The sequence below is a fragment of the Lolium perenne genome, chromosome 6 (assembly GCF_019359855.2).
Source record: "Lolium perenne isolate Kyuss_39 chromosome 6, Kyuss_2.0, whole genome shotgun sequence".
Classification (NCBI taxonomy): Eukaryota; Viridiplantae; Streptophyta; class Magnoliopsida; order Poales; family Poaceae; genus Lolium; species Lolium perenne.
The window spans coordinates 254556797-254700331 of NC_067249.2; the positions used below are offsets into that span (position 1 = coordinate 254556797).

The following is a 143535-nucleotide window of genomic DNA, read 5'->3' on the forward strand; positions in this document are numbered from 1 at the left end:
CCATCAACTACTCTTTGTTGAATTTCATGTGAGTTGCTATGCATGTTCGTCTTGTCTGAAGTAAGAGAGATCTACCACCTTATGATTAAGCATGCATATTGTTAGAGAAGAACATTGGGCCGCTAACTAAAGCCATGATCCATGGTGGAAGTTTCAGTTTGGACAAATATCCTCAATCTCATATGAGAAAATTATTAATTGTTGTTACATGCTTATGCATAAAAGAGGAGTCCATTATCTGTTGTCTATGTTGTCCCGGTATGGATGTCTAAGTTGAGAATAATCAATAGCGAGAAATCCAATGCGAGCTTTCTCCTTAGACCTTTGTACAGGCGGCATAGAGGTACCCCTTTGTGACACTTGGTTAAAACATGTGCATTGTGATGATCCGGTAGTCCAAGCTAATTAGGACAAGGTGCGGGCACTATTAGTACACTATGCATGAGGCTTGCAACTTATAAGATATAATTTACATAATACATATGCTTTATTACTACCGTTGACAAAATTGTTTCATGTTTTCAAAATCAAAGCTCTAGCACAAATATAGCAATCGATGCTTTTCCTCTATGGAGGACCATTCTTTTACTTTCAATGTTGAGTCAGTTCACCTATTTCTCTCCACCTCAAGAAGCAAACACTTGTGTGAACTGTGCATTGATTCCTACATATTTACTTATTGCACTTATTATATTACTCTATGTTGACAATATCCATGAGATATACATGTTACAAGTTGAAAGCAACCGCTGAAACTTAATCTTCCTTTGTGTTGCTTCAATGCTTTTACTATGAATTATTGCTTTATGAGTTAACTCTTATGCAAGACTTATTGATGCTTGTCTTGAAGTGCTATTCATGAAAAGTCTTTGCTATATGATTCACTTGTTTACTCATGTCATATACATTGTTTTGATCGCTGCATTCACTACATATGCTTTACAAATAGTATGATCAAGGTTATGATGGCATGTCACTCCAGAAATTATCTGTGTTATCGTTTTACCTGCTCGGGACGAGCAGAACTAAGCTTGGGGATGCTGATACGTCTCCGATGTATCGATAATTTCTTATGTTCCATGCCACATTATTGATGTTATCTACATGTTTTATGCACACTTTATATCATATTCGTGCATTTTCTGGAACTAACCTATTAACAAGATGCTGAAGTGCCGATTCTTTGTTTTCTGCTGTTTTTGGTTTCAGAAATCCTAGTAACGAAATATTCTCGGAATTGGACGAAATCAACGCCCAGGGTCCTATTTTGCCACGAAGCTTCCAGAAGTCCGAAGAGGAGACGAAGTGGGGCCACGAGGTGCCCAGACCCTAGGGCGGCGCGCCCCCCCCCCCCTTGGCCGCGCGGCCCTGTGGTGTGGGGCCCTCGTGCCGCCTCCTGACCTGCCCTTCCGCCTACTTAAAGCCTCCGTCGCGAAACCCCCTGTACCGAGAGCCACGATACGGAAAACCTTCCAGAGACGCCGCCGCCGTCGATCCCATCTCGGGGGATCCAGGAGATCGCCTCCGGCACCCTGCCGGAGAGGGGAATCATCTCCCGGAGGACTCTACGCCACCATGGTCGCCTCCGGAGTGATGTATGAGTAGTCTACCCCTGGACTATGGGTCCATAGCAGTAGCTAGATGGTTGTTTTCTCCCCATTGTGCTTCATTGTCGGATCTTGTGAGCTGCCTAACATGATCAAGATCATCTATCTGTAATTCTATATGTTGCGTTTGTTGGGATCCGATGAATAGAGAATACTTGTTATGTTGATTATCAATTCATGTCTATGTGTTGTTTATGATCTTGCATGCTCTCCGTTATTAGTAGATGCTCTGGCCAAGTTGATGCTAGTAACTCCAAGAGGGAGTATTTATGCTCGATAGTGGGTTCATGTCTCCGTGAATCTGGAGGGGTGACAAGAACCTCTAAGGTTATGGATGTGCTGTTGCCACTAGGGATAAAACATTGGTGCTATGTTCAAGGATGTAGTCACTAATTACATTACGCGCAATACTTAATGCAATTCTCTGTTGTTAGCAACTTAATACTGGAGGGGGTTCGGATGATAACCTGAAGGTGGACTTTTTAGGCATAGATGCATGCTGGATGGCGGTCTATGTACTTTGTCGTAATGCCCAATTAAATCTCACTATACTCATCATAATATGTATGTGCATGGTCATGCCCTCTTTATTTGTCAATTGCCCAACTGTAATTTGTTCACCCAACATGCTGTTTGTCTTATGGGAGAGACACCTCTAGTGAACTGTGGACCCCGGTCCAATTCTCTATACTGAAATACAATCTCTTGCCAATACTTGTTCTCTTGTTTTTACGCAAACAATCATCTTCCACACAATACGGTTAATCCTTTGTTACAGCAAGCCGGTGAGATTGACAACCTCACTGTTTCATTGGGGCAAAGTACTTTGGTTGTGTTGTGCAGGTTCCACGTTGGCGCCGGAATCCCTGGTGTTGCGCCGCACTACATCCCGCCGCCATCAACCTTCAACGTGCTTCTTGGCTCCTCCTGGTTCGATAAACCTTGGTTTCTTTCTGAGGGAAAACTTGCTGCTGTGCGCATCATACCTTCCTCTTGGGGTTCCCAACGAACGTGTGAGTTACACGCCATCAGGGGTGTATCGTAGTACTTTCGATAAATAAGAGTGTCGAACCCAACGAGGAGCAGAAGGTGTTGACAAGCAGTTTCGATGAAGGATTCACTGTAAATGCTCACAAACAAGTGTTCAGGGGGTTTTGATATAGCAGATGAAATAAGTACAAGTAAGTAAAGTGCGAGAGAAATAATTGCAGCGAGTGGCCCAATCCTTTTTAGCACAAAGGACAAGCCGGTTTGTTTACTTATAATGACCAAACGTTCTTGAGGACACACGGGAATTTAGTCTAGTGCTTTCGCTTCATATAGCTGATTAATCTTCATTGTTTTGATAAGTGTTGTGTGGGTGAACCTATGCTAATGTACCGCCCTTCCTAGGACTAATACATACTTGTGATTATACCCCTTGCAAGCATCCGCAACTACAAGAAAGTAATTAAGATAAATCTAACCACAGCCTTAAACTCTGAGATCCTCCTATCCCTCCTGCACCGATATACCAACGGGGGTTTAGGTTTCTGTCACTCCGGCAACCCCGCAATTGGCAAACGAATACAAGATGCATTCCCCTAGGCCCATAAATGGTGAAGTGTCATGTAGTCGACGTTCACACGACACCACTAGAAGAATAACACCACAACTTAAATATCACAACATTGAATACTAACCAACATAATTCACTACTAACATTTAGACTTCACCCATGTCCTCAAGAACTAAACGAACTACTCACGAGACATCATATGGAACACGATCAGAGGTGATATGATGATGAATAACAATCTGAACATAAACCTTGGTTCAATAGTTTCACTCAATAGCATCAATAACAAGTAGGAATCAACACCGGGAGAGTTTCCCCTATCAAACAAACAAGATCAAACCCAAATTGTTACATCGGTGACGAGGTTGTTGCGGTCAGAAACCCACCGGCGAGCAGCGACGGGCAACACAGTAGAGCCGGGAGGCTCCCAGGACTGCGGCTGGCCCTGGTCCCTCCGAGCGACGGCCCGCAAAGACTCGGCACGCACGTCCGATGCTGGTGCAAGGGCGTGCCACCTGACCTATACCTGGTCAGGAAGGTGATGGATGTGCCTCGCTTAGTTTCCTGCATGGCATACACGTAAACATTAAATACGAGCCTCGATCGGCTCTCAGGTTGTCCTGTAGATCGGCTCAGAGAGCCGATCCACCCATGATCCGTACGGGGTGTACGAATATATGGTGGTCCTGCTTGATCAAGATAAAGCTAAAACGATCTACTACGATTTAGGGTTTTCACCACATAATCGGAACATCCTACTCGTGATTGAGCCTGGCGGCCACGCACGGTGATCGTAAGCCGACCCTAGACAAGGCCTAAAAACCAACACGAGGTTGATCCCCGGAACATCCTGTCTAGGGCTAGCAAACTACACCCTACACGCCACTGGATCCTTCAACCCGTTTGTAAGGCCTAACTATGCAGATATTAAACTAATCCTTGAAGAACAAGGAGCAACCATAACGGATCGGATCTACTAAATAATGATCAAGCGGGGTGCCGCCCTTACACCTAAGATAGGCGTAAGGGCGGCTAGATGTTTAGGGTTGCACGACGATAGCATATGATACGATGAACAATGCTAACCCTAACACATCTAAGATAACTACGTTGCTCGCCATCAAAAAGGCTTCAGTACGAGCAACGCATGGACAGCGAATAAACGTGTACTGCCTAGATCGCAAGATGCAATCTAGGCAGCATGACGCTTACCCGGAAGAAACCCTCGAGACAAGGGAGTTGGCAATGCGCCTAGATTGGTTTGTGGTGAACGTGATTGTTGTTTATTTCATAAACCCTAGATACATATTTATAGTCCGTAGACTTTCTAATCGTGGGAATAATCCCAACCGGGCACGAGCCAAACTCTATCTAACCGACACGTATCCTACTATATTACAGATACACAGGCAAACTAGCCCAAACTTTGCATATAAGGCCGATTCACGTATTTCTTCCATGTATATTCTTCAAGCCCATCTTGATCGCGGCCCACCTCTGACTCGGTCAAATTCTGGTGATAACACATGCCCCCTGGTTTTGGAATTGATAATTCCAAAATCACTCCGCTCTTTCTTCGTCGGGTCATGTCGTGGCAGAACCGTCGCGGTATCCTTCATCATGATGCCTTGCCTTCTCAACTTCTCCGCGTGACTTGGCAGTTTTTGTTGTTTTTTTTGGGCACCACCTCCTCGGAAACTGCTGTGGCATTGAATCTCCACTATATCCCCTTTATTTAACCGCTCTGAACCGTTCGCCACTTCATCCCCTTGCTCTGTTCCAGCCATCAGCATCTAAAAAACCCTCTTTCCCTGTAGCAATGTCTTCCTCTTCCTCCATCTCCTCAGGCCTCTCTCTCCAATCTTCCTCCTCGAGCGAGCAGGAGTGGAACTTTGATCACGTGCCAGATGGCCCACCTGAAGCACTCGTCGGGTCAGATGGTGACTTACCTCTGACTGATGGGGAGGACGACCTCGGGTTCCTCCTCGAAGGGGAACTGAAGAGCGAGAGCGAAGACGACCTCCACTCCTGGGCGGACTCCACCTCCTCCGACGAGGAGGAGGAAGAAGAAGAAGTAGAGGAAGAAGAGGAGGATGATTCCTCCTCCTCCGCTGGATATCCGCCAGCGAAGCGCTTCCGCGCTTGGGCGGACAGCGAGGATGATGATGATGACGAGGAAGAAGAGGCTGCGGTCGAGGGCTGGGGCAGCAGCGACGAGGAACTCTCTGGAAGCAGCGCCGACGGCAGCCACGATGCCGACGATGAGGCCAGCGAGGATTAGTAATGTAGGACTAGTAGTCCCTGAGCAATCGGCTCTTCTTTCGTTCTCCTTTTCTTGAGCAATCGGCTCTTCATTGTAAAAAACCCCTCTCATTAATGGAGAAGAAATTCCTCAGCCGATTCTGCCCTTTTACCAAATTTGCCGATTGCTAAAATAAGTCAACAAATTAAGAGCCGATGGCAGCGCATCGGACCTTGCCATGAAACGCGAACAAAGCCAACTCTATTGTCCATCCAAGTGGTAATCTGTGACCTGTCCGCAAGAGCAAAGCCCAAACCCCCAAAACGCCGCTTGAACAGATCCAACCCACGGCCATACGAACCTCAGATGTCAACCGCGCGGGTTCGCAACTGCAATGGGTCCATGGGCAACACCATCCAATGCCCACGCTCTGGTTTCCAGCCTGAAGGTGATCCTTAACTGCCCCTTGCAGTCCGAACATAGCGCCTTGCTCCATCTTTTCGCAGCAACAGAAACGGCCCTGACCCTATAGATGACAGCTTCCCTTTCAGGCTCCTTTCCGCCGCTCTAGTAGTCTTTTTTCTGCAACAGCTCACCGCTTTAGAAGAAGGTTATGATGCAGGATCAGCCGATGACACCCCAATCGGCTTCTAAAAACAGAGCATCTACCAGTGCCAGCTGCCCCCCGAGCCTCAGTCCAGGCGAGAATAGCGGTGAGGATGCACAGATCAGACAAAGGGCTTTGAACTCAGGTAATTCTGAGACAGCCACCATGCAGAGTCAGCCAAACTTGGATCACCTTTTCTTTCGCTGCAAGCCGATATTGTGGACGAAACACTAACGGCTTAATGAGCAAAAGGTTGCCTTGCATGCCAAAACTAACTTCTGACAGTACTGCTGAACTGGCGCAAAGGGTTGGAAGTCCTCGAAGAGAAGGTTCGGGCACCAAATTCGGCTCATTGCAGCTGAGGAAGCTCTCATTGTTCACTCCCTCGAGGAAGCAGAAGGCCTCACAGCTGAACTGGACTTGGTGAAAATCCGCGTCTTGAACACGCAGCAGGTAGATCCTGTGTAATTGTACTAGAGTCGATGGCTGTACATCGGCTTTGTTTCTTAGCTCTAAAGTCGATGTCCGTGCATTGGCTGTATACCATGAGAATTTTTTTTTACTGGCCGATTTTCTATCGGCCCCCAATATTTCACTGCACATGTATCGCACATGTCCGCACATGTCCCTCTGATTAGGTGCCCCCCGAGCCGAATCTGTCAGGTAACTGCAGATATCAGCTCTGTAGTTAGCCAAGGCACTGTATTTGAACGTCGGCTCCGTTAGGACTAATGTTGACCCTCATCAGCCGACGTAAAACCGCTGCCCATTAGATCGATGTTGAACACAGGCAGAACGTATGGTGAGGATAATTTTGGCCGATTGCTGGAATCGGCTTCCATGTTGATTGAATCGCTCAATGAAGGTTTTGCAATGTTCCTCCATAGATCTTTGGGGCCGATCCCACGGATCGGCCTTGCCACGTTTGTCCATAGGTTTGTTCTTACTATACGGTCAGGCCGGTGGATAAGACCAGCCTAACCCCATCCTTTGTCACGTCGATGCGCTCGCAGTCGTCCAAATTGATGCCTGAGAGTGGCTCTTGGCCTGTTGTCTCCCAAACGTTCATGCCAGCCGTTGAAATCTCGGCTGAGTCATCTGCATGGACGACCTCTACTTCATCTCCATCCCACTGTATTAAGCCTTGGTGCATCGTGGATGGAATGCAACAGTTGGCGTGGATCCAATCTCTTCCGAGCAGGACAGCATAGGTGCTCTTGCTATCGACAATAAAGAATGTCGTAGGGATGGTTTTCCTTCCTACGGTCAGATCCACGTTCAGAACACCTTGTGCGTCAGACGCTTGGCCGTTGAAATCGCTCAATGTCACGTTGGTCTTGATCAGATCCGAGCTAGAGCGTCCCAACCGACGTAGCATGGAGTATGGCATAATGTTGACTGCCGCTCCGGTGTCCACCAGCATCTTGTTGACAGGCCTCCCATCGATATAACCTCGCAAGTATAGGGCCTTCAGATGTCTGTAGCTTCTTTCTCGTGGCTTCTCAAAGATAACTGGCTGTGGGCCGCAGTCAAGTTGTGCCACAGGTGCTTCGTCTAATCCTGGAGCGCTAAACTCCGTCGGAAGGATGAACACCATGTTTGTGCCAGCCGATGTTTCAGCATCGGCTTTTTTTGTGCAGGCGCCACTCTTTCCTTTGTGGCCGACCTTCTTCGTCCAGGGTTCGCTGAATTTTAGCGGCCAGATCAGGCCGCGCCTTCCTCAACGTGTGCAGGTATAACCTTTCGGCTTCCTCCAAACCACGTAGTCGCTGAACCCTACGCTTTTGGGAACGGCTGAGTCCATCAGGGCACCACCTTGGTCGGTGGTACTTATCTTCTTCTTCTTCATCATCTTCCAATTCCTCGAGATCTTCCACCCGAGAGGACTCAGCGTGCTTGTTCCGAGGCGGGAGAGGCCCTAGACGTTCGAACACGGACACGTTAGCTGCATCCTTCCTCTTCTGTCTACATTCTGGGCAGTTGCCGATTGTAGGCAATCGGCTCATTCCTGAATCCCAGCAGTGTCTGAAGAAGGGACAGTCCCAGTGCCTATCCTCGTCGTCTTGCTCTCTTGACCTTTCCTTGGCGTGGCGCTCATATCTCTCCTCGTCGCGATCATGCCGACGATGTCTCCTGGCGTCCCTAGCCAGACGATCTCTTTCATCATCGTCGTTGGGCCATCGGCGTTGGTCATATTGACTCACATACTTGTTGAGGAGGTGATCAGAGAGAGGTCGCTGATATCTCACATTCCTTACTTCTCCCTCTGTGATGTAGCGCTTGCCATCGTGACGGAGCCGATCGCGTGGAACGGCTTCCTCTGTGTCCTTGCTACGAGAGCAGCTGTCCTCGTCTCCGTCCTTACCAGAGTGGTGTCTAGGTCCTACCATGTTGATGTTGAACGAGAATCCTGGCTGGCACCCTCCAGGGTAAGTGCACTCCACCATGTTAACGGCGGGGAAGGGGTGAGTGTCGACTTTCATGGCGTACTGGTTGAAAATTAGACGTCCTTGTTCTATCGCCATTTGGATCTGCTGACGCCACACCCTGCAGTCGTTGGTGGTATGGGAGAACGAGTTATGCCATTTGCAGTATGGCTTACCGTTCAGCTCCTGTACCGTGGGGATTTTGAGGCCTTCGGGTAACTTCAACTGCTTCTCCTTAAGTAAGAGGTCAAAAATTTGCTCAGTTTTAGTTACGTCAAAATCAAACCCTCTGGGCGGACCTGGTGGCTTAACCCATTTGCAGGATATGGGGGTTGCCCCCCGAGTCCATTCAGCCACTGCTACCTCTTGATCTCCCGCAGACCCTTCATCTTCTTCTGTTTCAACCAGGACTACTGCACGCTTGAATTTGTCTGAGTACGGCTCTGAGTGGCGTTGCTCATATAATGACAGTTTCTGAACCATGTGCGCCAGTGAAGGGTAGTCTGCTTGGGAAGCCATATCCTTGATCGGTGATGCGAGACCCACCACCGCCAACTCGACTGCTTCCTTTTCGGTCAAACGAGCCGAATAACATCGGTTCCTCACGGTCCTAAAGCGCTGGATGTATTCTGACACTGTTTCTCTGCGCTTCTGACGTACTTGTGCTAAATCGGCAATGCCAGCCTCGGAAGCCTCTGAGTGATACTGCATGTGGAATTGCTCTTCCAACTGCTTCCAAGTCCGGATTGAGTCTGGTGGCAGCGATGTGTACCATCCGAAAGCCGATCCTGTGAGGGACTGTGCGAAGAACCTCACACGCAGCTCATCTGATGCTGAGATCGTGCCCAGCTGTGCCAAATATCGGCTCACATGCTCGATGGAGCTGGAACCATCTGATCCATTAAACTTGGAGAAATCAGGGAGCCAATATTTGGGTGGTAGCGGGATCAACTCGTACCCGTTGGGGTACGGCTTGGAATAGCCGATTGTCCTCCTTTTCGGCACCATGCCGAATTGGTCTCTCAGGATCGTACTGATCTGATCCGCGGTGCTGGCTGCAGGAGTCGAACTCTGAAGATTCGCCGGAGTGGCATACTTAGCCAGCCATGCTTGCTTTTCCAGCTCTGAGCCAACTGCAGGAGCCGAGCTCTGGAGGTTTGTCGGAGTGGCATACTTAGCTAGCCACGTCTGCTTCTCAAGATATGTTCCCGAAGTTCCTCCTGTTGTTCCAGAAGTCCCTGCTGTTGCAGTCTGGTTTGTGAGTGCCCGATTCTGCGATGCAGCACGTATGTGCACGTGTATCCGTGAGGGATCTCCTTAGGCGCCTCATGCAAGAACTGGTAGTCGCTAGGGTCACCACCGATCTTGTAGACGACGTATGCCGGTGAATTCGGCACTTCTGGTGCTGCCAACGCGAATGGCAGCGGTGGACGGGACTGGAGTGGCATCTCTCCTTGGTAAGTCCCGAGAGCTGGTCCTGACGGAGAGTACTGATGCCTCATGATCTCCTGGATCACCCGAAGAGCGACACGCTCCAAAGTGTTCACCAGGCTCTCAGAATGGCGGTGTAGCGAATGAGCTACCATGAAGTTAATCTCCTGACGCAGAGACCTGGTGCGTTCTTCTGACGGGGCGGACAGGTCCACTCCATCGAGCGCGCCTTCAGGTGAGAACCCTTTCCACCTGATGCCATGTGAGCAGGTTCTGTGAAAAGATCCGATGAGGTCGGCTTCGAGGATTGCTTTGACCTCATCATACTTCTTCTTGAGCTCCTCGGTCAAATCCTCGTACGTGACTGGAGTGCCCTCCGCCATCTCAGATGTAGATGGCGATGTGGTTGATGTCGAAGATTGTCCCACCGGGCGTGCCAGAATGTGTTGCGGTCAGAAACCCACCGGCGAGCAGCGACGGGCAACACAGTAGAGCCGGGAGGCTCCCAGGACTGCGGCTGGCCCTGGTCCCTCCGAGCGACGGCCCGCAAAGACTCGGCACGCACGTCCGATGCTGGTGCAAGGGCGTGCCACCTGACCTATACCTGGTCAGGAAGGTGATGGATGTGCCTCGCTTAGTTTCCTGCATGGCATACACGTAAACATTAAATACGAGCCTCGATCGGCTCTCAGGTTGTCCTGTAGATTGGCTCAGAGAGTCGATCCACCCATGATCCGTACGGGGTGTACGAATATATGGTGGTCCTGCTTGATCAAGATAAAGCTAAAACGATCTACTACGATTTAGGGTTTTCACCACATAATCGGAACATCCTACTCGTGATTGAGCCTGGCGGCCACGCACGGTGATCGTAAGCCGACCCTAGACAAGGCCTAAAAACCAACACGAGGTTGATCCCCGGAACATCCTGTCTAGGGCTGGCAAACTACACCCTACGCCCCACTGGATCCTTCAACCCGTTTGTAAGGCCTAACTATGCAGATATTAAACTAATCCTTGAAGAACAAGGAGCAACCATAACGGATCGGATCTACTAAATAATGATCAAGCGGGGTGCCGCCCTTACACCTAAGATAGGCGTAAGGGCGGCTAGATGTTTAGGGTTGCACGACGATAGCATATGATACGATGAACAATGCTAACCCTAACACATCTAAGATAACTACGTTGCTCGCCATCAAAAAGGCTTCAGTACGAGCAACGCATGGACAGCGAATAAACGTGTACTGCCTAGATCGCAAGATGCGATCTAGGCAGCATGACGCTTACCCGGAAGAAACCCTCGAGACAAGGGAGTTGGCGATGCGCCTAGATTGGTTTGTGGTGAACGTGATTGTTGTTTATTTCATAAACCCTAGATACATATTTATAGTCCGTAGACTTTCTAATCGTGGGAATAATCCCAACCGGGCACGAGCCAAACTCTATCTAACCGACACGTATCCTACTATATTACAGATACACAGGCAAACTAGCCCAAACTTTGCATATAAGGCCGATTCACGTATTTCTTCCATGTATATTCTTCAAGCCCATCTTGATCGCGGCCCACCTCTGACTCGGTCAAATTCTGGTGATAACAGAGGTGCAGCGGTGGAGATGGCGGTGATGGTGATGATGATGATGGTGATGATGATGGTGATGATGTCCAGCTCGATGACGGTGACGATGGCGTCGATTTCCCCCTCCGGGAGGGAATTTCCCCGGCAGATTTCAACCTGCCGGAGAGCTCTTTTCTCTCTGGTGTTCTCCGCCCTGCAGAGGCGGCTGTGACTCTTTGCGACTATCCTCTGGGGCTTAGGTTTTCGGGACGAAGACGTACGCGAAGAAAAGGAGGCGAGAGGGGGCTGTGGGCCCCCTCCTCACAGGGCGGCGCGGCCAGGCCTTGGGTCGCGCCGGCCTATGAGGTGGGCCCACCTCGGGTACCCTCGGCTCCCCCTTCTGGCTCCCTTCGACTTCGTGAAAAATAGGATTTTTCATATAATTTCCGTCAACTGTTGATCTTCCGAAATATTGCATTTTGACGGTGCTTTTTCCAGCAGAATCCTGGCTCCGGTGCGCGATCCCCAAATAATCATGAAACATGCAAAATAGATGAAATAACATAAGTATCATCTCCAAATATGAAATATATCAATGAATAACAGCAAATCATGATATAAAATAGTGATGCAAAATGGACGTATCAACTCCCCCCAAGCTTAGACTTCGCTTGTCCCCAAGCAAAACTGAACTCGGTAAACAAGACCACATGTTTATGGAGTGAAGAGTCGATAAATAAAATACGGACAAGAAGCATCATATTCATTCACACAAGACATTCTAATTAACAACTTCCTCATATAATTCAACTTGAAACAAGTGGAAGGTAATCACAAATAAAGGTGCATAAGGAATCATAATTGGTGATGGCAAACTTTGTTCTTGGTCAGAGAACAGTTAACAGATTATACATATCTATTGAGCAGCGCTCTCATATTAAAGCTTATAATAAACTTACATACTCAATCATAGTAATCTCCTCATAATCATCGATAACTTTCAAAGCTGTATTCATTCAGATAAAATTTGTACTAAACAAGGAAAAGTAAAAGGCATAATGAAATAGATCACAATATAAATGGTTTGATCACAACAACTCAAATGCTTGCCTGAGATGGAGGGAAATAGGTTTACTGACTCAACATAAAGTAAAAGACAGGCCCTTCGCAGAGGGAAGTAGGGATTAAATCATGTGCTAGAGCTTTTCGAGTTTTGAAATCATATAGAGAGCATAAAAGTAAAGTTTTGAGAGGTGTTTGTTGTTGTCAACGAATGGTAGCGGGTACTCTAACCCCCTTGCCAAACAGACCTCCAAAGAGCGGCTCCCATGAAGGACGTCATCTCTACCAGCAAGGTAGATCATCCCTCTTCTCTTTTGTTTACACATGTACTTTAGTTTATTTAAGGATAACACTCCCCCCCAACCTTTGCTTACACAAGCCATGGCTAACCGAATCCTCGGGTGCCTTCCAACAATCTCATACCATGGAGGAGTGTCTATTGCAAAATTAAGTTGCTTACTGATGAATCAGGGCAAAACATGTGAAGAGAATTATTAATGAAAGTTGATTAATTGGGGCTGGGAACCCGTTGCCGACTTTTTTGCAAAATTATAGGATAAGTGGATGAAGCCACTAGTCCATTAGTGGAAGCTGCCTAACAAGATTGAAAGATAAAACACCACATACTTCCTCATGAGCTATAGAACATTGACACAAATAAGAGGTAATAGCGTTTGAATTGCTTAAAGGTAGCACATGAAGTATTTACTTGGAATGGCAGGGAAATACCACAAAGTAGGTAGTTATGGTGGACACTGATGGCATAGGTTTGGTTTAAGGGTTTGGATGTACGAGAAGTATTCCCTCTCGGTATAGGTCTTTGGCTAGCAAGGTTAATTAGCAAGCATAAGAGTCGAGGGAAACAAACAAATATACATGTGATAGAAGCAATCATGCATCTTACTTGTAAGCACAAACAATTTTAACTTCAGAATACTAAGCTAAGAACTAACAAGAAAGATAATAACATATCTACATGTATTTCCTCTTCTCTACTTAAAACTCAAAGTGTTGTTGCTATTGACCAATGCTAAGTTTGCCAAAACCAAATAGATTTACTCAATGCTCCCAAAGTGATACCCCTACTAACAACAAGATCAATCATATAATAGAGATTGCAAACTAAAATAAGATGTGCAATATGTAAATGATAAGACTTCTCATTAATATTCCATAACGATAACTCACAACAAGGGATACATAGATAACCAACTAAAGAGAGATACTTCCATACCGCAACACATCTTATATGATAACTTCCCTACTCATGATATGACACTACTTGAAAGTAAAAAGATAAAAGATAGTGATGATGTGATACTGCGGCACTCCCCCAAGCTTGGAACAAACCAAGGGGATGCCAATACCGATGACGAATTACTCCTTCGGCGGTGGTGAATTCTTCCCATCATTAGACTTCCAAGGAAGAGGCTCTCCATCAACAAACGACATCTTGGTCTCAGGGATCCTAAAACTAGCAGCATAGCTTATGTGTTTAAACCTGTTTTCATACTCACAGTTTTGATTCTGGACATCATAGAGTTGAGCTTGGAGTTTGTTTGTGGTGTCGTGAAGTGAGAGGATGTCGTTCCACAGCTTTGCAGTCTCCTTCTCGTGTTCATCAATAAGTTCAGACACGATCTTGTGGAAGATATCCACTTCACGCTCAGCCATCTTCTTGTAGTTAAAGACCTCTTGTTCTAGCTTCTCCATCCTGTCTTCCAAGCTTCCTTCTCCCTTAGGACCCCGGACATCTTCAATCTGCAACTCTCCATTGACGAGCAACAATTCCTTGGGGTGCATCTTCAACTCGCTCATGTACGGGCTGACGACGTCTTCAAGGAAGCTGTCCTTCGGAGTTCCTGATGAAGACATGGTGGCTCTAGATCCGACGTAGATCCTGGCAGAAACAGCTCGAAACAAAACACGACGAGAAAACGATATACGGACCTCCAGGGGTCCGGGGGATTATATAGCAAAAACTTTCACGACAAACGGAAAGTACCAGGTCGAACCAGAGTCGGAGAGGGGTGACGAGGCGGCCTCCTCACAGGGCGGCGTGGCCAGGCTGGGGCCCGCGCCGGCCTGTGGGGGCACGCCCTCGTGCGTCTCCTCCACTCCGTTTCGATCTCGTAATTTTTCATATTTTCCAAAAGTTGCAAAAACATTGTTCGGAAAGTTAAACGCGGACTTTTTCTTACCAGAACTGTTACCTATTCAAAGTCGGACTCTGCAGGACTGTCAACTTGGCCTTTGATGAAAGCTTCCGGAGTTACCACTTGAATAACATCAACATCTTCATTGTAAGAATCACCCGAGATATAATGCTTGAGTCTTTGTCCATTCACCACTTGTGTGGCATTACCTTGCAGAGAGCTAATTTTAATTGCTCCTGATCGATAAACCTCATCAATGACATATGTTCCTTCCCATTTTGAGAGTAATTTCCCTGCAAAAAATCTGAGACGAGACCGATACAATAGGACCTTATCTCCAACATTAAATTCTCTTTTGATAATTCTTCTATCATGCCATTTCTTAACTTTCTCTTTAAAGAGTTTAGCATTTTCATATGCTTCACTTCTCCATTCATCTAGAGAACTCAATTGTAGCAATATTTTCTTACCGGCAAGTTTAGGATCTTTATTTAGTTCTCTCACAGCCCAATAAGCTTTGTGCTCTAGTTCTAAAGGTAAATGACAAGCTTTCCCATAAACCATTTTATACGGTGACATACCCATGGGATTTTTATAAGCAGTTCTATAAGCCCATAGTGCTTCTTTCAATTTAATAGCCCAGTTCTTTCTAGATTTATTAACAGTCTTCTGCAAGATAGATTTAATCTCTCTATTTGATAATTCTACTTGCCCACTAGTTTGAGGATGATAGGCAGAAGCAATTCTATGATTAATATCATATTTAGCAAGAGTTTTTCTAAAACCACCATGAATAAAATGAGAACCTCCATCAGTCATAATATATCTAGGAACTCCAAATCTAGGGAAAATAATATCTAAAAGCATTCTTAAAGAGGTCTCACCATCAGCACTTTTTGTAGGTATGGCTTCCACCCATTTAGTAACATAATCAACAGCAACAAGTATATGAGTGTTACCTTCTGAAGAAGGGAAAGGACCCATGAAGTCAAATCCCCAACAATCGAATGGTTCAATAACAAGAGTATAGTTCATAGGCATTTCATTGCGTCTGGAGATATTACCAACCCTTTGACATTCATCACAAGATAAAATAAACTTTCTTGCATCTTTGAAGAGAGTTGGCCAATAAAAACCTGATTGTAGAACCTTTTGCGCGGTCCTATCTCCGGCGTGATGTCCTCCATAAACACTACCATGACATTTACTCAATATCTCCTGTTGTTCATATTCAGGAACACATCTTCGCAGAATACCATCCACTCCTTCTTTATATAAGTGTGGGTCATCCCAAAAATAATGCCTCAAGTCATAAAAGAATTTCCTCCTTTGCTGAGCTGAAAAGGTTGGAGGCAAGTACTTGGATACAATAAAGTTAGCATAATCAGCGTACCAAGGACTATCTCGCGAGCTCACCTTTATTACAGCCAATTGTTCATTTGGAAAACTATCATTAACAGGAACAGGATCATAAGCAATATTTTCCAATCTAGACAAATTATCAGCAACATGATTATCAGCACCTTTCCTATCTATAATATGCAGATCAAATTCTTGCAAAAGAAGTACCCATCTAGTAAGCCTTGGCTTAGCATCTTTCTTTGTCATAAGGTATCTAATTGCAGCATGATCAGTATGAATTGTAACTTTTGAATCAACAATATAGGATCTAAACTTATCACAAGCAAAGACTACAGCTAATAATTCTTTTTCAGTTGTAGCATAATTTCTTTGAGCAGCATCAAGAGTTTTGCTAGCATAATGAATAACATTCAATTTCTTATCTACTCGCTGTCCAAGAACAGCGCCTACAGCAAAATCACTAGCATCACACATAATCTCAAAAGGCAAATTCCAATCAGGAGGTTCAACTACAGGAGCAGTTGTTAAGGCTTTCTTTAGAGTTTCAAAAGCTTCCTTACAATCATCATCAAAAACAAAAGGTACATCTTTTTGAAGAAGATTAGTAAGAGGCTTTGAAATCTTAGAGAAATCTTTAATAAATCTCCTATAAAACCCAGCATGACCAAGAACACTACGAATACCTTTAACATCCCTAGGATAGGGCATCTTCTCAATTGCTTCAACTTCAGCTCTATCAACTTTAATACCTCTCTCAGAAATTTTATGTCCCAATACAATTCCTTCATTAACCATAAAGTGGCATTTCTCCCAATTAAGAACAAGATTAGTTTCTTCACATCTCTGCAATACTTTATCAAGGTTTCGCAAGCAATTATCAAAAGAATTCCCATAGACAAAAAAATCATCCATGAATACCTCTACAATACTCTCACAAAAGCCATGAAAAATAGCAGACATGCATCTTTGAAAAGTTGCAGGAGCATTACATAGACCAAAAGGCATACGCCTATAAGCATAAGTTCCATAAGGACAAGTGAAAGTGGTTTTCTCTAGGTCTTTAGCTTTAACAGAAATTTGTGAAAACCCAGAATAACCATCAAGAAAGCAAAATTGAGTATTTTTAGACAACCTTTCTAACATTTGATCGATAAATGGTAAAGGGTAATGATCTTTCTTAGTAACCTTATTAACTTTTCGATAATCAATGCACATTCTATACCCTACAACTACTCTTTGAGGGATGAGCTCATCATTATCATTAGAGCTGCTTAGTCATTCCTCCTTTCTTAGGAACACAATGCACAGGACTAACCCATCTACTATCAGCAATAGGATATATAATACCAGCTTCAAGAAGTTTTAATACCTCATTCCTTACCACATCCTTCATCTTCGGAATTAGACGACGTTGATGTTCAACAACAGGCTTTGCATCATCTTCCATATTGATAGCATGTTGGCAAATAGAGGGAGAAATCCCCTTCAAGTCATCAAGAGTATAGCCAATAGCTCCTCGGTGTTTCTTCAATATTTCCACTAGCCTTTCTTCCTCAATATCTGAAAGCTTAGAACTAATAATAACAGGATATATTTTCTTATCATCAATATGAGCATACTTAAGATTATCAGGCAATGGTTTTAAATCAAAAACAGGATCTTCCTTTGGTGGTGGTGTTGTACCTAGATCTTCAACCGGCAAGTCATGTTTAAGAATAGGTTGCCGAAGGAAAATTTCATCAAGCTCATTCCTTTCTTCCCTAAAGACTTCACTCTCACTATTCTCCAAATGTTGCTGCAAAGGATTATTAGGAGCAAGAGCAATAGACGCACACTGTTCAACTCTAAAATCATTATTAGGCAAATCAGCTTTATAAGGAGTTTTGGCAAATTTAGAGAAATTAAAATCATAAGATTCACCAGCAAATTTAGTAACAATCTTTTCCTTCTTGCAATCTATAACAGCTCCACAAGTATTTAGGAATGGTCTACCAAAAATAATAGGACAATACTTACTAGCAGCAGAACCAAGTACCAGAAAGTCAGCAGGATATTTAATCTTACCACATAGAACTTCCACATCTCTAACAATACCAATAGGAGAGATAGTTTCTCTATTAGCTAGCCGAATAACCACATCAATATCTTCACGTTCACAAGAACCAATTTCATGCATGATCTCCGTATAAAGCTCATAAGGAATGGCGCTAATACTTGCACCAATGTCACATAAACCATAATAACAATGATCACCAATTCTAACAGAGAGCATAGGAACACTAGCTTTCCTAGACTTATTAGGATGCGAAACAATATTAGAAGCATCTTCACAGAAAATAATATGACCATCTTCTACATTTTCAGTCACAAGATCTTTAACTATTGCAACAGCAGGTTCAACCTTAATTTGTTCTTCAGGTTCTATAGGTTTCTTTGCACTTTTATTAACCGCACTAGATATAACAGAGTACTCCTTCATTTTAGCAGGGAAATGAGTTTTTTCAATATAAGCTTCAGGAAGAATATGATCAACAGTTTCAATTATAGCACATTTATTTATAGATGGATCAATTTTATCTTTATATGGTTCATGATACTTATCAAAATTCTTCCTAGGCAATTCAAAGTGAGACGCAAAAGCTTTATAAAGATTTACAATGACTTGAGAATCAAGACCATAAGTAGCACTAATGTTACGAAATTTATCAGTATCCATAAAAACTTCAATGCATTTATAATCAAAGTTTATACCTGACTTTCTATCTTTGTCGTTCTCCCATCCTTCAGTATTCTCCTGGATCCGATCAAGAAGGTCCCTTTTAAACTCTTCTTTGTTGCGTGTAAATGATCCAGAACAAGAAGTATCCAGCAAAGTCTTATCTTGAAAAGACAATCTTGCATAGAAATTATCAATAATAATATTACCAGGAAGCTCATGAATGGGGCATTTGAGCATTAAAGACTTCAATCTCCCCCAAGCTTGGGTAATACTTTCTCCATCATGAGGCCAGAAATTATATATGCGGTTCCGATCTTTGTGAATCTCACTTGGAGGATAGAATTTGGAATAAATAAAGGCACAATGTCCTCCCAATTAAGAGAATCCCTATTCTTCAGCAATTTATACCAGTGCGCTGCTTTACCAGACAGCGATATAGAGAATAGTTTCTTCCTAACTTCATCCATAGCAATACCTGCACATTTGAATAACCTGCATAATTCATGTAAAAACAGTAAATGATCACCAGGATGGACAGTTCCATCCCCTTCATAGCGGTTATCCACAACACGTTCAATAATTTTCATAGGTATTTTGTATGGAACCTCGTTCTCACCTGGCGCCTCATCCACTACCCTTGCAGTAGTAGTAGATTTCCCAAAGAGGAATTCAAGAGAAGACCTCTCCATAATGATTTATAGCAGCAGGCAGAAATAAAAACAGCACGTACAGTAAAAAGTTTCCCTTACCAATTCCACTTACCAATAGCGCTTCACTCCCTGGCAACGGCGCCAGAAAATAGTCTTGATGACCCACAAGTATAGGGGGTGTATCGTAGTACTTTCGATAAATAAGAGTGCCGAACCCAACGAGGAGCAGAAGGTGTTGACAAGCAGTTTCGATGAAGGATTCACTGTAAATGCTCACAAACAAGTGTTCAGGGGGTTTTGATATAGCAGATGAAATAAGTACAAGTAAGTAAAGTGCGAGAGAAATAATTGTAGCGAGTGGCCCAATCCTTTTTAGCACAAAGGACAAGCCGGTTTGTTTACTTATAATGACCAAACGTTCTTGAGGACACACGGGAATTTAGTCTAGTGCTTTCGCTTCATATAGCTGATTAATCTTCATTGTTTTGATAAGTGTTGTGTGGGTGAACCTATGCTAATATACCGCCCTTCCTAGGACTAATACATACTTGTGATTATACCCCTTGCAAGCATCCGCAACTACAAGAAAGTAATTAAGATAAATCTAACCACAGCCTTAAACTCTGAGATCCTGCTATCCCTCCTGCACCGATATACCAACGGGGGTTTAGGTTTCTGTCACTCCGGCAACCCCGCAATTGGCAAACGAATACAAGATGCATTCCCCTAGGCCCATAAATGGTGAAGTGTCATGTAGTCGACGTTCACACGACACCACTAGAAGAATAACACCACAACTTAAATATCACAACATTGAATACTAACCAACATAATTCACTACTAACATTTAGACTTCACCCATGTCCTCAAGAACTAAACGAACTACTCACGAGACATCATATGGAACACGATCAGAGGTGATATGATGATGAATAACAATCTGAACATAAACCTTGGTTCAATAGTTTCACTCAATAGCATCAATAACAAGTAGGAATCAATACCGGGAGAGTTTCCCCTATCAAACAAACAAGATCAAACCCAAATTGTTACAGTGGTGACGAGGTGCAGCGGTGGAGATGGCGGTGATGGTGATGATGATGATGGTGATGATGTCCAGCTCGATGACGGTGACGATGGCGTCGATTTCCCCCTCCGGGAGGGAATTTCCCCGGCAGATTTCAGCCGGCCGGAGAGCTCTTTTCTCTCTGGTGTTCTCCGCCCCGCAGAGGCAGCTGTGACTCTTTGCGACTATCCTCTGGGGCTTAGGTTTTCGGGACGAAGACGTATGCGAAGAAAAGGAGGCGAGAGGGGGCTGTGGGCCCCCTCCTCACAGGGCGGCGCGGCCAGGCCTTAGGCCGCGCCGGCCTATGAGGTGGGCCCACCTCGGGTCCCCTCGGCTCCCCCTTCTGGCTCCCTTCGACTTCTGGAAAAATAGGATTTTTCATATAATTTCCGTCAACTGTTGATCTTCCGAAATATTGCATTCTGACGGTGTTTTTTCCAGCAGAATCCTGGCTCCGGTGCGCGATCCCCAAATAATCATGAAACATGCAAAATAGATGAAATAACATAAGTATCATCTCCAAATATGAAATATATCAATGAATAACAGCAAATTATGATATAAAATAGTGATGCAAAATGGACGTATCAGTAGGACCGGCACGAATCTGGCTGAACAATCTGCCGGCAGGAAGCATAAATGGTTGGTTGGACTTTGAGGAAGCTTTTGTGAGTAACTTCAGCAGCACATACCGGAGGCCCAACAGGCCGCAACAGCTCGCCTTGTGCGTGCAGCGCCCAAATGAAACAGACCGGGATTATCTGACCCGGTGGAACTCCACAAGATACTCCTGCGAAGGAGTGATAGAGGCGCAAGCCATTGCTTGGTTTTGCAATGGATGCCACAGAGGATCGCCGTTGTGGCAAAAGCTGCAGCGGAACATGCCGGTAACTCTGGCAGAAATGATACGAGTGGTAGATAGCTACGCGTTGGGAGACCCCATGCAACCGGCGGTACAAGATGATCCGGCGCAAACGAGCTAACCGCTCCAAGATCAATACCGGGACAACCGGCACAACAAGAGAAGGGAAGATTTTTCGGATCGAAGGTATGGTCCGCAGCAAGTAGCTGCGGTGCAGGATAATTCCAGCCCCAGCGGCAGCCAAAGGCAGAAAACCGGATCGCAACCGTGGGCAGGTCCTAAAAAACAATGGGTTGAAAAGAAGAAGTGGGGAGAGAAAAAAGATTGGCAGTAACAAATGAGATACACCATGGAAGCAGCAATGGAGCAACCATGCCGGTTTCATACCCCAAATCCCACGAGGCCGGCAAACCATTTGACAAAAGACTGTTCTTGGATCAAGCACTTGATGCTGAGAGGTGCTGCAAAAGATGCGCAAGCACAAGGATGTTCCACAATACTGCCACCCTCGCATGACATATTACATCAGCACCCGTTACCACCACCGCCACCGCTTACCGGAGCAAACGCTCTATCGGTACAGCCTCAGCCGAACCGGCAGCAGCAGGTTCATCAGGTGGGAGAAGGCAATGGCCAACTACCTCCACCGGCACCTTTAGGCCGGAACGTTTACCAGGATCCGGACATGTGCTGTGTTGTGTTTATCACTGAGCCAACCGACAGGCAAAGCCTGCGTCGCCGTTCCATGGAAGTGAACGCTGTGATGCCGGCAGTACCAAAATACATGCTGTGGTAAGATCAGGAAATTACCTGGTCGTTCAAGGATCACCCCAAGATCATGCCGAATCCGGGTGGTTATGCTCTTGTAGTAGACACAATCATGCATGGGCCGACGACTGGAAGCAGCATAAATATCATGTACCGGCACACCATGCATACGCTAGGCATAACAGAAAACATGCTACAGCCAACTCGCACAACATTCCACGGAATTGTTCCGGGCTTGTCCTGCGCGCCAGTGGGAGAAGTCCGGGTGGATGTATCGTTTGGAGGGCTTGACAATTGCCGGGTTGAAAACATTGAATTCGAGGTAGTGGACCTGGATAGTCCTTACCACGCACTGCTGGGGAGACCGGCATTAGCAGCTTTCATGACCTCAACTCATACGGCCTATCTCAACATGAAGATGCCGGCACCTCGTGGACCCTTAACTGTGGTGGGAAACTACAAGGTTTCACTGGAAACTGCTTCCGCCGGATCAAACCTGGCAGAATCGCTGGTAATCGCAGAGGAAAAAAGGAGGATGCAAACTGCGGTTGCGCTGGCTCAGTCCTCACAGTTGAGCTTAGCGGCAATGAGTGGGAACTTGGGCGCACCGGCATTCAAGCCGACAAATGAAACAAAAGACAGTGTGCTGGATCCGGCTTACCCAGAGCGCACCGTTCGTATCGGTGCCGGCCTGAGTCAGGCATAGGAAAGCGCGCTCGTCAGCTTCCTCCGTGAGAATTGGAATATCTTTGCCTGGTCTACTGATGACTTGGTGGGTGTCCCGAGGGAGCTGGCTGAGCACTCTCTGAATGTCCGGAAGGACGCTAAGCCGGTGCGACAACCTTTACGCCGGTTCGCTGAAGATAGGAGAAAGATCATTGGAGAAGAAGTGACAAAGCTGTTGGTTGCCGGTTTCATCGTGGAAGTAATGCATACTGAGTGGCTAGCCAATCCGGTGCTAGTCGAGAAGAAAAAAGAAGAGAACCTGGAAGCAAAAGCTCCAAAGGTGTGGCGCATGTGCATCGACTACACCAACCTAAACAAAGCTTGCCCAAAGGATCCTTTCCCTCTGCCCCGGATCGATCAAGTGATTGATTCTACTGCTGGGTGTGAGTTGTTGTCTTTTCTGGATGCTTATTCCGGTTTCCACCAAATTCCCCTGAAAAAGGAAGATCAAATAAAAACTGCGTTCATTACCCCGCACGGGGCTTATTGCTATGTCACTATGCCTTTCGGTTTGCGCAACGCTGGTGCAACGTACCAGTATTTGTATGCAAAAATGCTTGTTTGATCAAATCGGAAAAAATGTGCAAGTCTATGTGGACGATGTCGTGATAAAAACTAAGGTAAAAGAAACCTTGATCGATGATATCCGGCAAACTTTTGACAACTTAAGAAGGTCCCGGATGAAACTCAATCCAGCAAAATGCACCTTCGGTGTCCCTGCCGGCAAATTGCTTGGTTTTCTTGTATCAAGCCGGGGCATTGAAGTGAATCCGGTAAAAATCCCGGCAATAGAAAGAATGACTATACCGCGAGAACTAAAAGATGTGCAAAAGTTTACCGGAAGCTTAGCGTCGTTAAGCCGGTTCATAAGCAGGTTGGGAGAAAAGGCTCTGCCACTCTATGCTCTAATGAAAAAATCCGATACGTTCATCTGGACCCCGCAGGCAGACGCAGCGTTTAAAGAGCTAAAAACAATGCTAGCCACCGCACCGGTACTGGCTTCGCCTTTGGAAAGGGAACCCATGTTGTTGTACATCGCAGCAACCAACCGGGTTGTAAGTGTTGTGGTTGTAGTGGAAAGAGAGGAGGAAGAAAAGATCGTGCAAAGGCCGGTATACTACTTGAGCGAGGTGCTCTCCCTCTCAAAACAAAACTGCCCCCATTTTCAGAAAATGACCTATGGCGTGTTCATGGCTGCCACCAAGCTTAAGCACTATTTTGAGGAGCACCCCATGAAAGTGGTGAGTGAAGCACCCATTTCAGATATCATGGGCAACAAAGATGCTAGTGGCAGGATTGCAAAATGGGCAATTCAGCTATCTCCATACGTGCCGGTATACGAAAGAAGAGATGCCATAAAATCGCAAGCCTTGGCTGATTTTCTAGTTGATTGGGCGGAAATGAAATACAAGCCGTCGGAACAGAAAGTGGAATACTGGAAGATGCACTTTGACGGATCAAAGCTCAAAGAGGGTCTAGGTGCCGGGGTGGTACTTACCTCACTAAAGGGAGATCATCTCCGGTAAGTTTTGCAAGTGCATTTCAGGGCATCAAACAATGTCGCAGAGTATGAGGCTTTGATCCATGGGCTTAAGGTCGCAAAAGAAATCGGTGCACACCGGATCATTTGCTACGGCGATTCAGATCTTGTGGTGCAACAATGTTCTGGAGATTGGGATGCAAAAGATGCTAACATGGCCTCATACCGGTTTCATGTGCAAAAGATTGCCGGCTTCTTCGAAGGGTGTGAGTTTCACCATGTGCCGAGGGCTGAAAATGAAGCCGCGGATGCTCTGTCCAAGTTGGGTTCATCTAGGCAGGAAATTCCTCCTGGAATAGCCTTGGCTCAGTTAAGAGTACCGTCGATCAAACCAAGTCCGGAGTCAGAATCAATTTTTGTACCGGAATCGCACGTGGTGCCAATGGATATCGATGAAGGAAACCCGGGGACTATACCGGTACACTCGGGGACTGCTCCGGTAAACCCGGGGACTGCGGTGTCTATACCGGAAGAAACAATGATGGTGGATAGTATGGAGATAGACGTGCCGGTGTTTGTGGTTAGAGAAGCACCATCTTGGGTTAAACCTATTAAGGAATTCCTGATCAACGGCACCTTGCCGGTTGACGAAACTGAATCGAGAAGGATCCAGCGGAGAGCCAAAGCGTACACCTTCATCAATGGCGAGGTGTACAAAAGAAGTGTTACCGGTGTCCTTCAAAGATGTGTGGAACCGAAAGAAGGAAAAGAGATGCTTGTGGAGATCCACCAAGGAGAATGTGGGCATCACGCTTCATCAAGGGCGCTGGTGGCGAAAGTGTTCCGGCATGGTTTCTACTGGCCTACTGCGCTGGAGAATGCTGAAGATCTGGTACGAAAATGCAATGGGTGCCAGAGGTACGCCAAGCAAAATCATACCCGGCATCCGGTTTAAAAACTATACCGCTAACTTGGCCATTTGCTGTTTGGTGCCTCGACATGGTTGGCCCATTCAAAACTGCAAGGGGAAACATGACCCACATCTTAGTGATGGTGGATAAATTCACCAAGTGGCTCGAAGTAAAGCCTATTGCAAAATGCGATGGGCACACAGCGGTGAAATTTCTAAAAGATGTCATCTTGCGGTATGGATACCCGCATAGTATCATAACTGACAATGGCTCAAACTTTGCCCAATGTGAGTTCAAGCGATTCTGTGAGGATAACAACATCCGGTTGGATTTGTGCTCAGTGGCACACCCGCAAGGCAATGGCCAAGTGGAAAGAACAAATGCATTGGTGCTTTCCGGTATAAAACCAAGGCTCATCGAACCACTCGAAAAGACACCGGGCTGTTGGCTTGATGAACTGCCATCAGTATTATGGAGCATAAGAACGACACCGAACCAGTCTACCGGGTACACTCCATTCTTTATGGTTTACGGAGCAGAAGCGGTCATACCAACCGACATTCTCCATGATTCACCAAGGGTGCAACTCTATACCGAACAAGAGGTAAAAGAGGCCCGAGAAAACGATGTGGACTTGCTAGAAGAAGCAAGAGAGCTGGCATTGGCAAGAACAGCCATTTACCAGCAAAACCTCAGACGCTATCATAGCCGGAAGGTTAACCCGAGGGTATTCCGGGAAGGAGACCTGGTGTTGCGCCTGGTGCAACGCACTGAGGGCCGGCATAAGCTTTCACCCCCATGGGAGGGACCTTTCATTGTGAGCAAAGCTCTCCACAATGATGCCTATTACCTAATCGATGCACAGGAATGGAAAGAAGGAAAGGCGGACAAATCCGGAGATGAGACAAAGCGTCCGTGGAACATAGCTCTGTTGCATCCTTTCTACTCATGAAGTTATGGTGTAAGAAGTTCCTTTTTGTACCTTATTTGCTATGAATAAAAGATGTCGGAACCTCGAATGAATCTCGGGGACTACCCCTACTGAAATTGCATGCAATATGTTTATTTTTTCAGTTTACCGGTTGCTTGTTGAACATTTTTTCTTTCCGGTTTAGTAACGTGCTAAACCTACCGGAGTCTTCGACTCTGCTGCTGTCCGCAACCCGGCTTCATGGCAAGCAAGATAAACCGGTAGGAATTACGCACGTGAAATACGAAAAGAGAGAGTGGGAACGAACAATCCGGAAAAATTTAACTAACCCCGGTTATACCGGTTTTTTGTGAAAATTTCGAATTATTTCTAAGTTCAAGAAAGTGCTTGCTTGGCAAAAGAACTTTGTACCTCATACGCCAAAACACCCAAAGAGGTAGGCAGAGGCAAAGTGAGAGAACCAAGCGTGCATCAAATTGAATGCGGAAACGATTCCGGAATCTTCGCATTGCAAGATAAAAGCAAAACAATGAGCAAAATGCTAAGATAATATGCAAACATAACTTGATACCCTACCGGTAAAACATACCGGCAGAAAATATGGTAACACAGCCAAAGGAGCGGCTAAGTATTATCTTACACCTTAAACCCCATCGTACCGGGGTAGAATTTGATAAGCATTGTTTTTAAGATCAGCAGGGTAGGCAAGTACAACACAGGAAATATTCAGGCAACCGGAGGCTGAGAGCCAGCTGCGGGAGCTTCAGGAGGAGCGGAACCAGCTTCAGGGGCTTCCGGGGCATGCTCTGGAGGCACCTGGTCTTCTCCGGCATCTTCATCCTCTTCCTCCTCGATGTCTTCTTCTTCATCAGAAAGTGCATCTTGGACATCGGAGGGAGGAGGGATAAAAGTGCTGGTAGAGGCAAACTCCGCGATACGGTATGCTCGGTCCTGCCGCTTCGCGGTAAGGACCGGATTCGTATCAGTGGGTGCGTCGCCACGAAGACTGTGGAGGGCATCCAGGTCGAGCTCATCGTACCAGGAACAGACAATGCGTAGTGCAGCATCCGCTCCAGCGCGGGCTGCGGAGCACTTCCATTCACGAATCCGGCGCCCTGCCTCCTTTAGCCGGTCGGCGGTGAGCATGACGTTGGCTGGCACTGCTTCTCCAGGCCACAACACTTTGAAGATTTGGATGGCGACGTCTGGAAGATCAGCAAGGTGCCGATCCACGGAGCGCATGTGCTGGACTCGGGCGGAGAGTGCGACCAGATAGTCGTACCCGTCCCAAGGAACGTCCAGGTTAGGCATTTGCCGCGCCACCCTATCGTCCATCACCTTCTTCAGCGCATGCGTCTGGGAGTCCGGGAAGAGCTCTACAGAAGGAAAGAAAAGAGATAAGGTTAAGTTAACGGAAAAGATAATCTACCGGAAGGAAAAAGGACACAGACATGCTACCGGAAAGAAAAAGCTTGTAAGCGAAAAAAGGGACAAGACAAAGGCTTACTGAGAGCCAGCGCGTCGATCTGCATGACCAGCCGATCATATTCCCTATGATCAGTGGTCATAAGTTCAATCCGATGCTCCGCCGCTTTCCGCGCCTTGCTCTCTTCCTCCAGCTCTGCCCGCAGCACCGCAGTGTTGTTGGTATACTCCTCCAGCGACTCAGCAAGTTTGGCTTCAGCCGCAGCTTGGGCGTCCTCGAGCTCGCGCGCGTGCCAGAGCCCAGCTTGCATGGCCTGCTCTTTCACCTCGTGATGCGCGGTGATGAGCTGCTCCGTTTCAGCTGAAGTCCGGAAAAAAGACATGTTAGCAAAAAGATAACCGGTAGGATGCAGAGAAGCAAGTTAACCGGAAAAGAAAGAATACTTTGGAGTGCGGCGAGCTGGGTCTTGAGGGCTTCGAGGGAAGCTTCCGGGATAGCTGTTATGCAAAAAAATTATAAGTAACGAAAAGAAAAAACCAACCGGTGAAGAGAAGCCGGAGATAAAAGAGCTCACCTTGGCAGTGGCTGTGGGCCTCGGCAAGATCCCGGTGCTCCCACAGAAGCTCCTCGAAGAGGCGCTTCCGGGCGTCCGCCGTGCTCTGTTCAAATAAAAATGACTGTAAGAAGATGCCAGTTTTGGGAATTTTTAAGGGAGTTTTGCGCTCAGAGCTACGGTCTCAACCCGAAACTCGGGGACTCGGAAGACACACATAATCTTAAAAGAAGGAAACCGGCATGAGCTGAAAGATTGCAAAGGGTTTGGTGCAACTCACCACCACGTTGTTGGTGGCATCGTGCCACGCGTTGTCAAGCTCCTTGACCGCGCGCCGCAGCCGCATGAAGTGCTGCTCAGTACATCGGGGGCCAGCGGGGTCAATCGCCGGAAGCCGATCCTTCCCCAGGCCACGCGTGGCCGCGGACACATCCGCTCGATTCCACTTCTCAGCGTAGTCGAGCAAATGCCCCAGCTCGTTACCTCCGCGCGTCAGCTCCGTGATCTGGCCCAGCTGACCGGAAGCCGCTTCTCCGGCCACGACAGCGGCGCGGCCGGCGTGTAGCACCAAGGACTGCGGGCCGGAGGTAGAAGTGCCGGAAGCCGTGGCTTTCACCTTGGAAGGTTCCGGCTTGAGGAGCTTCATGCCTTCTGGCGGCGGCGTCGGCTTGGCCGCAGCGGGTACTTGGCTTGGAGGCGGCATGAGCTCAGCCGTGGTGGGTCCTTTGCTTGGCGGTGGCGTTGGATCGGCCCCAGTTGGCTCGACAGTGGGAGCTTCTGGAGGAGGCGCGGGAGTAGTCTCGGGCGGCGATCGGGCGTCGGGTGCATCCTGGCCCGGATCTGAGCCTGCCGGCGCGGAAGAGTCCGGCACAGACTTGGAGGGGAAGAATCTGTAGTCTTCTTCTTCTTTCTTTTCGGGACGGGAGGAACCTGAGGTTCCGCCCTCCCGGCAGCTTCAGAATCGGCGCCGATGTTGCTGGCGCCGGTGTCTTGTGTTTCTGGAGGGGAGACGTGGTCCTCCTCCGCGCGATGATCTGGAGGTGTAGGGGCCGCGCGCCCCGCACTTGAAGTGCCTCCCAGAGGGGAGGCAGAAGGGTTGCCGGTACCAGATGGTACCGGGCTTGAGTGAGGAGGAGGTGAGGTCCTTGCGGTTCCCTCGGAGATCTCCGGCCTCATGCCGCTGGCGCTCTTGGAGAGCTTGAGCGCAGGGCTGAACAAGAAAAAGAGAAAGGATCAGAAAGAGCAACCGGAACGAAAAGTTGGCAAAACAGAGCAAACAGAGAAACAAGAACTTGCCCGGAAGAAACCGGCATCTGCCGCTTCTTGTACTGCTTCTTGCAGACCGTTTTCCCGCCGACAACTTCTTGCCGGGGGCGTTTGGCGGGAGGAGCCTCGCTGGGGCCAGCTTCAGATGCCGGTGCCTTCTTCTTCTTGCCTTGGGAGGTGAGTTTCTCCAGGAACTCGTGGCCCACCTCGGCCTGTATCGGCACAGCGCGCTCCACGACCTGTGGGTTGGCGCTGGCTGAGGGAGCATCTACAGAAAAATGATACATGAGAAAGCGGAAAGAATAAGGTACCTCAAGAATAGTGACATCATCATCGGAAGCGGAAGCTTCGGATGAGAAGTTACCGGGGCGCGGGGTGTGGGTGCGACCCATCTTGAGCTCGGTCCAATGGATATAAGGATCCGGATCCTCCGCGTCAAGATCCCGCTTCTGGTGAGAGCCTCGCTTCTCCGCAGCGATGCGAGGGAAACGCTGCTTTGCCTGAAAAAGAATGGAAAAACAGTTAAGCACAACATAAAAGCTACCGGTAAAATAACCCGGATTGCACAATCTCTTACTTCGTCAGTTGGAGGGTTGGTGGAGCTGAGAAGAAGCTTGCCCCACTCCCAGTCCATCGGCATGGAGGTTTGGCAGATCTGCCTAGCCTTAAGGACTATATCCTCCTTGCTTAGAGGGAGGCCGGTAATCTTGGTGGGATCGCGGGGGCCATACATCTCGCTAATCTTATGGGCCCGACGCTGGAAGGGAAGCACCCGGCGTGAAATAAAGGTGCGGATGATGTCGTCGGAGCAGATGTTTGAATCCCTCTTTAGCTCCTCCATGAAACGAACAATCCGGTTTGTCTCGATGTGATTGGTCCCTGGATTGTAGCCCCAATTGGCCTTCGTGGGCACCCCCGGATTGAAAGCCGGCAGATTGATGAGATCTGTGGCGCCGGTGTTCTTCACATAGAAAAAGGTCTCTTGCCATGCCCGGCATGACTCGAGACCGGAGAATTTAAAAAAGGGGCTCCCTTGGCGGGAGCCGATGATGTAAGACCCGCATTGAACAGGGGGTTTGGGCTTAGGAATATCTTTGCCTTGGACCGAGTTGATCCGAAGGCTAAAGAAACGAGCAAAAGTTTCCTTAGTGGGAAGGAGGCCGATGTAGCCCTCCATGAAGGAAACGTAACAAGAAAGATAGAAGATGGCGTTGCCAGGAAGATGGTGGGGTTGGAGTTGATAGAAATCCAAAAGCTGACGAAAGAAATTGGACGTAGGAAGGCCGAAGCCACGCTCGAAGTGAGCAAGAAAAACGACGGACTCACCGGGTTCGAGTACCGGTTCGATCTCGTCGCGCGGAAGCCGGCAGGATACTCCTGCCGGTATCCTTCTAGACCGGTACAGCCAGTCAATCTCGTGCTGCATCACATCGGAGCCCTTCCAGGCTCCGCGGGTGATACCGGATAAATCCACCCCAGAACCTTGGCCGGAGGTGCCGGTCTCTTGACCTCTTCCGGTGTCAGATTCCATCCGGGAGAGTTCAGTGGAAAACCCGTCGGAAGCTTCGCTCTGGTGGCTACTGGAGGATGACTCGGAAAGATACCCTTCGCTAGACATACGACTCTGAAAGGCGCAGGATTCTACTCAGAAACTGATTTCCCAAGATCTACCCTTGCGCGAAGATCTACGAGTAAGAGAAAAACAAAAAGAAAAGGGAAAGTAAATCCCAACTGGCCAAGAACGGGATGGCAGAAAAGGAGAGAGCAAAGAAGCTATAGGGCTAACCTGGGGCACCGCGAAACGTTGAGGACGAAGGTCGCCGGGGAAGCAGCAGACTCGCAGGCGCCGACGAGCTCCGGCGAAGAAGAGAAGCAGAGTCACCGGAAAGGGTACGGAGCGGCGGCAGCAGGTGCACTGCGGTGAATCACTGCGTGGCGAGGCTTGGCGAGGCTCGGCGGAGTTGCAACGGAGGTTCACCGGGCGGCGGAGCTCTAGCGACGAACGGCGGTGGCAAGGGCGCAAGGAGGCAAAGAGCTCTGAGTGCGCGAGGGAGTTGTGAATGCGGAGAAAGGAGGAAGAAGGAACCGCACCCCCTTAAATAGGAAAAAGAAGAAGTGGGCTTGCAACCGCTGGGCCGCGGCGGTTCGGTTCGTGGGCCACCACGTGGCGCAGGGATACACGCGCGAAAAACAAAATGCTGCAGGGAGGCCGCACGGATCCGGAACGGCAGCGGGGATCCGGTGCGGCGCCATAAATGAAGGCGCAGAAGCCGAAGAGAAGTGACCCCTGGCACTGGCGCGTCAGATACAGTGCGCATGTCTCTGACAGGCGCTGTACTCGAGAAATTCTCGACTTCACCGAGGAGGAATTTAATGGCATAGATACCGGAAGGGAAGATACCGAAAATACTTCGTAAAGAGAGAAAGATGTGAGTCCGGCAAAGATGCCGGGAAGTCAAAACTGACCACCGGAAAGATTAAACCGGTACCTTAAGATATGGGAACCTGGCATGGTCCGTCGGATAAAATCCACCGGACTATACCAGCTTCGGGGACTAATGTTGGGGGGATGACCCCCGGTATGCCAAAGGCATGCCAAACCGGATGGTTTGAGCCATCAAGATACCGGTTCAATGTTCATTCCGGAGTACAAAGTTAAATGTTTGGCCAAGTAAATCTATACCGGTATCCCCAAGAGGGGTATACCGAAATGAGCTAAGAAGACACCGGTTTACCGGTAAGATGTGTACTGTAGCACGTCGGCAGGACTGGTCAAAGATTCTCTCGAGGGCTAGAGGACAAAGAGGAGCTAAGCAAAGTAGCTTTAAACGAAGCCGTGATGATAAAGAAGAGGGTGACGCTGAAAGCATCCGGAGGGCGTCAGCCTCCCTGATAAAAGAAGATACCGGCGTCATCTATGATTAAAGTAGCTTTGTAAAGTAGTTTGTCTATTCAAAGATGCCATTAGGGTTTCTTCCCCTGTAAGCCACCCTCTCCCCTATATAAGGAGAGGGGGCACACCCCATCGCGGGTATGTACAAAGGGGCACGACGAACCTTGTATGCACAAACCTGTAATCTGTTGAGATCAATGAAGAGAGAGATCTAGAGCTGAGTTCTTCCTTGTGTCTTTCTTCTTCTACCTCTGGCTTAGGCCAAGTTCTTGAGGAAAGCATCCGGAAGTTCATCCAATCTAATCAAAAACCCTCCCCCGAATCCTCTAGCGCCCATTCGGCCCCAACTTAAGCCATCCTATGGCATCTGTCTGTTCACCACGACGACACCATCTGCCCCCCTTAATAGATTCGGTCCTGTTTACGGAAGGTTTGAGAGAGAATAAAGTGGAAGAAGGAGGGTAGGAGATTGGTGGCAGGTCGTCCAAGCAAAGGCCCGACGCCTGGCGGCAAAGGGATTCCAACCGACAGTAGTGACGAGTAAGAAATATGAAGAAAAAAACACCACTATAGGGCTCCTTTTTTTTGCCATGCACTTGGGGCCTAACATGTCCAGGGCCGGTCCTGATGCTCATAGAGGTCGTGTGTGCGTTTATAGGAGTGAATGTATGTTCATAATTATGAACGCTCTCTATTATGTTAATTTTTGTTAGAAAAAATAGGGAGCTTCTTTCTTTTCGGCCTTGCAATGTTGGGCCTTTATAGCAGCACCAGCTTATTAGGTACCCATGTTTAGAACTTTGAACGAGGTCGATAGTTTTCTAGGCTGATCGATCCAATTGCTCGGGCGGCCCATTTGGCAACTGGGCCTCGGAAGGAAGCAGCCCGCACGTGCGGTGCGCGTGAGATATTCCAGCACGCTCCAAGTGGAGCGCACACACCATTGGTCCGCGTCGCAATATCCACTGCTCTTCCCCGCCCGCTCTCACCTCGCAGCCATGGCGGCGCTCTGCTCCGCCGCCTCGCCGGCCATCTCCAGGGCCGCGGCGCTCGGCCTCTCCGCGCGCGGAGCCGCATCCCTCCTCCGCCTGCGCCTGCGCGGAGCCGCCTCGCGCACCTGCTACGCCGCACCGCGGACGACCGCGGGAAAGGCACTGTCGTGGCGAGGGCAGCGGCGCTTCGCCGCCTCGGCCGCTTCGACCACGGAGGAGGGCTCCGAAGTCGACATGGTGATCCCGCCCGACAACCGCATCCCCGCCACCATCATCACCGGCTTCCTCGGCTCCGGCAAGGTTAGGGCGCGCCCAAATACCATGTAGCTTCTGTGGATCTATCGAACGAGGTTGTCATGATTCATCCCAACTGTATACACGCTTTCCCGTGGCCATATTGCGAGCTATATTGATAGATTACCACATAATTATTGTGTAGTTCCATTTTCCCTGCCCGCTCCCAGATTCTGCAGTATTGTTGTTATCGTAAATGCTTATTGAACGGATTGTAGACTTGTAGTACAGTCCAAGTTAGTTAAAACACCACCGAGTCAGCAGTAGAATCACTGAAACCTTGAGTGTTCTTCTGCAATTATTTTCATCTGATTTCTCTGAAGCTTGAGTTGGCAAATACAGTAAGAACTAATTCTGTAGCTATGCATCTTTGGCACTTCAAATTTTACAGTGCAGCCCCTAATGTGCCAATCCTTATTGAGTTGGAAATGGAGAACTCAATTCATATAGAACATTCCTTTATTTTAGAACATTCCATTTCACATAGCAGCTTGTAACTTTCCGTAGGCAGATTTTTTATACGGCCAACCCTTTTGATTGATTAATATTATCTTCTTTGGGTATTTGATGAGTTGTGTTAGCATGTATACTTGTCTCTGTTATAATCACGGGATGCCTTTTGTTTTTGTTCAGACAACTTTGCTTAATCACATATTGACAGCTCACCATGGAAAGCGGATCGCTGTCATTGAGAACGAGGTACGCATGTACGATCATGTTTTTTTTTTTGTACGTTTATTCTTGAAGTTGTGAGTAGGGTTAGCTTTTCACTCACATGCGAGTCTTCTCAATCTGAAAAATCCATCTTAATTTACTTGGTAAATCAGTGAGCAATTGTTCTAAAAGCGCCATGACATCAGCTAAAGTAGGCAAGGTGAAGCTGATTTGATGAATTTTTCTGTATTGCAGTATGGTGAAGTCGACATCGATGGTTCACTAGTTGCCGCACAGACTGCTGGAGCTGAGGACATAATGATGCTGAACAATGGTTGCCTTTGCTGCACTGTGCGTGGTGATTTAGTGCGAATGATTGGTGAATTGGTTGACAAGAAGAAGGGAAAGTTTGACCATCTTATCATTGAAACCACTGGTAAGCAACTGGGTAGGATTTACAGTACAATCAATGAAACCTATGTGGTGTAGAAGTCTCGAGGTTAAAAGATCACCTCAAATTTCATTTAAAAAAAATCAATTATTGTTTGATTGCTTTATCATGTGAAGTTCTCTCACCCTCTGTCCATATGTTTCTTCAGGTTTAGCAAATCCAGCACCAATTATACAGACGTTCTATGCAGAAGATACAGTTTTTAATGATGTCAAGCTGGATGGTGTTGTTACTTTAGTAGATTCAAAGCATGCAAGGTTGCATTTGGATGAAGTAAAGCCCAAGGGCATAGTCAATGAGGCAGTTCAGCAGATTGCCTATGCTGACAGAATTATCATTAACAAGGTAAGGGTCATGTAACAAGTACATGCTGGTTACTGTATATGTGTATGTCTCCAGTTACTTGGCCTTTTTAATTATTTTGATCCTTACTGGTGGAAGAACTAATCTCTTGCTCTCTTGCAGACTGATCTTGTTAGCGAGCCAGAAGTTTCTTCCTTGGTTGAGCGTATAAGGGTTAGTACAGTATTGCATTTTGCTCTTTTTTTTGGCATGTGGTTGTTTCTTACATCTGGTTATGTGCATGCAGAGTATCAATCGCATGGCTAATCTGAAAAGAGCTCAGTATGGCAAAGTTGATCTGGATTATGTGCTTGGAATTGGAGGCTTTGATTTAGAGAGGTTCCTTTCTTTCGTCACCCTTTTTTTTTTTTACCTTTCCCTTTTATGGATAGGGTACCATCTTTTAGATGATTATATGCCCCTAAGGCAGTCGTATGCCTCAAAGAAAAATTAAGATAGCCATCAAGATAAGGGTCTTAACTACCACATATTGAAATTTATCTAAATTATTATTCAAGCAAACTGGAATGATAAATTCTCCTGCCATTTTTACTATGGTAGATGTGAGCCACATGGAGCTGCTTGTAGAAATGATAGATCTATTTTTTTTAGGTGGACGGAGCGACATGATTTGTTCAACCTCAACGAAATGACACGTTATGCTAATTGTACTAGTAATTTAGTATAGTAACTTGATATTGGGCATACTGTATCTAATAGAATTGAAAGATGAAAAGATTTAGCACCACTGTGAGTTGATGGGTTACATGCTTTAAATGGACGATATCTAGATTTGATTTTAAATTATGTCATCAATGAATTATAAATGCATTTGGACCTCCAGTTGTTTTTCTACGTACAGATGGATTAATCCAATTAATTAGCTATTTGTTAAATTCAGTCATCTGCTATCTGGGATAGCATATAAAAGCACTACTCCCCCTATTGATTCCTACACTTGCCAGATAGTTGTAATTTACTCCTTTAAGAAATATGTCATCATCTGGTTTAGTTAGGTTTTTACACTCACCGAGCAGTGCACATATACATACCTAGAGATTGTTCTCTATTTTCCCTTCAAATTTAGCTCTAGTTACTTAATTTAGGAAATGTTGGCCATAAAGGAAACTGGATTTTGTTTATGTTTCAGGATTGAGAGTGCTGTCACTGAAGAGCCACATGATGAGCATGAACACGAACATGAACATGAACACGACCATGAGCATGAACATCACCATGACCATGACCACGATCACCATCATCATGAGCATGACCATAAGCATGGTGAGCATAGTATTATTCTACACCCCTAAATGTGGTTACTGTCAAATTATGAAGCTTAAAAAATCATATAAAATAGCAGTGACTAAAGGCAACCTGTGAGGAAAAAAAAGTGTCAAACCTGCTTAATGACTCAAATAGATGCAGGTTACAGATTATTTTGTAGACACATGTATCCATGTCTTGATCATAACTGGTCTAGTATCACGTGGATGCCAGGGTGGCAGTCATTCCAAAAGGAAAATGACTCTCCAGTACATATTATTTTGTGTTGCACTCTTCTTTATGCAGTAACAGTTCTACAGTAATGGGAACCTACTGTCTATGAAAAGACTAATTCTGATAAACTAAATCTCATGTAAAGTTCTGTTTACACTAATAACCTTGTACAACGGGAGATTCAATGACATGCTTTTGCCAAATACATAATTGGATCTTTGTACATGGCTCTGAGTTCATGAGTTCAGGAATCCTCATTGTTGATAGGGGTACATGGAACATTGTAGAGTCATCATTGTTACTTAACCTTGGAATCAAAACCCTCTGTTTGTGGGCTGTTCAAAATTAGAGATGGAACAGTTTTAATGTATCACTTAATTGCTGTAAACTTTATATGGGATATCTAATGTCATATAATAGATGTGCTGGAGAACTTCTCACGAGAAGCTTTCTTAACTATGCAGACCTTAATTTTGTGACAATGTAAAATCATAAATATGAAGAAGATAACTTAATGTTGGTTGCTTCTTGTAGACCATCATGCGCATGATCACACCCATGATCCTGGTGTTTCTTCCGTAAGCATCGTTTGCGAAGGGGAGATGGATCTTGAAAAGGTCAGACTTCAAATTGCCACATGCATTTATATATTTTCTTAAGATGGCTAAGATAAATTTCTAGACATTTATTATGGCCCTGCACATGATGGGTTTATGTATATTGGGATAATCATTCTACATGCACTTCATGCAGGCTGACATGTGGTTGGGAAACCTACTGCTGGAACGCAGTGATGACATATACCGGATGAAGGGTATACTCTCTGTCAGTGGAATGCCTCAACGCTTTGTCTTTCAGGTTCTTGTTACTCTAGCCTATAAGTGTATCCAGTTCAATTTTATGTCCTGTTCTGCCATTTTCACTTGTGAATACACAAATAATGATTTCTTCTAGTAACATGTTACAGACATATTATGAAATCATTCGTTGGTAGGTAAGGCGCCTCTCTTTTATAAAGAAAGCAGCATGTCTTTCCTTTCGTGTCCCTATTTGCCAATTCACGCCTTCCATTTCGATAACCATTGTGCTACAAAATGGCTCTCTATTTCTCTGCCTGTTAGCGTACCAGTCTCTGTGCCCAAGTGCTATCTGCTTGATCGCAGTGGCTCTTTTGTTTTGTACTCCCGATCTAGACCAAGGCTTATGTTCTTGATGCTAGCGTCACTTGACAAATTTTTGACCTTTTTGAAGAATCCATGTATAAGCTTCTTCCAAGACATCTTTCAAATTTGCATAGATTAGCTGATAAAAATTTCTAGTGTTCTGATGTCCTTGTTTACGACGTGTGGTGTATGTGTTTGGTACGACCTGACCTAACCGCATCCTTGTTTCCCAATTGTAGGGAGTGCACGACATTTTCCAGGGATCCCCCGACAGAACTTGGGAGGCAAACGAGCCACGAATCAACAAGATCGTGTTCATCGGCAGGAACCTCAAGCGTGAAGAGCTGGAGGTTGGCTTCAAGGATTGCCTACTGAAGCAATGAGCGAGAGACCCCGAGACTGTTCAGTTTCTCGTACGCACGGGGTGGATCTCCAGCTTCATGATTTTGAGCTTTGCGGCTGTAGAATTTAACCTTGGAAAGTCGAAACTGATATTTTGGTCGAACCGATTTGAAATGCCAGATGTGTATATAGATTGGGCAACAGTAACATCCTTAAACTTGGCCCTCATGTTGTTCACCAGCACAGCTGTCTAATGTACCTCGATGTTATGCACGATGCTCTACTAAGATTTGCGGAGATTTATACTATCCTGGAACTTGAGGATTTGCTTTCTGTACTACTCCACAACTGTATTTCCCTTGTTGTTTAATGACAATCATTTTTTAGATATAGAACTGAATTTTATAATCTGATTAAAATGGCCGCTCACACATATTCAAGACAACAAATGCGACGTATTTTTTCTTTCTCGTAAGTCATGACAGAATGCAAGTAGCAGATTCACATTGAACTACCCTGAACCCTCCCCCTCCTCTCCCCCCACGCATGTACATCTAACTAGGGTTCATTGTCTCCCATTGGCGAGAGGGCTTTGCTTTTCCTGTTTTAAGTACTCGTGTTTGGTAGGGTGATGACATGTCTTCAAATAAGGTCTCCTCAGTTTTGGCCCATCTTGATGGTGACATCGGGATGTTTATAGAAGTGGTGTGGTTTTCAAGGGCTTCTTCTCGCCGTGAGGATCTTCAGATCGTCAAGGAGCAGCATATTTCTTCGTCTCCAGAACGGATGTGGTCTTCTTGACCCATTCGGCCACTTCTCCCGCAACCAACAGTGTCAGGCCAGCTCGGGGAGGTGTGGCAGCGGCGTGCGCCGTCAACACGTTCTGGAAGGTGAAGGGCTTATCAAAAATTTAGTTATAATTTTTATTTTTTCTTGAGGTGATCTGTACTGTTTAGGTCCTATTCGCTAGGGTAGCAGAGGTCGGGCCGGCCCATCGAGGAGTGAACGACTTGGACACGGCAAAAAGCCTACAAGACGAGCCCCAGCTCGGAAGCATATATGAAGCCCAGACCCAAGCCTCTTGCCTTTCTTCTTCGCAAAGAAAGAAAGAAATTCAAGGCAAGACAGAGAAGAAGAAAAAAAAACAGCTAAGCAGCGGCGATGGCGAACGGCGGCATGACGACGACGAAGAAGGAGTTCGGCGCGACCCACGACGTGCTCCGCTTCGGCGTCAACGACAGCGTCAGGGGCGACCTCGCGCCGCCGCACCCGCTCCAGGCCACCCTCCAATCGGTAACCGCCCGCCGTCCCTTCACCCTCCGATCCCCCCGTTCGTTCCAGGCATGTGAAACCCTAGCGCTGAATCCCTGTCGCGCGCGCGCAGGAGGGCAAGTTCTGGGACGACAAGAAGAAGTTCGGGGCGGAGGCCATCTACGGATCCGCCTTCAACATCCGCAGGGATCTCGACGCCCAAATCCTCTCCAGGTACTACCAGTAGTTCTTCGCTCGTCGCCCCCCCTTCTTTTATCCCCTACTCGAAAATTAGGTTTCCTATTATGTCGGGTTCGTCGGATTAAGAGGCACTGGTAGCTGACGTGGGCGTTCGAGAATTCTAGCGGTGCCATCTGGCTGCCGATGAGGTGAATTTAACCATGCCGTGAGCTCGAGGCGTCTTAACATATCATTACAGTCTGTAGTCACATTCTTGCTTTTCCGTGTTGGATAGCCCTGGCAGCACCTATTTAGCCATGTTGGGTTTCGTTCATGCTGGTATAGCTCTGACAGCAAGTGAGCTCACCAGCATGGATTTGTTTTGATGGTTTTTGCATCATCTGTAAAGCTGTTCTTTACACAAAATAAAATGTGAAGATGTTAACCTTTTCATTTTACTGCAAATCCATTGCTCTTGCCATATGTATTCTATGCTGATGGTATGTTTGTTATCGTTGGCTCTGGTTTATTAATATCACTGTACTAGTTTTTTCCTTGCACCCTACAAACATAAACTGACTCAACCTTCCCTAAGCTGGGCACACACCCAGGCTTTCGGCTGACGGCGCAGTTTATTTTGATGAAAAATTGACCGAGCTTTCAGTGTGCCCAGGGCCAGGCTTGATGAAAATCTTGGGTCTGCCACTGCCTACAAATGCTTATTACCAGACACTAAATTTGTTCTTATGTTGCATGGTTGATTGTACCTAAATATGTATGCTTGTTTATTTCAGTGAATTATTGCAATTTATGACTGTTGCACTTGAGGTCCTCTATCAATTTTCACATTCAATAGCATTCCTTCCATCATATGCAAGGGCTCCTACCGTAAGATAGTATTTAGATACTGTTCATCCAGAATGAATCACTTAGGAATGCCTGGATCACTTGCTCTATTTGAATGCACAATCAGATCTTGAGGTTTTCTTATTTACAAACAATGCAAGGACAAAAGAGGGCAGCATAAGCATGCACCTTTTTTAAATCTTGTTTGTACCTTTCGAATAATCCTTCTGAATAATCTGAACACTTGTCTCCAACTGGTTTTCTGCGAATTTAATAGGTGATAAGTGCTAAAAATGTCACTTACGAAATTCTGTAATGCCAGGTTCCAGAGGCCCCCAGGTGCGTTGCCATCATCTATGCTAGGTTATGAGGCAATGACAGGTTCCTTGGATGATTTTGGATTTGAAGATTATCTTAACAGTAAGGACTTCTATCCTTCTGTCCTCCATCAATCCTCTTACTTGCTGTTTCACAGTTTTGTTCAAGCATTGTGCAATAACTTGGTGGTATGTGTACTGCTTGATCTGACTTAGGTAGAGAACACTGATATCTGTAAATCTCAGATATATGTATCTATGTAGTTCTTTTGTTCACAGTTGAATACACTCAGCAAATCTTTTTAATCTGATGTGATATTTTTTTCACAGTTGAATGTGGTCAGCAAATCTTTTTTAATCTGATGCGATTTTTTTTTAAACAGAAGTTCTTGGAAAACCAAGATTTATGAATATATTAAAATGGTGTTGTTGCTCATTTGTCATTCTTCCGACTAGTTGCAGCAAGTAGTATAGAGTTTGTGTTGTAGGATATACTTGGAGAGGTGATGGTAATTATATTATAAAATACAACTGTATGAACAAGGTAAGTAGTTAACGGTTCCTGAATGGTTTTCTGAAGGAATCTATTTTATCAAGCTAAATGATCCAAGCATGTGCTCCCCTTAGTTTAACTAGCTCACTTAAGCGTGGTTTATGTTACATAGTATGCAACTAACCATTTGCTAGAAATGTCTTCAGTTTTTTTCTTTTGCATTAATATACTTCTTTCCTTGGTCACTTTGCAGTGCCCCAAGACTCCGACAGCCTCCGTATACCGGACATGCACCATGGGATGGAGGTTCGCCTTGGCCTGTCAAAGGGACCTGTCTGCCCTAGTTTCAATTGATTCCACCCATGTATGTGATACATTGTGCTCCTCATCCAGCATCTATACCGGTCATTGGTGAAACGTGAGAACTAATGGGTATTGCATCAGTTTGAATTTTTCAACATTGATTGTATGTCATTTGTGTTCGAAGTTGGACCGCTAATAGTGCTTGGTGCTTTGTTTCTGGGTATTTAACATAGTTGGACTGTTTTCATGATATTGGCAGTTATTCGTAATACTGTCTACGCCCAACACTGTTTCTTTGATTTTCTCTACTTCAGAGGAACAGTTTGTTTTCTCGTAAGCTGCTGTGAAGTTAATTCAAAATTCTAGTTTCCCACAAAAATGACTTGTATGAAATTTCAGTAAGTCTTTTTTCTCAATAATTCGTGTGAAGGTTCTGCCTATCTGCCCAGCCAAATTGTGCGAAGGCTTCTAATCTAACTCATGTGAATTGAGCTAGTTCCAAATTTTGATTGAAAAAGATCACTTTTGTCCTATAAATCATGTTTAGTTGAAAGAACCCTAAGAGCTTGTTTGTCACATGTCACTTCCTTTCATTTTGTATAATTGAAATGAAAGGAAATACCGCACAAGAATTCATTTGATTGAATTTGAATTCGAAATTCAAATTTCATGTTTGGTTGCCACATGGATTTATGAAAAGAATTGTTGATCATTTTCCCATCCAAGTCCATCTTGATGCTCTATTTCCACCCGGTGAATAAGTATGGTCGTGTGGCCACCTTGAGACGTTTTCCCCACGAACTTATCTAGACATTGCCCTAATGTTGTTGAATCTTCTTGGGTTTGCAGTATTTTGGCTCTCAGGTTGCATACTTGGTCGGATTGGGATGACTCAGTTTGTTCATTTTTTGCTTATCTCAATGAGAAACACAACTTTGATGGTTGGCACCTTTCCATTTGAAGTCATCTTAAAGATGTCTACTCATAAGCAAAAAAAAAAAAAGTTGTCAACGGGACACGACGCTAGGCTCTACAGTGTGACTAGGGTTCTCTTCCTCTCCAATGATGGTGCGCATCCGACGAAGAGTCTGTATCCACGTTGGGTTGACATCCCGAAAGGCTTTCTAGTCTCTAAGAGGGGTTCTAGGGCTCCCTACGCTGTCCGTTGTCCCCCGTATGGTGTAGGGTTTCGGACAGTAGAGACGTCTTCAGATCTTGTGGCGGCGACGTCGACGACGACTCCAACCTTGTCGACGCCTATGCCTTCTCCATTGACGGATGATGCATCATCGGCTACGGCAGAGGGTGAGAAGGGGATAAAGATCCATGACATAGATCGCTTGATGGAAAGACTTGACCTCTAGGAGAAAGATTTGGATGACGTGATCGTCCACGAGGATGATGTTGGTATTCTGGAAGGAACTTGCTGGCTGGCAATAATGTGTGTGCAAATAGGGAGAGCCTGAGAGGATACAGTCAAGCTGCGCTGTTTCCACGCCACAGGCTCAACTTTGAAGATAGTATTTCATTCTATCTTCATTAAGTTATCATCTTGAAATTAAACATGAACTCTCACACTCTTGTTAAAAAAAAAAAACTCTCACACACTCTTCTCTTCAAGACATCAACGTTACAGGCTCAGCTCTCTCATGGAAATTCTTCGGATCACACCTTAGACATCACCTTCGTTATCACTTGAATTGTTCACGCTCTATCACAATATCTTGAGAAACACAATGAATTCTTCTTCACTTGATTTTATCTTCAACCCTTCGTCAACCATGACCTACACGCGACCCTATATATCATGAGTGTGATTTAGAGTCACACCATGAATTATGCTCTTGTAATCACCTTAAGATCTTGATCTCCGATGGCTTAACTCACAAGTTAGAGCAATTAAAAAATTGAGATCCACACAATAACTCCAACTTCTTTTGCTTTATTCTTCTTTTAGTATTGAATCCAACATATGATATTCACGCATTGCTTATTTAAAATCCCATCAAATATAACTCAATGAAACATCAGCCGGTAGAGATTATCATTAATTACCAAAACCAAGCATAGGGATCCATGCATTTCACCGGACTTGCACAAGGTATTGCAAGACTTTTGCAACAAAAAGTCACATGCCAAAAAAATCTACCAATTCCGCGACGCAGCAAACGACGGCCGACTTCACCGAGAGAGAGAGAGAGCATGCACGGGGGGGGGGGGGGGGGGGGGGTGGAAAAAATCCATGGTGATGGATGAGAGCAACAAGCTCAGAGCTAGTGAGGGAGCTGTAAAACGTTGGCATAGCGGTGGTCCGTGGGCTATGTGGAGGCGAGGTCACGTTGTGCCTCCCGCTTAAAGTAGTGGGACAGCGGATCCAGTGGAAAAATATGATGTGGTGGTGGGCCTTGCAACGTTGTCTCCTTTCTTTCCGCCACGGGAGGGGGCACATGTCGATGCGCGGGAAGCGGCTGATCGGACACAAAGATCAGTCGCATGAATCCAAGACTTCATTTTAACCTGATCTCCACCAAACACCTTGAGATCGCTATAACTAGAAAAACATATGAACATGATATGTTTGTCTTGCGCATTCCACTTGATTTTAATGACACCATTTTGTGTACCTAAAGCCGGTACCCTTCACTTGATAATTGCTGCTTTGTTATTCTTTTAGTATAAAATTTAAAATGTACGAGATTTGATCCTCTCCGTGATCACAAATTGCTCCCACATAAACACAATGGGACAACCTCACTCAGGAAAAACTTCACATGTCGATTAACAACAAATAGATGACAACCTTGAAGAATATGATCTCTTTGAGATGATTTGAATTTGCACTTCTCAAGATTGATGATGATCACCGCTTTATACATTCCTATCATGGGCTATATACCCATGAAAACATACCTAAACACATATAGAAACATCAAACGTATATATCATGTTTTAGTTCAGAAAACCTAGTTCACAATTACTTACCATACCATGTGAGATCACTTGATCCACTCGGTAAGCATCTACGCTTTGTGTGTTGATCAGCTTGAATCCATTCCTTGCACTTCCTCCTGATCAACAAATTTTCTTCTCTCTTCATTAAGTTGTCATCTTGAAAGTAAGCTTGAATCTCACGCACCCTCCGTCTTCAACTCTTCATGGTCATTCTTCTCATCACACCTTGGTCATCACTTGATATTATTCATGCTCTATCAGAATATCTTGAGAAGCACAATGCATTCTTCACTTGATTGCATATTCAAGCCTTGGTCAACTATGACCCACCCATGAGTCTATATATCATGGCCATGATTTAGAGCCATATCATGGATTATTCTGTTGTAATCATGTTCTCAAGATCTTTATCCTTCATGGTTTAACTCACAAGTTAGAACAATACAACATTTGAGTTCCACACAATAACTCCATTTCCTTTTACTTTCTTCTTCTTTTAACATTGAATCCAACATATGATTTTCAAGCATTGCCTATTTAAAATCCCTTCAAATATAACTCAATGAAACATCAATCGATAGAGATTTTCATTAGTTACCAAAACCATGCATGGGGATCCATGCACTTTCACCGGACTTGCAGTAGTTTTGCAGGACTTTTACAACCAGTCACATGTCTAACATCACCGCCAATTCTGCCTCGTAGCAAACGACGCCCGAATTCACATAAAGAGAAAGAGAGAGATAGAGATAGAGAGCACTTGGAGAGAATGGAACAAATCCATAGTGATGAGCGAGGGTATCAAGCTCAAAGACAGTGAGGGAGCGGTGGTGGCATTGCCATAGTGATGTGGGTACATAGCGGCGGTTCCAAGACGTGGTCTATGTGGAGGTGAGGTCACATTGTATCTCCCGCTTGAAGTAGTGGGGCACCGACGAAAAAATATAAAATACACGACCAAGGATAAATAAAAGGAAAATGTGCGGCGGTGGGCCTTGCAACGTTGCCCCCCTTTCTTTTCGCCACCGAAGGGGGCACGTGGCGTGTGCGCGGCATGCGGTCGGTCGGAGACAACTATCAGTCGGATGAATCCAAAACTTTTGTGAATCCTACAAGTAAGATCCCGAAGGACCCATAATCCAAGTTTTTCTTTCCTAATTGGATTGCAAGCAGCTTTGTTTTTCAATGATGAACAGAACGCCGCTCCCGAGCGCTCTCACACAAGTGTGCTGCTGCTAGGTCTTCTGCCACGCCGCTGCCGCCGTCGGCGATCCCGCCGCATCTTGCCGTCTGGTGCCCCGATCCCCTGAACTCTCCGGATCCTCTGTCGCCGCCGGCGCCTCGCCACCATGAGCTACGGCGAGGATGACCGCATCAGCGCCCTCCACGACGACCTCCTCGGTAAGATCATCTCCCGCCTCCCCGTGAAGGATGCCGCCCGCACAGCTGCTCTCGCCCCCCGCTGGCGCCACCTCTGGCGCTCTACCCCGCTCGTCCTAAACGATGGCCACCTCCCCGAGCCCACGCGCGCCGCCGCCGTTTCCCGAGTCCTCGCCGACCACCCAGGCCCCTTCCACGCTGTCCACCTCCACCACTGCAGGTTCACCACCCTCTCCCCTGAGCTCGCTGAGTGGCCACGCCTCCTCGCCGCCAAGGCCGTCCAGATACTTTTCTTCGTCAACCAAAAGCCCACGGCTCAGGCTCATCCCTGCCTCCCCGCCGACATCCTCCGCTGCGCCTCGCTCGAGGAACTCTTCCTGGCCTGCTGGATGTTACCTGCCGACCACCTCTCCCGCAGCACAGTAGCATTTCCCTGCCTCAAGACGCTCAGCATGCTGAACATGGGCATGTCCGACAAGGACCTCGACCACCTGCTCGCCGCCAGCCCTGTCCTGGAGACCCTCGTGCTCGCTTCCCCCGTAAGGCGCTTCCATCTCCGCAGCCAGAGCCTCCGGTCCGTGCTGGTTTTTCTGGTGGGGGATTTCGCGGTGGTGGACGCGCCGCTCCTGGAGCGGCTCATCTTCATGAAGCCGCTGCTCAACGCTAGAGCTGCTCGTCCCGTGACGGTCAAGATTGCCTCCACCACTAACCTGCAGGTGCTCGGCTACATGGAACCCATGTTCCACAAGCTGCAGATCGATGGCAACATCATCCCAGTAACTTGCTTAATTCCCAGCTCTCTCTCGATCTGTAGTCAACACCACATTTTTTGTCGAACAGTTAACGAGCATGATGTCTACATATTCTTATTGCAGCCTGACACGGTCGCAAGTCCAAGCACCGTAGTTCCAGCCGTCAGGACATTGGCGCTCAAGGTGAACTTCTGTGTCCTAGAGGAGCTCAAGATGGTGGCCACCTTGCTCAGATGCTTCCCCAACTTGTCCACGCTGCACATCCAGGTGCTCATTCATCCATTCATTCATTTAGCCAGCAATTATCATGCCATCAGTGATTAGTGTTTGAAAACTGGACAAATAATCACTCGCTGATGTGAACTTGCAGTCTGTCCCGTGTGATCTGTCCGAAACTGCCGCTGCTGGGGAGCACCATGCCCAGTTCTGGCGGGAGGTCGGTCCAGTTCAATGCGTGAGATCAAGCGTCAAAAGAATCGTCTTCCACAAATTCCATGGACATCAAAATGAATTCGAATTCCTCAAATTTGTCGCGAGGGGCAATGCACTGGAAACTTTGCTGCTCGTGTCGCCCAAGGAAAAACTTCTTTCGGAGGACGAGGTGAATGCGATGATAGACAAATTGGGATGTACACGGTTCAGAGCATGGACCTCTAAAGTCTTGCAACTGTCGCCTGAGGTTGAGAATGACTGGTCCCCCATGAAAGCGTGTAAGCTCACCGTCAGCGACCCTTTTCGCTGATGAAGCCATGGTTGGCTGGATCCCGAGTTCTTTGCGGAATCGCTAGCTTTTCTACCGCAAGAGCACAAGCACTGTTTGGTTTGCAGCCATCCATTATCCCAAGAGAACTTTAATTTAAACTGCCATGAGTATATGTAAGAGTTAAATAAAGCTAGCAGAACTACCCGAAAGACTAGCAGTGTGATGTAATGTATGTATGTTGGTGATATGATATAACAGCCATGTGCTCCTGAATATAGCGTGCCTGGTCTGTATCATGATATTTTTCTCCTTTGCATTGCTTATGTAGAATGTTACCTCTGTCACTTGGTTCATTATCATCAGAGTATACAGGGTTGGTTCACAACTATTGATCGTGTCGCCTAAGGTGGGTAATGTTTGAACCATCGAGAAAGATTATACATCGGGGTGATTGTTCCACAGCATGAAATTTCCTTTACTTTATGAAAAGGTCGGGTGTAATGCTTAAACCTTTAAAAATGTAGAACTTGCGTGGCAGCCCTCGCAAATGCGAGCGCACCATGGAAAGTGTTCACAGAATAAAATTATGGTTTAGTGGACATCACATTTTATGGTAAGAAATAATATGCTTCTAGGAATATGAAATTGTTATGGCAAATAAAGTATCCAGCATTGCAAAGCTATTCGGAGTTGTTACCTTGATATGTGTGTTTTCCTCACAATTTCTTATGCGGTATCAAAACGTAAAACCTTTTTTTACACTTTAACACAACCTTCATGGTGAAATTTTGAGCATTATTTTGCTAATATCATTATTTTAGTATTAATATATTTCTTTTCCGTGGATCCATTAACATGTTTATGCGTCACTAGTGAAAGTTAGAGAAGTATGGCTGCATTTCTATAATGTCATCTATCTTGATATAATATTTTTATCTATGTTTTCAGATATTTGCAAGTTATCTGATCTTCATTTCTTTGTTTAGACACACTTGTCATGTATTGTTGTTCCATGTAACATGAATACACAAGTCTTGGATTACATAGCTCCAATTTCTTAATTAATGATCGAGTTTATTGAGTGATTGATATGTTCTCTTATATTGACTTCTCTACAAACTGCGATCGGTATTGCTACAAACGAGATCACGTTGTCGAGATTTCTGGGCAATTTGCTACATTCATATATTTTTCTTGCTACAATTATTATGCGATTTTGCTACAGTCATACAAAATTATTGCTACAATGTCTCCGACGGGAGTATCCGACGAAGTCAAAATTTTGCTACAATAGTACAATGTTATTTTGCTTCAAGGCCTCCGGCGAGATCTACAATGAGGATGTGTGTTTTGTGGTGAACCTTTTTTTTGCTACAATCGGGTCGATTTTGCTACACCAGTGTTTTTATGGAAGCAAAAGTGGAATTTTAGGTGAGAATAGATTTCGCTACGACCGAAACTTTTTTGCTACTTTTGTACATTATGGAAGCAAAAAACGGAATTTGAAATTTCTAAGTGGACAAGTGTCGCTCTCTAGACCCGGGGATCAAAATTTGATCCCCCGGGTCCTTACCCCCCCCCCCCCCCCCCCCCTTTATGTATGTCAAGCAAATTTCATTGTGAAGGTTCTTCCTACCATATTTGCAGATCACTGCAATTTGTTAAAAATGAGAGATAAAGGATGGGAATGTATAGTTGATTTGCTACCGGCATGTTGTGATGTGCGACTTTGTAGTATCAAGTACTTCTATTATGTGAAACTGTCGATGTAAAAAGCAACATGAACTGCGTACCAGCCCTGGGAAAGTATCAAATTAGAATCCACAAACATACCATTATACACTATGCGATGACCGAATGTATGTACGCAAGAAAAAAGATCTGCACACCACTTTGTCTCAGTATTATGTGCACAGCTCAGAAACAACAACTCAGCAAGCAAAGTGTATCCAACGACAAACTATTACTGCTACTGTACTTAAAATAGAATGCACCAGCAGTGATATTGATCTAACTTTGCAAAACCAATATCATCCCACCACTGACGCGGCGTGTGGCCGCGCCAAATCTTCATAGTACTCTGTAAATTTGCAACATTACCCATGCGAGTAGCTAGGCCCAGGATGAGTGTAGTAGTATGGCGAACTCGCCCCATCTTCCTGATGCCGTATCCCCGACGACGGAGGGTACTGAGAGCCACCGGAAGGCACCCGCGGCCCGTGCGATTCCGGGTAAGTGACTATCCCAGAGTCTTGAAACGATGATGCCATGTATGGTGATTCACGATCCATTGATCTTGGTGCCGGCGAAGACATTGATCTTGGGAATTCTGAAAATACTGAACCGGACTCCTGCGGCGGCGGCGGCGGAGGAGGATAGCAGTTGATGGGAGCGGGGAACTCATGGTTCATCTGTGGCTGAGGTGGGTAGCAGCTCGATGCTGGAGTCGGAGGATACCTTGGCGGATAGTTGCCGATGTGTTGTGTCGGAAGCACCGAATAGCCTTCACACGACGCAGGTGGTGGCGGATATGCAGTAGTTTGCGTCGGCGGCACTGGGTAGCTGCCGTTTGGTCCGGAATTTGGCACCGGAAACAGCGAGTCGATCATTCGCGGCGGCGGCAGTGGGTAGTTGCTTGGCGGCAGCATGTCCTGCAGCGGCGGATACAGCGATGTTGACACCGGTGGCGGCGGGTAGCTGCTGCCCTGCTGCTCAAAGTATGGCGTCGCCGGAGGTGGATAGGCCAAACTGGGCGGCGGCGGCGGAGGCGCGCAACAAGGGCTGGCGTCTTGCTCCGGCCGCGCCGCATAGACCTGCGGCTGCTGGTACGAGTGCGGCGCGCCGCCGGTGACGGCGCAGACGAAGCTGAGGCTGCCGTTGGGCCTGCCGTCGGGGGCGAGCACCTGGTAGCTGACGCGCCGCGGCGCCGTGCCGTCGCCGCCGCCGCTGCAGAGGTGCGACAGCGGCACGCAGATGGTGCCGACGAGCTTGTTGCCGAGGAGCGGCACCTGCGCCTTCACCTCGAACTGCAGGAGCTCGCCGTCGCCGTCCAAGTCGAACCCGAAGACGGCGCCTTCCCAGTCCGGGTTCTCGCCGCCGTCGGGGTCGGGGGGCGTCTTCTCCCGGCGGCCGGCGAGGGACACGGCCGCGTAGAGCGGCGGCTTCTGGAAGGGGACGAAGGCCTTGACGCCGCGGCAGGCGATGGATCTCACGGTGATGCGCCGGCCTGACGGCGGTGAGCTGGACATGGTCGTCGATTTCTTGGAGAAATTCTGACTTCTTCGTGGATGATTGAAGCTCAATGATCTGTCAGCTGTGGCTCAGGGATCTGACTTTGTAATCTTCGTGGATGATTGAAGCTCAATGATCTGCAAGCAGCTAATTGCAGGTGCGATGATGTCAGTATAGTATGTATTTGTCTGTCTCGCTGGTCATCTCTAGTTTATTAGTACGATGTGATAATTTTGAAACTTAATCACTGAAATAGCCTTGTACTGCCCAGGAAGCTACTCCTACCCACCCACCATTCGTTGCCTAATTCGCCTCATTTTGTTATTGTTGCACATGTCTCATGGCTCCACCGGTCTCACTGCGAATTTGCACAAAAATAACCCAAAAGTAAAAAAAAAAAGCATAGAATGATCCTGCGGCGAAACTATTTCACCGATCTAACCATTTTGTGTGGCGCCCTTCCCACGGGTGCCACACATGCCCATGTGGCGCCCCTCCTTCCGGCGCCACTGTCCCAGCCGACGTGCCCCCCTCGCCGCTGAGCTGGAGATGAAGTCAGCGTGGACTTCGCGAACCCGGATCACCAACCCGGTTCCTTCTAGTGCAAGACTCGCCACCTCGAGTCGGTCCGAGGTACAAAACCCCGATCGGATATGGCTTGTAGAAGCCGGCTCTGACAAAGATTGGCGGCCGTAGCTGTGCCGACTAGGACCCCAGCGCCGGCTTCGGACCAGCCGGCCACGGCTCCGGCCGGCCGCTCCTCGCCGGCCTTTGCCGCGAGCCGACCGATGGCCAGCCCAGGTCGCTCCGCGTCCATTGCCCTACCCGGGGTCTTCCCCCGACATTAGCCCTCGAAGGCCGGCAAGGTCCTGCGTTTAGAAGGACCTAGGCGGGTTTTCTGGCCTTTTGATCTCTCGAATATGCTTGACGGCACTCGGAGGGGCCGATCGAGAATTTCCATTCAGCCGGCCGCGCCTCATCCGGCTCGTTTCGGCCGGCTGCTCCTAGCCGGCCGTGATTTTCACTTCTGCAGCTTTTGCTTTTTTTTCAAGTCTTGGCGATGTCTCCGCCTTGCTGGGAAAGTTTTGGGCCGAGTTGAATTCAATGTCCGGCTCCGACTTGCGGCGCGCCGGAGTCTCCGCCGCCTCGGGTCCTGCGCCCGACTTGACCGGTCTGACGTCAGGCCGCTGCTGCCGGTTCGTCTGGTCACATCAATGTCTCCTCCGGATCCGGTGCGGTCGTGGGGGACGTGGTGTGGCGGTTTCCGGTAACCGCAGCGATCGTGGGTGGCGTTATGGCGCAGTTAATCCGGAGGACGTGGCCACGATCGCCACTTGGAGGCCAACCGTCCGCCGCGGTCGGCTATAAATGCCGCGCGGGGGGGGGGTACCGAGGCGGCCACTGCCTCACTTCTTCTTCCTCGCGTTCCCGCTCCGCTCGCTCTTCCTCGCGCCCAAGCTTCTCGCTGTTCTTCCTCGCGCTCGAGCTCCTCGTCGCTCCGGTGGAGGCTCTCACTGGCGAACTCCGGCGAACGCATCTCCGTCAATCCGCCGCCGCTACTCCGACGAGCCGGCGCCACGGGGCCCCGCGTTTCGACGGTGCGTCCTCCGCCGCCGCCGCCGCCGTCGCGAGGTTCTTCTTCACCTTTTCGCCTCTCGTGGTCTTCTTCCTCCTCCTCTTCATCAATGGCCAGCGCGAGCGGGTCTTGGAGGGGGTCTAACATGAGGGAAGACGACATCGAGCGTCTGGTGCGCCTCCGCCGGATCCCGTCGACGGTGATCACGAGGGCGCCCGGCGCGGAGGTGGAGCCCAAGCCGGAGCCCGGCGAGCGCGTCGTCTTCGGCGCGCACCTCGATCGCGGATTGGGCTTGCCGGCGTCCAACTTCTTCTGCCACTTCCTCGAGTACTTCGGCTTGCAGCCGCACCACCTTCCGGCCAACGCTTGCGTCCTCCTCAGCTGCTATGTGGCTTTCATGGAGGCGGAGGATGTCGACGGGGAGACACAAGAAGGGGGCGTGAGCCACGGTGGGCATTTGGTTGGCCAAGGCAAGTGTCTGGATGGCCTTTGCGGCGAGGAGGCGTGGCCACTCAGCGAGCTCAGGGGACTGCGTGAAGAACCTGCAGCCGTGGATCGCGACAGCGCGGAAGGGGCCCGGGTGGTCGGCAAGGACCCGGGAAACGGCGGCGGCGCGCGTGGGCTCGGGGAAGTGGTAATCACATAGGGCGAGCGGGGTAGAGCGCCAGAGGTGGCGCCAGCGGGAGAGGAGGGCGGCCTCCTTGACGGGGAGGCGGGTGATAATCTTACCGAGGAGGTCGTCGTAGAGGGCGCTGATGAGGTCATACACTTAAGAAAAAAAAATGCACTCCACGTTGTCTCAGTATTATGATTTCTATGTTTGCGGATCAATTTCTAATCCAAGTGCCCAGACCCATGTTCTTACCTTTTCTCCCCCGCCTCTACAGCTCTACTAGCTAACTGCTCCCTCCTCTGCTCTGTGCTGTCTGCTCTGCCGAGTTTGGTTGTTAAGCATCTCGCGAAGCTGCGCTGAGGTGGACGGCAGTCGGCGGTTGCACCGAGTTCAGAATTTCTTTCACATCTTTCTCCGTTTTGGTCCTCGAATTTTGGCGAATCTATGCTTTAGGGCATTACTCAGGTATACTCTGCTTCCAAATTGCAAGCCACTAGACCATAGGATGGTATTTTTTTGAATTTTGAAATGATTAAAAAAGACAACTTGATTGATTGAGCTACAAAAGCAAATCTGTTTGTGGACAGACACACACCGAAAGAAATAATAAAAGGGACTTACCTGAAGATATCAGTCCAACTGACAACTGCATCAACGGATTGCAGCTGCAGGCGTACTAGAAAAGATGACCGAGAGTGGAGCCGGACGTGCCGAGCATTCACCCAGCCGTTCACCGCGCTCTCCTCGACAATCCAGTTGAGTTAACGAGTTTCTTTGCTGCCGGATTGCATCGCTTGCCACCTCCAGGCCCATGCCGCCCGTAGCCATCAGATCGCACCGTTCTCCACACGCAGGTCCATGCCGCCTATCGCCTCGCTCTCCTCTCCATAGAGTCCGCGGTTTGTCGTAGCAGGGTGGCCTCTCCTCTCCTCTCCTCTCCGAGCAAGAGTCAAAGTCTAAGTCATAGTCACACGCGCAAACCGCACGCGGACTATGACCAAAGCCTTGTACTTATAGAAGATTTTGCAGCCGTTTGGATTTTGAGGAAGGAAGATAGGGCGGGAAGAAGAGAAAAATTCACTTCCATCTTTGTGCTGCTCTTTATTAGATAGACTGATATCAGATGGATCATGGTTGGATGGCTGAGATGTCGTATGCCCAGGATTGCTCACGTGGATCATGAATTTAATTTCACGGAGGACGAAGTGTTTTCACTACTGGCAAATAATTGCGTTGCCCTTTTATCTCCTATAATCAAGGTACAAGATTCATCTCTGCTAACCATAGAAACCGCATGCACTGGGATCCGTTGATTTCCTTTTATTAGCTGTGGTTTCCAAGAAACTGCTGCCTTTTCTTCTAAGTTACAGCTGCTATCATGAAACAAAGAACAATCCTAAACAAGATACATGACAATCTTTTGATATTCATAGATTTATTATTCAATTTTCCTTCGTATATATTAAGGCAACCACAGTTCAGTTTTCCGTCTACCTTCCGTCAAATATTTTAAACAATAAATACCATAGGAAAAACACCGCTTATCATGGTGATGATCTGTATTCCTTCAATTTTCCTTGGTATATATTAAGGCAACCACAATTCAATGGATTTGGAAGTTTTGGCATGATCCATACTGTCTTTTAGACATTTTGTTCACATGGAAAATATACTGGATAATGACAAGTGCAAAAACCGCATGCGTCCAATGATCCATACTGTCTTATAGAAAGTTTTGCAGCTGTTTGAAATTTGAGATGAGAAGATAGGGCAGGAAGAAGGAAAAATTGAGTTCCATCTATGTGCTGCTGGTTAGCAGATAGACTAATAAGAGACTGAGAGCAGGGCTGGATGGCTGAGAAGATGTTGTGTGCCAAGGATTGATCACGTGGATCTTCTGTTTAATTGCACGGATGACGGAGCGTTTCCACTACCGGCAAGTAATTACGTTGCCTTTTTATCTCCTATAATCAAGAGACGGGATTCTTCTATGTCAACCACAGAAACCGCATGCACTTGGTTGGGTGCTTTCCTTGTATTAGCTGTGATTTTCAAGAATCATTATATTCAAACGCCTGTGTTTTCTCCTAAACTGCAGCTGCTATCATTAAAACAAAGAACAATCCGAATTCCTAAACAAGATACATGAGAACCTTTTGATACTCATAGATTTATTATTCAAATTTCCTTGAAATATATTAAGACAACCATAATTCAGTTTTGCGTCAACTACTTTAAACAGTGAATGCCATAGTAAAAAACACGGCTTCTCATGATCTATCTGCATTTCTTTCCTTTTGAAATACATGCCTCCTCTCCTGTTGAATCTTCAATTGTCAGGCAGCTAACAGCTGCCATGCTTGTGATTTCACATAGAGACATAGAGGAAACATAACTAGATATACTTTCATACACACATGCTTGTGATTTCACATAGAGGCGTGAAGGGAACAGAGCTAGATATAGTTTCATACAAGACTTTTTTGTGTAATCGAACACAAGTTATAAGCACCACTTCAACTGAATAAACAAGAGAGACTTCGGATTTTTCTTGGCATGACCCATATTGGTCGTTTGGATAATATATTAGATAATAACAAGTGCATAAGGCACACAGGGTATATATTATAACTCAGTACTTAATATAGACAAACATCCTGATTAAGATTACAAATGAAACAGCAATTACAAGTTGTGATTTGGAGCACCGCAATTTACAATTCCATTGGTTATTACAAAAATTATCACAGGGTTAATTCAAGGTCAGCTACTGGCCATCACAAGAGCAAGAACAAGAACATAGGTTCCAATTAAGATGCAAACAGAAAATTCATTTGGATATATAGATGACCTCTCTTTTTCGATCCTAAGAGTAAACAAGAAAACACAAGCTATCAGCCTAGTGAGAAAATGCGCAGTCATGCTCGCTCAACAAGAATCATGGAGAAGAGTAGAAGGGACGTAGAAGAATATTGCAACCAGCCAGATACAGTTACACAGAGAACATCTTCTGGATCTGGAGAAATGACCCAAAATTAACTGGTCCTATTAGCACCATAATGGTGACAGGTGAGGCTATGATGAACTTGGCCTTCAGCTGCTTCTTGACATTGTCCTTGGCAACAACCACCTTGAGCTTCTCAGCGATATCCTCGATGAGGGTCCTTCCTTAGACTCCTCGAGCCCCACCTTGATGGCCCCGGCCAACTCCGTCTTCTCTGCCCGCAGGGGCAAAACAAACATTCCAGCTGCTCCAGGAAGGCACTACGCCGTGCAGAATAGCACCATGAGGCCGTTCCGGACCATCTGGAAAGCCTTGTCATCTGCGAGACAATTGCCGGACATGCCAATGCATCAATCAATAAAAAAGGCTACACATGCAGTTTGATAGAGTGGAATTAATAAGTAACTAGATTGAATGGCAATGTGAAATTCTTCTAGAAAATCGCTTGCAATATTACAGAATACAAAGAAAATGATCACCTTCAAGGTATACATTACCATCTTCTGGACCCTTCTATACTCCAATATTGCATCACGAGTTAACCTGGATCAGTCCTTGCCATGAATATCATGCAGACCATCTAGTACTAGTACCTTGCCATCAAAAGCATGCACGCATGTCTGCATCTCCGACCTGCATATGCATGCAGAACACAACCACTGCTCAGGTTAGACCTGAACCATACCACAAGCCAAAACCCAAAAATATATATAGCGCTCACCGAGGAGTCGCCCAGGACATGTCAGCCAAAGGCTGAACCACAAACTTCAACGTGATAGCTAACACCACAAGCCAAGGGCCCCAACGACTGAGGTCGGTGAAGCTGCAGACCAGCCTTCCCATCTCCAGGCCGGAACACCGGCTCGTCATTGCTCACCGGCACCGCCGCCTGGTCCTACATCAAGCAAAACCAAGTACCACTGATTCTTCTTTGGTGAATCAAAGCAAGTACTAAAGGCCACTCGTAAAAGAGTTGAACAAATACAACCAGCCACCGATAGATGATTTTGCTGAAGCATCCAAATACATATCAATACCCTGCATCCCAAGGGAGAAAAAAATGTATCCTAAATGCAATTTGCGAGAGAATTGCATGAAATGACAATTCATCTGTAAAAATGCTACCATTTGATAATAGTGAAACTGCGCTCATATGGAATTATGACTAAAATTCATTTGAGGACTAACGATGGAAGAACACATGAATGCAGTTACCAAAACAGTTGCTAGTTTACAGTTACCAAAACAACATACTTTTACCCTTTGATTTGGAGAAGACTAGGTAATATTCCTAAACATGAGCGGCAAAAAAGGATGAAATGCTTAGAAATAGCTGGTAACAAATTTAAACCTATTGCAATTCCATTAAATCATCCAACACACATCATGAATATATCAGGGTACCATGAAAATGTAGACAACTCACTTTACAAACAAGCAGACTAGTAACCCAACTGAAAGCACTAAAGTTTGGTTCCTACAAATGCATTTTTTTACCAGATAAACATAGAAATGTCTACACCATTTTAATGACTGAAACAAAGAACCAACAAATAATATCATATTCGTAAATTACAACGACTGGAATTACTTCATCAAGATATGAACCAAGTAAATGTGGTTTATACTGAACATGCAGATGATGATTGAAACAGGAAAATTGCTTAGTATCATGACCAGATCCTAAGCAAACCACCATTGAACCGCAATCAGTGTCATCGGCTCCACGGTTGTGGTATCAGACCACATAGAAGAGAAAGGAAAGGAACCAGAGACTCACCACGGGATCGAAGGAGGCCACCGCTGCCAGAAACCACATGGTAGAAGATCACCACTACCAGACGACCAGATCCAGCGGCCATGGATAACTCCTGGACAACATCAACCTCCACTTCTCCTCCGAAGTACAAAAAACGAAGGAATCGAAAATATATTCTGGAAAGCTGTTAGTGTTTGCATCACCTGAGGTCAAACTTTAGGGAACCAAAACCAAAACCAAAACTTTAATATCTCAACCCTCAATGATGTAGGATAACCAGTTCAAGTTTGAGGCTACAGGATCATGTATAGATACTGAATTGCTCAACCACAAAAGGTTAGCCGGCTATAGGAGCATCATTCCGATCAAAGAAAATACCATACAAAAATATGATGTAAATATAGAACAATACTACCAGAATGCAGCTTAGTGGCACCTTAATTCACTAGGTATAATTTTCTTTCGATACCATTAGAACCTAGCGCACTTGCACTATATTACAGAAACCATAGCAACCAATAAATTTAAAATGATGCAGACACTTACATATCTCAAGATTAATTTTTTACAACAACCAAATTAATGGAGTAAAACAGAGAAATATGAACCAAACCGCACAAAGGTGGAGCACAGAACCGCAGCGGCAATGACAGTGCTACCACATGGAAGAAGGAAGCTCGAGGAGCTCACCACAGCGGGGTGTAGCCGAGGACGATAGTAACCACCATCAAGGTTGCGGTGTGGTGCCAACGAGGTAGTCAAAGTCCGGGGCAGCCGAGCCTACCAACACGCGAGCGGCCACAGCTAGCCCAGCTGCAACAGCACTACTGCAGCTCTCGCCGGCATCAGCAACTCCAGGTTCAATGGAGAGGCGCTATCGAAGGCTCATTATTAACCTGCAAAACACAACGAGTTAATCGTGCCCACTAAATAGGAACGGGAACCGCCACCGTAGTGTGATTGGCCAAAGTCCAAAAGACACACATGTAGCTAAAATTTCAGAAAGAAACAAGTGGATTAGTAAGAGAGAGACCAGAGAATTAAACCAGGCGGCCACAAAGTGATGCTTTGCAAAAAGAAAGCTAACCACACTTGAAGATATCTAGAGCGACATACTCCACGGCAAAACAACAAGGAGGAGCAGTCGACCATATAGTTCATGGTTCACAGCAACTCAAACAAGAACGTGAAGAATAGGCAGCGCCCTACCTCAATATATGTCTAGATCAACATAATCAATTTAAACTAACACTGGATTTCTCTCACAACATTAAGAAAATATAGTACATGGGTTGACGAGTACTAAACAGGACACAAGATGGGCCGACGAGTCCTAAACAGGACACAAGATGGGGTACATGGCACCTGCTAGTGCGTTACCAAATCCTAGCAACAACTCTTCTTATCAGATTGGTAGCAAATTGAGGAAATAATACCTCCAGCTTGAATAAAACTCATTCAACTTGAATACAAGACAACGACCATGATACTGCTTGGAAAATAATGTAAACACAAAACTGGCTACTTTATGCCAGAAGTTGGCATGTACAAATACTAGATGACCTTCTGAGCAAGAATGAACCCGCGGAGCTCACCGGAGGTGTGTAGCCATGGATGAACGTCACAGGGTTGTCGAAGACCATTAGCAGCATCACTGTTAGAGCCGAATAGCCATACACTTTCCTTCGTCCTGATTATCCTCGGTAACCTCCACCAAAGGATCTACCATCTGCCAATGCAAATGTCACCCATTTTAAATATTCAGTCCACTATGTTACATCAACAAAAATTCTAGGTCTACAAATAATGGTGCAGTACATAGGGGAAAGCCAATTAGGAACTAGATCTGCGGCCTTTGAGCAAGATATAATTAAGAGGCCATCATCATGCATATATATCATTTCTCGATAACAAGAGAACTCGATTAGAAAAAATTCACTCCATGTAAATACATGTACTGAAGATAGGCAGAATCTGCACTCATCATGATGGGTTCCACTTGTAAAGGAGAAAGAACAAGAACTAATACACGTCCTTTTGATCAAATAGATCCAGAACAAAAAATGATTCAACTACAGGTATGAAGGTCCTTGAGAAAAATGGATGATGATCTAAAGCAACTCATTAGAACCCAACCGGAAAAGAGAAGTAGCTCCAACTTGCTAGTGATGCAACAAGTACTAGGCAACAGTTCAAATCCATCTTTCAAGAAAAGCAACAACAATACATGCATTTCAACCTCACACAAACAACTATGGCGTAGAGGGAGGCCACCGATAACCTCTCGACAACTCTAGCTGCACTTCTCCATCCTTCAAATAGAATGGGCACGCTTTAGTGCCAGCAATTACATTCTCACAGGAATGGCGATGGAAAACCATGAAATAGTAAGAGCAGCTAGCGGTGAATTGTTATGTTGATTATTCTAGGAAACCAAACAATGTTCAGGCCACTATGTTACATTTTAGAGCAGCTAGCGGTGAATTGCAGCAAAATACAAACAAGCTAGCTCAAGACAAGAATAAACAATGACATTTAGGGTTTTTCTTTAAAAAACAAAAGTACTATTTCAGCTAATTAACCAATTAAAGTTTAATCAACAATAGTCTTCAAAATTTAGCCATGAACTTTGCACTATTTTGAATATCCAGGCCACAATTCAGATAGAAAGCAGTAAAAGTACATACCAGCACACCCATAGAGACATTCAAACACACAAATCCAACTTGGGCTCACAATCCAAATAGAAACTCAACTGTATTTTGACTATTTACTACCTCATGTGTCACAGGAGCATACATGTCGACTCGCACAACACACACACATGGCCGTGGCATGGAAGCCATGACACAAAATTCCAAGGAGGAGCTTACATGACTAGGAGCACGTACCATACGGTTGTACAAAAAGCACAACACTGACAGTGCCATGGTTGTCGTGCACTGAGGCTACCGCCATCACAAGGCAGCAGGACCACATGAGGCAGCGGGTTTGCGCTTCCCACCGATGCCAATGTTGACACCAATGACAATCACATGGCTATTCGCAATGCACTTTGCTTCCTGGGAGGTGTCGCAACTCTCCTCTGTTACCTCCACCGAAGGATCTCCTTGTTGGAAACATAAGAAAAACATGAAGTGTTAGGACGTGATTCACCATTCTAGTTGTATCCAACACAAGACCGTGAGTGAAGGATGTGTCCAGGAGAAAGCGAGATCTACTATGCATGGCTTGGACTATGTACTAACAATACATGCCATTCATATTGTCTACCTAAATTAAGTGCATTTTGCAGACAAGTTTTGACACCTTTGAAATACAGGAATAAGACAACAGTAAAGGAGACTATAAATAGCACCAGATTCAGACTACAAATAGCACTAGACCGAGACTACAAATAGCACCAGGTTGGTACTAAAATAGCAACAGATTGAGACTACAAATCCACATAAAAACACATAGAAACCACTAAAGGATTTTTTCAATGATAGTTAAAAGTTTCAGGTACTGAAAACAGATCTAGCTTTGGTATTTTACTAGAGCCAATAGCTAAAATATTTTTTCCTTCTAGACCAAACATGATCCATTAGTGTGACGTGACCGCAATAAGCCTTAAAGCAAAAGCATTAGCGGACTACTCTTGACTACTTGCAAGTGTTGTAAACCAGAATTCCACACACAAAAGATATGCAGCTCACATTAAAAGGCAGGTTTCCCATCAGTTAACAATGATATTGTCTGTGGTTTGTACGCCACGCCGTCCATGGATCAACTACACCAAAATTATTGAGTGGTTTTGCACAATTACTCTCTGTCGTCTTCTAGGTTTGTGATGACCATTGATATCCATGGTGACAACCTTGGCAAATTAATATCTGTAAGGTATCAGCAATAGCATCAGAATGCATAATCTTAATGAGCCTTCCTAAAAGTAAGAGCATGACGTCTCAGTGAGACAAACGATTAACACCTGAATGATGTACAAGAAGTTACTAGTAAACATGAACAATAATTGTAAATGAACACTTGACACAAAAGCTGTACTTCTCACTTGCATCTGTCAAGTTTATTATTCTAGTTCTGGACACTATGCAACAACATATCTCCAGAAGAGCAAAACAAAATGTGAGTTGTCTGCTACAAACCAAAGGAGAAAATCAACCTAGAAGGCTGAAACAGAGAAGACATGGAGAGAAGAAGTGCATTTGAACTTAAAAGAGATTCGAGTAGGGAAAAAATAGATCTTTAGCACAACCTCCATAAAATCAGCAATACCATTTTGAAGATGTGAAGCAAAAAAACAACTTGAGGAGTTTCAATACGTCTACAAGCAATATTCCAAAACAAATTATGAATGTTTAAAAATAACAAAGATAAATTTGAATACCTATCTAACAGATTTGGGATGGCACGTAAAAGGACCCAACAAGTAAAATATTATCGCATAGTTTAGGCCCTACAGAAGCTACTGCAAGAAGATCGCTCAGACCTAGGCAAAGGGTCCCAGGCCGGGTCTTCCAGCTTCCAAGTGATGCATTCAGACAGCTACATGTCCCAGCTACACGAGTGTCAAAATTCCAAGGATCTCCTTGTCGGAAACATAAGTAAAACATAAAGTGTCAAAATTTTGATTCACCGTGTGGCGATAATATCAGATTGCTACTTGTATCCAACACAACTACACGAGTGAAGCTTGTGTCAAGGAGAAAACAAGATCTACTATGCATAGCTTGGACCATCTACTAACAATACATGCCATTTATATTCTCTGCCTAAATTAAGTGCAGTTTGCAGAAAAGTTTTGACACCTTTGAAATACAGGAATAAGACAACAGTAAAGGAGACTATAAATAGCACCAGATTCAGACTACAAATAGCACTAGACCGAGACTACAAATAGCACCAGGTTGGTACTAAAATAGCAACAGATTGAGACTACAAATCCACAAAGAAACATTATGGTGGCCCAAGTTATTAAACTCAAACACATAACTATCAAGCTAACCTGCTCACTATAATGAGCATGGATTTGGACCTGTTGGGCTAGTAACCCAAGTTCCGTATGGATATGTGCTTTATAGAATGAAATGTATCAGGTTGATAAAACAATAAAACTTGCAGTTAGTACATGAATAGAGTGGATTAAAAACCACTAAATGAATAGCTAAAATAATATTTTCCTTCTAGACCAAGCATGATCCCTTAGTATGACGTTACCGCAATAAGCCTTAAAGAAAAAAGCCTTAGCGGACTACTCCTGACTACTTGCAAGTGTTGTAAACCAGAATTCCACGGATAAAAGATATGCAGCTCACATTAAAAGGTAGGTTTCCCATCAGTAACAATGATATCGTCCGTGGTTTCTACGCCACGCCGTCCATTGATCAACTTCATCAAAATTATTGAGTGGTTTTACACCATTGCTCTCTGCCCGTCTTCTAGGTTTTGATGACCATTGACCTCCATGGTGACAACCTTGGAAAATTAATATCAAAAAAGTATCAGCATAGCATATCAGAATGCATAATATTAATGAGCCTTCCTAAAAGCGAGAGCATGACATCTCAGTGAGACACACAATTAACAACTAAATGATGTACAAACAGTTACTAGTAAACATGAGCAATATCTGTAAATAAACACTTGGAACAAAAACAATACTTCTCCCTTGCATCTGTCAAGTTTATTATTCTAGTTCTAGACACTATGCAACAACAACAACATATATCCAGAAGAGCAGAACAAAATGTGAGTTGTCTGCTACAACCAAAGGAGAAAACCAACCTAGTAGGCTGAAACAGAGAAGACATGGAGAGAAGAAGTGCATTTGAACTTAAAAGAGATTCAATTAGGGAAAAAAAAATAGATCTTTAGCACAACCTCCATGCAATCAGCAATTCCATTTTGAAGATGTTAAGCAAAAAAAGCAACTTAAGGATTTTCAATACATCTACAAGTAATATTCCAAAACAAATTATGAATATTTAAAAATAACAAAGATAAATTTGAATACCTATCTAATAGATTTGGGATGGCACGTAAACGGACCCAACAAGTAAAATATTATCGCATAGTTTAGGTCCTACAGAACCTACTGCAAGAAGATCGCTCAGACCTAGGCAAAGGGTCCCAGGCCGGGTCTTCCAGCTTCCAAGTGATGCATTCAGACAGCTACATGTCCCAGCTACCATGTAGCCTCCGATATCGTTGCACAAGAAAGAAACATGATGGTCAGCTCTACAGGCAGCAATCATGCATCTACTACAGCCTAGCAAGTCTGTTTTCTCAAAATGTGTAAAGTAACCGTCACGGTTTTCTACTATCATTAAATATGAATGTTAACAGGTCGATATTGTCCTACGTGGACTTATCATTCAGCAAATCTGCTCACAAGCAATAGCAGCTTACATGTTTTGACCAAGCGTACATAATGAGAACGCATAAGAATATGTATATGTGATCTTGCTTTGTCACAAAAACGAAAATGCATCTAGAACTCAAAAGTCAAAACGCGGGCAAGAAAATGATAAAAACCTGTAATATTCTAATTGGGTCTGCGAGGACACATTCAGGCGCACAATGACTAGAAGAACAGAATTGTGATACACATGAATTAGAAATATGCAGTAGTGTATAAATCAAGCTACCAATTGAGGAAATAGATTATCTAGAACATTAATTAGTGGTCCTGAATTAATGAAGTTGAGAAACTCCTAAATATTTTTCTAGTTCACTACTTGATAATGTATCAGCAATTAAGCATACACCGGTCTAAGCAACAATCCCAGTCATTCACCAAAAGAGATCACCATTAAAGTTGAAGCTTATTGAATGATCCCAAAGCCCGACACTCAACAGCTCAACCTCTAGGGTACACACAAGCTGAATTATATACTGTTAGGTCCAAATTATCTACAAACTTATTTGCACAAACTATTTTGATGCATGGGGAGCAGCAGAAAGAGCACACATTGATCACAAAAGGCATCAGGAAGCACACCTTACTAGGAGCTCACATGTGTCCTGGAGCCAACAACAAAAACTACAGCTATGATGTCGTTTTCATATGAATGATAAGCATAACATTCATGAACTGCACTCAGTCTACAGTCTGCAATTTTCTCGAGTCCAGAACAATGATACATCTCTTGAAGTGCAAAATTTTGTGTGACGATATGAACACACCATAACCAATATACTGCTCCTCTCTATTGACGCTTCGGTTATATGAGAGTCAGCTCAAATCCTAGTACCAAGTATTCCTTTGACACTACAGTATCCAAAGAGTGTCGCTAGACAAGTCCGAAACTAGGAAAAATGAAACCCCACCGGCCGGTATAACCGTACCAGGACCATCAGCATTCAGCAATAGAGAAATGGACTTGAGGTAATGCGATGCCGCATTGCTCACCTGCATGCTGCTTCAGTGACTGGGCTCTGTCAGCACCAGCCCGTCATCTTCGATGTCGCTGAGCAGCAGCAGGTCTTCATTTCTGTCGAGGTGACAGGCCGCGCACCTGGAGGAACCAGGACAGCCGGATCTTGCCGGCCCGGAGCAGCAGGAGGCGGGCCACGCCGCAGAGCCAGTCGGCGAGGGAGACGATGGTCCTGGAGAAGCTATGCGGCTCTGGCCGGAAGGACCTGCGCTAGCGTTCCACAGGTCGTCGTCGTGCCGTGGCGCCGCCGGAAACGCCCAGTAACGCGGCGGTGCAGAAAAAGGAGGTCCCTTCACCTCCCCTCCTAATTTGCCGCGCGCCGGTGGGTGTGGGGGAGGAACTGGCGGGTCGAGGCAGAAGAAGGCCCAATCGGCCTACTCGCCGGCGCGAGGCGGGGGCCGCAGAAGCGCGGCGTCGTTGACGTTGGAGGCGCGCAACAGGTCGGCCTCCTTGTCGCCGGACCGGAACGACGACGACGGGGGCCGGCTGTGCCTCGTAAGTGGTCGGGGCGCGGCATGAGAAGGCGCGCCCGGTCTGGTTCGTCGCCAACGGCGGTAGGGTTGGGCGGCGCTAGGGTTTGCACGTGGGGGCGCGATTGGAGGCGCGGGACTGCGGCGTGGGTAGGGGAACCGACCGGCGGGGCTGTGGCGGCGGGCCGACGAGCACCGAGGCTAGAATGGCCGGCGGGGCTGGGAGGGGAGGAAAGCAAAATTGAACGCCGGCGAAAACAGAGCGCTTCCGCAAACTCTAGTAGTAGGTGACTTCTGATTATCTCCGTAATAAAATCCTACTACTGCTAAATCAACCTTTCTACTGTATTTCCCAACGAGCTGCAAAAATCGATGCATTGGCTGAGCCATTAATTTACTGGTCGGGTTTAATTTAGGGGGAGGAAAACGAGATTGGGAGTGGTAATTAGGAGTACCTCTGATTCGTATCTTATACTACATACACAAGTACTAGTACTACTTCCGGGTCTATAACCAAAAATATAAGGAGCGAATACTAGTACATGCTTACAAACTTGTGGTTTGTAACTTGCCTATATAAAGTTAAATTACATTGCTCCTAAACGAGCAAAATAATACTACCTCTGTTCATAAATAGATGCCAAAAGTTTGTCTAAATTTAAATGTATCTAGACACAATTTAGTGTATAGATACATCCGAATTTAAATAAATTTTTGGCATCTATTTATGGATGGAGGGAGTATGATTTGAAGTCAATGTACCCATTAACTCCAATTTATTTGATCATTCGGATTATCATAGGCGATGTCCCTCTCCCGCAAGATTGGTGATGTTTTATCGTGGTGGAGCGCATTGCCGATAGCTCCGGGCGAGACATTGTCTGGAGGAAGGATTTGTGCGTGGGGCAAAAAGGCTGGGATTTGTGCCTCTCACCAGTCCGTCATCTTCGATGTCGCTCAACAGCAGGTATTCTTTTCTGTCGAGGTGATGGCCGCGCACCTGGAGGAACTAGGACAATCGGATCTTGCCAGAGGCGGGCCACGCCGCACAGCTAGTCGGCGAGGGGGACGATGGTCCTGGAGAAGTTGTGCGGCGCTGGGCGACGTTGTCCTCGAAGCCGGCCGGAAGGACCGGCGCTAGGGTTCCACAGCTCGTCGTGTCGTGGCACCGCTGGAAACGCAACGCGGCTGTGCAGAAAAAGGAGGTCCCTTGACCTCCCCTCCTCCTTTGCCGCCGGTCGGTATGGAGGAGGCACTGGCGGGTCAGGTCAAGGCAGGAAGGAGGGTTCTAGGCCGTGCGGGGGGTAGGAGAAGAACGCCCCATCGGCCTACTCGTCGGCGCGAGGCGGGGACCGCAGAATCGTGGCCTCATTGACGTTAGAGGCGAGCAACAGGTCGGCTTCCTTGTCGCCGGACTTGAATGACGGCGATGGGGGCGGCCGTGCCACCACGTAAGAGGTCTGGGCACGGCCGGTTTGGATCATCGCCGACGGCGGTAGGCAGGGGCGGTGCTAGGGTTTGCACGAGGGGGCACGATTGGAGGCCCGGGACTGCGGTGTGGGTAGGGGAATCGACCGGAAGAAAGATGCGGGGTTGCGGTGGCCGATGAGCAGCGAGGCTAGAATGGTCGGCCGGGCTGGGAGGGGAGGAAAACAAAATTAAACGCTGCCAAAGTGGGCCGACTCACTAATCCGAGGCACAAACAAAGCGCTAATAGGTGAACGGCCGCGCACACTAATTATCTCCCTAATAAAATCCGACTACTACTACTAAATCCCTCCGGCCTCCCACCTTTCTCTTTCCCAGATAATGCTGCATGTGAGCTGGAAAAATAGATGCATTGGCTGGAGCCATTAATTTACTGGTCGGCTTTAATCAGGGGGGAGGAAAACGATACTATTGGGAATGATAATTTAGGAGAATTAACTACCTGTGAATCTTATCTCATACTGTACACTAGTACTAGTAGATCGAATATCTGAAAACCACATCCGCGCCTATAACGAAAAATATAAGGAATAGTACATGCTTAGAAACTCGTGGTTTGTCACTTGCGTGTATAAAGTTCAATTACATTGCTCCTAAACGAGAAAAATAAAATGACTCGAAGTCAATGTATCCCTTAACTCAAATTTATTTGATCATTCGGACCACCATAGGCGGTGTCCCCTCCCGCAAGATCGATCATGTCTCGCCGTTACGGAGCGCATTGCCGACAGCCTCCGGGGGAGACATTGTCAAGCGTGGACGGAGAAAAGGTTTGCGCTTGGGGCAAAAAGGTTGGCCGTCAAGGAACACCGTGTCGGTGACCACGGTGCTATAATTGCCTACGTTGTTGTAGAGTCCAACTGCCATCGCAGAAACCTGCTCCCACCGGACCCTGCAATCCGACAAATATCTTTGCTCGATGTTGCCCTCGGTCGGTTGACCTACTCATGCATGCATCCCAGATCGGCCCCGTAAAGAATTATTTGACCATCCACTGAATTATTTGATTATCCACATGTTTATATCTAATGAAAAGTTACACAATGTGTCTCGTCGCCAGCATCTTCCACTCTTCACGCCTCGGCTACATGCACACCCACACGACCTCCATCTACGGCCCATAGCTTTGTCGTTGGTGCCGTTGTGTCCGAAGTTGTCCGCTTCGGCAACGTCGCCCTCTCCCGGTAGCCTCTATGGCTCTATGTCACCTCCAAGCTCTGGATCTCTGACATGCACCTCGACCACGCCGTCCTAATGCTCCACGGCTCCCATGCCCACCTTGGCCTCTCCTAGATCGACCTTTGTATCATCCACTATCCCATCACCCCTAGGTCCTCCACCACCGCCGGGGCTTGGTGTTATCTAGGTGAAAGATCCACAATTTATGTTTATTGATCAAGAGTACTACCTACATTCCAGTTCATAGGAAAAAAATGCATGTATTTCTAGGTTGTTAATTTGGCAAACATAATATCAATTGTACAACATAAAAAATATATCATTAGAAATTTGAACATCTTAGCGTTCTAATAATTTATATTTTGTATTGTATAAGTTGTATTATCATTGTCAAATTTACGACCTAGGGAGCGCAAGACCTATGAATCGGGACGGAGAGAGTATAAATCTAAACCCTATACCCCAAACCCTAGATCAAGACAATAATCCATATAGAATTGGACCTTAGGATATAAACCATTGACTATGAACCTAGACCCCAAACTTTGGACCGACCCTAAATTCTAGACCTTAAACCCTAGTCATTTTATTCTCAAAAGAAGAGCCTCACCACAAGATGTCTCAGACTACATGAATTAATGATAGGATATTAAATATGACCCAGACAAAAGAAAATTGACATAAAATAAAGTACTTCATTTTTCTTCTGCGGGAAAAAGAATGTGCTCAGTTAATCAACATTAGTATCCAATTAATTATATAGAATATTTATATGATGTATTATACTATATCATATTATATGTGCTAGAATATATAAACCATACTTTTATATAGTATATACAATATGTACATGGCATCACGACGTCGTCATGCTGACTTGACCAGGTGTGTCGACCTCTAGCCCCACGTTTTCGGCCAATATATCCAATCTAGTGTGCCTCTAGACGGACATACAACGACATTACACATCGTGTGTTCAGGGTAAGGCTCGGGATCAGTGGTAATATGTCGTCATGTCGGCGTGGTTGGTTGGTCTCCGTCGTTCTCTCATGTTTTGGCAGCTCTAGGTCACCCCCCACCCCCATCCTTATTGTTGATATGATCCGATCCATGTGGTACCTCCGCCATAACACATAAGGAGGTGTGCCCTAGAGTCGTTTGTCGCCAAGGGGCTCAATGGTGTGGTCATCGCTCTAACGGAGCATTTGATTTAAATGCAACTGTACTTGATCCTAACAAAGCTTTTGATTCTAAAGGAAGGAACTTTTGAATAAAGGTCATCTATGAAAATATGTAAACAAACAAATTAAATCTTTGTGTGAGTTTTTCCTAAATAAAGACCATGGAGTAAATGTTCGTGCATTTTCTTGATCGCCCTTTATCGAAGATGCTTAATATTGTTTTCCCTAAAATGTCTTTTTTCATCAATAAGGTAGAGCTAGCACTACATGAAATGATGGACTGGAACCGGGAACATACTCATATGCGACACTAGCTAGCTATACTATTCCTCGTGAAACGCTGAAAATACACTCCCTTGCCGTGGAAACCACGCAATGCATGCAGATGCACTACTACGTGCTAGCTAATCTTCTCCCTTTCCACGTATCCATGCATAAGCTCTTATCTATTTTACGTGGCCAGATATTTCGACAATACGTACACAAGACATTTAAAAAAATAATGATACCGAATTCAAGGAGATAATATAGGTCATAGTAGGGCTGCAAGAAGCAGAGTTTGCGGGGCGGATTGCTTGTCTGAATTTAGTTTGATCTGTAATTAAGCTTGTAGTGCAATTTGCAATGTTCCATGCCTTTTGCGGGACAAAGCGGCGCCGCTTCTGCAACCCTGGATCGTAATCTCTTGTATGTATAACCAAGAAACACAATGCGAAACCGGCCTTAAAATAATGAGAACCAGCCACCCCAGATGGAGAAAACAGGAAAAGCTACCTCTTGTTCTTTTTTTACCGCCATGGAGGCAGGTGGAAGGAGAAGATGGATATATGTGAATTTTCACTATTCTCTCTCTCCCCCTCTCCACATCGGAACCAGCTAGCTTCTCATCAATTTCCCTTCCACACGAGACCGGCGAGTGACATGCCACTGCCTTCTACATGGCATTGCAGTCGAGGTCCTTAATTTTATATCTCCATGCCACAACATCATGTCATAAGCTAGCCATTTTCGTAGATAGATTTTTATGGGGTGGTACCTTTGTCATCCCAGTAAGATCATCCACATATTTTACTTGAAACATCGTCCCTTTCATAAAAGCGAATCTTTGGAGCATGGTGGCGCTTGAAGTCCAAATTGAGTGGGTGGGTGTGACGGTGTGGGTGCACGTGGACGCCAAATGTCGGAGCCTTATACGCGGCGATTAAAGTGTTTGCGGCATCCCAGAGGGCATGTTTGTCTACACGACAATTATCTCGGGGCTCCCTCATTTCCACTGCCGCCTGCTTCTACCACGGTGGATGTGTGCCTTACCTCCGAAGGTGATGTGTGTGCAGTCGAGGTGGGGGGAGCCCTCCTTGCTTGATGTTGGTGCTAGTCGGCTCATCGAGATCAGTAGAATCGTTATGGGGTCCACATACTCCTTCATGAGCTTAACGTAGGCATTGGCGACTGATCCACCTGATCTTGTTTTCGAGAATTAAAGAGTATTTCTATGGTGTCTTCTTCTCTGGCATATACTCCTCCAGCTCCCTTCTCATCACCTCGATTCACCTCGCCTTTGTCGGTGCCGAGGAGGTCGTCCATAGAGGAAGTCTCCACAACGGGCAGCCAAGAACAAATTGTCGGGCTTGGACCACGTTGCGTGATTATGTCCATCACCGTATGTAGCGGCTCAGTTCTTAGTGTCACCATCTCGGGTAAGTACACATTGGTGTCAACTACACCGTCGATTTGGTTCATGTAATATTCAAACAATTGTATTATTATCATTTGTGAAATGTTTTTTTTTTCCAATAGAGATTTAGGTGCATATCGGTAATCTCTATTGTTTGCGTGCAAAACTTAACTCTGGTATGTGGCTGTTTTCTCGCTGTAATGCATGCAAAATGTTTGGGAGCGGTCCCCCAGCTGAGTACAGTGCGCGTATGGCGTGGCTCAGCGATTAATTGGGTGAAAAAGAGGAAACGGCACATGTAACTGCGTGCAACTTGATTGGTAATGAAATTTGGCCTTGGTCTTGGCAAAATGTCTCTCCGGCCTGATGAATCAGAGTAGTCCATGCGCGAGGTAGGAAATTAAATACGCCCAGTCAGCAGCAGCAGCAGTAGTAGTAGTAGTAGTAGTACTCCAAACGCTAATCAGTGAATGGAGTTGCTTGGTACGGAACATGACCGATGGAAGGAAAAAAAAAAAAGAATAGAAAAAGAGGCCTCCAATTTACTAGTAATACTGAAGTCGCTGAATATGTAGTGCATTAATTTGCGTCGCTGGACATTTCCAAGGCAAGAAGATGCTTATTAATTCTGTGGCTGACGCATGGAAGCAGGCGAAAATGAAATCCAAGCAAAGCAAGGAAGGAAGCGGATCCATCGCGCGTGCGTGCGGTAGGGAGCGTGACCGGCGGAAGAAGAAGTGGATGGGGCCGGCCGCCAGACACTGCAGTAATTTAATTACTGTAATTAATTACGGCCGGGGGTGAAGAAATTAATTACTACTACTGTAGTAGGAGAGAATCGATGGATGGATGGATGCGCGGCGTGCACGTGCAACGAAGGAAGGAGCAGCACGTCGCGTTGGCGTAATGATCGAGTCATCCGCAGGCGCAGCAGAAGAAAACGGGAGCGTCCACGTCGATGATCCAAGAAGCAGCGCAGGAGGAGCACGTGAGACGACAGGTCCAAGCAATCCATCCATGGCGGTACGTACGGAGCGTGACGGAAAAAGAAGAAGACAAGAGAAAAGAATGCCCAGGCTCCCACCAAGGAAGGAAGCGGATCGATCCATCGCAGTTAATTAATTAATTAGGAGAGGAGCGGATGGATGGATGCGCCAGGCCTGATGCGCGTGAGCGGCGCACGTGCAGGACCGCACGGAGACGGATGAGGGTTCGTCGCCGCGCGCCCCGTGCCCACGCCTTCTCGACCGATGAGGGTTCGTCGCCGCGCGCGCGCCTGTTGCGACGGATCACGCTCGCTCGGTCTTAATTAATCCACACGCTTTTCTTCGATCGTCAACCAAAAGCCCACGGCTCAGGCTCATCCCTGCCTGCCTCCCCGCCGACATCCTCCGCTGCGCCTCGCTCGAGGAACTCTTCCTGGCCTGCTGGATGTTACCTGCCGACCACCTCTCCCGCAGCACAGTAGCATTTCCCTGCCTCAAGACGCTCAGCATGCTGAACATGGGCATGTCCGACAAGGACCTCGACCACCTGCTCGCCGCCAGCCCTGTCCTGGAGACCCTCGTGCTCGCTTCCCCCGTAAGGCGCTTCCATCTCCGCAGCCAGAGCCTCCGGTCCGTGCTGGTTTTTCTGGTGGGGGATTTCGCGGTGGTGGACGCGCCGCTCCTGGAGCGGCTCATCTTCATGAAGCCGCTGCTCAACGCTAGAGCTGCTCGTCCCGTGACGGTCAAGATTGCCTCCACCACTAACCTGCAGGTGCTCGGCTACATGGAACCCATGTTCCACAAGCTGCAGATCGATGGCAACATCATCCCAGTAACTTGCTTAATTCCCAGCTCTCTCTCGATCTGTAGTCAACACCACATTTTTTGTCGAACAGTTAACGAGCATGATGTCTACATATTCTTATTGCAGCCTGACACGGTCGCAAGTCCAAGCACCGTAGTTCCAGCCGTCAGGACATTGGCGCTCAAGGTGAACTTCTGTGTCCTAGAGGAGCTCAAGATGGTGGCCACCTTGCTCAGATGCTTCCCCAACTTGTCCACGCTGCACATCCAGGTGCTCATTCATCCATTCATTCATTTAGCCAGCAATTATCATGCCATCAGTGATTAGTGTTTGAAAACTGGACAAATAATCACTCGCTGATGTGAACTTGCAGTCTGTCCCGTGTGATCTGTCCGAAACTGCCGCTGCTGGGGAGCACCATGCCCAGTTCTGGCGGGAGGTCGGTCCAGTTCAATGCGTGAGATCAAGCGTCAAAAGAATCGTCTTCCACAAATTCCATGGACATCAAAATGAATTCGAATTCCTCAAATTTGTCGCGGGGGACAATGCGCTGGAGTCTTTGCTGCTCGTGTCGCCCAAGGAAAAACTTCTTTCGGAGGACGAGGTGAATGCGATGATAGACAAATTGGGATGTACACGGTTCAGAGCATGGACCTCTAAAGTCTTGCAACTGTCGCCTGAGGTTGAGAATGACTGGTCCCCCATGAAAGCGTGTAAGCTCACCGTCAGCGACCCTTTTCGCTGATGAAGCCATGGTTGGCTGGATCCCGAGTTCTTTGCGGAATCGCTAGCTTTTCTACCGCAAGAGCACAAGCACTGTTTGGTTTGCAGCCATCCATTATCCCAAGAGAACTTTAATTTAAACTGCCATGAGTATATGTAAGAGTTAAATAAAGCTAGCAGAACTACCCGAAAGACTAGCAGTGTGATGTAATGTATGTATGTTGGTGATATGATATAACAGCCATGTGCTCCTGAATATAGCGTGCCTGGTCTGTATCATGATATTTTTCTCCTTTGCATTGCTTATGTAGAATGTTACCTCTGTCACTTGGTTCATTATCATCAGAGTATACAGGGTTGGTTCACAACTATTGATCGTGTCGCCTAAGGTGGGTAATGTTTGAACCATCGAGAAAGATTATACATCGGGGTGATTGTTCCACAGCATGAAATTTCCTTTACTTTATGAAAAGGTCGGGTGTAATGCTTAAACCTTTAAAAATGTAGAACTTGCGTGGCAGCCCTCGCAAATGCGAGCGCACCATGGAAAGTGTTCACAGAATAAAATTATGGTTTAGTGGACATCACATTTTATGGTAAGAAATAATATGCTTCTAGGAATATGAAATTGTTATGGCAAATAAAGTATCCAGCATTGCAAAGCTATTCGGAGTTGTTACCTTGATATGTGTGTTTTCCTCACAATTTCTTATGCGGTATCAAAACGTAAAACCTTTTTTTACACTTTAACACAACCTTCATGGTGAAATTTTGAGCATTATTTTGCTAATATCATTATTTTAGTATTAATATATTTCTTTTCCGTGGATCCATTAACATGTTTATGCGTCACTAGTGAAAGTTAGAGAAGTATGGCTGCATTTCTATAATGTCATCTATCTTGATATAATATTTTTATCTATGTTTTCAGATATTTGCAAGTTATCTGATCTTCATTTCTTTGTTTAGACACACTTGTCATGTATTGTTGTTCCATGTAACATGAATACACAAGTCTTGGATTACATAGCTCCAATTTCTTAATTAATGATCGAGTTTATTGAGTGATTGATATGTTCTCTTATATTGACTTCTCTACAAACTGCGATCGGTATTGCTACAAACGAGATCACGTTGTCGAGATTTCTGGGCAATTTGCTACATTCATATATTTTTCTTGCTACAATTATTATGCGATTTTGCTACAGTCATACAAAATTATTGCTACAATGTCTCCGACGGGAGTATCCGACGAAGTCAAAATTTTGCTACAATAGTACAATGTTATTTTGCTTCAAGGCCTCCGGCGAGATCTACAATGAGGATGTGTGTTTTGTGGTGAACCTTTTTTTTGCTACAATCGGGTCGATTTTGCTACACCAGTGTTTTTATGGAAGCAAAAGTGGAATTTTAGGTGAGAATAGATTTCGCTACGACCGAAACTTTTTTGCTACTTTTGTACATTATGGAAGCAAAAAACGGAATTTGAAATTTCTAAGTGGACAAGTGTCGCTCTCTAGACCCGGGGATCAAAATTTGATCCCCAGGGTCAGTACCCCCCCCCCCCCCCCCCCCCTTTATGTATGTCAAGCAAATTTCATTGTGAAGGTTCTTCCTACCATATTTGCAGATCACTGCAATTTGTTAAAAATGAGAGATAAAGGATGGGAATGTATAGTTGATTTGCTACCGGCATGTTGTGATGTGCGACTTTGTAGTATCAAGTACTTCTATTATGTGAAACTGTCGATGTAAAAAGCAACATGAACTGCGTACCAGCCCTGGGAAAGTATCAAATTAGAATCCACAAACATACCATTATACACTATGCGATGACCGAATGTATGTACGCAAGAAAAAAGATCTGCACACCACTTTGTCTCAGTATTATGTGCACAGCTCAGAAACAACAACTCAGCAAGCAAAGTGTATCCAACGACAAACTATTACTGCTACTGTACTTAAAATAGAATGCACCAGCAGTGATATTGATCTAACTTTGCAAAACCAATATCATCCCACCACTGACGCGGCGTGTGGCCGCGCCAAATCTTCATAGTACTCTGTAAATTTGCAACATTACCCATGCGAGTAGCTAGGCCCAGGATGAGTGTAGTAGTATGGCGAACTCGCCCCATCTTCCTGATGCCGTATCCCCGACGACGGAGGGTACTGAGAGCCACCGGAAGGCACCCGCGGCCCGTGCGATTCCGGGTAAGTGACTATCCCAGAGTCTTGAAACGATGATGCCATGTATGGTGATTCACGATCCATTGATCTTGGTGCCGGCGAAGACATTGATCTTGGGAATTCTGAAAATACTGAACCGGACTCCTGCGGCGGCGGCGGCGGAGGAGGATAGCAGTTGATGGGAGCGGGGAACTCATGGTTCATCTGTGGCTGAGGTGGGTAGCAGCTCGATGCTGGAGTCGGAGGATACCTTGGCGGATAGTTGCCGATGTGTTGTGTCGGAAGCACCGAATAGCCTTCACACGACGCAGGTGGTGGCGGATATGCAGTAGTTTGCGTCGGCGGCACTGGGTAGCTGCCGTTTGGTCCGGAATTTGGCACCGGAAACAGCGAGTCGATCATTCGCGGCGGCGGCAGTGGGTAGTTGCTTGGCGGCAGCATGTCCTGCAGCGGCGGATACAGCGATGTTGACACCGGTGGCGGCGGGTAGCTGCTGCCCTGCTGCTCAAAGTATGGCGTCGCCGGAGGTGGATAGGCCAAACTGGGCGGCGGCGGCGGAGGCGCGCAACAAGGGCTGGCGTCTTGCTCCGGCCGCGCCGCATAGACCTGCGGCTGCTGGTACGAGTGCGGCGCGCCGCCGGTGACGGCGCAGACGAAGCTGAGGCTGCCGTTGGGCCTGCCGTCGGGGGCGAGCACCTGGTAGCTGACGCGCCGCGGCGCCGTGCCGTCGCCGCCGCCGCTGCAGAGGTGCGACAGCGGCACGCAGATGGTGCCGACGAGCTTGTTGCCGAGGAGCGGCACCTGCGCCTTCACCTCGAACTGCAGGAGCTCGCCGTCGCCGTCCAAGTCGAACCCGAAGACGGCGCCTTCCCAGTCCGGGTTCTCGCCGCCGTCGGGGTCGGGGGGCGTCTTCTCCCGGCGGCCGGCGAGGGACACGGCCGCGTAGAGCGGCGGCTTCTGGAAGGGGACGAAGGCCTTGACGCCGCGGCAGGCGATGGATCTCACGGTGATGCGCCGGCCTGACGGCGGTGAGCTGGACATGGTCGTCGATTTCTTGGAGAAATTCTGACTTCTTCGTGGATGATTGAAGCTCAATGATCTGTCAGCTGTGGCTCAGGGATCTGACTTTGTAATCTTCGTGGATGATTGAAGCTCAATGATCTGCAAGCAGCTAATTGCAGGTGCGATGATGTCAGTATAGTATGTATTTGTCTGTCTCGCTGGTCATCTCTAGTTTATTAGTACGATGTGATAATTTTGAAACTTAATCACTGAAATAGCCTTGTACTGCCCAGGAAGCTACTCCTACCCACCCACCATTCGTTGCCTAATTCGCCTCATTTTGTTATTGTTGCACATGTCTCATGGCTCCACCGGTCTCACTGCGAATTTGCACAAAAATAACCCAAAAGTAAAAAAAAAAAGCATAGAATGATCCTGCGGCGAAACTATTTCACCGATCTAACCATTTTGTGTGGCGCCCTTCCCACGGGTGCCACACATGCCCATGTGGCGCCCCTCCTTCCGGCGCCACTGTCCCAGCCGACGTGCCCCCCTCGCCGCTGAGCTGGAGATGAAGTCAGCGTGGACTTCGCGAACCCGGATCACCAACCCGGTTCCTTCTAGTGCAAGACTCGCCAGCCTCGAGTCGGTCTGAGGTACAAAACCCCAGTCGGATATGGCTTGTAGAAGCCGGCCCAGCTACAGCATTGGCGGCCGTAGCCAGGCCGACTAGGACCCAGAGCCAGCCGGCTTCCGGACCAGCCGGCCACGGCTCCAGCCGGCTGCTCCTCAGTCGGCCTTTGCCGCGAGCCGGCCAGTGGCCAGCCGGCTGCTCCGCGTCCATTGCCCTACCTGGGGTCTTCCCCCCGACATTAGCCCTCGAAGCTGGCAAGGTCCTGCGTTTAGAAGGACCTAGGCAGGTTTTCCTGGCCTTTTGATCTCTCGAATATGCTTGACGGCACTCGGAGGGGCCGACTGAGAATTTCCATTCAGCCGGCTGCGCCCTCATCCGGCTCGTTTCGGCCGGCTGCTCCTAGCCGGCCGTGATTTTCACTTCTGCAGCTTTTGCTTTTTTTTCAAGTCTTGGCGATGTCTCCGCCTTGCTGGGAAAGTTTTGGGCCGAGTTGAATTCAATGTCCGGCTCCGACTTGCGGCGCGCCGGAGTCTCCGCCGCCTCGGGTCCTGCGCCCGACTTGGCTCGATCGGCCGTCGGGGCCGGCTGCCGGTTCGTCTGGTCACATCAATGTCTCCTCCGGATCCGGTGCGGTCGTGGGGGACGTGGTGTGGCGGTTTCCGGTAACCGCAGCGATCGTGGGTGGCGTTATGGCGCAGTTAATCCGGAGGACGTGGCCACGATCGCCACTTGGAGGCCAACCGTCCGCCGCGGTCGGCTATAAATGCCGCGCGGGGGGGGGGTACCGAGGCGGCCACTGCCTCACTTCTTCTTCCTCGCGTTCCCGCTCCGCTCGCTCTTCCTCGCGCCCAAGCTTCTCGCTGTTCTTCCTCGCGCTCGAGCTCCTCGTCGCTCCGGTGGAGGCTCTCACTGGCGAACTCCGGCGAACGCATCTCCGTCAATCCGCCGCCGCTACTCCGACGAGCCGGCGCCACGGGGCCCCGCGTTTCGACGGTGCGTCCTCCGCCGCCGCCGCCGCCGTCGCGAGGTTCTTCTTCACCTTTTCGCCTCTCGTGGTCTTCTTCCTCCTCCTCTTCATCAATGGCCAGCGCGAGCGGGTCTTGGAGGGGGTCTAACATGAGGGAAGACGACATCGAGCGTCTGGTGCGCCTCCGCCGGATCCCGTCGACGGTGATCACGAGGGCGCCCGGCGCGGAGGTGGAGCCCAAGCCGGAGCCCGGCGAGCGCGTCGTCTTCGGCGCGCACCTCGATCGCGGATTGGGCTTGCCGGCGTCCAACTTCTTCTGCCACTTCCTCGAGTACTTCGGCTTGCAGCCGCACCACCTTCCGGCCAACGCTTGCGTCCTCCTCAGCTGCTATGTGGCTTTCATGGAGGCGGAGGATGTCGACGGGGAGACACAAGAAGGGGGCGTGAGCCACGGTGGGCATTTGGTTGGCCAAGGCAAGTGTCTGGATGGCCTTTGCGGCGAGGAGGCGTGGCCACTCAGCGAGCTCAGGGGACTGCGTGAAGAACCTGCAGCCGTGGATCGCGACAGCGCGGAAGGGGCCCGGGTGGTCGGCAAGGACCCGGGAAACGGCGGCGGCGCGCGTGGGCTCGGGGAAGTGGTAATCACATAGGGCGAGCGGGGTAGAGCGCCAGAGGTGGCGCCAGCGGGAGAGGAGGGCGGCCTCCTTGACGGGGAGGCGGGTGATAATCTTACCGAGGAGGTCGTCGTAGAGGGCGCTGATGAGGTCATACACTTAAGAAAAAAAAATGCACTCCACGTTGTCTCAGTATTATGATTTCTATGTTTGCGGATCAATTTCTAATCCAAGTGCCCAGACCCATGTTCTTACCTTTTCTCCCCCGCCTCTACAGCTCTACTAGCTAACTGCTCCCTCCTCTGCTCTGTGCTGTCTGCTCTGCCGAGTTTGGTTGTTAAGCATCTCGCGAAGCTGCGCTGAGGTGGACGGCAGTCGGCGGTTGCACCGAGTTCAGAATTTCTTTCACATCTTTCTCCGTTTTGGTCCTCGAATTTTGGCGAATCTATGCTTTAGGGCATTACTCAGGTATACTCTGCTTCCAAATTGCAAGCCACTAGACCATAGGATGGTATTTTTTTGAATTTTGAAATGATTAAAAAAGACAACTTGATTGATTGAGCTACAAAAGCAAATCTGTTTGTGGACAGACACACACCGAAAGAAATAATAAAAGGGACTTACCTGAAGATATCAGTCCAACTGACAACTGCATCAACGGATTGCAGCTGCAGGCGTACTAGAAAAGATGACCGAGAGTGGAGCCGGACGTGCCGAGCATTCACCCAGCCGTTCACCGCGCTCTCCTCGACAATCCAGTTGAGTTAACGAGTTTCTTTGCTGCCGGATTGCATCGCTTGCCACCTCCAGGCCCATGCCGCCCGTAGCCATCAGATCGCACCGTTCTCCACACGCAGGTCCATGCCGCCTATCGCCTCGCTCTCCTCTCCATAGAGTCCGCGGTTTGTCGTAGCAGGGTGGCCTCTCCTCTCCTCTCCTCTCCGAGCAAGAGTCAAAGTCTAAGTCATAGTCACACGCGCAAACCGCACGCGGACTATGACCAAAGCCTTGTACTTATAGAAGATTTTGCAGCCGTTTGGATTTTGAGGAAGGAAGATAGGGCGGGAAGAAGAGAAAAATTCACTTCCATCTTTGTGCTGCTCTTTATTAGATAGACTGATATCAGATGGATCATGGTTGGATGGCTGAGATGTCGTATGCCCAGGATTGCTCACGTGGATCATGAATTTAATTTCACGGAGGACGAAGTGTTTTCACTACTGGCAAATAATTGCGTTGCCCTTTTATCTCCTATAATCAAGGTACAAGATTCATCTCTGCTAACCATAGAAACCGCATGCACTGGGATCCGTTGATTTCCTTTTATTAGCTGTGGTTTCCAAGAAACTGCTGCCTTTTCTTCTAAGTTACAGCTGCTATCATGAAACAAAGAACAATCCTAAACAAGATACATGACAATCTTTTGATATTCATAGATTTATTATTCAATTTTCCTTCGTATATATTAAGGCAACCACAGTTCAGTTTTCCGTCTACCTTCCGTCAAATATTTTAAACAATAAATACCATAGGAAAAACACCGCTTATCATGGTGATGATCTGTATTCCTTCAATTTTCCTTGGTATATATTAAGGCAACCACAATTCAATGGATTTGGAAGTTTTGGCATGATCCATACTGTCTTTTAGACATTTTGTTCACATGGAAAATATACTGGATAATGACAAGTGCAAAAACCGCATGCGTCCAATGATCCATACTGTCTTATAGAAAGTTTTGCAGCTGTTTGAAATTTGAGATGAGAAGATAGGGCAGGAAGAAGGAAAAAATTGAGTTCCATCTATGTGCTGCTGGTTAGCAGATAGACTAATAAGAGACTGAGAGCAGGGCTGGATGGCTGAGAAGATGTTGTGTGCCAAGGATTGATCACGTGGATCTTCTGTTTAATTGCACGGATGACGGAGCGTTTCCACTACCGGCAAGTAATTACGTTGCCTTTTTATCTCCTATAATCAAGAGACGGGATTCTTCTATGTCAACCACAGAAACCGCATGCACTTGGTTGGGTGCTTTCCTTGTATTAGCTGTGATTTTCAAGAATCATTATATTCAAACGCCTGTGTTTTCTCCTAAACTGCAGCTGCTATCATTAAAACAAAGAACAATCCGAATTCCTAAACAAGATACATGAGAACCTTTTGATACTCATAGATTTATTATTCAAATTTCCTTGAAATATATTAAGACAACCATAATTCAGTTTTGCGTCAACTACTTTAAACAGTGAATGCCATAGTAAAAAACACGGCTTCTCATGATCTATCTGCATTTCTTTCCTTTTGAAATACATGCCTCCTCTCCTGTTGAATCTTCAATTGTCAGGCAGCTAACAGCTGCCATGCTTGTGATTTCACATAGAGACATAGAGGAAACATAACTAGATATACTTTCATACACACATGCTTGTGATTTCACATAGAGGCGTGAAGGGAACAGAGCTAGATATAGTTTCATACAAGACTTTTTTTGTGTAATCGAACACAAGTTATAAGCACCACTTCAACTGAATAAACAAGAGAGACTTCGGATTTTTCTTGGCATGACCCATATTGGTCGTTTGGATAATATATTAGATAATAACAAGTGCATAAGGCACACAGGGTATATATTATAACTCAGTACTTAATATAGACAAACATCCTGATTAAGATTACAAATGAAACAGCAATTACAAGTTGTGATTTGGAGCACCGCAATTTACAATTCCATTGGTTATTACAAAAATTATCACAGGGTTAATTCAAGGTCAGCTACTGGCCATCACAAGAGCAAGAACAAGAACATAGGTTCCAATTAAGATGCAAACAGAAAATTCATTTGGATATATAGATGACCTCTCTTTTTCGATCCTAAGAGTAAACAAGAAAACACAAGCTATCAGCCTAGTGAGAAAATGCGCAGTCATGCTCGCTCAACAAGAATCATGGAGAAGAGTAGAAGGGACGTAGAAGAATATTGCAACCAGCCAGATACAGTTACACAGAGAACATCTTCTGGATCTGGAGAAATGACCCAAAATTAACTGGTCCTATTAGCACCATAATGGTGACAGGTGAGGCTATGATGAACTTGGCCTTCAGCTGCTTCTTGACATTGTCCTTGGCAACAACCACCTTGAGCTTCTCAGCGATATCCTCGATGAGGGTCCTTCCTTAGACTCCTCGAGCCCCACCTTGATGGCCCCGGCCAACTCCGTCTTCTCTGCCCGCAGGGGCAAAACAAACATTCCAGCTGCTCCAGGAAGGCACTACGCCGTGCAGAATAGCACCATGAGGCCGTTCCGGACCATCTGGAAAGCCTTGTCATCTGCGAGACAATTGCCGGACATGCCAATGCATCAATCAATAAAAAAGGCTACACATGCAGTTTGATAGAGTGGAATTAATAAGTAACTAGATTGAATGGCAATGTGAAATTCTTCTAGAAAATCGCTTGCAATATTACAGAATACAAAGAAAATGATCACCTTCAAGGTATACATTACCATCTTCTGGACCCTTCTATACTCCAATATTGCATCACGAGTTAACCTGGATCAGTCCTTGCCATGAATATCATGCAGACCATCTAGTACTAGTACCTTGCCATCAAAAGCATGCACGCATGTCTGCATCTCCGACCTGCATATGCATGCAGAACACAACCACTGCTCAGGTTAGACCTGAACCATACCACAAGCCAAAACCCAAAAATATATATAGCGCTCACCGAGGAGTCGCCCAGGACATGTCAGCCAAAGGCTGAACCACAAACTTCAACGTGATAGCTAACACCACAAGCCAAGGGCCCCAACGACTGAGGTCGGTGAAGCTGCAGACCAGCCTTCCCATCTCCAGGCCGGAACACCGGCTCGTCATTGCTCACCGGCACCGCCGCCTGGTCCTACATCAAGCAAAACCAAGTACCACTGATTCTTCTTTGGTGAATCAAAGCAAGTACTAAAGGCCACTCGTAAAAGAGTTGAACAAATACAACCAGCCACCGATAGATGATTTTGCTGAAGCATCCAAATACATATCAATACCCTGCATCCCAAGGGATTAAAAAAATGTATCCTAAATGCAATTTAGAGAATTGCATGAAATGACAATTCATCTGTAAAAATGCTACCATTTGATAATAGTGAAACTGCGCTCATATGGAATTATGACTAAAATTCATTTGAGGACTAACGATGGAAGAACACATGAATGCAGTTACCAAAACAGTTGCTAGTTTACAGTTACCAAAACAACATACTTTTACCCTTTGATTTGGAGAAGACTAGGTAATATTCCTAAACATGAGCGGCAAAAAAGGATGAAATGCTTAGAAATAGCTGGTAACAAATTTAAACCTATTGCAATTCCATTAAATCATCCAACACACATCATGAATATATCAGGGTACCATGAAAATGTAGACAACTCACTTTACAAACAAGCAGACTAGTAACCCAACTGAAAGCACTAAAGTTTGGTTCCTACAAATGCATTTTTTTACCAGATAAACATAGAAATGTCTACACCATTTTAATGACTGAAACAAAGAACCAACAAATAATATCATATTCGTAAATTACAACGACTGGAATTACTTCATCAAGATATGAACCAAGTAAATGTGGTTTATACTGAACATGCAGATGATGATTGAAACAGGAAAATTGCTTAGTATCATGACCAGATCCTAAGCAAACCACCATTGAACCGCAATCAGTGTCATCGGCTCCACGGTTGTGGTATCAGACCACATAGAAGAGAAAGGAAAGGAACCAGAGACTCACCACGGGATCGAAGGAGGCCACCGCTGCCAGAAACCACATGGTAGAAGATCACCACTACCAGACGACCAGATCCAGCGGCCATGGATAACTCCTGGACAACATCAACCTCCACTTCTCCTCCGAAGTACAAAAACGAAGGAATCGAAAATATATTCTGGAAAGCTGTTAGTGTTTGCATCACCTGAGGTCAAACTTTAGGGAACCAAAACCAAAACCAAAACTTTAATATCTCAACCCTCAATGATGTAGGATAACCAGTTCAAGTTTGAGGCTACAGGATCATGTATAGATACTGAATTGCTCAACCACAAAAGGTTAGCCGGCTATAGGAGCATCATTCCGATCAAAGAAAATACCATACAAAAATATGATGTAAATATAGAACAATACTACCAGAATGCAGCTTAGTGGCACCTTAATTCACTAGGTATAATTTTCTTTCGATACCATTAGAACCTAGCGCACTTGCACTATATTACAGAAACCATAGCAACCAATAAATTTAAAATGATGCAGACACTTACATATCTCAAGATTAATTTTTTACAACAACCAAATTAATGGAGTAAAACAGAGAAATATGAACCAAACCGCACAAAGGTGGAGCACAGAACCGCAGCGGCAATGACAGTGCTACCACATGGAAGAAGGAAGCTCGAGGAGCTCACCACAGCGGGGTGTAGCCGAGGACGATAGTAACCACCATCAAGGTTGCGGTGTGGTGCCAACGAGGTAGTCAAAGTCCGGGGCAGCCGAGCCTACCAACACGCGAGCGGCCACAGCTAGCCCAGCTGCAACAGCACTACTGCAGCTCTCGCCGGCATCAGCAACTCCAGGTTCAATGGAGAGGCGCTATCGAAGGCTCATTATTAACCTGCAAAACACAACGAGTTAATCGTGCCCACTAAATAGGAACGGGAACCGCCACCGTAGTGTGATTGGCCAAAGTCCAAAAGACACACATGTAGCTAAAATTTCAGAAAGAAACAAGTGGATTAGTAAGAGAGAGACCAGAGAATTAAACCAGGCGGCCACAAAGTGATGCTTTGCAAAAAGAAAGCTAACCACACTTGAAGATATCTAGAGCGACATACTCCACGGCAAAACAACAAGGAGGAGCAGTCGACCATATAGTTCATGGTTCACAGCAACTCAAACAAGAACGTGAAGAATAGGCAGCGCCCTACCTCAATATATGTCTAGATCAACATAATCAATTTAAACTAACACTGGATTTCTCTCACAACATTAAGAAAATATAGTACATGGGTTGACGAGTACTAAACAGGACACAAGATGGGCCGACGAGTCCTAAACAGGACACAAGATGGGGTACATGGCACCTGCTAGTGCGTTACCAAATCCTAGCAACAACTCTTCTTATCAGATTGGTAGCAAATTGAGGAAATAATACCTCCAGCTTGAATAAAACTCATTCAACTTGAATACAAGACAACGACCATGATACTGCTTGGAAAATAATGTAAACACAAAACTGGCTACTTTATGCCAGAAGTTGGCATGTACAAATACTAGATGACCTTCTGAGCAAGAATGAACCCGCGGAGCTCACCGGAGGTGTGTAGCCATGGATGAACGTCACAGGGTTGTCGAAGACCATTAGCAGCATCACTGTTAGAGCCGAATAGCCATACACTTTCCTTCGTCCTGATTATCCTCGGTAACCTCCACCAAAGGATCTACCATCTGCCAATGCAAATGTCACCCATTTTAAATATTCAGTCCACTATGTTACATCAACAAAAATTCTAGGTCTACAAATAATGGTGCAGTACATAGGGGAAAGCCAATTAGGAACTAGATCTGCGGCCTTTGAGCAAGATATAATTAAGAGGCCATCATCATGCATATATATCATTTCTCGATAACAAGAGAACTCGATTAGAAAAAATTCACTCCATGTAAATACATGTACTGAAGATAGGCAGAATCTGCACTCATCATGATGGGTTCCACTTGTAAAGGAGAAAGAACAAGAACTAATACACGTCCTTTTGATCAAATAGATCCAGAACAAAAAATGATTCAACTACAGGTATGAAGGTCCTTGAGAAAAATGGATGATGATCTAAAGCAACTCATTAGAACCCAACCGGAAAAGAGAAGTAGCTCCAACTTGCTAGTGATGCAACAAGTACTAGGCAACAGTTCAAATCCATCTTTCAAGAAAAGCAACAACAATACATGCATTTCAACCTCACACAAACAACTATGGCGTAGAGGGAGGCCACCGATAACCTCTCGACAACTCTAGCTGCACTTCTCCATCCTTCAAATAGAATGGGCACGCTTTAGTGCCAGCAATTACATTCTCACAGGAATGGCGATGGAAAACCATGAAATAGTAAGAGCAGCTAGCGGTGAATTGTTATGTTGATTATTCTAGGAAACCAAACAATGTTCAGGCCACTATGTTACATTTTAGAGCAGCTAGCGGTGAATTGCAGCAAAATACAAACAAGCTAGCTCAAGACAAGAATAAACAATGACATTTAGGGTTTTTCTTTAAAAAACAAAAGTACTATTTCAGCTAATTAACCAATTAAAGTTTAATCAACAATAGTCTTCAAAATTTAGCCATGAACTTTGCACTATTTTGAATATCCAGGCCACAATTCAGATAGAAAGCAGTAAAAGTACATACCAGCACACCCATAGAGACATTCAAACACACAAATCCAACTTGGGCTCACAATCCAAATAGAAACTCAACTGTATTTTGACTATTTACTACCTCATGTGTCACAGGAGCATACATGTCGACTCGCACAACACACACACATGGCCGTGGCATGGAAGCCATGACACAAAATTCCAAGGAGGAGCTTACATGACTAGGAGCACGTACCATACGGTTGTACAAAAAGCACAACACTGACAGTGCCATGGTTGTCGTGCACTGAGGCTACCGCCATCACAAGGCAGCAGGACCACATGAGGCAGCGGGTTTGCGCTTCCCACCGATGCCAATGTTGACACCAATGACAATCACATGGCTATTCGCAATGCACTTTGCTTCCTGGGAGGTGTCGCAACTCTCCTCTGTTACCTCCACCGAAGGATCTCCTTGTTGGAAACATAAGAAAAACATGAAGTGTTAGGACGTGATTCACCATTCTAGTTGTATCCAACACAAGACCGTGAGTGAAGGATGTGTCCAGGAGAAAGCGAGATCTACTATGCATGGCTTGGACTATGTACTAACAATACATGCCATTCATATTGTCTACCTAAATTAAGTGCATTTTGCAGACAAGTTTTGACACCTTTGAAATACAGGAATAAGACAACAGTAAAGGAGACTATAAATAGCACCAGATTCAGACTACAAATAGCACTAGACCGAGACTACAAATAGCACCAGGTTGGTACTAAAATAGCAACAGATTGAGACTACAAATCCACATAAAAACACATAGAAACCACTAAAGGATTTTTTCAATGATAGTTAAAAGTTTCAGGTACTGAAAACAGATCTAGCTTTGGTATTTTACTAGAGCCAATAGCTAAAATATTTTTTCCTTCTAGACCAAACATGATCCATTAGTGTGACGTGACCGCAATAAGCCTTAAAGCAAAAGCATTAGCGGACTACTCTTGACTACTTGCAAGTGTTGTAAACCAGAATTCCACACACAAAAGATATGCAGCTCACATTAAAAGGCAGGTTTCCCATCAGTTAACAATGATATTGTCTGTGGTTTGTACGCCACGCCGTCCATGGATCAACTACACCAAAATTATTGAGTGGTTTTGCACAATTACTCTCTGTCGTCTTCTAGGTTTGTGATGACCATTGATATCCATGGTGACAACCTTGGCAAATTAATATCTGTAAGGTATCAGCAATAGCATCAGAATGCATAATCTTAATGAGCCTTCCTAAAAGTAAGAGCATGACGTCTCAGTGAGACAAACGATTAACACCTGAATGATGTACAAGAAGTTACTAGTAAACATGAACAATAATTGTAAATGAACACTTGACACAAAAGCTGTACTTCTCACTTGCATCTGTCAAGTTTATTATTCTAGTTCTGGACACTATGCAACAACATATCTCCAGAAGAGCAAAACAAAATGTGAGTTGTCTGCTACAAACCAAAGGAGAAAATCAACCTAGAAGGCTGAAACAGAGAAGACATGGAGAGAAGAAGTGCATTTGAACTTAAAAGAGATTCGAGTAGGGAAAAAATAGATCTTTAGCACAACCTCCATAAAATCAGCAATACCATTTTGAAGATGTGAAGCAAAAAAACAACTTGAGGAGTTTCAATACGTCTACAAGCAATATTCCAAAACAAATTATGAATGTTTAAAAATAACAAAGATAAATTTGAATACCTATCTAACAGATTTGGGATGGCACGTAAAAGGACCCAACAAGTAAAATATTATCGCATAGTTTAGGCCCTACAGAAGCTACTGCAAGAAGATCGCTCAGACCTAGGCAAAGGGTCCCAGGCCGGGTCTTCCAGCTTCCAAGTGATGCATTCAGACAGCTACATGTCCCAGCTACACGAGTGTCAAAATTCCAAGGATCTCCTTGTCGGAAACATAAGTAAAACATAAAGTGTCAAAATTTTGATTCACCGTGTGGCGATAATATCAGATTGCTACTTGTATCCAACACAACTACACGAGTGAAGCTTGTGTCAAGGAGAAAACAAGATCTACTATGCATAGCTTGGACCATCTACTAACAATACATGCCATTTATATTCTCTGCCTAAATTAAGTGCAGTTTGCAGAAAAGTTTTGACACCTTTGAAATACAGGAATAAGACAACAGTAAAGGAGACTATAAATAGCACCAGATTCAGACTACAAATAGCACTAGACCGAGACTACAAATAGCACCAGGTTGGTACTAAAATAGCAACAGATTGAGACTACAAATCCACAAAGAAACATTATGGTGGCCCAAGTTATTAAACTCAAACACATAACTATCAAGCTAACCTGCTCACTATAATGAGCATGGATTTGGACCTGTTGGGCTAGTAACCCAAGTTCCGTATGGATATGTGCTTTATAGAATGAAATGTATCAGGTTGATAAAACAATAAAACTTGCAGTTAGTACATGAATAGAGTGGATTAAAAACCACTAAATGAATAGCTAAAATAATATTTTCCTTCTAGACCAAGCATGATCCCTTAGTATGACGTTACCGCAATAAGCCTTAAAGAAAAAAGCCTTAGCGGACTACTCCTGACTACTTGCAAGTGTTGTAAACCAGAATTCCACGGATAAAAGATATGCAGCTCACATTAAAAGGTAGGTTTCCCATCAGTAACAATGATATCGTCCGTGGTTTCTACGCCACGCCGTCCATTGATCAACTTCATCAAAATTATTGAGTGGTTTTACACCATTGCTCTCTGCCCGTCTTCTAGGTTTTGATGACCATTGACCTCCATGGTGACAACCTTGGAAAATTAATATCAAAAAAGTATCAGCATAGCATATCAGAATGCATAATATTAATGAGCCTTCCTAAAAGCGAGAGCATGACATCTCAGTGAGACACACAATTAACAACTAAATGATGTACAAACAGTTACTAGTAAACATGAGCAATATCTGTAAATAAACACTTGGAACAAAAACAATACTTCTCCCTTGCATCTGTCAAGTTTATTATTCTAGTTCTAGACACTATGCAACAACAACAACATATATCCAGAAGAGCAGAACAAAATGTGAGTTGTCTGCTACAACCAAAGGAGAAAACCAACCTAGTAGGCTGAAACAGAGAAGACATGGAGAGAAGAAGTGCATTTGAACTTAAAAGAGATTCAATTAGGGAAAAAAAATAGATCTTTAGCACAACCTCCATGCAATCAGCAATTCCATTTTGAAGATGTTAAGCAAAAAAAGCAACTTAAGGATTTTCAATACATCTACAAGTAATATTCCAAAACAAATTATGAATATTTAAAAATAACAAAGATAAATTTGAATACCTATCTAATAGATTTGGGATGGCACGTAAACGGACCCAACAAGTAAAATATTATCGCATAGTTTAGGTCCTACAGAACCTACTGCAAGAAGATCGCTCAGACCTAGGCAAAGGGTCCCAGGCCGGGTCTTCCAGCTTCCAAGTGATGCATTCAGACAGCTACATGTCCCAGCTACCATGTAGCCTCCGATATCGTTGCACAAGAAAGAAACATGATGGTCAGCTCTACAGGCAGCAATCATGCATCTACTACAGCCTAGCAAGTCTGTTTTCTCAAAATGTGTAAAGTAACCGTCACGGTTTTCTACTATCATTAAATATGAATGTTAACAGGTCGATATTGTCCTACGTGGACTTATCATTCAGCAAATCTGCTCACAAGCAATAGCAGCTTACATGTTTTGACCAAGCGTACATAATGAGAACGCATAAGAATATGTATATGTGATCTTGCTTTGTCACAAAAACGAAAATGCATCTAGAACTCAAAAGTCAAAACGCGGGCAAGAAAATGATAAAAACCTGTAATATTCTAATTGGGTCTGCGAGGACACATTCAGGCGCACAATGACTAGAAGAACAGAATTGTGATACACATGAATTAGAAATATGCAGTAGTGTATAAATCAAGCTACCAATTGAGGAAATAGATTATCTAGAACATTAATTAGTGGTCCTGAATTAATGAAGTTGAGAAACTCCTAAATATTTTTCTAGTTCACTACTTGATAATGTATCAGCAATTAAGCATACACCGGTCTAAGCAACAATCCCAGTCATTCACCAAAAGAGATCACCATTAAAGTTGAAGCTTATTGAATGATCCCAAAGCCCGACACTCAACAGCTCAACCTCTAGGGTACACACAAGCTGAATTATATACTGTTAGGTCCAAATTATCTACAAACTTATTTGCACAAACTATTTTGATGCATGGGGAGCAGCAGAAAGAGCACACATTGATCACAAAAGGCATCAGGAAGCACACCTTACTAGGAGCTCACATGTGTCCTGGAGCCAACAACAAAAACTACAGCTATGATGTCGTTTTCATATGAATGATAAGCATAACATTCATGAACTGCACTCAGTCTACAGTCTGCAATTTTCTCGAGTCCAGAACAATGATACATCTCTTGAAGTGCAAAATTTTGTGTGACGATATGAACACACCATAACCAATATACTGCTCCTCTCTATTGACGCTTCGGTTATATGAGAGTCAGCTCAAATCCTAGTACCAAGTATTCCTTTGACACTACAGTATCCAAAGAGTGTCGCTAGACAAGTCCGAAACTAGGAAAAATGAAACCCCACCGGCCGGTATAACCGTACCAGGACCATCAGCATTCAGCAATAGAGAAATGGACTTGAGGTAATGCGATGCCGCATTGCTCACCTGCATGCTGCTTCAGTGAGTCAGCACCAGCCCGTCATCTTCGATGTCGCTGAGCAGCAGCAGGTCTTCATTTCTGTCGAGGTGACAGGCCGCGCACCTGGAGGAACCAGGACAGCCGGATCTTGCCGGCCCGGAGCAGCAGGAGGCGGGCCACGCCGCAGAGCCAGTCGGCGAGGGAGACGATGGTCCTGGAGAAGCTATGCGGCTCTGGCCGGAAGGACCTGCGCTAGCGTTCCACAGGTCGTCGTCGTGCCGTGGCGCCGCCGGAAACGCCCAGTAACGCGGCGGTGCAGAAAAAGGAGGTCCCTTCACCTCCCCTCCTAATTTGCCGCGCGCCGGTGGGTGTGGGGGAGGAACTGGCGGGTCGAGGCAGAAGAAGGCCCAATCGGCCTACTCGCCGGCGCGAGGCGGGGGCCGCAGAAGCGCGGCGTCGTTGACGTTGGAGGCGCGCAACAGGTCGGCCTCCTTGTCGCCGGACCGGAACGACGACGACGGGGGCCGGCTGTGCCTCGTAAGTGGTCGGGGCGCGGCATGAGAAGGCGCGCCCGGTCTGGTTCGTCGCCAACGGCGGTAGGGTTGGGCGGCGCTAGGGTTTGCACGTGGGGGCGCGATTGGAGGCGCGGGACTGCGGCGTGGGTAGGGGAACCGACCGGCGGGGCTGTGGCGGCGGGCCGACGAGCACCGAGGCTAGAATGGCCGGCGGGGCTGGGAGGGGAGGAAAGCAAAATTGAACGCCGGCGAAAACAGAGCGCTTCCGCAAACTCTAGTAGTAGGTGACTTCTGATTATCTCCGTAATAAAATCCTACTACTGCTAAATCAACCTTTCTACTGTATTTCCCAACGAGCTGCAAAAATCGATGCATTGGCTGAGCCATTAATTTACTGGTCGGGTTTAATTTAGGGGGAGGAAAACGAGATTGGGAGTGGTAATTAGGAGTACCTCTGATTCGTATCTTATACTACATACACAAGTACTAGTACTACTTCCGGGTCTATAACCAAAAATATAAGGAGCGAATACTAGTACATGCTTACAAACTTGTGGTTTGTAACTTGCCTATATAAAGTTAAATTACATTGCTCCTAAACGAGCAAAATAATACTACCTCTGTTCATAAATAGATGCCAAAAGTTTGTCTAAATTTAAATGTATCTAGACACAATTTAGTGTATAGATACATCCGAATTTAAATAAATTTTTGGCATCTATTTATGGATGGAGGGAGTATGATTTGAAGTCAATGTACCCATTAACTCCAATTTATTTGATCATTCGGATTATCATAGGCGATGTCCCTCTCCCGCAAGATTGGTGATGTTTTATCGTGGTGGAGCGCATTGCCGATAGCTCCGGGCGAGACATTGTCTGGAGGAAGGATTTGTGCGTGGGGCAAAAAGGCTGGGATTTGTGCCTCTCACCAGTCCGTCATCTTCGATGTCGCTCAACAGCAGGTATTCTTTTCTGTCGAGGTGATGGCCGCGCACCTGGAGGAACTAGGACAATCGGATCTTGCCAGAGGCGGGCCACGCCGCACAGCTAGTCGGCGAGGGGGACGATGGTCCTGGAGAAGTTGTGCGGCGCTGGGCGACGTTGTCCTCGAAGCCGGCCGGAAGGACCGGCGCTAGGGTTCCACAAATTGCCGTGTCGTGGCACCGCCGGAAACGCAACGCGCCGTGCGAAAAAGGAGGTCCCTTGACCTCCTCCTCCTTTGCCGCCGGTCGGTATGGAGGAGGCACTGCGGGTCAGGTCAAGGCAGGAAGGAGGGTTCTAGGCCGTGCGGGGGGTAGGAGAAGAACGCCCCATCGGCCTACTCGTCGGCGCGAGGCGGGGACCGCAGAATCGTGGCCTCATTGACGTTAGAGGCGAGCAACAGGTCGGCTTCCTTGTCGCCGGACTTGAATGACGGCGATGGGGGCGGCCGTGCCACCACGTAAGAGGTCTGGGCACGGCCGGTTTGGATCATCGCCGACGGCGGTAGGCAGGGGCGGTGCTAGGGTTTGCACGAGGGGGCACGATTGGAGGCCCGGGACTGCGGTGTGGGTAGGGGAATCGACCGGAAGAAAGATGCGGGGTTGCGGTGGCCGATGAGCAGCGAGGCTAGAATGGTCGGCCGGGCTGGGAGGGGAGGAAAACAAAATTAAACGCTGCCAAAGTGGGCCGACTCACTAATCCGAGGCACAAACAAAGCGCTAATAGGTGAACGGCCGCGCACACTAATTATCTCCCTAATAAAATCCGACTACTACTACTAAATCCCTCCGGCCTCCCACCTTTCTCTTTCCCAGATAATGCTGCATGTGAGCTGGAAAAATAGATGCATTGGCTGGAGCCATTAATTTACTGGTCGGCTTTAATCAGGGGGGAGGAAAACGATACTATTGGGAATGATAATTTAGGAGAATTAACTACCTGTGAATCTTATCTCATACTGTACACTAGTACTAGTAGATCGAATATCTGAAAACCACATCCGCGCCTATAACGAAAAATATAAGGAATAGTACATGCTTAGAAACTCGTGGTTTGTCACTTGCGTGTATAAAGTTCAATTACATTGCTCCTAAACGAGAAAAATAAAATGACTCGAAGTCAATGTATCCCTTAACTCAAATTTATTTGATCATTCGGACCACCATAGGCGGTGTCCCCTCCCGCAAGATCGATCATGTCTCGCCGTTACATGAGCGCATTGCCGACAGCCTCCGGGGGAGACATTGTCAAGCGTGGACGGAGAAAAGGTTTGCGCTTGGGGCAAAAAGGTTGGCCGTCAAGGAACACCGTGTCGGTGACCACGGTGCTATAATTGCCTACGTTGTTGTAGAGTCCAACTGCCATCGCAGAAACCTGCTCCCACCGGACCCTGCAATCCGACAAATATCTTTGCTCGATGTTGCCCTCGGTCGGTTGACCTACTCATGCATGCATCCCAGATCGGCCCCGTAAAGAATTATTTGACCATCCACTGAATTATTTGATTATCCACATGTTTATATCTAATGAAAAGTTACACAATGTGTCTCGTCGCCAGCATCTTCCACTCTTCACGCCTCGGCTACATGCACACCCACACGACCTCCATCTACGGCCCATAGCTTTGTCGTTGGTGCCGTTGTGTCCGAAGTTGTCCGCTTCGCAACGTCGCCCTCTCCCGGTAGCCTCTATGGCTCTATGTCACCTCCAAGCTCTGGATCTCTGACATGCACCTCGACCACGCCGTCCTAATGCTCCACGGCTCCCATGCCCACCTTGGCCTCTCCTAGATCGACCTTTGTATCATCCACTATCCCATCACCCCTAGGTCCTCCACCACCGCCGGGGCTTGGTGTTATCTAGGTGAAAGATCCACAATTTATGTTTATTGATCAAGAGTACTACCTACATTCCAGTTCATAGGAAAAAAATGCATGTATTTCTAGGTTGTTAATTTGGCAAACATAATATCAATTGTACAACATAAAAAATATATCATTAGAAATTTGAACATCTTAGCGTTCTAATAATTTATATTTTGTATTGTATAAGTTGTATTATCATTGTCAAATTTACGACCTAGGGAGCGCAAGACCTATGAATCGGGACGGAGAGAGTATAAATCTAAACCCTATACCCCAAACCCTAGATCAAGACAATAATCCATATAGAATTGGACCTTAGGATATAAACCATTGACTATGAACCTAGACCCCAAACTTTGGACCGACCCTAAATTCTAGACCTTAAACCCTAGTCATTTTATTCTCAAAAGAAGAGCCTCACCACAAGATGTCTCAGACTACATGAATTAATGATAGGATATTAAATATGACCCAGACAAAAGAAAATTGACATAAAATAAAGTACTTCATTTTTCTTCTGCGGGAAAAAGAATGTGCTCAGTTAATCAACATTAGTATCCAATTAATTATATAGAATATTTATATGATGTATTATACTATATCATATTATATGTGCTAGAATATATAAACCATACTTTTATATAGTATATACAATATGTACATGGCATCACGACGTCGTCATGCTGACTTGACCGTGTGTCGACCTCTAGCCCCACGTTTTCGGCCAATATATCCAATCTAGTGTGCCTCTAGACGGACATACAACGACATTACACATCGTGTGTTCAGGGTAAGGCTCGGGATCAGTGGTAATATGTCGTCATGTCGGCGTGGTTGGTTGGTCTCCGTCGTTCTCTCATGTTTTGGCAGCTCTAGGTCACCCCCCACCCCCATCCTTATTGTTGATATGATCCGATCCATGTGGTACCTCCGCCATAACACATAAGGAGGTGTGCCCTAGAGTCGTTTGTCGCCAAGGGGCTCAATGGTGTGGTCATCGCTCTAACGGAGCATTTGATTTAAATGCAACTGTACTTGATCCTAACAAAGCTTTTGATTCTAAAGGAAGGAACTTTTGAATAAAGGTCATCTATGAAAATATGTAAACAAACAAATTAAATCTTTGTGTGAGTTTTTCCTAAATAAAGACCATGGAGTAAATGTTCGTGCATTTTCTTGATCGCCCTTTATCGAAGATGCTTAATATTGTTTTCCCTAAAATGTCTTTTTTCATCAATAAGGTAGAGCTAGCACTACATGAAATGATGGACTGGAACCGGGAACATACTCATATGCGACACTAGCTAGCTATACTATTCCTCGTGAAACGCTGAAAATACACTCCCTTGCCGTGGAAACCACGCAATGCATGCAGATGCACTACTACGTGCTAGCTAATCTTCTCCCTTTCCACGTATCCATGCATAAGCTCTTATCTATTTTACGTGGCCAGATATTTCGACAATACGTACACAAGACATTTAAAAAAATAATGATACCGAATTCAAGGAGATAATATAGGTCATAGTAGGGCTGCAAGAAGCAGAGTTTGCGGGGCGGATTGCTTGTCTGAATTTAGTTTGATCTGTAATTAAGCTTGTAGTGCAATTTGCAATGTTCCATGCCTTTTGCGGGACAAAGCGGCGCCGCTTCTGCAACCCTGGATCGTAATCTCTTGTATGTATAACCAAGAAACACAATGCGAAACCGGCCTTAAAATAATGAGAACCAGCCACCCCAGATGGAGAAAACAGGAAAAGCTACCTCTTGTTCTTTTTTTACCGCCATGGAGGCAGGTGGAAGGAGAAGATGGATATATGTGAATTTTCACTATTCTCTCTCTCCCCCTCTCCACATCGGAACCAGCTAGCTTCTCATCAATTTCCCTTCCACACGAGACCGGCGAGTGACATGCCACTGCCTTCTACATGGCATTGCAGTCGAGGTCCTTAATTTTATATCTCCATGCCACAACATCATGTCATAAGCTAGCCATTTTCGTAGATAGATTTTTATGGGGTGGTACCTTTGTCATCCCAGTAAGATCATCCACATATTTTACTTGAAACATCGTCCCTTTCATAAAAGCGAATCTTTGGAGCATGGTGGCGCTTGAAGTCCAAATTGAGTGGGTGGGTGTGACGGTGTGGGTGCACGTGGACGCCAAATGTCGGAGCCTTATACGCGGCGATTAAAGTGTTTGCGGCATCCCAGAGGGCATGTTTGTCTACACGACAATTATCTCGGGGCTCCCTCATTTCCACTGCCGCCTGCTTCTACCACGGTGGATGTGTGCCTTACCTCCGAAGGTGATGTGTGTGCAGTCGAGGTGGGGGGAGCCCTCCTTGCTTGATGTTGGTGCTAGTCGGCTCATCGAGATCAGTAGAATCGTTATGGGGTCCACATACTCCTTCATGAGCTTAACGTAGGCATTGGCGACTGATCCACCTGATCTTGTTTTCGAGAATTAAAGAGTATTTCTATGGTGTCTTCTTCTCTGGCATATACTCCTCCAGCTCCCTTCTCATCACCTCGATTCACCTCGCCTTTGTCGGTGCCGAGGAGGTCGTCCATAGAGGAAGTCTCCACAACGGGCAGCCAAGAACAAATTGTCGGGCTTGGACCACGTTGCGTGATTATGTCCATCACCGTATGTAGCGGCTCAGTTCTTAGTGTCACCATCTCGGGTAAGTACACATTGGTGTCAACTACACCGTCGATTTGGTTCATGTAATATTCAAACAATTGTATTATTATCATTTGTGAAATGTTTTTTTTTTCCAATAGAGATTTAGGTGCATATCGGTAATCTCTATTGTTTGCGTGCAAAACTTAACTCTGGTATGTGGCTGTTTTCTCGCTGTAATGCATGCAAAATGTTTGGGAGCGGTCCCCCAGCTGAGTACAGTGCGCGTATGGCGTGGCTCAGCGATTAATTGGGTGAAAAAGAGGAAACGGCACATGTAACTGCGTGCAACTTGATTGGTAATGAAATTTGGCCTTGGTCTTGGCAAAATGTCTCTCCGGCCTGATGAATCAGAGTAGTCCATGCGCGAGGTAGGAAATTAAATACGCCCAGTCAGCAGCAGCAGCAGTAGTAGTAGTAGTAGTAGTACTCCAAACGCTAATCAGTGAATGGAGTTGCTTGGTACGGAACATGACCGATGGAAGGAAAAAAAAAAAAGAATAGAAAAAGAGGCCTCCAATTTACTAGTAATACTGAAGTCGCTGAATATGTAGTGCATTAATTTGCGTCGCTGGACATTTCCAAGGCAAGAAGATGCTTATTAATTCTGTGGCTGACGCATGGAAGCAGGCGAAAATGAAATCCAAGCAAAGCAAGGAAGGAAGCGGATCCATCGCGCGTGCGTGCGGTAGGGAGCGTGACCGGCGGAAGAAGAAGTGGATGGGGCCGGCCGCCAGACACTGCAGTAATTTAATTACTGTAATTAATTACGGCCGGGGGTGAAGAAATTAATTACTACTACTGTAGTAGGAGAGAATCGATGGATGGATGGATGCGCGGCGTGCACGTGCAACGAAGGAAGGAGCAGCACGTCGCGTTGGCGTAATGATCGAGTCATCCGCAGGCGCAGCAGAAGAAAACGGGAGCGTCCACGTCGATGATCCAAGAAGCAGCGCAGGAGGAGCACGTGAGACGACAGGTCCAAGCAATCCATCCATGGCGGTACGTACGGAGCGTGACGGAAAAAGAAGAAGACAAGAGAAAAGAATGCCCAGGCTCCCACCAAGGAAGGAAGCGGATCGATCCATCGCAGTTAATTAATTAATTAGGAGAGGAGCGGATGGATGGATGCGCCAGGCCTGATGCGCGTGAGCGGCGCACGTGCAGGACCGCACGGAGACGGATGAGGGTTCGTCGCCGCGCGCCCCGTGCCCACGCCTTCTCGACCGATGAGGGTTCGTCGCCGCGCGCGCGCCTGTTGCGACGGATCACGCTCGCTCGGTCTTAATTAATCCACACGCTTTTCTTCGATCGTCAACCAAAAGCCCACGGCTCAGGCTCATCCCTGCCTGCCTCCCCGCCGACATCCTCCGCTGCGCCTCGCTCGAGGAACTCTTCCTGGCCTGCTGGATGTTACCTGCCGACCACCTCTCCCGCAGCACAGTAGCATTTCCCTGCCTCAAGACGCTCAGCATGCTGAACATGGGCATGTCCGACAAGGACCTCGACCACCTGCTCGCCGCCAGCCCTGTCCTGGAGACCCTCGTGCTCGCTTCCCCCGTAAGGCGCTTCCATCTCCGCAGCCAGAGCCTCCGGTCCGTGCTGGTTTTTCTGGTGGGGGATTTCGCGGTGGTGGACGCGCCGCTCCTGGAGCGGCTCATCTTCATGAAGCCGCTGCTCAACGCTAGAGCTGCTCGTCCTGTCACGGTCAAGATCGCCTCCACCACTAACCTGCATGTGCTCGGATACATGGAACCCATGTTCCACAAGCTGCAGATCGATGGCAACATCATCCAAGTAACTTAATTCCAAGCTCTTTCCATCTGTCAACATGACCTTTTTTTTGTAGGAACAATTAACGAGCATGGTGCATATATATTCTTTTTGCAGCCTGACACAGTGGCAAGTCCGAGCACTATGGTTCCAGCCGTCAGGACATTGGCGCTCAAGGTGAACTTTTGTGTCCTAGAGGAGCTCAAGATGGTGGCCAGCTTGCTCAGATGCTTCCCCAACTTGTCCACGCTGCACATCCAGGTGCTCATTCACTCATTGATTAGTGTTTGAAAACTGGACAAATAATCACTCGCTGATGTGAACTTGCAGTCTGTCCCGTGTGATCTGTCCGAAACTGCCGCTGCTGGGGAGCACCATGCCCAGTTCTGGCGGGAGGTCGGTCCAGTTCAATGCGTGAGATCAAGCGTCAAAAGAATCGTCTTCCACAAATTCCATGGACATCAAAATGAATTCGAATTCCTCAAATTTGTCGCGAGGGACAATGCAAATGCGCTGGAGTCTTTGCTGCTCGTGTCGCCCAAGGAAAAACTTCTTTCGGAGGACGAGGTGAATGAGATGATAGACAAATTGGGATGTCCACGGTTTACAGCATGGACCTCTAAAGTCTTGCAACTGTCGCCTGAGGTTGAGAATGACTGGTCTCCCATGAAAGCGTGTAAGCTCACCGTCAGCGACCCTTTTCGCTGATGAACAAACAACCACCCTTTAGAGAGTTAGCTAATCACAGCTCAAAAAAAGAGAGCTGGTTAATCGGAATTCGGAAACATAGGGTTTACTGCAAACGCTCTGCAGCTGCAGTATTCTGGAGAGTATACTCTGTACTATCAGTATCCTACAACCAATGTTTGAGTGTGTGATAATTCAGTTACATGAGGAGCTGTTGCTCAAATCAAACTGAATTTAAGTCAGTATAAGTGTTGGTATGATTTCTTTTGAATACATGAACATCATTTCCCTTGCATAAACTGCATCAAGCATTTAGATGTGACTTGTAAATGGGGTCCATGATAGTCTTATTTGCATGAAACCGGTCTGACTTGTCAGCCTGTCATAGACTGCTATAACTCATGAGGCATGACCCGGCAGACAAGTGAGTTAAATTGATGTTTTGCCTGACTATATTTTATATTGTCTAATCTTCTGATAATAGACCAATTTAATTTTTTAGCTCGAAAGGCCTTACCACACCAGGCCATAATTTGATCACACAAGCTTCTATGACGTTTAGTCGGCATTCATCCTCCCATGTTGCACAACTCAGCTAATAGAGTGAGGAAACAGAATTCATCCTTTGATTTTCTCAGCCTGACCTTTTTTTATAGAAATGAATGGATCTTCAAGGGAGGTTCAGTCTGGAAGAAGATGATAGAAGATCCATCTAACGCCCTACAATGTAGAAATATTGTTTGTATCCCAAATGGACAAACATTATTTATTTGTCTTCGAAAATCGGCAGTGAATAGAGCACAGACATATAAGACTCATGCAACAAGTAGAAGTATCCAGAAAAATATAAATGGTGCCAAAGGTGATGGAATGATGTAGAATGACAGGTACAATACATAGATGCCTTCTTTTAGAGAAAAATTAACATCAGGAAAGTGCTATTCAATCCATCGTGATATTTAAGTACTATACTAATACTTTATAAGAATAGAAAAGCACACACAATTAGATGATAGTAGGCAACAATGCTCACTTTGTATTGGAAGGCACATAACTTGGGATGAACACCACCGCAAACTTGGATACAATAGAAGTGATAAGAAGAGCATATTTTTTCATGTAGATAGATCTCTCTTTTAATTCTCTGAATTAGTCAATGTGGTTAGAAGGTACAATTGGATCTATTTTCATTATGGATACGTAACATGAATGTATTTGAGAGCAGATGAAGAATCCTAATAAGTTTTCTACTCACTTCATAGATGGTAATAGAAATTCTTTTCATGACAGGAAGTTAAAATCATACTTCCATAGCATGATAAATGATAGCAGTCACTTATTTCACCAGCTGAAAAAAACCCTAAAGGAAGGGTGGATGCACAAAGAAATATTTTTGATAGGTAAGAAATAGCATATAATAAATATATGAAATTGCATAGAAAATTTATCATGATAGCTGATGTGAAAGGCACACATAAATTGCAAAGAGCACAAAGTCTCCATAAAGTAGTTCTATTTTACAAAGTCTGTTCACTCAAAATGTGTAAGCTACCTAGTTCCCACATGACCACTGTAGATAAAAACGGAAGTTTGTCTGAATGTAAAGCACAAATATATATGTAGCTATGTCTAAGTTAGTGAATGTAGATGCAACCATGATATCATCTCAACTGCCAACTTACAAATGGTCCAGTGGTATATAGTATTTCAAGTTTCAGTACTTGTCACACCATTTCCTTCAGTTGCAAGTATGTTTACTACTCCCTCCGATTCATATTAATTGACTTCAATATGGATGTATCTAGAACTAAAATGTGTCTACATACATTCATATTAGAGTCAATTAATATGAATCGGAGGGAGTACTTTTTCTTTATCGAAAAAGGGCGCTTTATTACTTCAGAGTTTGACGTAATACACCCGACCTCTGCATAACCAAGATGCACACAGCCATTCGCAGTTATAATCCAAACATAAAAGTTCAACTACAAAAAGAGCTCTCATAACAGGCAAACAAATCATGGTGATGGAGCCGCTATTCTTAGACTATGCAGCCACCCATGTTTACTACTTTTTCTAGTTGTGACACTTTGATATGGTGACGAAGAACTGTCCATGGGAAAGCTATCCTTTATTATCTCCTATTATAATTTCTGCTTCCAAAACCCATTCACCTAACCTTGTAACCGTAAGATGGATTCAATTGCATAACCCAATTGATTGATTGATCTTTCTCAATCGTATTATAGCCACAGTGACCTTGAAAGAGATTTTCTGAAGTGGGAAACTATCAAGATTGAATATATGGAGAAATTCCAGAAGATATGAAAATCCAGAAGGGAAGTTCTATTCCTTATTCTGTATCCAACTATCCATAGAGTACACCTCAACATCTTCTGGAACCGTATATGTCATAGAAACAATCTCAGAAACTGACAATCCATAAGCACTGTTGGAGAAATGTTATCCAACATAGGCCGCATGTAAAGACCTACAAAAAAACCTCTTATGCATATGCTAAAAGGAAATAGTAATTCACCAAGCTCTGAAAAGAAAGAACTGGCCAACACAAACCAGCTGATCTGAACCTGAAGAATAGTTAGAGGCTTTGTGCAGTTTATTTTGCTCGTACATTGTGGAACCTATGGTGGTTAAGAAAAACTATATATGAAGGTTGGCTTGCAGTTTTTATGTAAAGTTGAAAATATTATATACTTATTAAGAAACAGAGACACAATTGTACTCTGCGAGGATGAACCTGTGGTTCTACCACATATGTAGAGTAAAAGGGTGTGCACATGGACGCGAATTTTGCTGAGCATAACTCATAAAAAATCCTTGATCCATGGACAGATCCCCACAACTTCATCCATCTTTAATATTCGTACAAACAATGGGCGGTAAGGAAAAGGTATTTAACAATTAAGCGGCCCTCAAAATTAACCCAAAAATACTGACTAAGTGTTAACTATTCATCACCTATTATTAATTTCTGTCCCATAAATACAAAGAATAAACAAATTGCAGGAAGTGAATGTGAGAGAAAAGAAACGGATTACCTTCCCAAGTTCCCAAGCTGGCCGAGAACTCTAGATACCAAATCAGCTACCCAAAAACCACTGCCTAGCGAGACATAGAAGGGATACAGAAAATAAATAAAAAAAACATACAAAGTAAGTGTATGTGCAGATAAACAACCTTTGCCCGTGGCAGAAGCTAATGATGCAATAATCTATAAGGAAAATTAACGCCAAGTTGCCTATGATGACTCATAACAATGCCAAATTGTTAAACATTCAAGCAAACAAATGGTGGGCAAGACCACTAATTTAAATATGACTCAAGAGCTAGCATTCAGAGGATGGGTCTAGCTGCTGCACACGAATGGATGCAGTATAAGTGCAAAAAATAAAACTATGCAGATAATAGGAGATGCCACAATTAGTATAAGCTGACAATAGATGGTGGGCAAGACCCACTGTAAGGTAAACACTGTCATCGTTAGTAACAAAGTTTGCCCTATAATTCTAAAAAATAGAAACATCTATTCAGATATGGAAGCACAATAAGTAATAATACATACACCAACGTGGCTTCGCTATATAAGCTAATAAGTAGAGCATATATATTATAATCATTTATGATATCTTGCCTTGCTGCAACAGCATATCACAGTTTTGACAAGATCACTGAACGCAAAGAGAGGGCATGTCCACATATATGGGATGTTTTCAATCTGTCAAATTAAGCATTGAATAATTGCATGGCATTAAAAATTTGACCTCGCACTGAAACAGTAAGGAGAATATGACAGCTATAAGAATCTAGCCCTAAACCACATCAAAACAAATATATCATACTGAACATTAGGTTCTATATGAACCACCAACACAGCAATATTTTTTCTAAAGAGTTAAAAAGATAGGAACATTTACCTGTTCTGTAGAGGAATTTGAGACCATGCCAATACTGAGTCAGGAAGATTGGGTTTGCAATGGAGGGATAATTGCAGGAGAAGAGACGGGCGGAGAAACAAAGGGAGACGCCCGCCACACTGCCATGGCTGCATCGGCCACTATGATCTTTGGCAGTTCGCGGTCAAAGCTTTCGGAAACAATATAACTCTAGCTGTTTTCTCCAACAATTTGCAATACCAATAAAAATCCCCAAATGTAACAGTTACAACAAAAAATGAAGCCAATCTCTCTCACCACCAAAACCATTTGATATCCAAAGCCTTGTGGATATGTAAATCTGAAAACTTCACGGCTGTGTAGTGTCAATTGAAGAAAGGTCTAACCAGTAAATTAAATTGCAGATTGACAGATTACTGTACATCTCATCCTCTACATATGTTTGTAGCAACGCCTATAAAAATAGATAAAAATACACAATTAATCAGAAGTAGCAAGTATAAACTACATTCCTTTCAACTGAGATTAGCAACGCCTATAAAAATAGATAAAAATACACAATTAATCAGAAGTAGCAAGTATAAACTACATTCCTTTCAACTGAGATTTAACACTATATATTGATAATCAGTAGTAGCAAGCAGAAACTATATTGCCTTCAACCGAGAATTAACTCTCTGGTTTCACAAAGAAGCTCATCGATATAAAAATAATCAAAGTACTATGCCTACAAAAAAATGGTGCTGTGCAGACACTTCAGATAGGCTGAAGGGTGACACAAGAGAGTTTGCAACAAACCTATAACTGAATCAACAAATCTCATGAAACTTAGAAATCATGCGAACCATATCCGAAAAACATAGGTAGTGCGTCAGTATGAGAAAGTATTAAACTAAATCAATAAAGAAAACAAATCTAAACAGCTGCAGGCATCATGATGTATTCAGACATGTAACATAAGAAATTACAGAGAAGATATAAGAGACCTATTGGGGATCAGTATGAAGCTATGCGCCGACCTCACCTTCTCACAAATACTTCTTACTCTCCTTTGTGGCCCAAGTATAAACCAACACCTTGTCGCCGCCTAATTAGTCAAGTCAGTAACCAACAAACTATTTTTTATCTTGTACTCACTAATAAAATGAAGCTCAGTACCCATCCACCTGAAAACTTTTTCCTCATGCAATCAATATCCCTCAGGTTCATAGACACCAAGGGAAAAGAATAATAAATATGGGCCTGAACAAAAATCAGATCAGACTGAATCTTATTTCTGCTTTTATCTTTCCAATATATGGCTAATTTGTAGAATAATTGAAGAGTATATGCTCCAGTTTTCATCACAACACTACAGAGATCACAAATTATGGTTTCTGGTACTGTACATGATTCAAGGTATTTCCTCCAGCAGTACAACCACATCCTATTAGTAACATAAGTGTGCATGTAAAGTACGGTCACAGAACATATTTTCTATGCGACTGCGCCCCAGCAAATCTAGGATCAACTCACCTCAATCGATAGCAGGAAGGCACCATCAGAGAAACCAGCTACACTAATTTGAACGAAACAGAGGACTAATATATCCAACGACAACCTAGGGGAAACCAACTCAACGATTTATGATGGTCGACAGTAAGAAGATTGCCTAAAGAGAGGAGTGGATCGATTTTTCAGTCGTATGATGGATCCTTGGAAGAGGGTACTGACCTGCTGTTCATCCTCACCAGAGCCGTCCGCTGCTGCTGCTCGGGAACGCGGGATGCCATGTTTGCAACGCCGGGACAGCGGGGTACAGCCTGGAAAACTTGTTGAAAGAGATGTTCAGCACCTCAATCGTCGGGAAGAAGATGGTAGGAAAGCTTGACGGGAAGGCACCGGAGAGTGCGTTGGCACTGAGGTCAAGTACCCGCAGCCCCAGCGGCGCTGGCCAGCGGAGCGTGTTCTGCGGGGAGGTTGAGTGCGGCAAGCGGCGGAGGGGCGATGCCGCGGAGGCTATGGCTGGAGAGATCCAGCCCCACCACCCTCCCGAGGTCACAGGAGACGCCCCGTCCAGGCGTAGGACGACTTGCCGTCGTCGAATCCCCACCTGAACGGACTGGGATCCCGAGCGGACTTGCGCCTTTTCCGTCCAGGCCGCCAGCGAAGGGCCGCAGCTCCGCCAGGTCGTCGGCGTCGCACGTCTGGTTGAGGTTGTGCCCCCCATCTCCCGTGAGCGGTGGCAGCCCGCCATCTTCAGCAAGCAGCAGCGGCGCGCGGGTTCTTTTCCGAAGTGGCAACGGCGGCTAGGTGAAATCGCACAGGAGGTGTGGGGGCTGAACACGATGGCCGATGGGAGGGGCTGCCACCACCCGTCCTGGCCCACTTCACCGGAGAGGAACGCTGCCTCGGGTCAGTTCGCACGGTGTTGCAAACGGCAAAGTAGGAGAACATGTGGTGGCAAGCCGGTGAGAAACTGGACGTCTGCAGCAGGCGGGCAGTTGGAGATATTCTTTTACGGGCAATGCGCTGAGAACATGGAAGAAGCAGCGGTGGATGGCCTTCCCCGCCGGTGTGGCGACCCTTCGCCTAGGTCGCGCCGAGATGCTAAATAGGCCTAGTTGCATGGCCCTCAGAAGAGAGAGAAGTGCATTGTTGTGGCCAAGGAAGGAGGAGAGAGTGCTGGCCCCGGGGACAATGGTGGCGGGGAATTTTACTTTTTGCCACTATTTACTTCAGACCTATACGACTTGCCCTTCTTTACATTGTACTATATCATCTTTTACCCTAAATTACTTTGCACATATATTATTTGCCCCTTTTGAACTGTTTACTGTATTTCTCAGGATTGTGCGCAGATGAAAGGACCAAAAGGCCCCATCTCCATTCTTCCCCAATCTCTCAAATGCCGTGCAGGTTGTGCATCGCTGCCGCTGACACTTTGAGGTCGCCGCCTCCAGAAGCAATAGAGAGGGAGGTCGACCTCGTCGCCAGTTCACTACGCCCCAACAAGACTGCTGCTGGCGCACGACTTCTTCACGCCTGCCAGCCTCGTGGGCTTGCTCCCAGCGCTGCGCCTGTCGTCGCAACCACGAGACCTCGCCATGCGTCGCGGGCGTAGTGGGTCGAGGAGGCCGAGGGAGGTGTGTCCCCATGGGGTGGCTCCGGCGTGCTCACGGAGATGTTGGCCGGCGGCCCGGCGAGCTTACGGAGGTGGAGGTGTCCCCATGGGGCGACGCAGGTGTCTAGTCGAGTTGGAGGCCGCCGATGGGCGAGCTAAGGCGAGGAGAGCAGCGTGAAAATAATTGGGAACCTCCAGCTCGCCGAAGGAGGGGATTGACACAGGGAGAGGATAAGGAGCGGTCGGTGTGGGTCCTACAGGACGCGTGGCTTCCAGCCGAGGCGGAGGATCGCACGAACAGATCCTCCGTGTGATCTAGAGGGTTTTCCTTTTGGATCCTAAAAGCAGAAGTAGAAGCCCAAACAAACAGAGCCTTAGACCTTGAAAGTATATAGAATATGAAACCTTACTTAGTGTCAGCCATGGCAGGACACATAAAAGCCCGGACACGATAGGATTGAACTTCAGAACCTGAATATGATTGGCAAGGAAAACATCACTTAATTATTATTAAGGACTTACAATTTCATTTATGCCACTAATGAGTAACTCGTCCGTAGTTTCGGTGCATATACTGGTACCAGCATAATTGATATTAGTTTTTTCGTGTCATGTTCACCTATTTTTTCCGTCAGATGTTTGGGGGGAATTTTATTTTTTGCCCCTGTTTACTTTACCACTCTATCTTTTACCCTCTTTTACTTTGAGCTATATTTTTTGCTCCTTATTTCTTGGACACGTCTAGCGAGCGGCTGCATGCCCGTTGGTTATTCTGAGCTGTCATACCAAAATGGAAATTGCTCACACAAATGGAAAGATGCGTACAGCTGTCAAAAAAGGTAGGCTAGCTGATATCACTTTGTTGTTTTAAAAAAGTTGTAACTTTTAAACCGTGCGGCGAAATTACAATCCGCTTTCACTTTTAGAATCCGAACGACGAGAGCTTTGAAACTAGACCACATTTTCATATGTTTCGACGCAATTTTTTAACAAGCAACTTTGATGCGCGACAGAGCAACTTTGTTGTGCGGGAAAACAATTTTGGTATGCGGCAAAGCAACTTTGGTGTGCAACAAAAACACTTAATTCACAACGATGGTAGGCTTCACAACAGCTGCAGCAACAACTCCTAATGTTACTCTACAGGACACTAAAATTGCTCGGCCGAGTACCAAAGTTGCTCGCAGGACACTAAAAATTGCTCGGTCGGGCGCCAAAGTTGCTCTGCAGGGTTCAAAAACTGTGTCGCCGGGCACCAAAGTTGCTCTGCAGAGCACTTAAGTTGCTTCGTCACACATTAAAACTGCTCCCATGGACACCAAAATTATTGTCAGGCACCAAAGTTGTGCCTTCGTGTACCAAAAACTGTACATGTTCGTTGCACACCAAAGTTGCTTTGGCACACACCAAAGTTGGTTTGTTGCACAATAAAGTTGCTCTGCCGCGCATCAAAGTTGCTTGTTAAAAAAAATCGTCGAAAGGTATGAAAATGTGGTCGAGTTTCGAAGCTCTCGTCATGGGGATTTTAGTAGTGAAAACGAATTGTAATTTTGTCGCACGGTTTAAAAGTTATAGTTTTTTTAAAAATGGCACATGATATCAGCTAGCCTACAATTTCATTAACAACTAGACTACCTGGTGCGTGTGCCCGGGACGTCCATCCGGCACGCGTCCGCCCGTAAGATTTCAGGTTATTTCTTTGCCACATTATGATTTTCCCCTGCTAACCTGGGCCTACCACCCAAAGACAGACAGGCGTACCCTGCTCGCTGTTTCTTCCCCATCTCAGGGAGCAGCTCGCCGCGCCGCCTCCTAGTCATCGGTACTCGGTAGCATGTCGTCCTCATCTTCCCCACATCCCTTTTCTGCCGCCTCCCTCCTCCTCCCCGACCGCCCAACAACAGTCCCACGCGGCTACGCCCATACACGTCCAAATCGACCAGTACATCGGCGTCCTCGTCCTCGTCGCGCCGCAAGGAGCCTCATCTCCGCCAACTGAAGAACGCTCACCAAAATTTGTCTGCAAATGGACACATTACCGGCTCAGGCAGCCGCTTGCATCAGGGCGCTGCTGTCAGCCGCCGTCGCGAGACTCGTATATGACAGCGCGCCGGGTCACGCCACCCCGACTCCCTCGTCCATCTCGTGGAAATCATGTGCAGCTAGTGGCGAAGGTGCAGGGATGGGCGAGGAGGTGCAGCTGCGCCGGCGGTAACTCTCTGTGCGAGCTAGTGTTCTTCAGCGAAGGGGAATGGCGAGACATGGCTTTGTTTTGGTCCAGGTTCAGCTAGGGGTAGAATTGTCCTCCAGATATTTCATCTGGCCTCAAAAGAAAAGAAACAATTCCAGATTGATGCAAAAGGGCAAATCGTAAAGTGGCCAAAAAGTAAGGGGCAAAAAATATAGCCCAAAGTAAAAGAGGGCAAAAGATAGAGTGGCAAAGTAAACAGGGACAAAAAATAAAATAAAATTCCCCGATGTTTGGGGCAATTCCCCCCACAACTAGTTTCTTGTCCAAGGACTAAATTTCCATCTACATTTGGAAATCTTATCATATATCTATCTACAGTGAATATTCAGAAAGAATATTGTGTGCTTCATTGAGCTCACTCTACTACTATACAGGCTAAAAAGGAAAACAAAAGGAATGTACCGATTATAGATCATAGTCAATCAAGGCTAAAAATGCACAAGTTATGTAGCAAGTCGGGCATGGTCTATCAATTATACTGTATATGAACCTAAAAGCACACGAGGAGAAGAAGGGGTAAGGAAAAGGGCAATCTCACATACAAGAACACGAGTTGGTTTAGGAGCGCCGACCGGCTGGAGTGAAGGTTCCTGGTCATGGCCTCCGCCGCTGCGGCCAGGGGACGAACGGACGCCATCCTCCGCGCTTCCTTCCTCCCTCTGGTCGGCCCTCGAAGACACTTCCCTGTACTGCCGGGCGCCGGCAGTACAGGGGCGCGGTGGCAGCTTAGTGGGTTCTTCAGACGGCGAGGATAGCGTCGCCGAGGCTTTCATGGAGGTCCTATATCCGCTCCAGAACCACCTCCATGTCCGGCGTGTTCCATCTCATCACCTCGCCGTGTCTGGCCCTAGGGTTCGCGTTCGGATTGGGTGGACGACGAGGGTGCAGAGGTAAGGAAACCGAGGGGAAATGGTTGAAGAGAGGGGAGGTATGGGGAGAGAGATGCAGAATGTGGGAGGAGCACGGAACCGACCGAAATCGTGGGCGGCGGCGGCGAGGAGGAGATGAGGCAGAGTCGAACGAGGGGAGATCCGGTGATGAAACGTAAAAGGAAAATCAGGGGCGACAAGGTTTGCCAAAAACGGGAAGGAAAAGGGAATTAATGTAGGTCTTCGCGCGAGCCCTTCGCGCGGCAAGTGACCGCACTGCGCGGTCGACCGCATAGGAGGGATTTCGGTTTGAGATGCCCTTAGACTGCTCATAGTGGGAGTAACATACCTAGTAACATCACACATCTCAAGGCATTTTGGTGACATGGCATGCGAATAAATGAAGAAAGAGATTGAGGTGGTAACTAGCTATGTTACCATAACATCACACACCCCAAGGCAAAATGAGTCTACAACATAATAAATGACACAATGCATGACACCACATATAAGTTACTACCCACTATGAAGATAGTAGCATAGGCCCAATAGTAATGACGTATGTTCTTGGTGCAATTCTTTCCCACTATGAGCAGCGTTAAGCAAAGTAATCCAATGACTAGCAGCAGCAAGGCACGGGTCAGCTCAGTCAATCCTCACGCGCTGCCCGAAATTGGATCTCACTCCGTGCTTCTGCTAGGTCTTCTATCCCGCCGCCGCCGCCGCCCTCACCGACCCCGCCGCCGCCGCCCGCACCGACCCCGCCTCCTCTCGCCGCCGCCGCCCTCACCGACCCCGCCTCCTCTCGCCGCCGGCATGATGTCCGGACGACCCCCTCACCGCCGTCCGCGCCTCAGCACCAGGCGCGGCGGCAAGTATGACCACATCAACGTCCTCCCCGACGACCTCCTCCGTATCATCATCTCACGCCTCCCCCTGAAGGATGCCGTCTGCACAACTAGCATCGGCCGCCGCTGGCGCCACCTCTGGCACTCTATCCCGCTCGTCCTAAAGGATGGCCACCTGCCCGAGCCCGAGCGCGCCGCCGCCGTTTCCCGAGTCCTCGCCGACCACCCAGGCCCCTTCCACACTGGCCACCTCAACCACTGCAGGTTCGACTCCCTCTCCCCTGAGCTCGCTGAGTGGCCACGCCTACTGGCCGACAAGGCCGTCCAGACTCTTTTCTTCGTCAACCGAAAGCCCAGCGAGACTCAGGCTCATCCCCATCCCCGCCTACCCGCCGACATCCTCCGCTGCGCCTCGCTCGAGGATCTCTTCCTGTCCGGTTGGACGGTACCTGACCACCTCTCCCACAGCCCACTAGCATTTCCCTGCCTCAAGATGCTCAACATGCTAAACATGGTCATGTCGGACCAGGACCTCGACTACTTGCTCGCTGCCAGCCCTGTTCTCGAGACTCTTGTGCTCGCTTGCTCCATAAAGGGCTTCCATATCCGCAGCCAAAGCCTCCGGTCCGTGCTAGTTTTTCCGCTGGGAGATTTCACCGTGGTGGAGGCGCCGCTCCTGGAGCGGCTCATCTTCATGAGGCCGCAGCAGAGTAATGCTAGAGCTCATCCTGTGACGGTCAAGATTGCCTCCACAACAAACCTGCAGAAGCTCGGCTACATGGAACCAATGATTCACAAGCTGCAGATCAATGGCAACATCATCCAAGTAAGCTAATTCCTAGCTCTCTGTCAACACGATCTTTTCTACTACTAGTAATCAAGAACGTGCACATGCACGTTTCATGCATCATTTTTGTGGTTTTGTGCTGTCAAATTCATATTAGAACATAGCACCACCCTCTTTTATTAGGACATATATATCAAAAAATCTTAGTTCAATATATTATCCAAGTGAAAACCAACAACATAACAAAATAAACCCAATTTTATAAAACAGAAAGGAATATCAGTATGTATTTTTGCCTTATATGGAATCTTCAAATCACAGAATCGTCATTTTACAAGATTGGAGGGGAAATTGAAAGGTTCACATCCCCATAAATGAAAGCCAAAAATAAATGCCTTTGTATGCTATCCAGGACCAAATCACCTTGTTTAATCGCTGTCAGAATTCTTCTTAAACCACATATGTGCATGTTTCCCAATGAGATCGAAAAATAAAACAATTGTGGCATTCAGTGCATTTCAGATTACAATTTTGGGCATGCCAACATCACTATTTGTATCAAACAAAGCCTCTGATGTAACAATGATCCATTTCAACGATTAAAGATGAAGTTGCAATAAAACTGTCCTGGTGCCTGCGGTATCGACTGCTGCAGATCATGTCAGTCCACTACTGTTAGAGAAGTTAGCGCCTCCTCCCAATTACATCGACCAGCATGGAGCCCGCCGTCCCACAACCTGCAGCTGGAGTCGTCGTGGAGCTGGAGCTAGGGATCAGCAATCTGGCAGGAATATTATTAATTTTGGCAAAATGAAAACAATATGGGTACAATCTAATATGAATTTAACAGCACAAAACCAAAAGAATGATGCATGCATGCATCAGGGCACAAAAACACATACACATTATCTAACATACCAAACCAGAACTATCATGAATCCTAAACCAAAAAAAAAATGGAGCTGGAACAATGGGCCTAATGACCTTGAAAGAAAGACCATTCATGTTTTCTAAGTAACGAAAAATACATAATAAAAGTCCTTGATAGTAACTAAAGCACTCCTGCAAATTAGATTGACAGACTTTGAAAGGAAACTCTCTCCTAACATTCAACTTGCCAGTTGGCAACTATCAATTTCCATATCAGAATGCATAAGCAATGGCCATGGTAACTATCAATTTCTATATCCCTTATAGGTAAAGGATTTTTTTATAAGACACGCGCAAGATAATGGTTGTTAGCGATAGTCGGTATGTATAGATACAATATAATGGTCATTCAATAGAACATGAGCCTTGCAGGTTTAACTGTACATGCTGTATAGTTTACTTTTAAAAAGGTATAGCATACACTGTGTGAAGGTCAGATAGCTGCATCTGCTGCACTGCAGACAAACAAATCACCTAACTGCTGGAAATAAGAGCCACAAGTGTTTGTTAGGCTAGTAACTCACAGGTTCCATGAACCCTGCAGAAGCTCCATTGAGCACCCGCGTCGAAGTCACTGTCATCATTATAGGTGACAGTTTTCAAGCGACGCAGCGATTCTTAGGCTTTCCAGGCGGCTTCAGCTACTTCTTCCGCCTTCATGAGTGATTTATTTCCTGGAGCAAAGTTGGTACATAGCCAACCAGAATATTTTGCATTAAAAAAAGGGAGATCTTTACAAGAAACTGTATAAAGAACACACTAAGGAAAATAAAAAGCAGCGTTGTGAGTGTAACATGGCTAATTAGTTTAATCTGCTCTTGTTATTATCCTGCCTGCATATGAGCATCTTGTGGAACATAAAATGCAGTTTGTGTTGTCAGAAGATATAATCAATGGAGTGGTATCAGCAACATGCTAATTTCAGCATGCCCGTTCCTTTTCTTGATAGGGAATATCAATATACAGATTCAAGATACAGAGAACACCAACCTGAGGTTGGTCCCTGTTTCCAGCTGTGGTGTTTGAGATTGTCCGGCATGCTTTTTTCTTGATGCTTCTCTAGTGATTTGAGGCCAAAAGGTTTAAGAGGCAGGGTACTTGATGATCTTAAACCACTGTTCAAGCTAGGCATACACAAGCTAATTACTTCTGTCCTGGGTTAACCAACGGAGAACTACAGTACTACACTGTCATCTGTACGGGAGAGGGGGAAGCTGTAAGCTTGGTGTAGATATGGCGAGGTAGTAGAGGCGTTCCTGGCGGCGGCATGGAGGTCCCAGTGGCGGACCCAGGGAAAAAGAGGAGTGGGGGCACCCGTGTATAGGAAAATCATAAAACTTAAATCTTCAAACCATTATATATGTTATATACATAGAGGTTTTCTTCCGGACAAGGCGTTTTTCACCATGTCTAGCTTTTAAAATAAATTTAGAACACGTTTTAATAAATTATAAAAAATGGCTAAAAACATCGCTCCTATATCTCGATTTTATATGTGCTCGCGAAGTCGTTTCACAAAAAACCTACATTTTTTGACGTGTGTGAAAAAGAAAAAGTTCGGTGCTAAAGAAAACTCTTGACGAGAAATTTCTTTATTTTTTTTTAACATGACACAAAAAATGTCGGCTTTTTGCGCAACTTGCCTGCTCACTTGGAATGTTGAGGAGTACTCGCAAGAGTTTTGTTCAGAATTTTTTAAACATTTCAAAATGTTATTTTCGATGGCATGGGACATGCACCAAGATTAAAAGTAATTTTTTTTACATTTCAAAATGTTATTTACTGATGAACTGAATCTGGAATAAAAAACTTAGATTTCATTGATACACAAATAGTATAAGTTCTTCATCTCTGCCGAATCATTGAAACACAAACAGCATAAGTTCTTATATGAACTATGCTAGTAGAAGGAGTCTATCAAACAATGAGAATAGTACAAGATTGGCTTGCCGGGTTTTTTTTTTTTTTACCTGTGGGCTGTGGCCTTCCGGATTGCATTGCATGAGAAATTCCCAAAATCCTAGATCTTGGGTTTAAAAGTCATATGAGTTTAAATATAAACCTATAAATTAAAATTTGATGTTTCATCGCATGTACTAGCACTCTAGCAACATGGAGAAGATCATAAGAACCAGATTGTAAAAGATTATATGAAGAACTGAAGATCCCTAATTAAAGTGTTCTATTCATCCAATTGTGTTGAGTGCTTACCTTAGGTAAATTTGGGGATGCGCCTGCTGCAATACGTCTCGATGCGGCAGGTCGGCGATGTGGGCAGCACGCGGCGGATTGGTGTCTGCCGGATGCAACGACGCTCGTCGAAATCTAGAAGAAGTCAAGCGGCCTACGCTTCTTTTATTCCAGGGTCGAAGCGGCCAAGTGGGTACTGTAATTGGTCAAAGGCATACTATAGCATGAGATGTGAGAAAATTAGGTTGGCACGCCGTGCTTTTCTGTCTGGGCTTTTCCTTACAAACATGGCCGAGCTGGGCTGACTGGGGGCAGAAGTACTCAGCTGACCGGGGGCGCTGCTTTACTGGCATCAGATTATCAATAGCGATGACTGAAATTGACTGGGGGCCGGTGCCCCCACTCAGCTCAACGTGCGACCTCCCATGGTCGGAGGCGCGAGATGCGGTCGGCGCCGTGAAGGGGGTGGGGACGGGAATTAGTGTGTGAGGTCCTCCACAATGGCTAGATCCCACGGTGCCGCTCGCTGCTGCTCACCGCCTTCTGCGCCCGCTGATCTCCTTTGCCAACACGGAAGAGAGGTTCAGGAGGGAAAGTGTTGAGAGTGGAGAAAGGTGGATGAGAGAAATCCGAGGGTGGAGGGATCGGGGGAGGTGGAGGGGTTGTGGGGAGAAGAGGATCACGAGGTGTAGGGATATGGGGGACTTGTTCCAACGTGCGAGACTACAAATACAAATCGGGAATGGGGTGAGGAATTGATGCCTCAAATCGGGCTGCTGCCTACGGAGTACGGACACGGGGCAGGGTTTCACCGGCGGCGAGGCGAGGACGGTGGCAGCTACATTTAGGATGAAGATGTTGAGGAGTGCGGGGTTGTGATTGTGGTTAGAGGCAGTTTTTTCTTGATCAAGCGGGATTATGGGGGGATTAGCGGCGGTTTGAGCGGGATTCGCTTGGACAGACAATACAACATTGAGTTGATATGAGACGTTGGATTAAGGCGTATGGATGGTGTAGATTGTTTGGATCAGACCCTCTGGGTCTTTTATTAGTAGAGATAATATTCAACAGTTAACGAGCATGATGTCTATTCTTTTTGCAGCCTGACACGGTGGCATGTCCAAGCACTGTGGTTCCAGCCGTCAGGACATTGGCGCTCAAGGTCAACTTTTGTGTTCTAGAGGAGCTCAAGATGGTGGCCAGCTTGCTCAGATGCTTCCCCAACTTGTCCACGCTGCACATCCAGGTGCTCATTTATTCATTTTTTAGCCAGGAATTCAGCATCAATTATCATGCCATCAGTCATTAGTATTTAAAAACTGGACTAATCTCTGACTGATATGAACTTGCAGTCTGTCATGTCTGATCCGCCTGAAAGCGCCACTGGTGGGGAGCACCATGCCCAGTTCTGGCGCGAGGCCAGTCCAATTCAATGCCTGAGATCAAGCGTCAAAAGAATCATCTTCCATAAATTCCATGGACATCAAAATGAATTTGAATTCCTCAAATTTCTCGCGAGGGACAATGCGAATGCGCTGGAGTCTTTGCTGCTCGTGTCGCCCAAGGAAAAACTTCTTTCGGAGGACGAGGTGAATGAGATGATAGACAAATTGGGATGTACATGGTTTACAGCATGGGCCTCTGAAGTCTTGTTGCTGTCGCCTGAGGTGGAGAATTACTGGTCCCCCACTAAAGCGTGTAATCTCACCGTCAACGACCCTTTTTGCTGATGAACCCATGGTTGGCTGGATCCCGAGTTCTTTGCGGAATCACTAGCTTTTATACCGCAAGAGAGCACAAGTACTGTTCAGTGTGATGTAATGTATGTATGTTGGTGATATGATATAACAGCCGTGTGCTCCTGAATATAGCGTGCCTGTTCTGTAGCATGATTTTTTTTCCCTTTGCATTGCTTATGTAGAATGTTACCTCTGTCACTTGGTTCATTATCATCAGAGTATACAGGGTTGCTTGACAACTATTGATCGTGTCGCCTAAGGTGGGTAATGTTTGAATCATCAAGAAAGATTATACATCGGGGTGATTGTTTCATAGCATGAAATTTTCCTTTACTTTATGAAAAGATCGGGTGTAATGCTTAAAACTTTTAAGTAATAAAGCGTTCTTCATCGAAAAAATGTAGAACTTGCGTGGCGACCCTCGCAAATGCGAGCACACCATAGAAAGTGTTCACATAATAAAATTATGGTTTAGTGGACATCACATTTTATGGTAAGAAATAATATGCTTCTAGGAATATGAAATTGTTATGGCAAATAAAGTATCCAGCATTGCAAAGCTATTTGGAGTTGTTACCTTGATATGTGTGTTTTCCTCACAATTTCTTATGCGGTATCAAAATGTAAAACCTTTTTTTTACACTTTAACACAACCTTCATGGTGAAATTTTGAGCATTATTTTGCTAATATTATTATTTTAGTATTAATATATTTCTTTTTTGTGAATCCATTAACATGTTTATGCGTCACTAGTAAAAGTTAGAGACGTATGGCTGCATTTCTATAAGGTCATCTATCTTGATATAATATTTTTATCTATGTTTTAAGATATTTGCAAGTTATCTGATCTTCATTTCTTTGTTTAGACACACTTGTCAAGTATTGTTGTTCCATGTAACATGAATACACAAGTCTTGGATTACATAGCTCCAATTTTTTAATTAATGTTCGAGTTTATTGAGTGATTGAATGATATGTGCTCTTATATTGACTTTTGTACAAACTGCTATCGGTGTTGCTACAAACGAGATCACGTTGTCGAGATTTTTGGGCAATTTGCTACATTCCTATATTTTTCTTGCTACAATTATTCTGCGATTTTGCTACAATCATACAAAATTATTGCTACAATGTCTCCGACGGGAGTATCCGACGTTAAGTCAGTTTCCTACAGTAACATTTTTTTCTTTCTCCGGCAAGGTCTCCGGCGATGTTTCTTAATAGGTAAAATTTTGCTACAATAATGCAATGTTTTTTTGCTTCAAGGCCTCCGGCGAGATCTACAATGAGGTATGTGTGTTTTGTGGTGAACATTTTTTTGCTACAATCGGGTCGATTTTGCTACACCAATGTTTTTATGGAAGCAAAAGTGGGATTTTAGGTGGGAATAGATTTCGCTAGGACATTTTGCTACTTTTGTACATTATGGAAGCAAAAAACGGAATTTTGAATTTCTAAGTGGACAAGTGTCGCTCTCTAGACCCGGGGATCAAAATTTGATCCCCAGGGTCGATACCCCCCTTTATGTATGTCAAGCAAATTTCATTGTGAAGGTTCTTCCTACCATATTTGCAGATCACTGCAATTTGTTAAAAATGAGAGATAAAGGATGGGAATGTATAGTTGATTTGCTACCGGCATGTTGTGATGTGCGACTTTGTAGTATCAAGTACTTCTATTATGTGAAACTGTCGATGTAAAAAGCAACATGAACTGCGTACCAGCCCTGGGAAAGTATCAAATTAGAATCCACAAACATACCATTATACACTATGCGATGACCGAATGTATGTACGCAAGAAAAAAGATCTGCACACCACTTTGTCTCAGTATTATGTGCACAGCTCAGAAACAACAACTCAGCAAGCAAAGTGTATCCAACGACAAACTATTACTGCTACTGTACTTAAAATAGAATGCACCAACAGTGATATTGATCTAACTTTGCAAAACCAATATCATCCCACCACTGACGCGGCGTGTGGCCGCGCCAAATCTTCATAGTACTCTGTAAATTTGCAACATTACCCGTGCGAGTAGCTAGGCCCAGGATGAGTGTAGTAGTATGGCGAACTCGCCCCATCTTCCTGATGCCGTATCCGGTATCCCCGACGGAGGGTAGTAAGAGCCACCAGAAGGCACCCGCGGCCCGTGCGATTCCGGGTAAGTGACTATCCCGGAGTCTTGAAACGATGATGCCATGTATGGTGATTCACGATCCATTGATCTTGGCGCCGGCGATGACGTCGATCTTGGATATACTGAAAATACTGAGCCGGACTCCGGCGGAGGTGGAGGAGGATAGCAGTTGATGGGAGCGGGGAACTCATGGTTCATTTGTGGCTGAGGTGGGTAACCGCTCGGTGGTGGAGTCGGAGGATACCTTGGCGGATAGTTGCCGATGTGTTGTGTCGGAGGCACCGAATAGGCGGCAGACGACCCAGGTGGTGGCGGATATGCAGTAGTTTGCGTCGGCGGCACTGGGTAGCTGCTGTTTGGTCCGGAATTTGACACCGGAAACAGCGAGTCGATCATTCGCGGCGGCGGAGGAGGGTAGTTGCTTGGCGGCAGCATGTCCTGTAGCGGCGGATACAGCGATGTTGACACTGGTGGCGGCGGGTAGCTGCTGCCCTGCTGCTCAAAGTACGGCGTCGCCGGAGGTGGATAGGCGCCCAAACTGTGCAGCGGCGGCGGAGGCGCGCAACAAGGGCTGGCGTCTTGCTCCGGCCGCGCCGCATAGACCTGCGGCTGCTGGTACGAGTGCGGCGCGCCGCCGGTGACGGCGCAGACGAAGCTGAGGCTGCCGTTGGGCTTGCCGTCGGGGGCGAGCACCTGGTAGCTGACGCGCCGCGGCACCGTGCCGTCGCCGCCGCCGCTGCAGAGGTGCGACAGCGGCACGCAGATCGTGCCGACGAGCTTGTTGCCGAGGAGCGGCACCTGCGCCTTCACCTCGAACTGCAGGAGCCCGCCGTCGCCGTCCAAGTCGAACCCGAAGACGGCGCCGTCCCAGTCCGGGTTCTCGCCGCCGCCGGGGTCGGCGGGCGTCTTCTCCCGGCGGCCGGCGAGGGACACGGCCGCGTAGAGCGGCGGCTTCTGGAAGGGGACGAAGGCCTTGACGCCGCGGCAGGCGATGGATCTCACGGTGATGCGCCGGCCTGACGGCGGTGAGCTGGACATGGTCGTCGATTTCTTGGAGAAATTCAGACTTCTTCGTGGATGATTGAAGCTCAATGATCTGTCAGCTGTGGCTCAGGGATCTGACTTTGTAATCTTTGATACTACCTCTTTTTCTTAGATAGACGGTGCGCAAGCAGCTAATTGCAGGTGCGATGATGTCAGTATAGTATTTGTCTGTCTCGCTGCTCATCTCTAGTTTATTAGGATGTGAGTGATTATTTTGTAGCCTAATCACTGAAATAGCCTTGTACTGCCCAGGAAGCTACTCCTACCTACCATTGGTTGCCTAATTCGCCTAATTTTGTTATTGTTGCACATGTCTCATGGCTCCACCGGCCTCACTCCTCATTTTCTTCTCCGGTTTTCTAATTATTCACTCTTTCTATTGTACTTCATGTAATGTGGCGTGACTCCAAGACCTTCTAGATCATTTTTTTTGTTTTGCAATCGCTGCCTTTTCATATACAAGAGCGAAAACCGCACGTGTAGACAAGGCATGTTTTTTGAATGGAACATGCCAAAACCATCGCGAAGCTAGATTATTAATCCGGATTAGCTAGGATAGCTGGCGCATAGTAGACTATGAAAGCCCACTCGCAATACATAACTTTTGTTATAAAAGCGACAAGCAAATAACGAAGAACGAAACAAGAACACACGCAGGAGACACAAGATTTAACATGGAAAACCCCTTCCAACACAGAAGGGGAAAAAACCACGGGCGCTAGCCAGCAAAACTTCACTATATCGGGGAGTGTTTACAAATGGCGTGGGTTACCTTATAATCTGATAAACCCTAGCCGGCGGCTTACAAGATGTATATATAGGCGGTGCCAACGATCCGTACCGTACCGCGGGGGGCGGCAGCCCCCCGCACCCCCCTTCGCAGGCGTCCCTGCAGGGCACGACGTATGGGCTAACTTCTAACTCCGCTTCGCTTCAGCCCAAGCTTCCGGCGACGGGCCTCGCTCCGCTCGTCAGAAGTTAGCTTCCCTTTAGTATATGAATTTGGATCAGAAATACAACAATTTTCTCTCTGGCAACCGTTGCCACCTCGATGAACATGAGCCTATGCCCGTGAAGATTCGGCGATTTCTTTTTTTCCAAGCGTTTCATGCAACGTAGAGAAGGCAGCTATTAGTTGCCCGCTGCTCTTTCCTCAGCTTCCTCTCAATCAGTTTGTCCCACCACTCTGAGATGCTAGGGAAGTTTTGCCCATTCACAAAGATATCAATGTCGTCCAAAGACTGGATGAGATTACAGACGGCCATGGTGTCAGGGAGGGGGGACCGCCGGTAGGTCAAGGTTGGGCTTAGTTAACCGGCGTAAGGCAACTATGCCGGATTATTAAGGTATACCGGAATATGGCACATTATTGAAATAAGTGTTGACCAGATTAAAAGTCAACCGGTTTAAAGTAAGCCGGAAGTCGGTATGAGAAGTATGCCGGCATGAACTAACCCGGTATAAGGGATTTGTTTACAACTTTGGTAAAATGTTGTGTGTGAATATAGATTGTCTGGATTTTTGTTGAAATTTTTAGATGTTGAAATACCTGTTTTAGGCAGTGGACTCGTGGACACCTATAAGTCAGAATGGATTTCCCTTCTAATGAGTTGTTTTTCTAGTGCTGGCAGCTTGAGACAAAAGATATACACATATTTTCCACTAATTATTACATGAACAATTTTGCCATCAACCAAAGCCAGCTAACGTAGTTTTCTTATGTGATACTATTGATGTTGCTGCTAGACCTCGGGTAAGTTGAACATATTGGTTTGTTTATCAACTAGCCACCTTCTTAGGGCTGATACAATTAGAATGGAGGCTATTTAAAATAAATAGTAAGCTTTATAACACAATAGAACATTTATATGGTAGAGTTCAATATCATCAAATTTGAAATACGAGTTCAACACCCAAAGGCTATAACTAAACGAAAACTGCATTTGGTCCAGCTAACACCAGGAGCGGTAAGTCAGGTAAGTTCAAAATTGTCGAAACAACTACTAAGTTAATATATTCTTCTTCGTTTTTTTGATAGGAATTAAACTTATCTTCAAGGCAATCTCATGACAAGAATGTCAATCATAAGAAAGTCAAACCGAAAATAAGAAAAAAGAAGCTCAACAAGCTTGTGATGACTAGTATTTATATTAATCTTTTATACTTATTGATAATTTATTTGTATGTAACTACAAATGCAATAAGTATGTTGATTTACATATACCTAGTTATGATAGTTAAACACATAGCAATGTTATTAATATAATGTGTGATTTGTTATATAGTTCTAATGTCAATTATTGAGAAAAGCACGACTTCGTGGAGATTTAAACATTGTTTTTTTGCACACACACAAAAAAATCTTTAGAAATGTTCGAGGCATTACCCCTTACAAAGATCCTTGAATCAAACCAGCTTAAATGAGAGTTAAATAATAAAAACAATTATCTATCGCAAATTAATTTGTGGCACTTTGCTAAGTTTTGTATATGTGTGTTTCTATATGTATCCACATGTATTTTTTAGCATCCTTAAATATCCTGGTGGAGTTCTCCAAAATGCTTGTTCCAACAAATATCTTCAGTCTTTCATGTTGTAGATATGGTGCAGCCAAGTTGCCAAATCCTAAGGGCATGTACAATGAGGTGATGTCAGCCTTCCCCAACGGTCTGCCACATAGAATTTTTGCTTAGTTGAAGGAGGAAGAAGGCAAAAAGAGAAGGTTGTTTTCTCTTAGCTAAGGGATGATCTATAAGAGAAGACTATTTTTGCATTGTACAACTTATCTTTCCTTAGATACACAATTTCCTACTAAAATAATTAATTCTCATTTATTGTAAGGGATACAATAACAGATAATGCATTGTATTTCTATTATTTACGCCTTCTCTAGCTGGCGTGGATTACTAAGAGAAGGCATGTCTTCCCTACCATTGTACATGCCCTAAGGAACGTCAAGTCGAGAGTCTTACTCGAATAGTTGTTTTAACTAAGTTACCCAGGCAAAGCCAAGGTTAAGCTTGTTTTTCTTTGCATAAGTACCGCGGTGACAAATTTTCTAGTTGACACCATGGTTTGTTGTGGATTTATATTTGTATGAATACCCAATATTTAAGAAAGGTGAAGCATAAGGATTTTGACGGATATTATAATTTCTATAGGTAATTGCTCCATTGTACCGTTGGGTACAAAATAGTGTCTATAATTGCAATGCAGCAATAAGAAAACATAGGTATATGAAATCCACGGGATTGAAGTGCCATAGTGTGTTGAAACTTCAGAAATAAAAACATGGGAATTTAAGAGAAGACCATAAACGTAGCCACGTTGCTTTGTATATTTATAAGATAGTATCCACCAATTTCAAAAATTAGGTGATGCCCAATGTGTTGCTGCGGTAACATGTGTTAAAACAAATGTAGGGATTCGTTGCATAGAAAACAAAAAATTTCCTACCGCGAACACGCAATCCAAGCCAAGATGCAATCTAGAAGACGGTAGCAACGAGGGGATTATCGAGTCTCACCCTTGAAGAGATTCCAAAGCCTACAAGATGAGGCTCTTGTTGTTGCGGTAGACGTTCACTTGCCACTTGCAAAAGCGCGTAGAAGATCTTGATCACGGCGCCACGAACGGGCAGCACCTCCGTACTCGGTCACACGTTCGGTTGTTGATGAAGACGACGTCCACCTCCCCGTTCCAGCGGGCAGCGGAAGTAGTAGCTCCTCTTGAATCCGGCAGCACGACGGCGTGGTGTCGGTGGTGGTGGAGAAACCCGGCGGAGCTTCGCTAAGCGTGCGGGATGTGGTGGAGGAGAGAGGGCCGCTAGGGTTTGGGAGAGGGGGGTGCCGGTGTTGGAGATATGCCCAAGAGGCAATAATAAAATGGTTATTATAATATATCTTCGTGTTTATGATAATGTTTACATACCATGCTATAATTGTATTAACCGAAACATTGATACATGTGTGTTATGTGAACAACAAAGAGTCCCTAGTAAGCCTCTTGTATAACTAGCTTGTTGATTAATAGATGATCATGGTTTCGTGATCATGAACATTGGATGTTATTAATAACAAGGTTATGTCATTATATGAATGATGTAATGGACACACCCAATTAAAGCGTAGCATAAGATCTCGTCATTAAGTTATTTGCTATAAGCTTTCGATACATAGTTACCTAGTCCTTATGACCATGAGATCATGTAAATCACTTATACTGGAAAGGTACTTTGATTACACCAAACACCACTGCGTAAATGGGTGGTTATAAAGGTGGGATTAAGTATCCGGAAAGTATGAGTTGAGGCATATGGATCAACAGTGGGATTTGTCCATCCCGATGACGGATAGATATACTCTGGGCCCTCTCGGTGGAATGTCGTCTAATGTCTTGCAAGCATATGAATGAGTTCATAAGAGACCACATACCACGGTACGAGTAAAGAGTACTTGTTAGGAGACGAGGTTGAACAAGGTATAGAGTGATACCGAAGATCAAACCTCGGACAAGTAAAATATCGCGAGACAAAGGGAATTGGTAATATATGTGAATGGTTCATTCGATCACTAAAGTCATCGTTGAATATGTGGGAGCCATTATGGATCTCCAGATCCCGCTATTGGTTATTGGTCGGAGTGAGTACTCAACCATGTCCGCATAGTTCTCGAACCGTAGGGTGACACACTTAAAGTTGGATGTTGAAATGGTAGCACTTGAATTATGGAATGGAGTTCGAATATTTGTTCGGAGTCCCGGATGAGATCCCGGACATCACGAGGAGTTAGGAATGGTCCGGAGAATAAGATTCATATATAGGATGTCATTTTATGTGAAATAAAATGTCGCGGAAGGTTCTATGGAAGGTTCTAGAAGGTTCTAGAAAAGTCCGGAAGAAACCACCAAGGAAGGTGGAGTCCACAAGGGACTCCACCTCCATGGCCGGCCAGCCCTAGATGGGGTGGAGTCCCAAGTGGACTCCACCATAGGGGCCGGCCACCCCACATGGGAGGTGGGAATCCCACCTTTGGGTGGGAGTCCTAGTTGGGCTAGGTTTCCCCCCTCCTATGGAAGGTTTTGGTTTCGGGTCTTATTCGAAGACTTGGACACCAACACTTGGGATCCACCTATATAATGAGGGACCAAGGGAGGGGGCCGGCCACCCCAAGACCATAAGCTGGCCGCCCCCCTTGAGTGGCCGGCCAACCCCTCCCAAACCCTAGCTTTGCTCCTCCACTCCATATTGCCCGCGTAGCTTAGCGAAGCTCCGCCGGACTTCTACACCGCCACCGACACCACGCCGTCGTGTTGTCGGATTCAAGAGGAGCTACTACTTCCGCTGCCCGCTGGAACGGGGAGGTGGACGTCGTCTTCATCAACAACCGAACGTGTGACCGAGTACGGAGGTGCTGCCCGTTCGTGGCGCCGGAACCGATCGTGATCAAGATCTTCTACGCGCTTTTGCAAGCGGCAAGTGATCGTCTACCGCAGCAACAAGAGCCTCATCTTGTAGGCTTTGGAATCTCTTCAAGGGTGAGACTCGATACCCCCTCGTTGCTACCGTCTTCTAGATTGCATCTTGGCTTGGATTGCGTGTTCGCCGTAGGAAAATTTTTGTTTTCTATGCAACGTTATCCTACGGTGGTATCGAGCCGTGTCTATGCATAGATGGTTGCACGAGTAGAACACAATGGTTTGTGGGCGTTGATGCTCTTGTTATCTTTAGTTTGAGTACTTTGCATCTTTATGGCATAGTGGGATGAAGCGGCTCGGACTAACTTTACATGACCGCGTTCATGAGACTTGTTCCTCGTTCGACATGCAACTTGTATTGCATAAGAGGCTTTGCGGGTGTCTGTCTCTCCTACTATAGTAAAGATTCAATTTACTCTTCTATTGAAAACATTAGTATCAATGTTGTGGTTCATGTTCGTAGGTAGATTAGATCTCTCTCGAAAACCCTAAACCACGTAAAATATGCAAACCAAATTAGAGACGTCTAACTTGTTTTTGCAGGGTTTGGTGATGTGATATGGCCATGATATGATGATGAATATGTATGAGATGATCATTATTGTATTGTGGCAACCGGCAGGAGCCTTATGGTTGTCTTTAATTTTCATGTTGAGTAGTATTTCAAAGTAGTTGTAATAGTTGCTACATGAGGTGAACAACCATGAAGACGGCACCATGAACCTTGACGCTACGCCGACAATGATGGAGATCATGCCCGAAGATGATGGAGATCATATCCGTGCTTTGGAGATGAAGATCAAAGGCGCAAAGACAAAAGGGCCATATCATATCACATATGAACTACATGTGATGTTAATCCTTTTATGCATCTTATTTTGCTTAGATCGCGACGGTAGCATTATAAGATGATCCCTCACATTAATATCAAGATAATAAAGTGTTCTCCCCTCGTATGCACCGTTGTAACAGTTCGTCGTTTCAAAGCATCTCGTGATGATCGGATGTGATAGATTCAACGATTCACATACAACGGGTGTAAGCCATGTTGCACACGCGGAATACTTGGGTTTGCTTGACGAGCCTAGCATGTACAGACATGGCCTCGGGACAACGGAAACCGAAAGGTTGAACACGAGTCATATGGATGATATGATCAACATGTTGATGTTCACCATTGAAGCTACATCATCTCACGTGATGATCGGTTTTGGTGTAGTGGATTTGGATCGTGTACCACTTAACAACTATGAGGGATGTTGTATTAAGTGGGAGTTCATTAGTAATTAGATTAAAACATGAACTAATTATCATAAACAAAGTCTGAGTAGTATTTTGAATTAATTTTGTAGTATTGGCATCCGTTTTTCTACTATGCGCTAGTCTTGTTATTGAGATAGAAATACTGTTAAAATCTGACTAGAAACTTTACGGATTGGTACCGTATTGTTAATGAATCAAGAAATGATTAAGTCCTATTGCAAATTTTTAGTAAACCTCACTTTGTTGATTCAGAGAGCTATGGTTTCAATTAGTACCTAAAGTTATCTTGTCTCCGTCAAACTTGAAGTTCAAATTTGTTTGAAAAGTAAGGAGCTGAAAATTTAGTTTTCAGAAATAATCAAGGTATGAGATATATGTGATATCTAAGACCTTATTACAAGATAATAGAATATAATTTGGTGAGACTACATAAACTCATAAGTTTTATGGGAATGTATGAAGGTTGAAGACGCCAGGCGTCACAATCCTCCAACTATTGGGGCACTAACAATATTCGCATATCCATGAAGTGACCATCCTTAATATGCACCGTTATTAAGACTCGTCGTTTCGAAGCATCACGTGATGATCGGGTGTGATAGATTCTACGAGTGCATACAACGGGTGCAAGCTAGATTTGCACATGCAAATACCAAGGTTAAAACTTTACGAGCCTAGCATGTACAGACATGGTCTCGGAAAGTCGTCATGATATGATGGATAAAATTATGAGTGAAATTGTTCATCATATTACAAAGTTACTAATAGTGAAATCTGGAACACTTATCATATGATGATCAACTTCAAAGTAAGAATCTCAAGGTTATTGGTATTTGACCAACAAACCTAGAAGTTATTAATGTTGAAGTGTTTTTCTGAATAATGTGGAAAGCTAAAAGAGAAACTGCAAGAGATATTTTGGCAAAAAGAAAAGAAAAGACTAGAAAGTCTAGCTCAGGTGTATATAAATGATATACATGTTATGGTTGTATTCCTAGTTAAGTTACACAATGAAATTCTTGGGTATTAGTACCATATTGGTTGGTATGAAGTGTCATACAAAACAACACAATACAAGAATACAATGGCCTAAGTGACTGACAAGGAATATGATAGGAATGCACGTCTGGAACAAAATAAAGTGTTATTATGTTCGTCGTTGGCATTCTATCTAGCCCTTAGAATTTATAATAAAGAACTTAATAATTGTTATTTTGCTCTGGTCAAATGAAAACAATGAGTTGTTCAAATTATGACATTACTCCAAGTACGATGGATAAGTTATTATAAATCTTAATGGTGAAACATACATACATAACACTGACGCTAAAAATGCCATAAGGCAAATGATTTGAATTCCACTTATTTGTGGAACCGCAATTTAACTCATGTTAGAAAGGATCGCATGAAGGAACTCCATGCAAATGGATTTTTGGAGTCATTTGATTTTTGAATCATTTGGCGCTTGCAAATCTTTTCTAAAGATAATGATTAAAATACCGTTCATAGGCCAAGAAGTTGAACGGGCAACTAACTTAGTGGAAAAATACATGATGATGTATATGGTTCACTGGGCATAGTTGTGTGCGGGAGATTCTCCTACTTCATGAAAACTTTCAACAATGAATTGAGTATATATGTGGATATATTCAATAAGGAAAAAGTTTGAAACATTTGAATGGATTCAAATAAATTTCAGCATAAAGTGGAAATCATCGTAATAGAAAAGTCAAATATCTATGATTGGATCATGGTGGAAATATTTGAATTACAAGTTTTAGCGAACATCTAAGAGAGTTATGAAATTGTTCTACAACTCACGTTTCTTGGAGTATCATAGTGATGATGAAGTATCCGAGAGATGTATCCAAACCTTGTTGGATTAATGATGAGATAAAATATTATGACGCCATTATATTTTTGTGGATTATGCTTTAGTGACTACCGCTTTTACACTGAATAGAGCATCATCATGATCCGTTGAAATGACACCATACGAGTTATGGCATGGGTATGAAACCTGATAGTCTTTTCTTAAATTTTGGTATGCATAGCATAAGTAAATAAGTTTACAACCAAAATCGGATGAATGTCTTTGTTGGTTATCCCAGAGAATTGATTGGGAATTCTTCCCACTATGGAGACAAAGACAAAAGTGTTTGTCAATGTTTCTTATTTCCAAGAAATTGTTTCTAGTGAAGTTTTTGAGTGGGAGGACAATATAATTTTGATAAGGTTTATGAACCTGAGCATAATGATCAGAGTAGCGCAGCATCGGAATTTGTTTCGGAAGCGGCCACTACGATCATGGCTCCCATGACTACAAAGTGTTTTAGCCATGAAGATCGAAGTACATATTGAACCTTGTAGGTATGGTTTACTTTGTGATCAAATAAATGATTTGTGAACAAAGGATTGATTTTGAACAATGATAAACCAACTACAAACAAAGAAGTTATGATGGGCCCTGACTCCGTTAAAATGGCTATACGCCATGAAATCCAAGATAGATGAATACTTTATGAAAGTAAATGGATCTATGAAATTGATAGACTTGGATGAAATATCCTTGAAGAAAGCTTGACTTGTCGAAAAATTGTTTACGACAAAGTTCAAAGAGTTGAATACAATAAGATTAGATCTTCCGTAGCAATGCTTATAGTCTATGTGGATTATTCTAGTAATCACTACATATTTCTTTTATGAGATATGCTAGTAGGATGGCAAAATACACTACTTAACAGAAGTATGTATACAAGATACAACCAAGAGTTTTGCTGGTCCGTGGAATACTAGATAGCTATACAAGCTTCAATTGGATGAAGTAAGTATCACGGAGTTGGAATCTTCACCAGATGAAATAGTCAAAGAGTTTTTTGATTTCATCAGAGACGATGAAAAGGCTTGCATTTGCAAGAAATTAAGTGGGAGCGCTAAGACACATTTATAATACTTTATGTAGGTGACATATAGTTGGTTATAAATGATGTAATTATATACTTGATTAAAAGGTTTCATTGAGAATTAACTTCAATGAAAGGATATGGACTGAAACAAATTTAGTGTCAAGATCTATGAAGATAGATTGAAACACATAAATAAGTTTAAGTCAAAGTACATATGATGGATATTGAAGTAGTTCAATATAGAAATATTAAGAAAATGTTCTTGTCATGTGAAGGTTTAACAAGACTTGAGTGTATCTGACACTCAATGAGTAAAAACACATGAGTGATTATAGATCACGAATAATATGTACACAATCAGATATCAGGTGCTATAAAGTGTTATGAGCATATACCAGAATGATTCATATGATGATCATTGAACGACGGAAGAATATCCTTGAGTACTTTAGAAGAACTAAGGATATACATATATATTTTTGTATGAAGAAATGACAAACAAATCGCTGTAAGGTGTTACACCGATATTTATTTTGTCACATATCAAAATAGAATTTCAATCTCAAATTAGACTAAGTGTTGTTTTAAAGGTAGCACAATGAACTAGAAGTTGTCTATGTTAGATTTAGAAGAGTTCTAAATATTGTGATGGATTCTACAAAACGAAGGCAGAGTATGTCATTTGTTTTGACAAATGACTGAGGATGTTGAGTCAAGAAGTTCTTTGAGAACTTGGTGTAGTTCCGATAGTGTCAGAACTTTGAAGCTATATTGTATGTGACAATATTAGTGACTTATTTCAGACCGCGGAATTAAGGTTCCACCATAAGATCAAACATATTTAATGTCAACTCATTTGGAAATGAGTGATGCGTTGAGACGCAAATGAATTACAAAATACATACGTTTCTGAGCGTGTCAGATCCGTTGACTAAAAACCTCTCCCGTGAGCAATACATGATAAAGCACCATAAGGCCAAGGTGTTATATCTTTACAAATGTAAACTAGATTATTGACTCTAGTGCAAGTGGGAGACTGTTGGAGATATGCCCAAGAGGCAATAATAAAATGGTTATTATAATATATCTTCGTGTTTATGATAATGTTTACATACCATGCTATAATTGTATTAACCGAAACATTGATACATGTGTGTTATGTGAACAACAAAGAGTCCCTAGTAAGCCTCTTGTATAACTAGCTTGTTGATTAATAGATGATCATGGTTTCGTGATCATGAACATTGGATGTTATTAATAACAAGGTTATGTCATTATATGAATGATGTAATGGACACACCCAATTAAAGCGTAGCATAAGATCTCGTCATTAAGTTATTTGCTATAAGCTTTCGATACATAGTTACCTAGTCCTTATGACCATGAGATCATGTAAATCACTTATACTGGAAAGGTACTTTGATTACACCAAACACCACTGCGTAAATGGGTGGTTATAAAGGTGGGATTAAGTATCCGGAAAGTATGAGTTGAGGCATATGGATCAACAGTGGGATTTGTCCATCCCGATGACGGATAGATATACTCTGGGCCCTCTCGGTGGAATGTCGTCTAATGTCTTGCAAGCATATGAATGAGTTCATAAGAGACCACATACCACGGTACGAGTAAAGAGTACTTGTTAGGAGACGAGGTTGAACAAGGTATAGAGTGATACCGAAGATCAAACCTCGGACAAGTAAAATATCGCGAGACAAAGGGAATTGGTAATATATGTGAATGGTTCATTCGATCACTAAAGTCATCGTTGAATATGTGGGAGCCATTATGGATCTCCAGATCCCGCTATTGGTTATTGGTCGGAGTGAGTACTCAACCATGTCCGCATAGTTCTCGAACCGTAGGGTGACACACTTAAAGTTGGATGTTGAAATGGTAGCACTTGAATTATGGAATGGAGTTCGAATATTTGTTCGGAGTCCCGGATGAGATCCCGGACATCACGAGGAGTTCCGGAATGGTCCGGAGAATAAGATTCATATATAGGATGTCATTTTATGTGAAATAAAATGTCGCGGAAGGTTCTATGGAAGGTTCTAGAAGGTTCTAGAAAAGTCCGGAAGAAACCACCAAGGAAGGTGGAGTCCACAAGGGACTCCACCTCCATGGCCGGCCAGCCCTAGATGGGGTGGAGTCCCAAGTGGACTCCACCATAGGGGGCCGGCCACCCCCCACATGGGAGGTGGGAATCCCACCTTTGGGTGGGAGTCCTAGTTGGGCTAGGTTTCCCCTCCTATGGAAGGTTTTGGTTTCGGGTCTTATTCGAAGACTTGGACACCAACACTTGGGATCCACCTATATAATGAGGGACCAAGGGAGGGGGCCGGCCACCCCAAGACCATAAGCTGGCCGCCCCCCTTGAGTGGCCGGCCAACCCCTCCCAAACCCTAGCTTTGCTCCTCCACTCCATATTGCCCGCGTAGCTTAGCGAAGCTCCGCCGGACTTCTACACCGCCACCGACACCACGCCGTCGTGTTGTCGGATTCAAGAGGAGCTACTACTTCCGCTGCCCGCTGGAACGGGGAGGTGGACGTCGTCTTCATCAACAACCGAACGTGTGACCGAGTACGGAGGTGCTGCCCGTTCGTGGCGCCGGAACCGATCGTGATCAAGATCTTCTACGCGCTTTTGCAAGCGGCAAGTGATCGTCTACCGCAGCAACAAGAGCCTCATCTTGTAGGCTTTGGAATCTCTTCAAGGGTGAGACTCGATACCCCCTCGTTGCTACCGTCTTCTAGATTGCATCTTGGCTTGGATTGCGTGTTCGCCGTAGGAAAATTTTTGTTTTCTATGCAACGTTATCCTACAGCCGGCCACTAGGGGGTGCGGCCACCTTGTGGTCTTGGGGTGGCCGGCCCCCTCCCCTTGGCCCCTCATTATATAGGTGGAAGCCCCAAGTGTTGGACTACAAGTTTTCGAATAAGACCCGAACCCAAAACCTTCCATGTGATAGGGAAACCTACCCAAGGTGGGAATCCCACTTGAGGTGGGATTCCCCCCTTCCATGTGGGGGGGGTGGCCGGCCCTCTTGGTGGAGACCAAGGTGGACTCCCCCTCCTAGGGTTGGCCGGCCATGGAGGTGGAGTCCCTTTGGGACTCCGCCTTCCAAAGTGGTTTCTTCCGAACTTTTCTAGAACCTTCTAGAACCTTCCATATAACCTTCCGGATCATTTTAAATCTTATAAAATGACTTCCTATATATGAATCTTATTCTCCGGACCATTCCGGAACTCCTCGTGATGTCCGGGATCTCATCCGGGATTCCGAACAAATATTCGAACTCCATTCCATATTCAAGTTCTACCATTTCAACATCCAACTTTAAGTGTGTCACCCTACGGTTCGTGAACTATGCGGTCATGGTTGAGTACTCACTCCGACCAATAACCAATAGCGGGATCTGGAGATCCATAATGGCTCCCACATATTCAACGATGACTTTAGTGATCGAATGAACCATTCACATACGATACCAATTCCCTTTGTCTCGCGATATTTTACTTGTCCGGGGTTTGATCATCGGTATCACTCTATACCTTGTTCAACCTCGTCTCCTGACAAGTACTCTTTACTCGTACCGTGGTATGTGGTCTCTTATGAACTCATTCATATGCTTGCAAGACATTAGACGACATTCCACCGAGAGGGCCCAGAGTATATCTATCCGTCATCGGGATGGACAAATCCCACTGTTGATCCATATGCCTCAACTCATACTTTCCGGATACTTAATCCCACCTTTATAACCACCCATTTATGTAGTGGCGTTTGATGTAATCAAAGTACCTTTCCGGTATAAGTGATTTATATAATCTCATGGTCATAAGGACTTGGTAACTATGTATCGAAAGCTTATAGCAAATAACTTAATGACGTGATCTTATGCTACGCTTAATTTGGGTGTGTCCATTACATCATTCATACAATGATATAACCTTGTTATTAATAACATCCAATGTTCATGATTATGAAACTAATCATCCATTAATCAACAAGCTAGATAAGAGGCATAACTAGGGACTCTTTGTTGTTTACATATCACACATGTATCAATGTTTCGGTTAATACAATTATATCATGGTATATAAACATTTATCATAAACATAAAGATATATAATAACCACGTTTATTATTGCCTCTTGGGCATATCTCCTTCAGTCTCCCACTTGCACTAGAGTCAATAATCTAGATTACATTGTAAGGTACCTAACACCCATGGCATTCTGGTGTTGGTCATGCTTTGCCCTAGGGAGAGCTTTAGTCAACGGATCTGCTACATTCAGATCAGTGTGTACTTTGCAAATCTTTACTTCTCCATCTTCGATGTACTCGCGAATCAAGTGGTAACGCAGCTTGATATGCTTCAGCCTCTTGTGTGACCTTGGTTCTTGTGCATTGGCGATGGCACCCATGTTGTCACAGTATATGACTAGTGGGTCCAATGCACTAGGAACCACACCGAGCTCTACAATGAACCTCTTCATCCATACCGCTTCTGATGAAGTCTCTGAAGCCGCTATGTACTCTGATTCTGTTGAAGACTTCGCCACCGTGCACTGCTTCGAGCTTGCCCAGCTTACTGCAGCACCATTCAATATAAACACGTACCCAGACTGTGACTTAGAGTCATCAGGATCAGTGTTCCAACTTGCGTCGGTGTAACCGTTTACAACGAGCTCTTGGTCACCTCCATAACAAAGAAACATATCCTTAGTTCTTTTCAAGTACTTCAGGATATTCTTGACCGCTGTCCAGTGTTCCATTCCTGGATCACTTTGATATCTGCTAGTCAAACTAACAGCATGTGCTATATCCGGTCTAGTACATAGCATGGCATACATGATAGATCCTACTGCCGAGGCATAGGGGATATTACTCATCCTTTCTCTTTCTTCTGCCGTAGCCGGTCCTTGAGTCTTACTCAAGACCTTGCCTTGGTAACATAGGTAAGAACCCTTTCTTACTTTCGTCCATTCTAAACTTCTTTAGAATTTTGTCCAGGTATGTACTCTGTGATAGCCCTATTAGGCGTCTTGATCTATCTCTATAAATCTTGATGCCTAATATATACGATGCTTCACCAAGGTCTTTCATTGAAAAACTATTATTCAAATAACCTTTTACATTGCTTAATAGTTCTATATCATTCCCAATCAATAATATGTCATCTACATATAATATCAGGAATGCTACAGAGCTCCCACTCACTTTCTTGTAAATACAGGCCTCTCCATGACACTGTATAAACCCGAAGTCTTTGATCACCTTATCAAAGCGTCGGTTCCAACTTCTTGATGCTTGCTTCAGTCCATAGATTGAACGCTGAAGTTTGCATACTTTGTCAGCATTTTTAGAATCGACAAAACCTTTGGGTTGTACCATATACAACTCTTCCTCAATGTCTCCATTAAGAAACGCCGTTTTGACATCCATCTGCCAAATCTCATAATCGAAAAATGCAGCTATTGCTAACAAAATCCTCACAGATTTTAGCTTCGCTACAGGTGAGAAAGTCTCATCGTAGTCAACTCCTTGAATTTGTCGGAAACCCTTTGCGACAAGTCGAGCTTTATAGACAGTAATATTACCATCAACATCTGTTTTTCTCTTGAAGATCCATTTATTCTCGACAGCCTTGCGGCTATCAGGTAAGTCTACCAAAGTCCACACTTTGTTATCATACATGGATCCCATTTCGGATTTCATGGCTTCTTGCCATTTGTTGGAATCTGGGCTCATCATCGCTTCTCCATACGTCGCAGGGTCCTCATCATTGTTATCCACAATCATGACATTTAGACAAGGATCATACCAATCAGGAGTGGCACGTTCCCTTGTCGATCTGCGAGGTTCAGTAGTTTCCTCGTTCGAAGTTTCATGATCATTATCATTAGCTTCCTCTGTTGCCGGTGTAGGCGGTACAGGTACAACTTCCGATCTTGCGCTACTCTGATCAACGAGTATAGATTCATCAATCTCATCGAGTTCTACTTTTCTTCCAGTCACTTCTTTAGTGAGAAATTCTTTCTCAAGAAAGGTTCCGTTCTTAGCAACAAAGATTTTGCCTTCGGATCTGTGATAGAAAGTGTACCCTATAGTTTCCTTAGGGTATCCTATGAAGACGCATTTCTCCGCTTTGGGTTCTAGCTTGTCCGGTTGTAACTTCTTTACATAGGCTTCACAACCCCAAACTTTAAGGAACGACAGCTTAGGTTTCTTATTAAACCATAATTCATACGGTGTCGTTTCTACGGATTTTGATGGTGCTCTATTTAAAGTGAATGCGGCTGTCTCTAATGCATAACTCCAAAATGATAACGAAAAATCAGTAAGAGACATCATAGAATGAACCATATCTAAGAGAGTTCGATTACGACGTTCGGACACACCGTTTCGTTGTGGTGTTCCCGGCGGTGTCAATTGTGAAAGTATTCCGCATTTCTTTAAATGCATGCCAAACTCATAACTCAGATATTCACTTCCGCGATCAGATCGTAGAAATTTGATCTTCTTGTTACGTTGATTTTCTACTTCACTTTGGAATTCCTTAAACTTCTCGAAAGTTTCGGATTTATGTTTCATGAAATAGATATACCCATATCTACTCAGATCATCTGTGAAGGTTAGAACATAACGATAACCACCGCGCGATGCTACACTCATTGGTCCGCACACATCGGTATGTATGATTTCCAATAAGTCAGTAGCTCGCTCCATCATACCAGAAAATGGAGTCTTAGTCATTTTTCACATCAGACATGCTTCGCATCTATCAAGTGACTCAAAGTCAAGTGATTCAAGTAATCCATCGGTATGGAGTTTCTTCATGCGTTTCACTCCAATATGACCAAGACGACAGTGCCACATATAAGTAGAATTATCATTCAATTTAATTCGCTTAGCATCAATGTTATGTATATGCGTATCACTATTATCGAGATCTAACAGAAATAAGCCATTCTTTTCAGGTGCTCGACCATAAAAGATATTATTCATAAAAATAGAACAATCATTATTCTCAGACTTGAATGAATAACCGTCTTGCATTAAACAAGATCCAGATATGATGTTCATGCTCAACGCGGGTACAAAATAATAATTATTTAGGCTTAAAACTAATCCCGAAGGTAGATGTAGAGGAAGTATGCCGACAACGATCACATCGACTTTGGATCCGTTTCCAACGCGCATCGTCACTTCATCTTTCAGTAGTCTTCGTTTATTCTTTAGTTCCTGTTTCGAGTTACAAATATGAGCAACCGAACCAGTATCAAATACCCAGGTACTAGAACGAGAACCAGTGAGATAAACATCTATAACATGTATATCAGATATACCTTCTTTCTTCTTCTTGACAAGGCCACTCTTCAGATCAGCCAGATACTTGGAGCAATTACGCTTCCAGTGTCCTTTCTCCTTGCAGTAATAGCACTCAGCATAAGGCTTAGGGCCGTTCTTAGGTTTCATAGGAGGCGTGGCAGCTTTCTTGCCACCCTTCTTGAATTTTCCCTTAGACTTGCCCTGTTTCTTGAAACTGGTGGTCTTGTTGACCATCAACACTTGGTGCTCTTTCTTGATCTCAATCTCAGCAGCTTTTAGCATGCCAAAGAGTTCAGGTAACTCCTTGTTCATGTTCTGCATATTGTAGTTCATCACAAAGTTCTTGTAACTTGGTGGCAGTGATTGAAGGACACGATTAATCCCCAGTATGTTAGGAATCACTATTCCCAAGTCACTGAGTTTCTTCGTATGCCCGGTCATGGCGAGCATGTGCTCACTAATGGAGCTGCCTTCTTCCATCATGTAGCTGAAGAAGTGTTTCGATGCTTCATAGCATTCCACGGCCGCATGAGTTTCAAATATAGCTTTCAGCTCATTGACCAACTCATGAGGATCGTGGTGCTCAAAACGTTTTTGAAGATCGGCTTCCAGACTGCACAGGAGGGCACACTGAACTTGAGAGTACCGAGTTTTCCGAGTCGCGTAAACATTCTTTACTTCATCGGTTTCAGTTTCTGCAGGAGGGTCACCTAGCGGTGCATCAAGCACAAATTGCAGATTTCCGCGAGAGAGGAAGATCCTCACATGACGGAACCAGTCGGTGAAGTTGCTACCGTTGCTCTTAAGCTTTTCTTTCTCTAGGAACTGGTTAAAATTGATTGGGGACTGATACGCGTACAGCACGCTTCCGTTGGGAACCCCAAGAGGAAGGTGTGATGCGTACAGCGGCAAGTTTTCCCTCAGTATGAAACAAAGGTTTATCGAACCAGTAGGAGCCAAGAAGCACGTTGAAGTTTGATGGCGGCGAGATGTAGTGCGGCGCAACACCAGGGATTCCGGCGCCAACGTGGAACACACTGACACAACCAAAGTACTTTGCCCCAACGAAACAGTGAGGTTGTCAATCTCACCGGCTTGCTGTAACAAAGGATTAGATGTATAGTGTGGATGATGATTGTTTGTAGAGAACAGTAGAACAATTGCAGTAGATTGTATTTCAGATGTAAAGAATGGACCGGGGTCCACAGTTCACTAGAGGTGTCTCTCCCATAAGATAAATAGCATGTTGGGTGAACAAATTACAGTTGGGCAATTGACAAATAGAGAGGGCATGACCATGCACATACATGATATGATGAGTATTGTGAGATTTAATTGGGCATTACGACAAAGTACATAGACCGCTATCCAGCATGCATCTATGCCTAAAAAGTCCACCTTCAGGTTATCATCCGAACCCCTTCCAGTATTAAGTTGAAAACAACAAACAATTGCATTAAGTATGGTGCGTAATGTAATCAATAACTACATCCTCGGACATAGCATCAATGTTTTATCCCTAGTGGCAACAGCACATCCATAATCTTAGAGGTTTCTCTCACTCCCCCAGATTCACGGAGACATGAACCCACTATCGAGCATAAATACTCCCTCTTGGAGTTACTAGCAAAAACTTGGCCAGAGCCTCTACTAATAACGGAGAGCATGCAAGATCATAAACAACACATAGATATAAATTGATAATCAACATAACATAGTATTATCTATTCATTGAATCCCAACAAACACAACATATAGCATTACAGATAGATGATCTTGATCATGTTCGGCAGCTCACAAGATCCGACAATGAAGCACATAAGGAGAAGACAACCATCTAGCTACTGCTATGGACCCATAGTCCAGGGGTAGACTACTCACTCATCACTCCGGAGGCGACCATGGCGGTGTAGAGTCCTCCGGGAGATGAATCCCCTCTCCGGCAGGGTGCCGGAGGCGATCTCCTGAATCCCCCGAGATGGGATTGGCGGCGGCGGCGTCTCTGGAAGGTTTTCCGTATCGTGGCTCTCGGTACTGGGGGTTTCGCGACGAAGGCTATTTGTAGGCGGAAGGGCAGGTCAGGGGGCGTCACGAGGGGCCCACACACTAGGTCGGCGCGGGCAGGGCTTGGGCCGCGCCGCCCTAGCGTGGCGCCGCCTCGTGGCCCCACTTCGTCAGCTCTCCGGTCTTCTGGAAGCTTTGTGTGAAAATAGGCCCCTGGGCGTTGATTTCGTCCAATTCCGAGAATATTTCCTTACTAGGATTTCTGAAACCAAAAACAGCAGAAAACAGCAACTGGCTCTTCGGCATCTCGTTAATAGGTTAGTTCCAGAAAATGCATAAATATGACATAAAGTATGCATAAAACATGTAGATATCATCAATAATGTGGCATGGAACATAAGAAATTATCGATACGTCAGAGACGTATCAGCATCCCCAAGCTTAGTTCTGCTCGTCCCGAGCAGGTAAACGATAACAAAGATAATTTCTGGAGTGACATGCCATCATAACCTTGATCATACTATTGTAAGCATATGTAATGAATGCAGCGATCAAAACAATGTAAATGACATGAGTAAACAACTGAATCATATAGCAAAGACTTTTCATGAATAGTACTTTCAAGACAAGCATCAATAAGTCTTGCATAAGAGTTAACTCATAAAGCAATAATTCAAAGTAGAGGTATTGAAGCAACACAAAGGAAGATGAAGTTTCAGCGGTTGCTTTCAACTTATAACATGTATATCTCATGGATAATTGTCAATGCAAAGTAATATAACAAGTGCAATACGCAAGTATGTAGGAATCAATGCACAGTTCACACAAGTGTTTGCTTCTTGAGGTGGAGAGAGATAGGTGAACTGACTCAACAATAAAAGTAAAAGAAAGGCCCTTCGCAGAGGGAAGCATTGATTTCTATATTTGTGCTAGAGCTTTGATTTTGAAAACAAGAAACAATTTTGTCAACGGTAGTAATAAAGCATATGTGTTATTTAAATTATATCTTACAAGTTGCAAGCCTCATGCATAGTATACTAATAGTGCCCGCACCTTGTCCTAATTAGCTTGGATTACCGGGATTATCGCAATGCACATGTTTTAACCAAGTGTCACAAAGGGGTACCTCTATGCCGCCTGTACAAAGGTCTAAGGAGAAAGCTCGCATTGGATTTCTCGCTATTGATTATTCTCAACTTAGACATCCATACCGAAACAACATAGACAACAGATAATGGACTCCTCTTATATGCATAAGCATGTAGCAACAATTAATTTTCTCATATGAGATTGAGGATATATGTCCAAAACTGAAACTTCCACCATGATTCATGGCTTTAGTTAGCGGCCCAATGTTCTTCTCTAACAATATGCATGCTCTAACCATTTTAGTGGTAAATCTCCCTTACTTCAGACAAGACGAACATGCATAGCAACTCACATGATATTCAACAAAGAGTAGTTGATGGCGTCCCCAGGAACATGGTTACCGCTCAACAAGCAACTTAATAAGAGATAAAGTGCATAAGTACATATTCAATACCACAATAGTTTTTAAGCTATTTGTCCCATGAGCTATATATTGTAAAGGTAGAGGATAGAAATTTTAAAGGTAGCACTCAAGCAATTTACTTTGGAATGGCGGAGAAATACCATGTAGTAGGTAGGTATGGTGGACACAAATGGCATAGTGGTTGGCTCAAGTATTTTGGATGCATGAGAAGTATTCCCTCTCGATACAAGGTTTAGGCTAGCAAGGTTATTTGAAACAAACACAATGATGAAGCGGTGCAGCAAAACTCACATAAAAGACATATTGTAAACATTATAAGACTCTACACCGTCTTCCTTGTTGTTCAAATTCAATACTATAAATTATCTAGACTTTAGAGAGACCAATTATGCAAACCAAATTTTAGCATGCTCTATGTATTTCTTCATTAATAGGTGCAAAGTATATGATGCAAGAGCTTAAACATGAGCACAACAATTGCCAAGTATCACATTACCCAAGACATTTTAGCAATTACTACATGTATCATTTTCCAATTCCAACCATATAACAAATTAACGAAGAAGAAACTTCGCCATGAATATTATGAGTAAAGCCTAAGGACATACTTGTCCATATGCAACAGCGGAGCGTGTCTCTCTCCCACACAAAGAATGCTAGGATCCATTTTATTCAAACAAAACAAAAACAAAAACAAACAGACGCTCTAAGCAAAGCACATAAGATGTGATGGAATAAAAATATAGTTTCAGGGGAGGAACCTGATAATGTTGTCGATGAAGAAGGGGATGCCTTGGGCATCCCCAAGCTTAGACGCTTGAGTCTTCTTGATATATGCAGGGGTGAACCACCGGGGCATCCTGATGTCTACGGGTGCTTCTATTCTTGTAGACAGTGTTGGGCCTCCAAGAGCAGAGGTTTGTAGAACAGCAACAAGTTTCCCTTAAGTGGATCACCCAAGGTTTATCGAACTCAGGGAGGAAGAGGTCAAAGATATCCCTCTCAAGCAACCCTGCAATCACAAAGCAAGAAGTCTCTTGTGTCCCCAACACACCTAATACACTTGTCAGATGTATAGGTGCACTAGTTCGGCGAAGAGATATTAAAATACAAGTAATATGGATGGATATGAGTGGTAATAGCAATCTGAATAAAATATGGCAGCGAGTAAACATGCAACAAAACAGTAAACAAACGGAGATTCGATGCTTGGAAGCAAGGCCCAGGGATCCTGCTTTCACTAGCGGACACTCTCAACAATGATCACATAATAGGACTACTCTACACTCTGTTGTTGGATGATGAACACCACTAATTGTGTAGGATTACACGAACCCTCAATGCCGGAGTTAACAAGCTCCACAATATTCGATATTCATGTTTAAATAACCTTAGAGTGCAAGATAGATCAACACAATTACACCGAGAACTAACATAGCATGCACAATGTCACCATCACACTATGAAGGAGGCATAGATCACATCAATACTATCATAGCAATAGTTAACTTCATAATCTACAAGAGATCACAATCATAGCCTTACGCCAAGTACTACATGATGCACACACTGTCACCATTACACCGTGGAGGAGGAATAGACTACTTTAATAACATCACTAGAGTAGCACATAGATGATATTCAACTAGATCACATAAAGAGAGAGATGAACCACATAGCTACAGCGGAGCCCTCAGCCTCGGGGGTGGATTACTCCCTCCTCATCATGGAGACAGCGATGGCGGTGAAGACGGCGGTGGAGATGACTCCGGGGGCAATTCCCCGTCCCGGCAGGGTGCCGGAACAGAGACTTCTGTCCCCCGAATTGTAGTTTCGCGATGTGGCGGCGCCCCTGGAGTCTTTCTTGGAGTTTCGTCAAGAGGTGTCGATGTTTTAGGTCACGACGGCTTAAATAGGCGAAGAGTCGGAGTCGGAAGAGTCCCGAGGGGCCCACACAATAGGGTGGGGTGACCACCCTCCAGGCCGCGCCGGCCTATGGGAAGGAGGCCCTAGGCCTCCCCCTGGCTTGCCCTTCTAGCTCCGTGAGTCTTCTGGCGAAATAGAATTTCTGTATTTTTTCTGGATTTTTCCGAGCACTTTGGTTTTTGGGCCTTTTCTGCAATAAACAGACATAATAAACAGAAACTGGCACTGTGGCATCTTGTTAATAGGTTAGTCCAATAAATGCCATAATATGATATAAAGTGCAAGCAAAACATGTAGGTATTATCATAAAACAAGCATGGAACATCAGAAATTATAGATACGTTGGAGACGTATCAGCATCCCCAAGCTTAGTTCCTACTCGTCCTCGAGTAGGTAAACGATAAAAAGATAATTTCTGGAGTGACATGCCATCATAATCTTGATCATACTATTGTAGGCATATGTAATGAATGCAGCGATTCAAAGCAATGGTAAATACAATGAGTAAACAATTGAATCATATAGCAAAGACTTTTCATGAATAGTACTTTCAAGACAAGCATCAATAAGTCTTGCATAAGAGTTAACTCATAAAGCAATAAATTCATAGTAAAGGTATTGAAGCAACACAAAGGAAGATTAAGTTTCAGCGGTTGCTTTCAACTTGTAATATGTATATCTCATGGATAGGCGTCAACATAAAGTAGTATGATGAATGCAAATATGCAAGCATGTAAGAATCAATGCACAGTTAACACAAGTGTTTGCTTCTTGAGGTGGGAGAAAATAGGTAAACTGACTCAACATAAAAGTAAAAGAAAGGTCCTTCAAAGAGGAAAGCATCGATTGCTATATTTGTGCTAGAGCTTTTATTTTGAAAACATGAAACAATTTTGTCAACGGTAGTAATAAAGCATATGTGTTATGTAAATTATATCCTACAAGTTGCAAGCCTCATGCATAGTATACTAATAGTGCCCGCACCTTGTCCTAATTAGCTCGGATTACCTGGATTATCACCGCAATGCATATGTTTTAACCAAGTGTCACAAAGGGGTACCTCTATGCCGCCTGTACAAAGGTCTAAGGAGAAAGCTCGCATTGGATTTCTCGCTTTTGATTATTCTCAACTTAGACATCCATACCGGGACAACATAGACAACAGATAATGGACTCCTCTTTAATGCTTAAGCATTCAACAACAGTTAATTTTCTCATTAGAGATTTGAGGATTGTTTGTCCAAAACTGAAACTTCCACCATGATTCATGGCTTTAGTTAGCGGCCCAATGTTCTTCTCTAACAATATGCATGCTCAAACCTTTCAACTCATGGTAAATCACCCTTACTTCAGACAAGACGAACATGCATAGCAACTCACATGATATTCAACAAAGAGTAGTTGATGGCGTCCCCAGAAACATGGTTATCGCACATCAAGCAACTTAATAAGAAATAAAATGCATAAGTACATATTCAATACCACAATAGTTTTTAAGCTATTTGTCCCATGAGCTATATGTTGCAAAGGCAAATGATGGAAATTTAAAGGTAGCACTCAAGCAATTTACTTTGGAATGGCGGAGAAATAACATGTAGTAGGTAGGTATGGTGGACACAAATGGCATAGTTATTGGCTCAAGGATTTGGATGCACGAGAAGTAATCCTTCTCAATACAAGGCTGACACGCGTACAGCACGCGACCGTTGGGAACCCCAAGTGGAAGGTGTGATGCGTACAGCAGTAAGTTTCCCTCAGTTAGAAACCAAGGTTTATCGAACCAGTAGGAGTCAAGAAGCACGTTGAAGGTTGATGGAGGCGAGATGTAGTGCGGCGCAACACCAGGGATTCCGGCGCCAACGTGGAACCTGCACAACACAAACCAAGTACTTTGCCCCAACGAAACAGTGAGGTTGTCAAT

The 143535-nt window shown here is 45.2% G+C and overlaps 7 protein-coding genes and 3 long non-coding RNA genes across 25 annotated transcripts; 6 read left to right on the forward strand and 4 right to left on the reverse strand.

The window, feature by feature from the left end:
- Positions 1-33193: 33193 nt before the first annotated feature.
- On the forward strand, positions 33194-38335 carry LOC127305212 (uncharacterized). Its single transcript, XM_051335603.2, has 10 exons — positions 33194-33556; positions 34184-34249; positions 34460-34640; positions 34804-35000; positions 35121-35171; positions 35245-35336; positions 36148-36281; positions 37032-37114; positions 37251-37355; positions 37900-38335. Exons 1-10 carry the CDS (start codon positions 33263-33265, stop codon positions 38041-38043), a joined length of 1347 nt encoding a protein of 448 aa, XP_051191563.1. The 5' UTR covers positions 33194-33262; the 3' UTR covers positions 38044-38335.
- Positions 38336-39115: 780 nt separating this feature from the next.
- LOC127305213 (cyclin-B1-2) lies at positions 39116-41642 on the forward strand. Its single transcript, XM_051335604.2, has 4 exons — positions 39116-39295; positions 39387-39487; positions 40602-40699; positions 41343-41642. The coding sequence occupies exons 1-4, from the start codon at positions 39164-39166 to the stop codon at positions 41441-41443; spliced, it is 432 nt and encodes a 143-aa protein (XP_051191564.1). The 5' UTR covers positions 39116-39163; the 3' UTR covers positions 41444-41642.
- Positions 41643-45482: 3840 nt separating this feature from the next.
- LOC127305214 (F-box/FBD/LRR-repeat protein At5g53840) lies at positions 45483-47495 on the forward strand. Its single transcript, XM_051335609.2, has 3 exons — positions 45483-46500; positions 46600-46743; positions 46847-47495. Exons 1-3 carry the CDS (start codon positions 45694-45696, stop codon positions 47216-47218), a joined length of 1323 nt encoding a protein of 440 aa, XP_051191569.1. The 5' UTR covers positions 45483-45693; the 3' UTR covers positions 47219-47495.
- Positions 47496-55297: 7802 nt separating this feature from the next.
- LOC127305216 (uncharacterized) lies at positions 55298-65740 on the reverse strand. 10 transcript variants are annotated; one of them, XR_007853746.2, is made up of 10 exons: positions 64774-65731; positions 62678-62837; positions 61061-61237; positions 60254-60471; positions 58958-59091; positions 58053-58258; positions 57384-57538; positions 56325-56498; positions 56083-56236; positions 55298-55922 (listed from the first exon to the last, which is right to left on the reverse strand). It is a non-coding gene; the product is annotated as an uncharacterized lncRNA (long non-coding RNA). The 10 variants fall into 10 exon arrangements; XR_007853747.2 differs by having other exon boundaries at positions 56325-56641; positions 57384-58258; positions 64774-65740; XR_007853751.2 differs by having other exon boundaries at positions 56101-56236; positions 57384-58258; positions 64774-65738.
- Positions 65741-72037: 6297 nt separating this feature from the next.
- Positions 72038-73604, forward strand: LOC127323224 (uncharacterized). Its single transcript, XM_051351393.2, has 3 exons — positions 72038-72609; positions 72709-72852; positions 72956-73604. Exons 1-3 carry the CDS (start codon positions 72223-72225, stop codon positions 73325-73327), a joined length of 903 nt encoding a protein of 300 aa, XP_051207353.2. The 5' UTR covers positions 72038-72222; the 3' UTR covers positions 73328-73604.
- Positions 73605-81415: 7811 nt separating this feature from the next.
- On the reverse strand, positions 81416-90905 carry LOC127305218 (uncharacterized). 7 transcript variants are annotated; one of them, XR_011746182.1, is made up of 10 exons: positions 90888-90905; positions 88793-88952; positions 87176-87352; positions 86369-86586; positions 85073-85206; positions 84168-84373; positions 83500-83653; positions 82443-82616; positions 82201-82354; positions 81416-82040 (listed from the first exon to the last, which is right to left on the reverse strand). It is a non-coding gene; the product is annotated as an uncharacterized lncRNA (long non-coding RNA). The 7 variants fall into 7 exon arrangements; XR_011746184.1 differs by lacking the exon at positions 90888-90905 and adding an exon at positions 89592-90851 and having other exon boundaries at positions 82443-82759; XR_011746186.1 differs by lacking the exon at positions 90888-90905 and adding an exon at positions 89592-90850 and having other exon boundaries at positions 82219-82354.
- Positions 90906-98146: 7241 nt separating this feature from the next.
- Positions 98147-99391, forward strand: LOC139830035 (uncharacterized). Its single transcript, XM_071821843.1, has 3 exons — positions 98147-98707; positions 98801-98944; positions 99014-99391. Exons 1-3 carry the CDS (start codon positions 98321-98323, stop codon positions 99389-99391), a joined length of 909 nt encoding a protein of 302 aa, XP_071677944.1. The 5' UTR covers positions 98147-98320.
- A 1879-nt stretch (positions 99392-101270) lies between these two features.
- Positions 101271-106573, reverse strand: LOC127305220 (uncharacterized). The gene is made up of 4 exons (XR_007853761.2): positions 104309-106573; positions 103306-103738; positions 102430-102493; positions 101271-101861 (listed from the first exon to the last, which is right to left on the reverse strand). It is a non-coding gene; the product is annotated as an uncharacterized lncRNA (long non-coding RNA).
- A 3522-nt stretch (positions 106574-110095) lies between these two features.
- Positions 110096-116194, forward strand: LOC127309778 (putative FBD-associated F-box protein At5g56440). The gene is made up of 3 exons (XM_051340506.1): positions 110096-111181; positions 115365-115508; positions 115615-116194. The coding sequence occupies exons 1-3, from the start codon at positions 110096-110098 to the stop codon at positions 115990-115992; spliced, it is 1608 nt and encodes a 535-aa protein (XP_051196466.1). The 3' UTR covers positions 115993-116194.
- A 1503-nt stretch (positions 116195-117697) lies between these two features.
- On the reverse strand, positions 117698-119481 carry LOC127309779 (uncharacterized). The gene has a single exon (XM_051340507.2). It carries the CDS (start codon positions 119177-119179, stop codon positions 118043-118045), a length of 1137 nt encoding a protein of 378 aa, XP_051196467.1. The 5' UTR covers positions 119180-119481; the 3' UTR covers positions 117698-118042.
- Positions 119482-143535: the final 24054 nt, after the last annotated feature.

What these genes read in the sequence shown, in the direction of transcription:
- LOC127309778 (XM_051340506.1), top strand. Translation starts at nt 110,096, where the DNA reads ATGAGCAGCGTTAAGCAAAGTAATCCAATGACTAGCAGCAGCAAGGCA. An exon ending in TCAATGGCAACATCATCCAA is followed by an intron (nt 111,182 to 115,364) that starts GTAAGCTAATTC and finishes TTCTTTTTGCAG; the next exon opens with CCTGACACGGTGGCATGTCC. An exon ending in TGTCCACGCTGCACATCCAG is followed by an intron (nt 115,509 to 115,614) that starts GTGCTCATTTAT and finishes ATGAACTTGCAG; the next exon opens with TCTGTCATGTCTGATCCGCC.
- LOC127323224 (XM_051351393.2), top strand. Translation starts at nt 72,223, where the DNA reads ATGTTACCTGCCGACCACCTCTCCCGCAGCACAGTAGCATTTCCCTGC. An exon ending in TCGATGGCAACATCATCCCA is followed by an intron (nt 72,610 to 72,708) that starts GTAACTTGCTTA and finishes TTCTTATTGCAG; the next exon opens with CCTGACACGGTCGCAAGTCC. An exon ending in TGTCCACGCTGCACATCCAG is followed by an intron (nt 72,853 to 72,955) that starts GTGCTCATTCAT and finishes GTGAACTTGCAG; the next exon opens with TCTGTCCCGTGTGATCTGTC.
- LOC127305214 (XM_051335609.2), top strand. Translation starts at nt 45,694, where the DNA reads ATGAGCTACGGCGAGGATGACCGCATCAGCGCCCTCCACGACGACCTC. An exon ending in TCGATGGCAACATCATCCCA is followed by an intron (nt 46,501 to 46,599) that starts GTAACTTGCTTA and finishes TTCTTATTGCAG; the next exon opens with CCTGACACGGTCGCAAGTCC. An exon ending in TGTCCACGCTGCACATCCAG is followed by an intron (nt 46,744 to 46,846) that starts GTGCTCATTCAT and finishes GTGAACTTGCAG; the next exon opens with TCTGTCCCGTGTGATCTGTC.
- LOC127309779 (XM_051340507.2), bottom strand. Translation starts at nt 119,179, where the DNA reads ATGTCCAGCTCACCGCCGTCAGGCCGGCGCATCACCGTGAGATCCATC.
- LOC139830035 (XM_071821843.1), top strand. Translation starts at nt 98,321, where the DNA reads ATGTTACCTGCCGACCACCTCTCCCGCAGCACAGTAGCATTTCCCTGC. An exon ending in TCGATGGCAACATCATCCAA is followed by an intron (nt 98,708 to 98,800) that starts GTAACTTAATTC and finishes TTCTTTTTGCAG; the next exon opens with CCTGACACAGTGGCAAGTCC. An exon ending in TGTCCACGCTGCACATCCAG is followed by an intron (nt 98,945 to 99,013) that starts GTGCTCATTCAC and finishes GTGAACTTGCAG; the next exon opens with TCTGTCCCGTGTGATCTGTC.
- LOC127305213 (XM_051335604.2), top strand. Translation starts at nt 39,164, where the DNA reads ATGGCGAACGGCGGCATGACGACGACGAAGAAGGAGTTCGGCGCGACC. An exon ending in TCCAGGCCACCCTCCAATCG is followed by an intron (nt 39,296 to 39,386) that starts GTAACCGCCCGC and finishes GCGCGCGCGCAG; the next exon opens with GAGGGCAAGTTCTGGGACGA. An exon ending in GACGCCCAAATCCTCTCCAG is followed by an intron (nt 39,488 to 40,601) that starts GTACTACCAGTA and finishes CTGTAATGCCAG; the next exon opens with GTTCCAGAGGCCCCCAGGTG.
- LOC127305212 (XM_051335603.2), top strand. Translation starts at nt 33,263, where the DNA reads ATGGCGGCGCTCTGCTCCGCCGCCTCGCCGGCCATCTCCAGGGCCGCG. An exon ending in GCTTCCTCGGCTCCGGCAAG is followed by an intron (nt 33,557 to 34,183) that starts GTTAGGGCGCGC and finishes GTTTTTGTTCAG; the next exon opens with ACAACTTTGCTTAATCACAT. An exon ending in TGAGCATGACCATAAGCATG is followed by an intron (nt 36,282 to 37,031) that starts GTGAGCATAGTA and finishes TGCTTCTTGTAG; the next exon opens with ACCATCATGCGCATGATCAC.